The 140,791-nt window shown below is 41.5% G+C and overlaps 2 protein-coding genes across 3 annotated transcripts; one reads left to right on the top strand and one right to left on the bottom strand.

The window, feature by feature from the left end:
• Nucleotides 1-36,924: 36,924 nt before the first annotated feature.
• smox (spermine oxidase) lies at nt 36,925-64,477 on the top strand. Of its 2 annotated transcripts, XM_015943740.3 has the most exons (7): nt 36,925-37,080; nt 42,290-42,524; nt 45,681-45,907; nt 49,593-49,766; nt 58,126-58,870; nt 61,880-62,040; nt 63,930-64,477. In XM_015943740.3, the coding sequence occupies exons 2-7, from the start codon at nt 42,317-42,319 to the stop codon at nt 64,083-64,085; spliced, it is 1,671 nt and encodes a 556-aa protein (XP_015799226.1). In that variant the 5' UTR covers nt 36,925-37,080; nt 42,290-42,316; the 3' UTR covers nt 64,086-64,477. The 2 variants fall into 2 exon arrangements, with proteins under 2 accessions (XP_015799226.1, XP_015799227.1); XM_015943741.3 differs by lacking the exon at nt 49,593-49,766.
• Nucleotides 64,478-72,107: 7,630 nt separating this feature from the next.
• fbxo41 (F-box protein 41) lies at nt 72,108-113,053 on the bottom strand. The gene is made up of 13 exons (XM_054744836.2): nt 112,511-113,053; nt 110,458-110,687; nt 93,742-93,949; nt 90,794-90,867; nt 84,096-84,475; nt 78,078-78,316; nt 77,837-77,952; nt 77,179-77,331; nt 76,994-77,089; nt 74,559-74,677; nt 74,034-74,192; nt 73,814-73,929; nt 72,108-72,318 (listed from the first exon to the last, which is right to left on the bottom strand). The coding sequence occupies exons 1-13, from the start codon at nt 113,051-113,053 to the stop codon at nt 72,256-72,258; spliced, it is 2,496 nt and encodes an 831-aa protein (XP_054600811.1). The 3' UTR covers nt 72,108-72,255.
• Between the last annotated feature and the right edge of the window lie 27,738 nt (nt 113,054-140,791).

The following is a 140,791-nucleotide window of genomic DNA, read 5'->3' as shown; positions in this document are numbered from 1 at the left end:
ATCATTTCAGTACCCGTCCTTCATAACGAGAACTTGCCTAGACAGCTGCGCATGCGCAAGAGCGTTACGTCGGTCGCTGCGAACGACTTGTAAACAGAGCAGCATGGTAGAAAGAACGCACGCTAAAGCTTGGGTCCACTTCACTAAAAGTGATGGGTAACTGGGTGATGATGAAACCAGCGACAACGATCTAAGTGAGACATCCTCATCTTAATCTGCTCCGGTAGGTAAATAAAATGTTTAAGATAACGTTAGCTTGATGTGTTAGCTTCAGTTTCGCTAATGGTGCGTTCGCTTTCTCCTCGGAACTCCGAATTTCTGACTGGAAGAACATGAACGCGCTCTAAAGTTTGGCTTCACTTTACTAAATGCGACGGGTGATTGGGTGAAGATGAAACCAGCGACAACAATCTAAGTGTGAGGCATCATCGTTTTAATCTGCTCCAGCAGCTAAATAAACTGTTTAAGATAACGTTAGCTTGATATGTTAGCTTCCATTGCCACCATTGTTATCAGCTAATGGTGCGTTCGTGTTCTCCTTGGAAATTCTAACTTCCCAGTAGGAAAAATCAAAGAAAAAGGACGGCAAAAGGAATGAAGATACACAGTAAATTTAGTTCACAGTAAAGATGTTTGCTTCAGTTTAATTATCAGCTTATAAAACTACAAGGACGATGTTAAAATACAAACAGTTGTATGTTATTTATCGTGATATTTATCAAATATGGTTATATATTGAGAAAAATATATATTTAATCATAAAAGAGAATTAAAATATTAAACACTCAAAAGTATCAAAAATTGGTACAGTTAAGTACCGGTATCAATTCCTAGGTACTGGGAATTAGTACCGAATCGATTCAAATGTCAAAGGTACCCATCCCTAAACACGGCTTTACAGACTTGCAACGTGGATGTTTTATCTCCACAAATAACACAAGCCTGGAAGAGTTTTTCTGTGTGGTGGAGTTGCTAATACTAACAGTTAGCTTTTACTAGTCGGAACATTGTCTACTGATTCCTGGACGTTAAAACAACAGCCTGAGTCCATGAATGCTAAGTGTCAGTGGGATGTAGATCTGTCCGGATTTTTTTAAATCCTAGATTTCACTGTTTATTTTTTTTATCAGAAGCTAATGCAGGAGATAGGTGTAGGAGACTATTTTCATGTTCAGCCTTCAAAAACTCACAGTGACTGATTACAATCAGATATAATCATTAAAAATTTTCAGTGTTCCACACCTTTAAACAGGAGTATTAAAATTCATTTCAATAGTAATAATAATAATAATAAATGACTGACTAACCCACTAAGAATTTTGGTCAACCATTAGGTTGTCTCTTATTGAGACATGCACTTGGTTTAACAGAAAATTAAGAAACACATCTAAAAGTGAACATCAAGATGAAAAATTATATTATTACATTGTTGTCATATAATTATTACATTAATATCATTATATATAACACATATGTCATCAAAAGAACAGTTTGCTTTATTTTTTCTTTTTGATCTTAACATTTAAAAAATGTGCTCATTCTTAAATATTTGGTTGTTTTATCGATGAAAGCAAATTACTCATTTTGTTGTCTCTGTTTTCATTCCTTTATTTCATGTGACTTGAATGTTTGAATGAAGACTTTTGGTTTATCCTAGCTTGGAGAATAAAGTCAGCTCAATGATGAAACCAATGACAGTCATCCTCTCTGAAGATCAGTTTCCTGTTCATGATTCAATGACAAATGAAATGAACTTGTTCATCAAATGTACAAAGAGTAAAAGTTTGATTTCATAAGTGACAAACATGCCTGAAGATCAGAGCTGCTGCAAAATATTTAAAGTTTCTATAAAGTTCTGCAGCAGTTGCTAATGTCAGATTAACTTTTTTCACAGTAGCTGAGGTTCACACACACACACACACACACACACACACACACACACACACACACACACACACACACACACACACACACACACACACACACACACACACACACACACATCCTCTATAAGAAACTCGTATCCAGGAAGCCACACTTTGGCCACCCAGCCCGGTACATCATTTCCTTTGAACTCAGCGGACGAGCACGACCCTTCCCCGATGCACATCACCATGAGCGCATGTCAATGAGGTTCACATGACAGGACTTCATTGTGGGATGACGGCTGAGTGGGGGGGGGCGCATGTGACAGTCTTGAATGAGCGGCCGGGGGTTGGCAGGGAGGAGAGGATGGAAGCGACCACAAAGAGCCATTGTGGAGCTGCAGACATATGTACGAGACTGGCACTGGTCCTCCTTCACGTCCCTGGGACAGCAGGAGGAGGCTGCTGCTTGGTACTGGCTGAATGGAGATTTTTTTAAAAAAAGAATAGGAGAGAGGAGGTTTATTATCACCGTTAATACTTCCTCCACTCTGCTGATGGACATCACGTCAGCTTGATTGTATGATTCACAGCTTTGTCTTGTTCACGGAGCCTGGAATACCGAACAGTTCCCAGCACAAGAAGCTTTTTACAGACACAAATGAACAACAAATCTATTTAAACCTCTGGAGGCAGGCGCTGCAGATTTGCAACATTAAAACCTGCCTACCTGGTTACTCCACGTACGTATTTCATGAGCATTTTTTAACTCAGAAGTTCCCCTGAAGGACTTAGTTGTTTGTCCTTTTATCAAAACTTATTTTGAGCCTGAGAGGGTTAAACATTGCATAAATGTATTTCCCTCAGACTGTATTTATCCAGACAAATGTAATTGTTGCTTTATTGAAGATAAAGAAATGATCAGAAGAAACAAAAATAACTGAGAGATTTATAGAAAATTTTCTATCTTTTTAAACCTATAAATCCATGTAAACAAGTGCTCAAATTGGGTTTATCTTTAGTTCGTAGGGCTAACTTTGGTTATGTACTTAAAGAGCAAGTCACCCCCTAGTCCACTCCCACTTCCTGTTTGAAAAATGCAACTAATGCTGTAGCCTGGCTGACCGAGAGGGTGGAGCCGTAAACAGATACACACACAGGCTAACAACAACATTGTGACATCATAATGTATGTTCAAGCTAACGACACAGTGTGCCTCTTAGCCAATACCGATGGCAGATTTAAATTCAAATGCAGTGCAGAGTTCTTACCAGAAGAGGGCACTAGCTAAGATGCACTTAAGTGCCAAAATGTTGACTACATGTGTCTACAGAATGATTAGACACTCATTTATATAAGTTTTTCAGCAAAAACAAGTTGATTTGGGTGTGAATTGCTCTTTAAATTTTATTAGGTGTTTTGTTTAAAAAATCACACATATGAGAAAAAAAATGCCTAACGTGGCAGGTCAGACTCCAAGTCATAAATATATACCCAAAAACATCATTTAAACTAACAACTATTTTACTTCTCAGTGAGCAATGGCACGAGTGACTTTTGAACTTGTCAAAAAATGTTGCTCATCAGTAAAAGGAGCCGACATTCAGCTTGTCAAAATATAAACAATTCCAATTATGGAAAACAACAAAATAACGTTGACCATGCACTTTTACATGTTGCATTGGAAAATATGTGTTTTGTTTTATGAATACATGTCAGCATAACGTGCCGAAAATTTCAAAAAAGTGACACCAAGTCCTAAATGTACTACTTTCGATTTGGTTGTCAATAGAACTGTGACAGTATTTTTGCATAATGTAGCATAATTGAACTTGATACTACACATTAATTATGACCAATAAGATGTGATATTCCATATAAATATGAAATATCATCCCGATTGATCTTTGAATGTTTAATCAGAAGATTCTAGGGTTCTTTGCTTCTTCGGGGACCAAAAACACACTTCGTATTATTTCAGACAGAGTCAGTATGTAGTTTATAAAATGAATTTAATTAGTTTTCCTAAACTAATGATTATACATGACAAGATATGAATAATGAGATGTGGTGTAATGAATATGGAGTGATTTAATGCGATGTGTGAAATGTTGTAATGGAAGCTAGATGTTGGAGCAAAACCGTTCTTTGTATCTGAGAGAGTTTGTGAAGTCTGGGTTGTAAAAGAATTTGTTGTTTGTTTATAACTAGAGAGTTGTTTAATGTAAAAACCATCCGACGCAATCTGTGCCAAGCCTACGCACCCTTTGTGTGGAGATTCTCATTGATCCAGGGGGTCAAAAGGTCGTGCTGGTCACTGCCGGTGGAGAGGACCCGTAGATTAGCTCCGATAGGACCCGTCTAGTCTGAGATCTCTGTGGGTGACGGCAAGAAGCTGGAATGCTTATTTGCGTCTAAGGTGCTTGGCTCTTAAAAGAGCCATTTGTCTGATATCAGCCGCAGCGTTGCAGAGAGGCTTTGACTGGAGGTCAGAGCAGATGGTTTCAGAAATGCTTGTTTCCAAATTGGCCGGGTCGAGAGTCAGCTAGAAACTGAATTCTTGTAATTCTTGTTTTAATAAACTCATTGCTTATGAATTCTGGCGCATTCTGGCAAATCAGAATGTGCCGTGTCTTGAGGGCTTACCAAAACATTCCCCAGAAGACACGTTTTGTTGAGATGCAAAAGGTTTTAACACTCTGTGGATGAGTGTTTAAAACTCTTATGCGAGGTGAATATTAGCATTAATATGTATCTTATTGTAATGTCTATGAGTGTAAACACTGATTAACTTGTTAAATCAATACATACTGATTTGATGTAGATGACATCTGAAATGAATGGGTCATTGTAAGAACAATATTCGTTTTAAATTCATTGATTTAAGCAAACATTTGATTGAAACATCTTGTTCATTCATCACTCATCACATATGATTATTTAGACTTTTAAGCTGTAAAGTTATTTATAATTACAGATCACTTTCCTCAGAGTGAGGAATGCCGAAGTCCGGCTTTACGCAGAGATTGCAGGAGCTTTGCAGGAGGCCTCCACTCTGATGATATGCAAACAAGCACTGAGCAGAACTTTCTGGATTTGGAGGCCAGATAGATAGTGGGTTCATGTCTGTAATTGAAAGGTTATACTGTGGTCGTTTAGATGGTGAAAAATTGACCTTTTGGTATGTTATGGTAATCACACACACACACACACACGCGCACGCACACACGCACACACACACACACACACACACACACACACACACACACACACACACACACACACACACACACACACACACACACACACACACACACACACACAGTTTTCTTTTGTTGCATTACACACTTATATTTTGTACTTGTTTAATCCTTTTATTAGCTGGGAATTCAATGGCTGTACACATGCCAGCAGTCACCTGGAAAGGCGGGGTATTCCCTGGACAGGTTCTGCTGCACTGCATTGAATCGAACTAAAACAAAAACCTAATTTTTACATCTCTACAATTTTAATCAATAGCAAGCACTAAAGAAAAAATAAAATAAAATTTAAACATTGCACAACTGTCAAACTTCTTGTATTTCTTATTTTATGTTTCATTTCAAGAGAATACAGGGTGTTACCATCACATCATGATCAGAAGCACATCTGCTTGAGGCATCGTGAACACATAAACACATATTTGCTGCCCTCTTGTGGCCATTGCTGCAGACTGCGCGCAATTGTCAAGGAGCTCATGCAACAGAGCACAGTAAATATATTTAACACAAATAATTCTGGTAAGCCTGATTCACAAAATAATAGCCAGATTTAATCAAAGGCATTGCTGATCAGATAATAATAATAGAATTTACTATAATTAGTGTAATTATAGTAAGTAAAGTTTATTTATGTAGGGCTTATCAAAGAAGGAAAAACCAGAAAGTACTTCACAAAGCTCAACAAAACAAATCACAAAATTATAAAATGATCATTACTGTAAAAATAAAACAACACGATACGTAAAATAAAATAATGAAAGTTAATTAAAATCAGAAAACACCAAAGATTCAATCAAAAGCAGTTTCAAACAAAAGGGTCAAGTCATACAATCTGAAAATGATCATGAATCAAAACTGCAGGAATATCATAACTCAGATAAAAGGTAATTAAAAGTCATTATACAGATAAAAACACACAAAAGATTTGGGTAAAAACAATTTTAAGTAAAAGCTTCTTTAGTTGCTTTTTGAAGGTGTCCAGACTGGCAATACTATGTAAAAATAAAGCAAGGTCATTCCAAAGTCAGGGTGCAACAGCCTGGAAAGAACCATTACCTTGACTTTTATATCTAGTTTTTGTAACTTCAGGAAGAAGTTATTATTAATATTTATTAGTATGAAAAGAAAAATTAACACATTTCATCCACAGTTCTTACATCCTCTAGAGGGCAGAGGACTCTGCTGCGGATCACCTAGCTCCTGAAACAGGAGCGCCAGAGCTTTCTCCCCAGGGACAGACTCACAAGGCAATCATTTAAAGTAGAGGCCACTGCAAATGTGTTCAAAAAAATGACTCAACTTGGTATTTAAACTATTACAATTGTCTTTAAGGTCCAAGTTCACTTGTTTCTTTCAAAATATTTGCAGTAGTCTCCAGTATGGTGAGCCGATATCTGAGGGAACAAAGCTCTGGTGCTCCTGTGTCAGGAAGTGGAAGTGAGCCAGAGAGGTGAGCTGAAGACATAATTTGTAGTCTCATTTCCTGACATTTGGACATCTCACCTCTGATTGGCTAACAACAACGCAACTCCACCACAGACTACATGTTTTGCAACTCTGATGTTTTATCTCTGCAAACAACACAAGCCTGGAGGAGTTCTGCCACGTGGTGGAGTTGCTAACGCTAACGTTAGCTTCTACTAGTTGAGACATACTCTGCTCTGTCCTGCCACGTGATGGAGTTGCTAACGCTAACATTAGCTTCTACTAGTTGAGACATACTCTGCTCTGTCCTGCCACGTGGTGGAGTTGCTAACGCTAACGTTAGCTTCTACTAGTTGAGACATACTCTGCTCTGTCCTGCCACGTGGTGGAGTTGCTAACGCTAACATTAGCTTCTACTAGTTGAGACATACTCTGCTCTGTCCTGCCACGTGGTGGAGTTGCTAACGCTAACGTTAGCTTCTACTAGTTGAGACATACTCTGCTCTGTCATGCATGCTAAACCAACAACAACATTCCCCATGATGAGCCAAGATGAGTGAGTCCCTGAGTTCTAGTTATTAATGTGACGTAGGCATGACTGGCTTTTCAGATCAGAGCTTTCTCCGTCTATTGTCTATCTGTGGCTAATGCAGGAAATAGGGGTAGATGCCTGCATGTTAAACTCAGAGAGACCGATCATATTTCAAATATAAAACAGTTTGCCAGTGAACTTGATCCTTAAAGTTTTTTAAATTGGCCGCACCCTCCCTCACCAAAACATAATTTTGATTACTCATCCTACATCACAAATTCAATCGTGATTAAACTTGGCACGTCTGAGACAATAAAACAACATGGAAAGAAATTGGGAACATTTTCTAAATTGTTTGAGCTACACTAAACATAGTAGCACTAGCTAGCACATGAGTCAGTTGGGTGTAACTCTGCCATATTTCAGCATAAGATTTTGTTTGTTTCCTATAATGTGAGAGGTGTTGGCTAGAGATGTTCAGAGATAGGGGGCGCTATACAGCCAAATGTTTATGTCAGCATAAAGAAATTGGTTTCTCAGAATTTGGTATGGATGTGCACATTTAGAATTTAATTATAATATGTGTGTGGCTTATAGTCTATCAAATTTTGCCTTTATACTCATGACAAAAAATTCATCCAGAAAGTCACATGTCATATGTAAATAAGATCTTTTTGTCAATTAAAAACTGAACTGTATGTTTTCTAAATAAACCTTTGAGGTTTTGGAAAACTTTTTATGACCTCCAGCACATTTTAACTGCAGTCATCCAAAACACAAACTTCCAGAGATTCACACACCATCACGTTTTATCTCTTCAACAGCACCATTAACTCACAGGGCCTTCGGGTGAACATTCTTTCCACTCTGGGTCGACTCCTGCTGCTGAAGTTACAGGTCAGCTACAGCCCAGACTTTGTTCCATGTTTACAAGCCTGCAGCTCCGCCTGAAAATGAGAAGACCTGCATGTACGCTATGTGTGAAAGTCAGCATCTCCTGCTGTCTGCGCGGTTTTCAGAGCCAGCGAGGTTGTTCAGCTGTGTGTTTTGTAACAGGAGATGTCCACTGTCTCAAAAAAAAAAAAAACACTCCGAGCTCTCCCACCAAGGCAAACAGTGGCGTGGCCCGTGAGAAGGCAGCGTATCGGGTGACAAACGAAGACCAGATGGACATGAGATTTCTGACCACGCATGGGCAAAGCACAATTATAACTGAATCTATGAAAAAGGAAAATATAAATATTTATACACAGTATATTAAAAACATTCTGCCAGCGTTTGGTTTAAGGAATTATGTGCATAAACAAGATGCTTCAAAAAGTCTCCGTTTATGACTTCACAAATGGGGAAATTGGAATGGCACCACCTCTCACGTGCAAGAGAAAGTCGCTGCGGGCTCCGAGCCTCTCCTGGTTATCAGAGTTTTTCAGGTTATAGTAGCCTGAGTGGGGAAGAGGTGGGCGTGGCCAGCTCGTTTCCCTAAAGTAAACAAAGTGGTTTCCTGCTCCTCCTCCCTACTTGTTGAAACTGAAATTACAATTGTCCTGAATAACACTCCTGCAGCCTGCTGTAGCTAGCACTAACAATGAGCTAACACTAACATGAGCCAACTAATACTAAAATACACCACAAAGTAAAATCTTCCACACTTTTGGACGAAAAATATTTTTACTCACAAGTCCAGTAGTAATAAAGCCAGATCACCATCAGTCCGTGGTTTTGTAGCCTCCTTTAGCTCCCTCAAATTAGTGTAGGTCGTGCCAATGTTTACTCTAGCTTTAGCTCTTTGCTTCAGCCCCAACGACATTACTTTATTAGATTTACTTCCCGGCTCCGCCATGAGGCAAACAAAGAGCAAACTTCTTCTTTTTCTTCTTGTTATTTTATTGATGACTGTCGAACTGAAAAAGCTAACTGCTAGCATAACAGCTAACACCCGTAAGGTAGGTAAAGAACTCCCCACAAAACCGTTAAGTGCAGTTTCTGGCCAGTAGAGGGCTGCAGAGCGGTGTCAAATATGAAACTGGTCAAGTTTCCAACTCAACCATCACTGAGATCAAAGCTCTAGCTTAATGTTTAAAAAGCTATTAGTGTTACTTTAAAGTGACAGAGCCCTGAAACGACTCATTCTGGAAGGTACTGAAAGTGTCAAGAATAAAACTGTTAAATTTGCGTTATGTGAAAGGAATTTTGTGCAAAGAACTTCATAAACATGTTTGGTATTGACCACAAACGTATTTAAACCTAGAAATAAAACTAGAATATGTGCCCTTTACAGTGATAACTCCCTTTGGTGTTAAATGATTTTAGACCACGTTTGTGTGAAAGAACTGACACAATGAAAGTACTCGTTAGAGCAGATGTGTGGAAAGACCAGTAAGTAGATCTAAATCTATGCAAGATATCATTAAAGCAAACAAAAACAACATAAAAAAGAAAAGAAAAGAAACAAAACAATAAAACAGAAAAAAACTATGTTGTCGGGGTTTCCAGTAACGGCATGCAGGAGATTCTGCAACTGCTTCTAATCTCTAATCTGTATTTTTTTTAAAGAAAATGATAAAAAAAAAGTTGTTAAACCAAAAGCACAGCGACAGCTAATTCAGCCTTAAATAAATAAACATTTTAAAGTCCTCTTTGTGCTACATGCTCCAGCCCTGATAAAAGTCACAGAGAAAGCTTTAGTCTGAGTCTCGTCTGGTCGTTGGAAACAGCTGCGGGTCACTAAGTGGCTTCGTCTGGGCGTTGGTCACGCATCCTCTTCCTGGACTTCTAAAATAACACACAGATCAGGTCAGAGGGATGTCACTCACCTTTTGTTCCTCACACAGGGAACGCCGACAGATTCTGATCCTGCTCCCCAAGCCGATAAAACAGGAATCTATATTTATTATCAGACCCCTCCCTTTATCTGTCTGCTTCCCACCTGCAGAAATATAAACATCCACGTTATTGCATCCGTTTCCTTTCCTGTTTGTAATCTGAACGGGATATAGGAAGTAGACCACATTCACGCCTCAGAGTTTCTCTCTGTTGCAACAAGAACGCAAAAACATTTTTATGATAAATGTTATTATGTTGTTATAAATGTTATTAATTCATACATGTTACTGATTAATCTGTTAAAACTGTCTAAATCATTAATAAGTGTGTATTGTGCATTAATTAAGGGCATTTCTGTACTGTGCTGTGAAATTCCACCAATAACAGCCTGAATGAAAACATTGCGCAAAAACTCATGAAAAGTTATTGGTGAAGAAATAAACATCTGGATTAGATTGTCTTCAGTGTTTTTTTTCTTTTCTGTGTTTGCTCTTTCGCTCACTCCACCAGGCCAGACAGCGTTGGTTAAAAAAGGATGTCATGAGGAGGACAAGCGCAGAACTTTGTGCTGAGTCAAATGGAAAAGTAGGAGAGAATTAAGGAATTGAACCTTGAGTGTTGTTTCTAAAACACATTCACGTCTCATCCAAAAGACGCTGACTAAACGCAAACGTCCAGTCAAGATCTGAGTGTGAGCTTGAGCCGCAAGAAGAGTGAAATAGATCTCTAATCACTGATTAACTGACCATGTGACCATGACAGTTCTCCAATCAGTCATACAAATAACCTTAACTACAAAAATCTCCACTAACTATGAGATTTCACTTTGATAAGACTCTAAACATTCTGTAAAATATCTGATGCCACAAGCAGAGCAACATTTTTATGGTTCCGTTTAACTCAAGCTGGGGCCTAAAAATGTTTTGACGATGAATGAATTTGCACACCTTTCTCAATTTCCATGCTTGCAAAACAGTTTTATGCAACTTATGTTTTTTTTAAAATGTTGCTTATTTTCATTTACAAAACCAATGTGTGTGTGTTCGTGTGTGTGTTTGCGCTTATAACAATCACTGAAATTGTTTTACTGACACTATCAGAGAGTCATTACCTGCAACTGATTAACTTTTGAGTTCACCCAGTTCCCTCTGGCAGCCATAGCTAACCACATACAGTAATGGCTAGGAGCTAAACGTCTTCAAGAAACCAAAGAAGTCCAGTTGCCTTCATTTGAACCCGTTTGGATAACCATGACCTGGACAACTGAGAACCTTCACTAGCAAAAAAAGCTCAAACAATTCAAATATTGTGAAAAGGTTCACTATCCTGAGCTTAAAGTTTCACACCCTAATCAGCTAAATAGTTCCTGAGCCTTTAGATGGTCTCTCAGTCTAAGATGATTTACTGAAATGGACTTTTGCACCATGTTCTCATTTTTCCAATTTCCCAATGCATACTTTGAGTTGATGGCTTACTCAACATTTTTGCAAGATTGTGTGAAGTCACACATAACACATTGTGTTCAAGATTTAAAGAGGACATGTGTGAAACTCATCTTTTGCGTCCTTATGTTCTGCCATGTGGGTCTCTAAAACATTAATCCATTTTCTGTCAGTTTGGTTTAAGTTATTATATGCTTGATACAATCCGTTTCAAAAAGTCCCCATTTGTGACATCACAAATGGGAAAATTGGATTGTAACCACATCTCACATGCAAGACAGAGCTGGCTCTACTCCGACTCCCTACTGGGTATCAAAACTTCTCAGCCTATAGAAGTGTGGGTGGGGGAGGGGTGGTCAACTCCAGCTTGTTTTCTGTAGCTGTTTTTACAGGACCATAGTGTTTTCAAAGCGGGATTTGTTGCGGCACCCTGGGGAGGATTTTGGCAAAGCTGAAGCTACAATATACTGCCATCAGACATCTCTCCAACCAAGACAGGATATAGAGAGGTCGCTGGGAGGGACCCCCCCCCCCCCCCCCCCCCCCGCATGTGACGTACAGGGTCGCGCATTCAGTGTCAGACGGAAGACACGTCAGACTGATGAAATTTCTTTTTCAGGACCTTTAGCTTTGATGTGACCTGCTTTTTGTCCCGCTTGATGCCCCGCTCAGCCGGTGTTTTCACCTCTCTGTCGAACAGTTGTCTGTCTCTCACCGTCCCTCTAAAAAGGCGACTAATCTGTTCGTACGCTCGCACGGCCAAAAGCTCCATGGCCTCCGCGTCCGTCCAGCTGGCTTTTCTTCCGGCCGGCACCCGGTGTGCCGCGCAGCACACGTGACGAACGCGACCACCCTCTTTTGCGGGGAGGCCTCCCACAGTCACTCCAAAGGGATTAGCAGGGCTGACACGTGTTTAGCCGTCAGAGACGATGGGCTGATGCGGCAATATTACTACCAAGTAAGGCGGAACAAATGCCGCAATATTCGCGCAACGCCATGCCGGCATGGCGCATTTATAGGCATACAATTGCGGTAATATTACGTCGATATGCCGGCATGGTGTGTCCTATAAAAGCACCTTTAAAATGACAGAGCCCCAAAATGGCTTTTTCTGGAAGGTACTGAAATTTTCAAGAATAAAACTGCTGAAATCGTGTCACTTGAGAGGGATTTTGTGCAAAGGACGTCACGAGCATGTTTGGTATTAACCATAGAACTATTATAACTTAAAAGATAATCAAAAATGCTCTTAAAAAGGGCTGTTTATTACCATCAGAGAGCCAGCGGGAGGGAAGAGATTTGAGCTGGAAAATCTGCTGCAAAGCCACAATGAAAACAAAAAAGCGTGTCTGCAAATTGGCCCAGACTGGAAGTGTGTTCTAATCCTCCACCACGGATCCCGTCTAAGCTCTGCAGGCTCCTAAAGCCTGAATGCTGGGTGGAAAGGTCTTTCAAGCTTCATTGTGTCATGTGCCACTGTTCTCATGTCCTCTGACGACATAAATGCACAGTATGTTCTTGCTTGAGAAGTTTCCTTCATGCAGCCATCACAACAGCTTATCTTTTTGTGCTCTGCTAATAACACCTCTTTTGATCAAGTTTTTAACACAAAGTACCACAAAGAAGGCAGGCGTGTTTTACACTGACGTGCTTTAACACTCGGACCCGCCGAATAGCTGCTTTTGTTCTTTTGAGCCGTTGGAAAAGGCAGATCATGAGTTAAAACATCTGATGGAGAGGGGTGGGGGTGTGGGGAGGAGGTGGAGGTGGCATCAGTTTCAGAGAGGAAGAACAGATCAGACCAAACGCTTTGTGACAGAACTCCTTGGTAAACTTCAACAACAGAAAACTTGGACCTCCAGCCAAGACCCGTTGTGTAATCAGTGGTGGAATAACGTATAAAGGGAGTGAAATAAATCAAAGGGCAGCAGAGAGAAGAGAAGGGAGAATCTCTGTTTAACATCTAGTAAGTCTTTCTCTTTGTGACAATCACCAACGATCCACAGGGAGGCCCAATCATCAGTTTATGAAAACTGCTGTTGAGTGATGGATCCCTCCTCCTTCCCAGGAGTGAAATCTAATTCATCCATCCATTGTCTGAACCCGCTTTGTCCATGTAGGGTCGCAGAGGGGCTGGTGCCGATCTCCAGCGGTCATCGGGCAATCAGGCGGGGTACACCCTGGACAGAGCGCCAGTCCATCGCAGGGCAACACAGAGACACACAGGACAAACAATCATGCACACACACACACACACACACACACACACACACACCTAAGGACAATTTGGACAGACCAATCAACTTAAAAGTCATGTTTTTGGACGGTGGGAAGAAGCCGGAGAACCCGGAGAGAACCCACGCATGCACAGGTAGAACATGCAAACTCCATGCAGAAAGATCCCAGGCCAGGAAGCGAATCCAGAACCTTCTTGCTGCAAGGCAACAGCTCTAACCACTGCGCCACTGTGCAGCCGAGTTGTGATCATCACACACAAAAGTAAAATTTAAACAACACAAATGCACATTTTCTATCTATGTGGAAGATTAATTTGATTTTGGGCTGCGCAGTGGTGCAGTGGTTAGAGCTGTTGACTTGCAGCAAGAAGGTTCTGGGTTCGCTTCCCAGCCTGGGATCTTTCTGCATGGAGTTTGCATGTTCTCCCTGTGCATGCGTGGGTTCTCTCCGGGTACTCGGCTTCCTCCCACGGTCCAAAAACATGACTATTAGGTTGAGTGGTCTGTTCAAATTGTCCTTAGGTGTGTGTGTGTGTGTGTGTGTGCATGATTGTTTGTCCTGTGTGTCTCTGTGTTGCCCTGCGATGGACTGGCTCTCTGTCCAGGGTGTACCCCGCCTGATTGCCCGTTGACCGCTGGAGATAGGCACCAGCCCCCCCCCCCCCCCCCCCCCCCCCCCCGTGACCCTGCGTGGACAAAGGGGGTTCAGAAGATGGATGGATGGATGATCACAACTCAACAAATAATCTGACAGTGATCTCAAAGATATGCTGAATGTTGCCAAGACAGATCAAGTGCACAGAAATGTGATAAGGAGTGGTTTTGGTGGGGTGAAGAGGAACAGCGCCAGGTGAGTCTGATTGGGACAAGCTGTGTCGTGACTAATCAGCCTCGTCCTCTTTACCTGCAGTAGTGCGCCGAGACCTGAGAGAGGAGCAGAGGCCTGCAGCTTCTCTCTAATGTAACGTCCTGTAAAAAAACAATAAAAATCTTCAGAGTGAGGAAACCTGCCGTTGCTGGCCTGGTATGTGAGTTGCCCTGTAGCTGATTGTTACACTTTTTTTGTTGTTGTCTTCCCAGTGGGACCACACGGGCGTGTTTTGACCCCTGAGAACATTTCCAGGAACCAGGCTGTTTTGGATCTTTCCACGAAGGTAATGTTTAGGTGTCTCCGTTTTGTGTAAAAACGTCAGAGTGACGTTCCTGTCTGCGACCTTGCTGGCTGCACATGCTGGTACGGAACAGAGGAAGACTGGCGTGTGCTGTGGCTCCATTCAGTAAGTAAATACAACACGCTACTGGGACAAACGCACATTTCAATTTCCCAACAGGAATTTAATGCATTCTTTGTGTTCTTAACTCGAAACTGTTGCAACATGTTCAGCAGGAATTTTTTTCTATCTAAACTATCATCCACATAGGGGCGGCGGTGACAGAAGAGACGTGCATGCCATGTAACCAGAAGGCTGCAGGCTTCAAACCCCATCCGTTCCACTCGTTGTCATTACTGGTGGAGATCAGAGGGACCGAGGGTGCCAGTGCTCAGCTGCCTCGCCCTCGTCAGTGGGCCCAGGGCAGCTGTGGCTACACTGTTCATCACCATCAGTGTGCGGATGTGTGTGTGTGCATGGATGAATAACTGGTTGTGTTGTAAAGCACCTTGGGGGGTAGTAGTACCCTAAAAGATGAAATACCATACTTGTTTTTATATGTATATTATGCAGTTCTGTTGGGTGATTGAGTGATCCGTAAAATGTTCTACTTTTGGTTTTCTTAAATTTTCAACAATTTTTTGCTTAAATCATACAGAATACAAGCGAAACGTGGTTTAATGTCCCTCAATGGGGACGTTTAGGTGTAACAGCTGAAAAGTAGATTGACAAGAAGAACAAATTTAATTCAATTCAAAAATACTTTATTAATCCGAAAGAGAAATTCAATTGTTTCAGTACACAAGTAAATAAAAAACATTTACATGCAAAACATTAAAATATCAAATTCACCATACCTTAAAACAAACCTGTGTACTAAACCATCGTAGACTATCAGCAGGGAGTGGGAACATGAAAAGGAAACAATGCAAACAGCTAAAATTTGCAGGGACGCAAATATGAAAAAACATTTAGCCCAATTTATTTTTTTTAATAGAAAAGAGTTGTTTCCAAACATCCTCCCCTTTCACGACTAACAGAGCCAAGAAACAAATTCTGGCTGAAGCTAGCTGGACCAAAACAATGAAACTTGTCAGTAATGACTGTACTCTTGCTGCTCCAGTGCACTCTCCTCCTCACCGCCTCAAGTTGGTTCCTGGAGGTAATGAGCCGTTCTGTAGCATTCATGCAGCTTGCGTGTAGCTGGGAAATCGTTGCAGCCAGCTGACCCCGCTCACCCCCCCCCCCCCCAGTTCTTGGGCATGCTCGCACTGACCCATCAATGAAAAGCTACTTTCTTTCCCTTCCTCTGAAGCATGGCTTTGCAGGAGAATGAGAGGGAGGCACGGGGGAACAGTACAGCAACCCAGCTCTGGCTGGACGCACAATGTGAGGCCTCTGTGCACTGGCGGACTAACTAACAGAGAGGCCATTCTCATGCTGCTTCAATGATACCCACCAGCGTTTCTCCACACTTTAATTACACAACAAACACATGCATGTGCACGTGCCAATTGCATCACCTTGACTGAAACAGCATGTAAAGTAATTAAATACAACATGAGGAGAGCTACATGTGTGGCAAGTTCATGATTTATATAGCCATGCCAATGAAAGATAACTGGTTGTTTGCTGATGTGGCTTGTGGGCATCCCAGGGTTTCCCCCTGTTTGTCCAATGGATCTCTGGTCAAGTTATTAGTTTAAAAATACACTTGGTTAATTTAAGATACTCGTGTATTGAAAATGCTGTTTGGCTGGTATCCATTCTTCCACAAATAATCATTGGGTAGTTTCTTCTACTTCTGTATTTTACCTATTGTCGACACTTTGTATCACTCTAATATTTGGTTTCTCAGTTTTATTACTGGGAATGGGAAGGAAAACAAACTTCCTCTTAAAGAGGCAATGTGTAGTTTTTACCGTTAATATCTGGAAATATCTATCAAAACGTTAAAAATGAATAAAATATACAAGAATAAAATTTAGGTTCTGTTGTATTCTTGTGTGCCCCCCTCTTTTTTCTCTCTCTGTCTGCAGGTCTAGAAGCGGATTCTTGTACGTCCTTTACTGTTTATTTTTGTGAACATTTTCCCTCACCTCTTCCTTTCCTCTACCCCTTTCTCCATCATTTGTGTCTCCGTGTCCGTTGGGACATTATAGCCGAAGCTATACTGCTCCACCTGTGAGAGTGAAACTGTGAAGCTTGTCTTCGGCACTGAGACGTCAATTGTGATTGCTTTACAGCCATTCAGGACACGAGAGAAAAAATAAAATAAAATAAAATAAAATTATGTCCAGTTATCGAAAAATATTAGCAGCTTCATAACATAACCATAAAAATTGGGTCTTAAGTATATAGAGGGCGGGTCTAGCGTCTTTGGGAGGGGGCGCCATGTTATACGCCATGTTTCCTTCGGACTGGCTCGGAGTCCAGCGTCTGTCGATGACATCACACTAGATGATTGGCTGGATGTGCAACTTACGAAAGTTACACTGCCACGTTCAAAAAACTCTGGTCAGTAAGAAACACCAATTTAATAATAAAACTGCTAAATTCTTTCGAAAACGTTTGTGAAAGAACAGAATAAAAAAAGAGATGCATTCTGGCCGAGTGGTATTGTCTTAGAATGATGACGTCATCAGCAGGTGTAGGACCCCGAACAGACCCGGAAACTATAGGGCAAAGGTCTCTCGATGGAATTAACTGAAGGACCATCGAAGTCTATGGAGTCATGCCAAGGCTGCATGCTTTCTGCTCCACAGGTAACAACATTTACCGTAATGTTTTTTTTATCTAGCAACAGTCACAGCAATAAGTTGTAAAACTACCCTGAAAGGTTTTTACTGCTCCCTAGCACTAGGAAACTACACACTGCCACTTAGTTAATGGTCCCCATGTAGATTTTCACCCACATCGATTTTGACGGCCACTAGGTTTTCAGATGGACCCAGACGGTTTGACTCATACATGGCCCTCTTGAAACCCATGTGGCCAATCCCTGTAGGGCCACCATGGAAACAGTGGAAAAACCCTGTTGGCACCCATATGTTTTGCCCACATAAACATGCTGGTTGGGCCAGGACACCATCTGCTGTGGGATGACATACCACTCTTTGACAGTGTTGGGAGTAACGCGGTGCAAAAGTAATTAATTACTGTAATGCATTGCTTTTTGCTGTAATGTGGTAATGTAAGGCATTACAGGGACATAAAATGGTAATATTTACTCGGTACAATTGTCAGTAACACGGTAATTACAATTCATTTTTAAACCCAGAATCAAGATGTGGGTTTCCTAAAAAATCTAATTGCGGGAAGCCTGAAAAAAGATCCAGTATCTACATATATGACGTCATTTATGGACTCAGCGTTGCGGGCATTCTATGAGCAGAGAGGACGCAGCGGTGATGCCTCAAATACTCCAGCTGCGTCCTGCGCGCGGCCGCTGTTGTATTCACAAAATCACTCCACCAAAACACAGTAATTTGTTTGCGATCGTTTCTATCAGCCCATATTCTCTGGTACTTCATGTACTTTTCAGCTGAGTTCAAAAGCTGTGCCCCGGTGATTTCAACTCATTGCTGCTGGAGCGCAATGCATATTAAACATTTTTTGTGTGTGTGTGTGTGTGTTTGGTAGATCCCTTTGGCTGAGTAGTGAGAAAGTAGGAAATCTAGGAAATGGTTTTTCTGGAAGACGGAGAAAACATGCAGCATGCAGGAAGGCTAGAGAGAGAAAGGGCAGAAAATTATTCAAATAAAATCAAGAAAACAAAACAAAGTGCTTGAAAAGAAAAAAAGTAGGTAGATTTATCCCCAATAGACATTTTTACCAGTGAAAAGCAGTAATATATAAGCATTTAATATTTATACATGTGTTAGAATCAGATCACCCCAGAAGGCAGTCCCACGTCCAGGGCCGTATCAAGGCATTTGGGGACCAAGGCAAATATGGGCTTGGAGCCCCCACCACCTCACTCCCTGCTCAGATGGCCCTATAAGATGGCAGCGTGCTGAGAGTACAGATTGTTGTTGCTTTTATTCAATAAACAATCATTTTAAAGAACTGTTATTATATCTGACTGTTTTTAACAGCAACCCTAGCTCAGACACCACATCACCTTCCACATATATGTCATGAGCTCACTGAGCGTCAGATTACCAGATTCATATTGAAGTTGTTTTGGTGAAAATAACTTAAAGTAATGCAAAAGTAGTGTAATGCCTTACATTTTAAAATCAGTAATATTGTAATGTAATGAATTACTTTAAAATGAGGGTAACAAGTAATAAATAATGCATTACAGTTTTGAAGTAACTTACCCAACACTGCTCTTTGACCAGTATTTGTCACAAGTCAGCCAATGTTCGTCCCTCTGGAAAGAACAGCATGTCCAACAGATCTTTACTGTTCATGGTTGAGCTCAGGACTTAATTCAATTCAATTCAATTCAATTCAGTTCAATTCAATTCAATTCAAGTTTATTTATATAGTAGCGCCAAATCACGACAAGAGTCGTCTCAAAGCACTTCACATAGTAAACATTGCAATTCAGGTCAGTTCAGAAAAAAAAGTTTCCTATATAAGGAACCCAGCAAATTGCATCAAGTCACTGACTAGTGTCAGTGACTACAGCAATACTCATGCTAAACAAGCGTTTAGTGACAGTGGAGAGGAAAACTCCCTTTTAACAGGAAGAAACTTCCAGAGGATCCTGGCTCAGTATAAGCAGCCATCCTCCACGACTCACTGGGGATTGATAAGACAGAGCAGACACGCACGCACGCACGCACGCACGCACGCACGCACGCACACACACACACACACAACACATATATCAAGTAATGTGTCTATAGTTACATTGTGATTTCTTAGTAGATATTCTATTTGGTGAGAGATAAACTTTATTGTATTTATCCTAGTGAATCTACAATTAAACGGGTAAACTAGTAGTAGCACATTCAATGTCAAAGAAAGTAAAATGTTATTATCAGGTGAGGGAGAATGTATAAATGGTTAGCAGCAGTGTTCAAGCAGTGTTTATGGCAGCCTGTTTCATTTTCTACACTTCCAAATTCTCCGATCAGTAGTCTCCGATAACCCTGTTTGGTGGGTAGCGTTTGGTCTCAGACTGTTGAGATCTGGGATCACCAATAGTTCCCGTGGGATATGTTTGTCATGTCTCTTCAAACTTTTATCAAACAATTGAATAAATTAAATTTAAACAAAAGAGCCAACAGAATGGGCTGTTCTTGGATGCATCCCAGCTCATTATTGCATTATGCTTACAGATGTGGCACCAACAGCATAGGTCTTTCTTCAGAGAAGCATTGTTACAACAATTAATCAGTCATTATCACTGTTGTATTGTCTATTGACTTTGAAAATAGATTTGCTCACAGTTCCTCTTAAAGAAACTTGCTGATAGGAGGAGATGTGCTAAAACCATAAACCTGTGTGTTATCAGTGTATCTGAACCAGTTTGGAAATCAGTGCTAAAAGAATGATGCTACATTCATTTAACCTTTATTTATGCAGGTAAAGCTGTTTGAGAACCTCTTCTCATTTACAAACATGACTCGGTAACAAAAACAGGAAGCAAAGTTGAAAATCCTACAATTCATCCTACCAGTATCACTCCGACCTCTCGGTGTGGACTTTGACTCATGTTAAGCCACACAATCAGTGCACATGTGCAGGGAATTTGTTGTTTGAGTCAAACATTCCTGCAGCCATTGCACATTCCTAATGACACCTTGTACTTTATCCAATAAAATACAGATTATATGGCACATTTGGCCCTAAAGTACTTCTACTGTACTTAGCAGTTAGAACAAGGGCAGAATCCTTCCTTTTCATTGTCATGGGCTGTGCTGAGCTAACCTCCATCTGTCTGAGTTTTCCTGTTTGCAGGTGGGCGTGTCCCGGAGAGCAGCTGCTGCGGATCTACTCATCAGAGATCAGGGGATTTAAGGAGTGCCGTGACAACTCACCAGTGCCGGATGATTATTCAGTATTGGGTAGTATCTTACCTGCTCTAAACCTGTCTCTAGTCTGTAACCTCCTGTTTTGCCTGCTAAGGCTTGTACTTACCTGCCCTGTTCCTCCGACTTCATCCCAGGTACCCTCGTTCATCTGACTGCTCTCCATTATGAAGAAAGAACTCCGGGATCTCTCTGCCTGCCAGCCACGCCGCTCACCCTGACCGCCTGCTCTCCTACGCTCACCTGCCCCGCACGGACTCTTGGACTCCTGGTGCTCAGCTCCCAGCCTTCCCCTCTGCCCTCATTACCATCTCGCTCAGCCAGACCTGACTCGCCCTCCTCTCAATGCTCCTCAAACATTCTGCAAACCGTAAGCCTCCTCTCATCTCATTCAATTCCCTGTCTGTCTACAATTACTCATTATTATCTCTGCTACAGAACGCTATTGGAACCTCTCGACCGCCGACCTTCATCTTCACCTCCACCAAACAGAATAAATAACTTTTTACTTACCTCTGCCTCCGAGTGATTCTACATGTCGTGGGTCAAAAAACTAAACCCCAACATGACAATACTGTGCTGTTAAAGATCTGATGTGTGACACTTAGTGTAGTTTATTAGCAGAAATCAAATGTAAAGCTAGGTACTAAAGTGTGTGTGTGTGTGTGTGTGTGTGTGTGTGTGTGTGTGTGTGTGTGTGTGTGTGTGTGTGTGTGTGTGTGTGTGTGTGTGTGTGTGTGTGTGTGTGTGTGTGTGTGTGTGTGTGTGTGTGTGTGTGTGTGTGTGTGTGTGTGTGTGTGTGTGTGTGTGTGTGTGTGTGTGTGTGTGTGTGTGTGTGTGTGTGTGTGTGTGTGTGTGTGTGTGTGTGTGTGTGTGTGTGTGTGTGTGTGTGTGTGTGTGTGTGTGTGTGTGTGTGTGTGTGTGTGTGTGTGTGTGTGTGTGTGTGTGTGTGTGTGTGTGTGTGTGTGTGTGTGTGTGTGTGTGTGTGTGTGTGTGTGTGTGTGTGTGTGTGTGTGTGTGTGTGTGTGTGTGTGTGTGTGTGTGTGTGTGTGTGTGTGTGTGTGTGTGTGTGTGTGTGTGTGTGTGTGTGTGTTCTCCTCAAAACCCCAGTTAGTTGTGGCAGATAATTGCTACTTAGCCAGGTTCTGTTGGAAGTTTCTTCCTGTTAAAAGGGAGTTTTCCTCCCCACTGTCGCTACATGCTTGCTTAATATTAAGGACTGCCATAAAGTCACAGACACAAGTCAGTCACCTAATGCAATTAGCTGGTTTTCCTTAGATGGACGTTCTTTTAACTAATTGGAATTATGAACTGAACTCAGTGCACTGTGGTTTTTAGGTTCAGTTGGAATGTTTGCTTGGTGAAATGCCTTGTGTTGTGAATTGTTGCTATATAAATGAATTGAATTGAATGTCACCCTATCCTACTATAGACTTCTTTCATAGCAGGGAGTCTTTCATGCAGGCTGAACATGAAAATAGTCTCCTACACCTATCTCCTGCATTAGCTTCTGATAGAAAATAGACGCTGAAACGCTAGGATTTGAAAAGCCTGACCGCGGTCGCTTGGACTTACCCATCCTGGCTCGCGACAGGAAAGGCTGTTGTTGTTTTAGCATCCAGAATCAGCAGGGAACGTCTCAGTTAGCAGAAGCTAACCATTGGCGATAGCAACTCAACCACATAGCAGAACATCTCCAGGCTTTTGTTATGGGGCGATGGTGGCACAGGAGTTAAGTGCTCACCCTGTAATTGGAAGGTTGCAGGTTCGAGCCCCTCTTGGTCTGTCGCTGTCGTTGTGTCCTTGGGCAAAAGACTTAACCCCCCTTGCCTGCTGGTGGTGGTCGGAGGGACCGGTGGCACCTGTGTATGGCAGACTCGCCTCAGTCAATGAGCCCCAGGGCAGATGGGGTGTGAATGTGTGTCTAAATGGATAAATAACTGATTGTGTTGTAAAGCGCCTTGGGGGGGGGGGGGGGGGGGGGTCTCTAGAAGACGCTACATGTAATACAGGCCATTTACCATATTTATGGAGATAAAGCATTCGTGTCGCAGAGTAAACAGAGAAAGTGGTAAAATCGCGTTGCTGTTATCCAATCAGAGGCAAGATGTCCAAACATCAGGAAATAAGACACCAAATCCTGAAATCTGAAGCTCAGTTCTGATGTGGCAGACTTGTTTCATGCTGATGCAGGCGTTTTTGGGCTTTTTTTTTGCCCTGAGCATAGCTTGCAAGACATTCATTGCTACCAGAGTCCACAGCAAATGTATTGATTAAATGAGTTTCCCACACCTTTAAGAGGAGGCTAAGCAGAAGTTTATTAATACAGGCTGGATTCCACTACTTTGCATGCTAATCTACTATCATACTGAGTAATCTAATGCTTCAGATGTCTAAAGAAACCACAGTTAAAATGGAGCCTAATACAAGCATACACACAAATGTGTAATTCAAGTAATTATACTGTTGGTTCAAACTGTCTGTGAGGATTTCAGCGCAAGGTTTTCACATCTCTTTCTCATCCAAAGGTCCACCTTTACTGAGGTTTTGTTAAAGCCTCTGATATCTTTGATGAAGTCAATCTTGACCTTCTATTTGTGTTTTCATCTTTCATCCGTCAAGGAATATTCACCTGAGCAAACTTTATTGTATTTATCCTAGAGAATCTACAATTAAACGGGTAAACTAGTAGTAGCACATTCAATGTCAAAGAAAGTAAAATGATATTATCAGGTGAGGGAGAATATATTATATAAAAGACAAAAAAACAAAATAACCACTCACAGAGTTGAGTTTTAGATTTGAGAATTATGCCTCGGGAAAATGCCGACAAAAAAAGTAAAAAAAAATAACGTTTTTGTTGTTGTGAATTTTCAGTTTCTACAGATAATTTCTGAATATTTACGCAAAACTTCCCTTTTGTATCAAATCCAAACAGGAAGGGAGGCAACATGAAAGAAGAACTTCCACTGATGATGCTTATAGAGCAGCCAAATCACGGATACCATACAGATCTACTTCCTGTGGGCCAAGCAAAAGGAGAAGGGTCAACCCAGGCAGACTTCCTGTTCAACAATGTAAAACTAATACGCCTCGGCGCTTGTGTGTCTTTTTATTCAAACACTTTGTGCCATTGCCCTCCAAACGTTCTATATTATTTGGACATTTGAGTTAACTTTTAGTTGGCAGCAGCTTTTTAAAATGGCACAACTTGTCCACGAAAGTTGGTGGAATTGTTACAAAAATGTAATCTATGGGGTTTTGCCATCAGTTTTGAATTAAATGGTAGGGATATCCGATATTATCGCTCTACCAAGGCAATATTATCGGCCGATATTGGCCTTAAAATGTAATATTGGAAAATATCAATATTGTTTTTTTCTCCTTAGTGAACCAACCATACACATACAGTATTACCCATCAAACTCTTCAGCTTCATCCCCTCTTTCTCAAAATGCCAAAATATGACAGATCTGAGGTTTAGTTTTTGAGATATTTTAGTTTTATTTGGCACAACCTGTGAATAATTAGGAATTTGCCCTGTTAAGTGAGGATCTGCTGTTCTTAGAGCATGTAGCTGTGTGTAGTCAAAAAGGGTTCAAATGAAGGCAACTGGACTTCTTTGGTTTCTTGAAGACGTTTCGCCTCTCATCTGAGGAGCTCTGTGAATTCTGACTGGAATATAGGAGAGTCAGGCTTATAAGCTGTAGCTGTCTATTATTATTTAACGAGCAGAAACTACTCTGGGTACCCCTTCTCTCTACCCCCGATGAGCCTCTATTGAGAGGGAGTCGTTGTGATGATTCAAAGCAGGAAGGTGCGGGCTAGACTGAAACTGCTTAGGAATGAGATTTAAAGCTGCATTATAGGTACTGGAAAGGTGAAACCAAAGCCCTCCTCACCTATTTAAAGGGAAGGCTTAGATTTCAGAAGTGTCAAGTACACAGACAGCAGGAACGGCCAATCACACGTTAGCAAGTATCAGCAGAGCCAGTAGATGAGCTTATGGACGGTTCTAATGGGGAACATGCTTCAACACAAGCGGTTGTTTTCCGCTTGGTCCTAGTGCTCAACTAATGTCCTGTTTTTATAGTGTGATATCGTCTTTGGACGGTAAAATGTGCAGTGAACAAAAATGGACTTTGGAAAATGTGGGGGGACATGTCCCCCCTCAAAACTACATCCATGGTGATGTCTCACTTTGATGAGTTTTCAAAACCTAAAGCATTTGAACCTTTTTATCATGAATTCCCTATTTATTAACTTATTAATCAAACATATTCCAACCATTAACTTAATAGTTATCTGAGGCCTAAAGGCGTCAGAGCATTAGTCAGGATTATCTGAAGGAGAATGTCATTCATCTACAGTTGGAGAGAAATTAAACATTTTTTTAATTACTAACTTAAATTGTAGTTGTAATTTTTCACTGATAATGTTTAAAGCTTAAGCATGCATGAAGACACAGAGACATGTGATGTTAGCAACCAATTTTTTTTTTTTGGTGAGAGGGGCAAGCATATCGTTGTTGTTTTATATTGAGATCGGAAAATTAGTTAGACGATATTGGATATGGGTAAAGAGCAATTATTGAGCATCCATCCTATTGTTTACTTTGTTTATTTGCAATCACTGATAGCAGCATCAGAATCCTGATGACTTTGTGACGGTTTGTCAAACAGCATTTACATGAAGAACCATTAGGTTAATGAGATGAACCCAGCAAAAAGCCACCTCAGATTAAAAAACCTTTTTACAGAACCCTCCTTAGGCCCTGTCCACACGTAGCCGGGGATCTGCCAAAACGTAGATATTTTTCTACGTTTTGGCCTGTCATCCACATGAAAACGGAGTTTTTTCACACGAAAACGGATCTTTTTAAAAACTCCGGCCAAAGTGAAGATCTGTGTTTTCTCCGTTTTGGGTGTCTGCGTGTGGACGGACAAAACCGGAGTTTTAAGGTCCGCAACGTCACTTTCCGCAACGACAAAAAAATGCTGACATCACGTGTGCGACCTGTGTTTACACTAGCCGACAGCATGGATGCCCTCAGAGCTGCGCTCGCTTTATCAATCGTCCAAGCGCTTTTTGCTTGTTTGTTTTTGCAAGCGGAATTACTGCTCCTTGCGGAAGACCACAGACGAAGGACGAGGTTAAGAACGGGGGAAGCACTGCCACCTACAGGTCTGGCATATCCTTAACTGGTCCTTAACAACGAATTTATTCGGGTACGTGTGGACAGAGTTTTTTTTTAAATGAGGTGGTGTGGATGCAAGTTTTTGGAGGGGCGGATATTCGTTTTTAAAAAAACCCGGCCACGTGTGGACTAGGCCTTTGAGGACTTGAACCATCACTTTAAGGATATATGACAACTGTAGTTCTCCTTGGTTGAGACAATTGACTAAACCTGTTCCTGACTCTGACAGACATCATTGCAAAAATTACTTGCCTAGTTATTTAACTACTCTCGTTACTTTCTTAAAACATACTTATGTTTAAAAACAGTTTCTGTATGTAGTCTATGGAAGCCCGTTTCTGTAATGGGTATAACCCGAAGACCCGGAAATTCAGCCAGAACACAGCAGTAAAACGTAAAAGATTTTTTTATTTAAAATGTGAGAGAATCAGAGAATCGCAGAAGATTCTACTGATAGGAAAACTGCAGACGGAGCAGCATATGCTGCGATGACAGGGAGAGGGGGTGGGAGTGTTTCGATGCCAGCTATAGGAGCTCCTCTTCATAAATAAAAAAATAAGTCAAAGTTCAGAGCCAATGTCAGGGTCCAGATGACAGAATGGGTGAGAAAATCCATTGACAGAAAACGTGGTCAAAAATCAAAGGCTTGGTTGAAAATATCACTGGAGTCTCAACTGGCACAAGGCTGCCGATAATCTGGCAGGAAGACAGAGCCCGAGCTTTGCTTAAAAGCAGGAGCGCACAGGTGAAGCAAGGAGACAATCAGGCTGGGCTCAGGTGAACTGGGTGAAGCTGATTAACAGGAGGACTGGCAGAAAGGAAAAAAAACAAACATGACAGGCATGGCAGAACAAGGTGGAATCATTACAGTTTCTGTATGTAGTCTTCTGCCTCTTTTATGAACCTCCTCCCCAACATTACGGCATAACAGAAACATTTTTCACAATTGTAACTTCATATCATAAGAAACTAAGTCATATTTTTGAGATACTAGGTCACATATGTCAGAGTCAAGGCCCGCGGGCCAGATGCGGCCCGCGGAGCATTTTTATGTGGCCCGCGAGATAAATATCAAAAATATATTAAAACTGGCTCGCTGGCCGATTTTACAGCAAAGACTTCAACTCCCATGATGCTTTGCGGCGTCAGCGCGGAGCCGACGTGCCCCCTCCTTTGTGTTTTTTCCAGCGCCTGCTGCCGGTGTCTGCAGCTCCGCTGTCTCAGACAAACTAAACACTCCTCTCGCTCAGTGCTGAGTTCACTCAGCTGTTTTCTGACGTTGAAGCCCAGAAACGGAGATTCTAGCCGCTCAGTAATGTGTTCACGACTGGAAGAGAAAGTTTTCCAGCTAACGTCCAGACAGAGCTGATATAACTCCAGCGACACGCTCAAACCAGCATGACTCTGTGGTTGCTGTCGTTGTGTTTCCTCCCCGACACACAACAACGTGCTCAAGCTGCTCAGACATGTTCATCAGCACAAACCTATGTGAGCACCTGTTGTCATCTAATGTTGTCATTATTATGATGAAGATGAACAAAACAACAGGAGTCTCCTCCTCAGCTCAGATCAACCCCATGATGCAGGTATCTGGCTGGAACAGGTGAGCATCACAGTAAACCAGTGGAGCAAACTGAGCTTTAAATATTTAGGTTTTATGCTCTTTTTCTGCTCCAAAACATGAAAGTTAACAGGTGAGATGTTGCATTTTCATTTAAGATAAATTTATATTTTTATTTTGTTGTTGGCCCGTGAGAAAAGATTTAACCTACAGTAAACAGGAAGTGGAAAGGCTGCAGATAGATGAATAGAATAGAAAATCCCTTTATTGTTCCTCAGTGGGGAAAGCTAGATGTCACAGCAGCGATGACACTTATTACAGGAGAAAAAAGGAGAATAAAAAATAAGAAAAATGAATAAACAAGAAAACATAAATCCTGAATAGATTTATAAAATGCTGATTATACCACTGATGCCTTTTATTTAAAACGGACTTGCTCGTGTGTAATCTGGTTATTCCACATTCAGTGTTAATGCAGAAATATGTTTGTTTCCAAATTTAAAGGTTCAAAATTGCATAGATGTTGATAAAGAAAATGTGCAAATTTGCCGTCACTTTTTCAAAAATATTAAGTTTGGCCCTCGACTCCGTCCCAGAGTTTCATTTCGGCCCCCTGTGAGTTTGAGTTTAACACCCCTGTACTAGGTTATAATTATCAGATACTTTGGCATAGCTATGAAATAGTGTCTCATAATGTATGTGTCATAATCAGTCACCTGACCCTGTGTTGTGTTGTCATCTGACCCAATCCGCTCTGACCAGTACCTCCACTGACTTGTATAGTAGCAGCTTCTCTAATTATTACCTCTCTATATTAGTAACATTTCTTTGTGTTTATTTCTTAATTCTAATTTTTGCTTAATAGTTTTTTTTGCACCGAGTACCGCAGCAATTTCTTAATGTTATGATTTCTCACACATATGGCAATAAAATCCTTCTGATTCTGATTCTAATTAAGAAGTGCTATCAGATTGGTAGAAATGGGCTTCTGTACATTTAAAACCTGAACAAAAATAAACTAAAATAATTGAAAGTGATGAATGAATGAACGAACGAATGAATAAAATTTCCAAAAGAGGGAAGAGCTACTTTGACTAGAGTAACTACAGGGAGGCCAATGCTCTAATATCTGGATAAAAGGTATCAGGAGGTTAACACAATGCAGTTAGTTAAGAATCTCCTCTGTCCTATCTCCTTTTGTTTGTTTATTTGATGGCTGATGTTGCAGTAAAAGTTTTTTTTTTACTCTCATCAGTCAAATATTCAAATGTAAGCTCATAGGATTGTAGTACAATCCATTTATTTGGGTTTCTTAATTACACGATAAAAGCTTCAATGTGATTTTTAATAAGTGGAACCACAGCAGCATCAACTGTCATAAAACACATACTTCAATTATTAATAACTTGTTATTGTTATTGATTGCTGTAGTAGCTCAGAATAATAATAATAATCGAGTCATCAAAGAGTTGTTGTATATTACAATGGCTGTTGGCAGGAAGGATCTCCAGTAGCGGTCAGTGTTGCAGCGAAACTGAAGACGCCTCTGACTGAAGACACTCTTCCGTTGTCGGACAGTCTTGTGAAGAGAATGCTCAGGGTTGTCCATCATTTTCTTGATTCTCTGGAGAATCCTTCTTTGCATTATCTCCTCCAGCGGTTCCACAGTCGCCCCCAGAACAGAACCAGCCTTTTTTATTAGGCTGTTGAGCCTTTTCAGGTCCCTGCTTCTGATGCTGCTACCCCAACAGACGATGGCTGAAGAGATTACACTCTCAACAACAGACTTGTAGAAGATCTGCAGCATCTTGCTACAGACATTGAAGGACCTAAGCGTCCTCAAGAAGTGCAGCCTGCTGTGTCCCTTCTTGTAAACGGCTTCGCTGTTTTTGTGGTTATTAGCCAACAAATAATTTGTAAGCTTTACTTACTCTTTGGATTAATCAATAAAATTTGTAAATATGGAAATATTTACCGATTTATTACGTAATTAGGATATCCGTGGATATGCCTCGGGACACCACCCCTTTTTTGGGGGAAAAATTAATCCAAACCTCTATCAATCTATCTAAAGTTCGTAAAATTCTTTTAACGAGCAGCGGTCATATTCTATCCAACACAGACAAATTCACTTGAGACAAAACTTAATTGACAATAACATTTATTTACTAATATAATCACCTTAGCTCCTTCAAAGCGCTAGCCAATCAATATCAACCAAATGATTTTATCAAACAAACAACAAGCAATGAAACCATGAAATGATAATGTGAAGTAACATTCTAATCAGACCGGTGGGGTGAGATGGTGATGTGATCAGCAATGGTGAGGCTGCTTGATGATGTAACCAGTAGGGCTGCAACAAACGATTATTTGGATAATCGATTAATCGGATGGGGTCTCGACACGATTAATCGGATTACATAGGGACATTTTTAAAAACTGCTAGGGAAACGTTATTTTTCTCCTTCCTTCACTTTATTAAACACAACATTATTAGAAAACAGTCCAATAGCAGAAAAACAACATGCCATCACCTAAATTGTCTTATAAGGTGTATAGACAGAGACCCTAAGCTACACCTATCTGTGACCTAAAATGCTTGGTCCAAGTTAAACAGCTTAAAGAGCAAGTCAACCCCTACCAGAGTCTAACTCCACTCCCGCTTCATGTTTGAAAAATGCAACACATGCTGTTGCCTGGCAGACCGAGAGGGCGGAGCTGCTAACAAATACACACACACTCAGGCTCACGACAGCATTGTGACATCATAATGTACCAGTTTACATCATAGCATACTTCTTAGCCAATAGCGGTGGCAGATTTAAATTAAAATACAGTGCAGAGTTTTTACCTGACAAAGGCACAACACTGCCAGTTTGAGGCAGAATATTTAAATTTTAACTAAGATGCACTGAAGTGCCAAATTATTGACGACACGTGTCTGCAGCACGATTAGACACTCGTTTATTTAGTTTATCAGCAAAAAAAGTTTATTTGGGGGTGACTCGCTCTTTAAGGGCAATTCTCTTCTGTTTTTGATCTCATCTGTAGACATTTATTATAATTGGGGATGTCAAACAACTAATTTTTAAATGTAATTAAACATAGGCTGTGAATTAATCAAAATTAATCACTATTTCCAAAAATGACTGAAACAATACCAAATAAAACAAAAGTAAATGAATGCCATCCTCCTTGCGATGATGCCCTGGGCAACTGCCATAAAGTCACATCAAGAAATGTTGCTGATCATTCCAATGATCCCAAATAGACTCACATTAGGCCACATGAAAGCAACTGAACCCAAAAATATATTAACCAGTATATAACTGCACTCTCACACAACACGCCTGCAGCAGCAGTTAGGACTCCTCCCTCCCTTTTAAAAGCGTTTTTACTTCTGAGGACATTGTGGTTGTAAAACCACATGCTAGTAGTCTGGCCCCGGTGTGATCAACCAGTTTCTGCGGGAATGTGACGGCGGAACCAGTTCGCAGCGGCGCGAGTCCCCCCCCCCCCCCCCCCCCGCCTATCTAATAGCGTCGCGCTTACAATTTTATAGACTTTTTTTAACGAGCTTAGGGCATGCCTAGCATGTGTAATAATCCAGGGCTTGGGTGAATCACTTTTGAAAAGTTTTTAACTTACCCGGACACCGAGCTCTCTCCTTCCTCGCTGATGATTCTGACATGCTTGCGTTTAAGACGCTGCATCATCACCGTAGTATCCCCGTGCCATGCTAAGTCTGACCTACAAACGTTGCATGTCTTCGCCTGATTTCACTGAAAATGCTCCCACACTTTAGAAGTTTTTACTTTTTTGGGGTCTCGCTGCTTCTGCCATGTTCCTCTTGCAAACACCTGCCGGCTCTCCACCGGTCTGCGCGCAACGGCGGGCGGGAGGGGATGGGGCTTTTGGAAGAGTTGCGCAACACAACGAATCGATGACGCAATTCGTTGCCAACGCTTTTAGTAATCAATTTTCATCGAATTTATCGATTCGTTGTTGCAGCCCTAGTAACCAGGCAGAGATAGGCTGATTACCAAACTGGAGGGAGTTTTGAAAACAAAATGGCGGATCCTTTGTTTGGCTTACCAAAGGATTGAACTGTGTGTGTGTGTGTGTGTGTGTGTGTGTGGAATTTAGCTCATCTTCCCAAACACGCACGATCAGTGGGTGTGGGACCCTGATCAGACGCGTATTTGACGGTGTGAGCAAACGTTCACAGTAAACTTAATCAAAACACTTCAAATCGCTTCACAAAGATCAAGAAAAAAAACTGATCGGTCATAAAGGCAAATCACATATTTAAACAGTCTGTCAGCCTAGCCACAGCATAAACAAACTTAGATATTAAACAATGAAAGAAACAGAGCTTACTTCGAGATGGTCCGTTGACGCTTTCAGTACGGAAGACAGAGACCGTCTGTTAATTTAAAGCAGTCACGTGGTCGACTGCTTGTGTTGGACTATTAGAGAAGTGGGAGAGAAAGAGAGAGATAAAAAAAGAAAAAATCATGCATGAACGAACACAAGGCGTCCCTCTGTGTCTGGGCTGAGCAGATCAGATGGCGTTGGTCCGTTGATCTCAGCAGCTAGCACGCTGTCTGGAGTGGTAGGAGCAGAGGCGGGGGGGGGGGGGGGGGGGGGGTCTCCTTACACCAGATGAACTGGACGGGAAGAGAAAGAGTTCCGCTCTGCGCCTCGGCTTTATAGACTCGTCCAGCGGGCGGTCTCTGTAGGGGCCAGTATCCACCGGGGCGTGTCAGACTTAGCGTCACTTGATGACATCATCTAGCTGCTGCCGGCTGCAGAGGATCATGGGACATGGAGTCCCCGCTGGCGCTGATATTAACATGCTTTATTGTCTACGCTTCAGGGCGTAGATGGCACAGTCCTTTGGAGAAAATACTGCGTAGTAATTTTCTCATGAAGGCAGGACCCCAACACTGTTCTTTCTCCAATCCAGTCTGTTGTCCAGGTGAACTCCAAGGTATTTGTATTCCTCAACCACCTCCACTTTTTCTCCCATGATGGAAACAGTATTTGACTCCACCCTGTTTCTTCTGAAGTCTAAAATCATCTCCTTTATTTTGTTCACGTTCAAGGTCAGATGATTGTTTCCACACCATGCCACAAAGCGCTCAACCAGCTCTCTGTACTCAGCTTCCTGTCCATCTCTGATACACCTGACAACTGCAGAGTCATCTGAGTATTTCTGTAGATGACAGGTCTCTGATTTGTACTGGAAGTCTGAGGTGTACAGGGTGAAAAGGAATGGTGAGAGTACAGTCCCCTGTGGTGCTCCAATGTTACTGATCGCCTGGTTTGATGTGCAGTTCTTCAGCCTCACAAACTGTGGTCTGTTTGTCAGCTAGTCTTTAATCCAGGCGATAGTTGAGGTCCCCACCTGTGTCTTCTGGAGTTTCTGGCAAAGTACATCAGGCTGGATTGTGTTAAATGCACTGGAGAAATCAAAGAACATGACGCTCACAATGCTGCCTGCTTTGTCCAGATGACAGTTGGTTGGCTGAAGCAGCTGGATGATGGCATCTTCAACTCCAACTCCATGGCGATAAGCAAACTGCAGCGGGTCCTGATATGTCCTAGTTTGCTTATTCAGGTGGACCAACAGGAGTCTCTCCAGGACCTTCATGATGTGCGATGTCAGTGCAACGGTCTGTAGTCATCATTGACTGATGGGTGAGTTTTCTTTGGAACTGGAACAAGGCAGGATGTCTTCCACAGGACTGGAACCTTCTCCTGGGCCAGGCTGAGGTTGAAGAGGTGCTGCAGGATCCCACAGAGCTGCTCTGCACAGGCCTTCAGTACCCTGGGGCTGACACCATCTGGACCTGCAGCCTTGTTCCTGTTCAGTCTCTCCAGCTGCCTCTTCACCTGACTTCTAGAGACAGATAGGTGGGAGGGGGAGGTAAATGGGTCAGCAGCATCTCCTGACTTGATCTTCAGTTGCTTCTGTATACTCCTCAATAATTCCCTGTCTCCCTCCTTGAAGGCTCTTTTTTCTCATTTAGCAGATTCTTCAGTTCACTGGTGATCCAGGGTTTGTTATTAGCGAAGCATCTCACTGTTCTGGTGGGTATGATTTTGTCCACACAGAAGTTTATATAGTCAGTGACACATCCAGTCATGGCATTGATGTCCTCTTCATATCCTTGGCAGAGAGTCATCCAATCTGTGGTCTCAAAACAACCCTGCAGGGCTTCTTCGGCGTCCTGTGACCATTTTCTCACAGTTCTTCTTGTCACAGGTTGCCTCTGAACAAGTGGTTTGTATTCTGAGCAGAGAAAAACAAGATTGTGATCTGATTGTCCCAGAGGAGGTCTTGTTTTGGACATGTATGCATTCTTTACATTTGCATAACACAAATCCAATGTCTTGTTTTCTCTGGTGGAGCAGTTGACAAACTGTTGAAATGTTGGAAGTGTAGCAGAGAGCGAGACATGATTAAAATTACCAGATATAGCCACAAATGCATTGGGGTGCTGGGTTTGTGGCTTAGCGACAACAGAACTGATGGCATCACATGCACTTTCAGCAATGGCTGAAGGTGGAATATAAATAGTTTTCAAGACAACACTGGTGAACTATCTTGGCAAATAATATGGGCGACAACTTACTGCCAAGAGTTCAACATACGAAAGATCAGACCATACCTAACACAACATGCCAACCAGCTCCTGGTGCAATCTACTGTCATCTCCCGCCTCGATTACTGCAATGCTCTTCTAACTGGTCTTCCAGGCTGTACTGTGAGACCTCTTCAAATGGTCCAGAACGCAGCGGCGTGTCTGGTCTTCAATCAGCCAAAAAGAGCACACGTCACCCCTCTGTTCATTGAGCTCCACTGTCTACCACTAGCAGCACACATCAAATTCAAATTGCTAACACTAGCATACAATGTCCGAGATGGTACGGCTCCCATCTACCTGAATCCTCTTGCAAAGGCTTACGTCTCGGCCCGGCCGCTCCGGTCATCACAGGATCGTCGGCTAGCAGTGCCTACACCACACTCAGGACAATCCAGACTCTTCTCATGCATCGTTCCACAAATGTGGAATGATCTCCCAAGCACTACCAGGACAGGGGCTTCCTTTTCAATTTTCAAGAAACTCCTGAAGACCCTGCTTTTCAGAGAGCATCTTCTAAACTAGCACCCTCCCTGCACCCGTCTCCCCTCTCTACTGTCCACTCCTTGTTCCCTCCTCTCCATGACTGATGTCAAGTTGTTGTTGTTATTGTTGTTGTTAGCCTCAAGGGCAACATGCCGATTATCATTTGTAAGTTGCTTTGAACAAAAGCGTCTGCTAAATACATAAACATAAACATATACATCTGGGCTGCAGAGATGACATTTCACTGAAACATGACCTGGATGGCACTATCTGTTGTTGACAAGCACTGCCACTCCACCTCCTTTTCTTTTCCCGCTCCTCTTCAGATCTCTGTCTGCTCATACAGTCAGGAATCCTGGCAGAGAGATGCTGGAATCGGGGATATGGTCCTGCAGCCACGTCTCAGTGAAATACATAACACTACGCTGCCGAAACTCTGGCTGAGTCCTTGAAAGGGCTAGGAGTTCCTCCATCTTGTTGGCCAGGGATCTCACATTGCCCATTATGATCGATGGAAGAGATGGTTTGAATTTCCTCTTTGTCTCCATTTTGCTCCTGCTCTGCAACCACGCTTCTTCCGTTTTAGCTCATTTGGGATTTGTGGCTTCAGTTGAGGTATTATTTCAGCCTTTCCAATGTTAATCAGCTGCTCCCGGTTGTAAACCAGCTTGTTGCCATCGTTACACATCATAACAAATGCTCAAAAAGTGAAAAAAGTGAAAAAATAGCAGTAAAAATCCTCCAAGCTTCACAGCACCACAAACAGAAAAATAAAAATGTCCAAAAAATACTGTTTTTCTTGAGAAACTAGAAGAAAAAATGTCCAAGAAAAGGCAAAACTTACATATAGTCAACAGAGCTACTCCAACATGCAGCCACCCAGAGCAGCGCAAGTCCGGATTTTTGTTTTTTGACTGAAAACTCAGCTTTCAATAAACAGCTTATCACACTAAATGCATTATAAATGATCAATACTTGTACAGCACCTTTCAAAGTCAAAAGACTTCAAAGCTCTTTACACCACCATGTATCATTCATCCATTCACACACTGATGGTGATGAGCTAATGTAGCCACAGCTGCCCTAAGGCGTACCAACAGAGGTGAAGCACTCTGCGCAGTCGCCACCGGTCCCTCCGACCACCACCAGCAGGCAAGGTGGGTTAAGTGTCTTACCCAAGAACACAACAGCAGCATTCTCTTTTGGGAGCTGGGATTTATCCTGCAACCCTCCTAAAGGGCTTGGCATTGTGTCATCATCACCGGTGTGGCCCCCACGTTGGTGGCCTCTGAGTCCTTACTTGTTTCTTGTTACTACAGACAGCCTCAGTTTTGTGGCTTTGTTTAATCTATTATTCATTTATGTTTATTCATTTGGCAGATGCTTTATTAAAGCGACGTACAATTGTAAATTTATAGGGCACGTTGTGATTTGTGGGGGAAACCGGAGTCCGCGGAGGAAACCTACACATGCATGGGGAGAATATACAACTCCACGCATAAAGGCTGCAGTTGGGTTTCAAACCTGCAACCTTCTTGCTGCAAGGCATTTTATTAGTACCATGGTAAATTGTTGCTGTGTTCTGGGGTGCAACGCAAGCAAAAAAGGTGGAAAACGGGCTAACTTTTCATCGTTTTCCAGCTCTGAGACATAACCATGTATCTAACATAAAGTCTTGTCGGGTCATTTGGATCGCTGCTGTAAGGCGATCAAACACCTTCTGGTAAGTTACAGATGATGTACGTTTTTCATACATAGTTTCTTCCTTCGTGCACACACACACATAGGCTACAAGGCTAATGCTGGTCCCAGACTTCTCTATTCAACGTATCTCTGTATATTCTGCATTCTTTTGAGGATTTTATGTTTAACACTTCCTTTCTCCCAAATCTGCTTCTTCTCTGCATTGCACTGTTTGTTTTCACGGCCGTATGTCTACTCACATTCCCAGAATACAACGCATAACCACGTGTGATCCCGCTCTATCTCCTGAGCTACTGCTGCCATGATTTTCTTTAATAAATGAAATCATTATGTGAAAACTGCACTTTGTTTCTACTTAGGTGACGTTTGTCTGATTCTGAATCATCAATAATGAGAGTAAAAATTTTCTCTGTGTGTGTGTGTGTGTGTGTGTGTGTGTGTGTGTGTGTGTGTGTGTGTGTGTGTGTGTGTGTGTGTGTGTGTGTGTGTGTGTGTGTGTGTGTGTGTGTGTGTGTGTGTGTGTGTGTGTGTGTGAGAGCTGGGCCAATTACAGCAGCCTGACTCAGTAGAGGGCAGGCTTCTGACGTCACTCTTCATGAATTATTCATGAGGAGGCAGCGGCCACGGGGAGAACTGGCTGCTGCTGGTTTCCAGACATAAATACAAAGCGAAGCCGGTGTTCTGAAAGAGGAACGGTCACAAAGGGAAGCGGAGCTCTCTGAGGTTTATTCTTCACGCTGAAGACCAAGTGAGTCAGGTAAGCAGCAGCTCCTAAAAGACCCTGGCTCACTAATGGGACGGTGATGGCGCGTGCGGCGGCTGGAACCAAAACAACAGCAGGCTGCGTGCGATAGTGTATCAGTCGATGAAAATACTGAGACAGAAGGTGGTTTACGGAGCTGGGGGCGACCTGCTACACTGAGCGTCACCCAGGTGGTTCTGTTCTCTGTCACTACAAAGTATCAGAGAGCACGCGCACACCAAAACAAACGTTCTGCCTGGATGTAGCGGGGCTAACAGCACGAGCGCAGACTTCTTATGTGCCAGCTGTTTATAGTTAACTATCACAGGTTGTTATTTTTGGGTCTGTTTGTTGGAGTTTGTGAGTGAAGTCGTTTCCTGCCACTTTGGCATGCCAGCTTATACGTGGCAGCTTCACTACGCAACTGACGGATCAGACCTCTGTCCCACTGGCTTTGCGCTCATCTCTCATCAAAACTGGCTCTATTCTATTTTAGTTTCTAAAAAAACTCCATAACCTGTAACTAACTGTGTATTATTGCATCTATAATATTGTGGAATTGTTTGTGATAATGCAAACGAGAAGCTACATTCAGGGCGAAAACTCTTTGTTTTGGTGTTTAAACGCAATTTGTAACTTTCTAATGTTTCAGTTTATCATCCATATCTGTTTCGATTTTCATTATGTAGTTAAAGTTAAATACATTGCCTTCTTTTTAAGGATTGCCCTGAATTTGTCTTGTGTGGGCCATTATGATACAAATATACAAAACAAACTGCATGAGATTGAAATTTCTGATTGACCTAAAAATATATTAATTTATTGCTAGATCAAATCATCGATTCACAGATTAGGAAAAATGTCAAAGTTGTGGTCAGTTAATTGGCTTTTGTTCCCCCACTTCTACACCATCCCACCCAAAATATGTTCAGGTTTCATGGATGGATGGATGAAAATGAAAAAATATTATAAACCAGTAGTAAACCTAAGTAGTGATTGTAGGTACCAGTAAAGCTGAGAAAAGTAAAAATTGGGCCATTTAGTAAAAAATGAAAAACTATAGATTAATATACATCTCTGTATTGCATTTGACCCAAAACGACTCCATTAGCCTTTCAGGGCACTGCTTTCTTTTTTCTCAGCTGTGTGCCGTGGTTGTGTCCGCACGTGGCGCTTCCGCTTCATCATCACATCATAATGGGATAATCTGTGCTATAGGGGACGTTTGGAACTCCTCTGGCCCTTGTGGCACGCGCCCCTCAAGACTAAACTGCAGCGGTATCGTGCAAGGATGTAGAAAAGTTATTTTTTCCCATCCTACGGGCCGTAAAGGAAATGCAGATGTAATGTTTTGTATGGAGCTGCTTTCACAGATAAAGCAGCAATGATGAGACACAGGAGCACAGATAAGATGACCCAGCTCTAGAAGAGACCACCGGCGGACACAATGTTCTGTAGATTGCTATTTCTAGGTCAGTGGTAGACACCCCCCCCCCCCCCCCCCCACACACACACACACACACACACACTGCACCCCACCCAAGGCCAGCCCACTCAATAATCTGAGGAAAGCTCGAAGCCGTGACACGTGGCGAGTGTGTTTACCAAACCACAGAATTACAGGAAGGGATGAGCAATCTGTGAAATTATTTATTGTTTTTTTTTAATGGCATTATGGATCCAACTGTATGTCGTCTGAAAATAGGATTTCGTTTACAAAAAGGGTAAAAACTTTTACAGGATTACACGTGAACAACATGACGTCCTTGAATCTGTGAGTCAGTTTTCCCAGGAAAAGGGGCAATGCAGATATTTTATTCACTTACTTTTCTTACATCTTAATTCAAAACATAAAACGATAAATAATAACATAATAAGAATTATTAAATAGCGTTGAATATCCATCCATCCATTTTCTGTACCCGCTTTTTTATTGATGCCGATATATCATGAATCCCTAATATTAACTACAAATGTAATAGTTTTATGCCAGCCTAATTCACCATGTCACCAACAAAAAATGCACTCAGCTGCAAGTGTTTTAAAGGCCAAACAACAATTTTCACATTATAGCTGAATAAAAATGACAGAACACCCTTATTTTCCTTTACACTATTAAGCCTGGGGTGTTTGATATTATTGGTCTACCATTAATATCCGCCGATATCGGCGTTAAAATTTAATATCGGAAAATATCGGTGTCGGCTTTCAGTCCTTTGATGACGCAGCTTTTATATATTGTATTGTATCGGAAATTAAGAGTCGACAATATTGATACATCGGATATTGGTATAAAAAGCCAATATTGAGCATCCCTAATTAAGCCTATTATAACTTACACTACAATAGAGCCACTGAATGAATTAAATATATTTTTTTAAACTAGGCAAATAAACCATTATTTTAAAAATATTTTAATTGCATCTGATTGTGAACAGGTAGTGAAAACCTTTTATAAAACTATTAATAAATGTAAATTTTGTCAGTTTTTTAAGAGCTTGTGTTGCATAGAAAAGTTGTAACTGTAGGTTATAAACGTCCATTATAACAGAAGCACACAATATATCTACGACATATGAAAACACCTGTTGTCGTCTGCTTATCCGGGGTCGGGTTGCGGGGGCAGCAGCCTAAGCAGAGAGGCCCAGACTTCCTGGCCTACCAGCCACTTGGGCCAGCTCCTCCAGGGGAATCCCAAGGCGTTCCCCGACCAGCTGAGAGACATAGTCCCTCCAGCGTGTCCTGGGTCTTCCTTTGATGGTGGGACGGTAGATTGACCGGTAAACCGAGAGCTTCACCTTCTGGCTCAGCTCTCTCTTCACCACGATAGATCGGTACAGCGCCCGCATCACTGCAGACGCAACACCAATCCACCTATCGATCTTGCGCTCAATCATTCCCTCACTTGAGAACAAGGCCCCGATACTTAACCTCTTCCACTTTGGGTTGGATCTCATCCCTGACCTGGAGAAGACTTTCCACCCTTTTCTGACTCAAGACCATTGTAAACATTCTACACAGTTTGTTTTTTTAAGTTTGCCATTCCCGTGTGGGTTTTGTCACAAACCAGTATCATCAATTCAGGTTAGTAAAGGGAACATTTTAACCTTTGAAACCTCTAGAGGCCAAAAGTGAACCTGTACACAGCATCGGTCAAACGTTTGGCTGTATTAATGTAAAAGAAATGAATGTAATTCAAGACAAATACTGTTTATTCACAAGCTAGGACCTTACAGTGGGTAGAAGTGTTGCTGGTGGCAGTTACACAGCCCCATTTACAAACGTTTCAGCCTGTGTTGTTTCAGGTGATTAGCTTATCAATGTTATCTTTGCAAAAGTGAAAAGAGTTCACTATGCTCTTCTCATTTCCATGCTCTTTTTGTTCCATGAATGAGTCCATTCATGTGAAAGTTGTATGAACGTTTTGATTCTGGGAAGGCAGTTGTTCTTTTAAATGACTTTTCTCAAGAAGAGCATGGATGGTTTCATAGAACGTGACAGCAGTGGAAGTGAAACTTGGTTTTATTTCCAGCAGTGTACGTTTATGTTTTAAGAAGCAGTGCAGTAAAAACAAAAAGCTGAAAATTGATTTACTAAAAACATTTATTGGGAGGAGGTAAAGTTCTACATTAGGTGGATGTTGCTCTGCAGCAGTAAAGGACAGAATCTGATCCAGCCATTTTCCGTTGCCTGTTCATTAAACCTGCGAGGTGTGTGACCCACATCCTGGCCGAGGGCTGTGATGTCAGGTCGGATGTTACGTGTTGATGCCTGCGGATTTAACCCACATCTGCTTTAGAGGTCAAACAGCACTTATGGTTAAATCAGATTTACAGTAAACTCTCCATGTCCTGTCTGCGTTGCCAATGATAAATGTTTCCAATACATATGATATGTTGAAGCGTTGGCTCGTGGTTTCTTCTCTGCTGGTGTCATCTCCCTGCTGGTCTGATGACTCACAGTTTTATCTCAGTCAGCTCACTTGCAACTCGGTTTCATCAGATGCTCACGATGAATCGACATTGACCCAGTGAAGATGGCTATCTTGTGCTTACGGGTCACACACTGCTGGTGCGTTGGCCGATCAGAACATAAAGAAATGGGTTCTGTTTGATTCAAACGCAGATTTAAAAATAAAAGTCTTTCCTGCTAGGTGACCTTAAGCTGAGATAAACTCAACGTGTGGTCCCTACGTAGCGGTACATGTTCCGCCCTCTCGCCAGTGTTGCCGTGGTAACAGAGCTGAGCATTTGAGTATGTGTGTGTGCGAGTAAAGCAGGATTACCTTGAAGAGCTAACACTGACCTATATAAGTCAGATAATTTGACAAAGACTAAATGTTCATATGCAGATGTGGAAAATTGGTACATTTCTTTATAAAAATGAACAACTTCCTATTGTGTGTTTTTCCCACACAGCAACCCACACTTGGACCACGAGCGGCCTTGTGCTGGAACAACCAAGTCAGCTGTGTGCTCTTTATTTGCTCCGAACATTGGCGTCTAGGAACTTTCTGTGTAATTTAGAGCGCTGTAATAAGAAGTCGCTCTTTTGTGTACGCTCAGCTCTCTGACGGAAATAACACGATTTGCTTAGAGCCTTCTAATTTAGTCATTCAGACTGAGAAGACAGGGACAATGTAAACATGTCACGAAATAAAAGAGTCTAAATTCAGCTGATTACAGTCATAAACACAGCTGTAAATGTGGGTCATAGTAAGTGGAATGCCAATAAAAGCACAAATCGCCTGTAAAAAGAGGCTCTCTACAGTCAGCGCCTAATTAGCTCCAAATAGGCCAAATTATGGTGCTTGGCTAGACAGATGCAAGTTTTAGAGGATTAAATCAACCAAGAGAACAACAAAACACCCTTTTGGGTTGTGTTTCAGTGGAAAAGATTTATCCCCCTTTTCATTATTATGGGGTGTAACTATTAGTTGGATTCACCCCATCAATAAAAGGTCACGTGAGATTATAGTTTCATAGGTAATTTGTGCACACACCACCATATGTGAACAGTTTATAGTCGCTGTACTTTGCATACACTAAATAAGATACTTTGCTGCTTTTATGTTGTATAAATAGATGTTTATACTGTATTTAATGGCTTTTAGCAAACATTATGCAGATGATGTGAAAGTGTACACGACTTAATTAGACTGTAATCAAATTACTGTCATTTTGTTATCAGTGTTGATTCTTCATCCATGTCTTTCATCCCTTAGACTCCACCGAAGAGAAGCTCGGACGGCATGCAAAGTTGTGAAATTTCCTCAGACAGCACTGATGATCCTCTTAGTAGCATCCTTTGCACTCATCGGCAACCTCGAATAGTAGTGATTGGTGCTGGCTTGGCCGGCCTTGCTGCAACAAAGGTCCTACTGAAAAACGGCTTCACGGATGTCACAGTCCTAGAGGCGTCTGACCACATTGGCGGGAGAGTTCAGAGCATTCAACACGGTTAGTCGGAGTCATTCTTACCCAAATTTTTGGTATTTAAGTACTGAGTAAGTGGTAGCGATAAAAGTTTAACAGTGCAAAATGTCAAATTTCTTTGTTTCAAACATTTAAAAACACCATACATGAATGCACATTCACTAAAATATAGGGATGTGTATAGGTGAAATTATGGCAATACAATACATATTGTGTTACAGGGGAGATAATTAGGGCTGAAACGAATCATCAAATTGTGGCAAGGTGGAGAAACGAGGGCCCGGGTGGGATTCGATCCCCAGACTCTCGGGTGAGAGTCATGCGCGTTAGACGTTAACTAGGGATGAGCGAGTACACCACTATCTGTATCTGTTCAACCATCTAAATTATCTGTATCTGTATGGAGTGGGCGTGGCCTAACCCGGAAGTGGGTGTGGTTTACATCAATACGTTATTTTAAGTCTCATCAGAAGTTGCTATGTGTATTGTTTATTTGAAAACTATTTACAGAGCAGCCTCAGAGTTGAGATTAAATGTTTTTGATCACAATAGTAAAGGAACTATTACAGAACAAGTTTTTCAATAAAATCAGAACATTAATATTTAAGTGCATGAATTAAGAGAGAGAGAGAGAAGAAAAGATCTTTTCTATAGCGCCTCTCAAGCCAAAAATCACGGGGCGCTTCACAAAAACAAAACATGTAAAATAGAAAAAATAATTTAGAAAATGATTAAAATATATTTAAAATGAGCAAAAAATAGGCAATTGTGATTTAAAAATGTAAAGAAAGAAAGAGAGTGAATAGGAAAGAGGGAGTGGATCCTGAGGAAGAGGAGAGAGGGAGAGGGAAAAATAACCAGACCGGAGCGAAGGCAGTGAGTGACTGATGCAGCACGAGCCGTTTTCAGCTCTGTCTTGTCAAATGCACCACATACGCTACGAAAAAAGTAACTTTAAATAACTTTAAAAAGAAGCAAACTGAAGAAAACATAGGGAGTACTGAAGAAACGTGAACAGTGAAGCAAGCACAGAGAGATCCGTTACTGTCTGTGTGTGTGTGTGTGTGTGTGTGTGTGTGCGTGGATGGACTGGACGCGGACTGATATTTGGATCTGTTATTTTGACTAGGATGAGGTCAATACAAACCTAAATTGTGAATGAAATGTAAGTCAAATGTTCCATAAATATTTAAAATATCAGCTGGGAAAGAGGGAACTAGACAACACCAATTTAATATATATTGTTGAGCCTTTTACAGTTTTGCTTTTTTATTTTCATTTTTTTAGCAGCAGACCATAATCTCGTTTCACTTGAAACGTTGTCAAATAGAATACTTGATAAATCGATGGAAGATTCACTCGAATACTAAAATATTTGATAGCTGCAGCCCTAGAGACGATACAATATATCACGATATATTGTATATTATGTATGGAAACAATATCACAATATATTGCCATGTCGATATTTTCTTACATCTCTACTAAAATAGTTCAATAAATGGTGCTGAGGGTTTATATTGTTGTTCATCTTGTAAAGACCAAGGCTTGGTCATGATTGACTGTGATCGGTGGTTTCTCTTTCCAAGCCTAAAACATTTTTTAGAGCATTTGTTGGACTGATCTATATTCAGAACAATAGAAACTCAATGCAGATGAAAGAAGTACGACTTTCAGCTTAGGAGCATCTTCTGGAGTAGTTTCGGAATAATTTTGGATTCCAAGATCAGCAGTCCAAACAAATGTCTGTAAGTATGAGTTATTATGTCTGTTCCGGTGGTCTGGAAGAAAACCAGACTAACACACCTCAAATGAAAACACAGCCTGGGTTTGTTAATGAAAACCACCCCTTAAGCTCAAGGCTTCTCTGAAAACTGAAGAAACAAAGTTGGTACCAACCAAGATAAACACTCTTGGTTTAAAAAAGACCCTTTCAAGGTCCAGCAGAGGTGGTCAATCAGGATTTTATTACAAAGAAAAACTGAACTAAGTTGTTAGTGAACAATGCAAACACACTATTTAATTGCCGTGGCAGAAAATTAGGGGCCTCATGCTAATGTGCTGGTAAAGGTGATGTAAAAACTCACCACCGAGTCTATAGGAACATTGGGTGCTGTGAACAGAGTGTAGGAACATGGGAATGACTCAACGCCTTAAGCATTTATTAACTAATATAGCTGTTTTCAACAAAATAAGATAAGATAAGAACAACTTTATTTATCCCGAGGGAAATTCTTGTGTCATGTACATGCCCAAAGCAGTAGGAGAGACAAAGAAACAGGTGAAATAGAAATATGATATACAATATATACAGTAAAAAATGATCTACAGTAGTACCCTGTAGGATAGTGCAAAACAAACAATCGCAACAAACAAACAAATAGGATCTAACCGTTCAGAGGCCTCATTTATCAAGCTTGCTTACACACAAAACGGGGACGTAAAACTGCGTAACTTTCCACGCAAACTTTGGGATTTATAAAAGAAAACGTAGCGGGGAAATGTGTGTGAATGGGATGTGACTAAAAAGCAGCTGAGAACCTTTTGTTAGTCTCTGATTTATAAAGCATAGATTGTGTGCAGCTGTGCGTACTCCATGTTTTCTTGGTCACAAACCTACTTGGCGTAAGTAAATTTTTTTTGCTGAGCTTAAGTACGGTTTTAGTAAGGATTCTACACAATGTTTGATAAATGAGACCCCTGTTCTTTTTTCATCATGAAACACTTAGATGAATGAAAACAAGTTTACTTGTGGCATTGTGCTCACCAGAGGTGTCAAGTGTAAATTACAATATGCAAATCCTTGTTGAATGTCAGACACAAGGTTTGGTGAGCTTGTTTTTAAATTCATTTTATTGGCTTAAATGTCAGAAAACAGAAACATTTAGAGTTTCACAGCTCATCTGTGCACCAACCAGTTCTCATGAAATATATATGTGTAGTAAAATAGGTTGTGTTTTGTGTTGTTCTAAATTTAAAATGGGAAACGTGAGGTCTTCCAGTGGGATTCAGCCGTTCCTGTATGTTAATAGAGTTGACCTCTTTCTGATTATCATTAACACTCAGAAGTGACTGCACCTGAGCCAGTCACGATTTTCTTTGCGCTGAGATTTTATTCACAGCTACAAGCTATAAAAGGAAAGGCAAAGGAATTAATTTTTCCATTTTTCTCATTTGTAGGAAAAGCAACTTTGGAGCTCGGCGCAACCTGGATCCATGGTGCCAATGGGAACCCGGTGTACCACCTGGCAGAGGAGAACGGGCTGCTGGAGCACACCACAGATGGAGAGAGGAGCGTGGGACGCATCAGCCTGTACACCAAAAATGGCGTGGCTCACTACCAGACTAATGTCGGGAAAAGGATCCCTAAGGACCTGGTGGAAGAGTTCAGTGACCTGTACAATGAGGTGAGGAAGAATGTGAGCACACAGGAATGGAACGTGGTCAAGTGAGTTCACATTTTCATGCGCTGAAGCTGAATCTGTGAGCCAAAGTCATGGATGAGACGTACATCTTGGATCAAACTTGGCTCAAATTTATAAATAAAGACAAGTAAACAAACTATTTCAATATGAGAGAAAAAACCTAATTTATACGTCGTCGTCTGTGTCAGGACACACGCACACAATGCCATTATCCGTCCTTGTTAGCCTGCTGGAGAGCCCTCGCCAGGACGGACGGAGACACACTATTATGGACCAGATACATGACAGGGTACCACAGAACAGCACACCCCCCTCTGTTGACCTGGCGGGGAATTGCTTTGCAACACTCCCCAGGAGACAGAGAAGTTTTGGGCCATTCCCATCTGTACCGGGTCGGCCCGGGCCGGGTAGCGCCAGTCGGCCCCAGCCTGGCCCGGTTGATTCCACACATCCTTGCCTTAAGCCCATGTGGGCTGATTCTACCCACCAATCAGAGGCTTGCTCTAATGGAAGGTGTGAATTTGCTGTCAGCAGTGGGTGTGTTGGCCCTGGTCGGCCTGAAGCAGACCCCCTCGAGAAGAGGGCTGAGAATGAGCCTTGGTTGGCCCGGAACAATACCAGGCCACCCAGATATGTAAACAACCTACGCTACCCGGCCCGGGCCGACCCGGTACAGATGGGAATGGCCCATTTGAGGACAAATTGTCTCCGTTTGTGCATGTCTCTCCCTCGTGGAGCTGACGGAGAAGTATAAATTAGGCTTAAGACCTGGTGTTCCACAGTTCTCAACAAAACCTTTAAACATCTTAAACTAACTCTGCAACAAACGAGAACTGAACTTTCCCCTCACTCATGAAAGTCAGTTTCCTCTTTATGGCTGTTTTATGGTTTCTTTTGTTTAACTAGTTCATGTCTGAAAAAGCAATTACAGAGATAAGCTTCGGTACACATTGATGTCATTTTGATTTTGTTAATGGTTGTATGACTTCAGTTTTTCCCTGTATCCAAATTTATAAATATTCTAATGGTTCAAAAATCAAAATATCGCATGAACCACAAAACTAATTTAAATGAAACTCACAAGAGTGATCCTATCCTCTAAAACTCCTGACATTAACTCATTCGCTGCCAGCGTTTCTCACCGTTTTTACTGTTTTTTTAAGAGTCACAGAACGTTGCGCGCTAGCATGATGTCGATGCCAAAACAACCAAAACAAAGAGGAGACTCACCTCTTACATCAGGAACAAGCCGTGTGTTTCGAGCGTTATCCTTTCTTTCATAATCCGCTGTCGAATTGTGATCGGCAGATGCTTTTCCGGTTCGCGCTAGGGCTGGGCGATATGGCAAAAATAGAATATCACGATTTTTCCAATATTTTATCACGATTTTGATTTTATCATGATTTATCCATGAATAGCATAACTTCAATTGCGTATTAAAGAAGAGAAACATTGAATAAATAAACATTTATTCATATTAGGGATAATCAACACAGTGCTAACACACTTATATTTTAAACTCAAACCAGAGATGATAAAAGCCCTGAGAGAAACAATTACAAAAATCAGTTTTTCTCGTTTTTCAAGTAACTTAACATAAATTAAAATCATAAACATATTTAAAGTGCAAACATGTCAATTGCAAACGTATTGTGCAAACATTAACTTGTTCAAAATACTATGTAGCTCCCAGTTGCTCATGTAGTGGATAGTTAAGCTCGAATACGGCTCTGATGTGCGGCTGGACCAGAGATCGCTTGTAGTAGCAAAAAACTGCACATTCTGAATATTTTCTGCAACTCTCACTTTGCATTCAGCGTACACGCGTGGAATGGCGGTGTTCAAAAAACACTTGCGGCTGGAAAACTCGTAGCGCGGATCCAATGTTTTTATCATTTTCTTAAATCCCGCTCCTACTGTTCGCACGGGACACAAATCTTTAACCTAGTGGTACGTCACTGCATCGGTCACGCTGTTCCATCGTCTGCTGTCTCTGTCGTAAGGAGTGAGTTTTGTGAGTGTTTCTGTTAGCGTTTGCTGCCTGGAAGAAGCACTAGCCGCTGCCGCTGCAGGCTTTTTAGCTTTAGCTGCCAGCTGGCTCTCATTGTATTGTTTGGGATGCCTTCTTTTCAAGTGATTAAACAAGTTTGTGGTGTTGCCATCACTCGCCTTGACGCTCTCCTTGCAAATGACGTTTCGCTGCTCTTTGTCATCTGGTGAAAAACCGAACCAGTTCCATATAAGGGACGGAGGCGTTCCTCTTCGGAACGAAAACCTCGTTGTCGCTCTCAGCCGCGGCCGAAGCCATGTTTGTTCACACACAGGTGAAAACAAGCGGGGCGCTAATATATTACCGTGACTCACCCTGATTGGTTAAGGGTCAAACAAAAGCATGTCATTCGCCAGAGGTAAGTTCCATTTTCATTCAGAGGCAGAAATTCAACAGCAGAGCTGTGAATCGTGATAAAAAGGTCTCTCAAAAATGACAGACCGTCAGATGTGTGGATCGTAAAACGGTCTAAAATCGTCATATCGCCCAGCCCTAGTTCGCGCCTCACTTTTTTTTTACAGGAACGGCCCAAAACGATCTCCAAACACATGGATGTGTTGCTTCCTGATCATGTGATGTGTGACGTATGCGGATGAAGATCGGCTTCAGGGCTGAGATGTTTGTTCTCTCAGCGCGGGGGCTCGTTCCGATGCTCAAAAAGTAAAAAAATGCAAATGACGACTTTAGTCGTCTTTGGCAGTGAACGGTTGGATCTAAAATGACAACTTTAGTCGTCAATGGCAGTGAATGAGTTAAAGGTTGCACAAGTAACATTATAATGTGTTCGGGAGTGGGCCTGCTGCAGCGGCACTCTGCATTCATCCTCCAGGCTTAATACTTGTGCTGTTGAGGGAGTGGACGCTCCAAATGCCACCGGTAAGAAAAACAATCTATTTCGAGAGATTTCTGTTTCCCTTCTCTTCTGCTTATTTGTTTTATGCATAAAACCACAGCGTTTATCTATAAGATGTCTGAAAACTGTGAAGCTGACCTAAATAAGGTCACATTTCAGAATCTCGTTTTGTTAAAAATTCAAATCATTTTTTAATGATTTGACTTGGTGAACATTCAAATATTAGTCCATTGTTTTCAGATCTTTAGTAGCAAAGCTGGTTTTTACCGTTGCTAGAATAGATAAAAAAACAAAGGAATTGGAAAATCAACCAAGAATGAACGCAACAAAGATATTCAGATATTGTGCCTGCAGCCGTAAACCTGCGGTTCAGTGTTTTTCTTGGAAAAGAGTTCCGCCCTGACTAACTAGAAGATGAGGCAGCCTGGTGTCATGCTGTAAACTGTTTTCTCTTAAAAAATGTTGATGCATGCCTTTATTGTTGCTTTAAGGGTGTAATCAAGCTTAAATGTACTCAATCCAACCAATGTGCTGTCAAGGCACCAGCATGACCTGCTTTTTAATTTAGTCTCTGTCATTAGGTTGCAACACCACTTTTTGCCTCATTCCTTTAATGGACTTTGTATTGTTTTATGGAAACCCAAAATTGCACAATCCTGATGAGTTATATGCTAAACCAAACACAACTGGTTCCTTTCTGTTCCCCGTTTCACCATTCTCACCATCTTTCCTCTTTCTCCCGTTCCCCTCCTGGCCTCCGCTAGGTGTACGAGCTGACTCAGGAGTTCTTCCAGAACGGGAAGCCAGTTTGTGCTGAGAGCCAGAACAGTGTTGGAGTTTTTACGCGAGACTTGGTGCGTAAGAGGATTATGCTGGATCCAGATGATTCTGAAAGCACCAAGAAGCTCAAACTGTCTATGCTTCAGCAGTACCTCAAGGTGTGTGTATGCGTGTGTGTCCTTCACATTTGTGCCATTGCATTAACTCACTTCCTCCTGTTCATGTGTATGAAATCTGACTCAGTTCTCCGTAAGAGACAAAGGTGACTCTTAGATAACCGCTAAAAAATGCATCTAAAAGCAGATTCTCATTGACCTGAACTCAAAATCTAGATTTTTATTTTAGTGACGGTAACTTTATACTCACTGACTCCTGTCCAGGTAGAGACACTCAGAAAATAAAGCTTGGTGAGCAACAAAGTGAGTTGGCACACTCAGACGCATATTTTCCAAACTCCCCGTAGACTGATAATGTGTGTTCCAACAGGTTTGACCCACTTTAGGCCGCTTTGTTTAGGGCCTTGGCTGTAAAATACACCACAGAAACATTATCAGTCTGTAATCTTGTTTTCTTACACAAAGGATTCAATCATATTGCAAATGTTGTCTCAGCATTCATGCTGTTGTTTTCTCTTTTGCTCTAAAACAATTTGCATTTTTGCACCAAAACATTATTTTTTGTCCCGTTTTATCATTTACTACTACTACTGCTAGTACTACTACTACTACTACTAACAATAATGTATTTCATTTATAAGTGTCTTCAAGAAACACAAGGATACTTTACATATCCAAATAATAAAACAAGCAACAAAGTTAAATAAATGCAAAAAACACATAGAAACATTAAAAATAAAAACTAGACAGTAACATAAATGCATAAGTGGTCAGCATATTCTCATTTAGCTTATCTTATCTACGACTTTTGGTATTTTTAATGTTCTTATTTGTTTTATTCTTTAACTTTATTTAAAAAGAATTTCAAGAAAACATTGGGTTTACTTCAAACCCTGCACATCTGAGTCTTAAACTGATCACGACATCAGGCTTTTGATATCAGTTAACGCTTTATTTGAAAACAAATTAAAAAAGCATGATTTTATTTTATTTTTTACAACTTTCAGTACATGAAGAATAAAGTCTAATATTAGGCCACATGTCCTTTAGGACATTTTGAACTACTTCAGTTTCTTAAAGGGCTGGTCAAGCCTGCCTCAGAGTCCTTCTCCACCCACATATCAATTTTGAAAATTGTAACATTAGTAGGTGTTGCCTGGAGGACCGAGTGGGCGGAGCCACGGCAGTGACAAAGACGGATGGGTAACGAGACTAAGCTAGCTTTTTTCACTCTGAGCAGTCATTAGAAGTGGAGGATGTTTCTCGCCGTCCTTACCCAGACAGTCGAGAAGAACGGGACCAAGTCTATTTGGAGGTGGCAAGCGGACCTGAGCCTTATTGTTTTGAGCTTGTGAGTTGCCTGAAACTACCAGAACCGACCCAACAGAACCAGCTCTGAATGGTAAGTAGCCGTTAGCCATAGCATTAGATTAGCTGCAGGGTTTGGCTCCACGGCCTTAGAGAGCTGTTATCCAGCATGTTTTAGAGGTCTATCTTCGACAGTCATCCTCGACAGCTCTCTCTCGTTTCAGGCTCATATCAATAACATAACTCGGTCTGCATACTTTCACCTCCGATCCATAAATCGTCTTCGTCCTTCCCTTACGTCTAACGCTACAGCCATCCTAGTCAATAGCCTTGTTACCTCCCGCCTTGATTACTGTAATTCACTTCTGTGTGGTCTCCCTATCAAACTCACTCATAAACTCCAACTTGTTCGGAATTCAGCAGCACGTATTATTAGTAGACTGACACTTTCCACCACATCACCCCGGTCCTCCAGCAGCTTCATTGGCTTCCCATTAAACTAAGATCCATTTTCAAAATTCTACTCCATACTTTCAAAGCCATCCATTCAATATCCCCACCATACATTGCCAGCCTCATTACCATTGCTACACCCTGCCGTTCTCTCAGATCGTCCTCCTCCATCCATCTGGTAATTCCCTCATTCCACCTCAGCACCATGGGTAGTAGGGCTTTCAGCTGCTCTGCTCCTCATCTCTGGAACGCTCTCGCTCCTGACATCAGAAACACAGATAGCTTCAACCTCTTCAAAACCAAACTCAAAACCCATTTGTTCCGAACCGCTTATTGTTTGTGACTTAATCTATTTTATTCTGTTTACTTGTCCTTTACAGTGTTGGAAGTAACGCGGTACAGAAGTAATTAATTACTGTAATGCATTACTTTTTGCTGTAATGTGGTAATGTAAGGCATTACAGGGACAGAAAATGGTAATATTTACTCGGTACAATTGTCAGTAACGCGGTAATTACAATGCATTTTTAAACCCAGAATCAAGATGTGGGTTTCCTAAAAATTCAAATTGCGGGAAGCCTGAAAAAAGATCCAGTATCTACATATATTACGTCATTTATGGACTCAGCGTTGCGGGCATTCTATGAGCAGAGAGGACGCAGCGGTAACGGCTCAAATACTCCAGCTGCGTCCTGCGCGCGGCCGCTGTTATGTTCACAAAATCGCTCCACCAAAACAAAGTAATTTGTTTGCGATCATTTATATCAGCCCATATTCTCTGGTACTTCATGTACTTTTCAGCTGAGTTCATAAGCTGTGCCCCGGTGATTTCAACTCATTGCTGCTGGAGCGCAGTGCATATTAAGCTTCTTTTTTTTTTTGCGTTCGGTAGATCCCTTTGGCTGATTAGTTAGAAAGTAGAAAATCTAGGAAACGTTTTTTCTGGAAGACAGAGACAACATGCAGCATGCAGGAAGGCTAGAGAGAGAAAGGGCAGGAAGTTATTTAAGTAAAATCAAGAAAACAAAACAAAGTGCTTGAAAAGATAAAAAGTTGGTAGATTTATCCCCAATAGACATTTTTACCAGTGAAAAGCAATAATATATAAGCATTTAATATTTATACGTGTGATAGAATCAGATCACCCCAGAAGTCAGTCCCACATCCAGGGCCGTATAGAGGCATTTGAGGACCAAGGCAAATATAAGCTTGGAGCCCCCACCACCACCTCATTCCCTGCTCAGTTAATATAAGATGGCAGCATGCTGAGAGTACAGATTGTTGCTTTTATTTAATAAACAATCATTTTAAAGCACTGCTATTAAATCTGACTGTTTTTAACAGCAACCCTAGCTCACATACCACATCACCTTCCACATATATGTCTTGAGCTCACTGAGTGTCAGATTACCAGATTCATATTGAAGTTGTATTGGTGAAAGTAACTTAAAGTAATGCAAAAGTTGTGTAATACCTTACATTTTAAAATCAGTAATATTGTAATGTAATTAATTACTTTAAAATGAGGGTAACAAGTAATAAATAATGCATTACAGTTTTGAAGTAACTTGCCCAACACTGGTCCTTTAGTTGTTTTATCTGTATTTTTATTGTGTACTGTGTTCCTTCTCCTGTAAAGTGACCTTGGGTGACCTGAAAGGCGCTTTTAAATAAAATGTATTATTATTATTTATCTGCTTCAACACACCTGGTTTTAATCAGCAGCAAATAGCTGAGCTGCTGAACAGCTAATCCAACATGTTAAAGCAGGAAAAACCACTGAAACGTGTCGATAGCAGCTCTCTAGGACACGGCTACCTACCCTGGGCTAAATTTACTCTGCTACAGAGAAAGTTATTAAAATACCCCATGGGAAAATTCTGTAATGTGTTCATTTATGCTACACAATCACAAACCTCCACCTAAAATTGCCCTGATTTCATTATTTACTGATACCAGCTTTCTCTTGGTCGTAGGTGATCCTCTGATGGTGTCGTCAGGATCAGGAGCTCCCAGAAGAATGTGCCTTTGAATGATCCCTTCCTCCTCTAAACAGTTATTTGTTATATTAATTAAATAAATAAACCTCAATTGATATATTGCCTGTTTTTGTTCATGTCCATAAATATTTAAACACACTTGAGTTTAAAATGAGCTTTTGACAGTGAGGTGCTAGTTTAATTCATCACAATAGAGCTAGTTAAACGTGCATCAATGTGATAATTCAATTAATGCAATTTATAAATATCCAATAAAATGTAAAAACTGGAATTAAAATGAGACATTTTGGCAGCACACCAAACTTGTCAAACACAATATTTATTATAATAATTGTAGGCAGACAGAGCTGATGGTGGTTCCCAGTCTTCGAAGGATGGCCGGAGGCTTTCCAGGAACAGGAAATGCGGTGTTGTCTCTTCTCTCTCTATTCTGCCAGATGAGCTGATAGGTTACAGGTGTGTGAGGACACACTCATGCTGTCATAACCAGATGACATAAGTTATCAGGTGATCAGCCAGACTAATGAGGAGATGCAGAAAGAAAACAAATCCAAAACAGTGTACAATAATAATAACAATAATAATCTGTGGTGTTGTTCACCTTATGTGCTCTTATAGAAGAAGAAGAAAAAGAAGAAAATATCATTTCTATAGCGCCTCTCAAGATAAAAATCATGAGGCGCTTCACAAAAACAAAAAATGTAAACATATAAAAAGCATTTAGAAAATGTTTACAAATATATTTAAAATGAGCAAAAATAGACAATTGGGATTTAAAAGAAAAATGTTAAGAAAGCGAGAGAGTGAACAGGAAAGAGGGAAATCAGTGGATCCTGAGGAAGGTGGAATAGGTGGGGAGAGCAGAATAAAGAGAGAGAGGTGAAGAAGGTCATACAAAAGCCAGCTTGAACAAGTTGAGTCTGCAGCTGCTTTTTGAAGGAGACCACTGAGTCCACTGATCTCAGGCTCAGGGGGAGAGAGGTCCAGAGTCTGGGGGCCACAGCAGCAAATGATCTGTCACCTTTGACCTTTAGCCTGGTGCTGCACAACCAGTAGGCTTTGATCACTGGACCTCAGGGACCTGCTGGGGGTGTAGGGACTAAGAAGATCACCAATGTAAGATGGTGCTTGTCCATGTAAGGCCCTATAGACCAGAACCAGGATCTTGAAATGAACCCTGAAGTTGACTGGCAGCCAGTGAAGCTGGAGGAGAAGCGGGGTGATGTGGGTGTGTTTGGAGGACTTGGTCAGAAGCCGAGCACAGGCGTTCTGAACCACCTGTAGACGGTTCAGGGAGGTTCTGCTCAGACACGTGAAAAGAGAGTTACAGTAGTCTAAGCGTGAGGAGATGAAGGTGTGGAGAACTGTCTCAAGTTCAGAGCGGGACAGAATGGGACTCAGCTTAGCAACGTTCCTGAGATGGAAGAAGGAAGAGCCAACAAGAGAACTGACATGAGAATCCAGGGTGAGAGCTGGGTCAAAGGTCATGCCAAGATTCTTGACAGAAGGTTTGGTGTGGGAAGCAAGCTGACCAAGAGAGTCTCTGACTTTGGGAACCAGCTTGTCTGGGGCACAGATGAGGATCTCAGTCTTATCTTCATTCAGCTGAAGAAAGCTCCCACCATCCAGGTTATGATAGAGTCTAAGCAGGTGTGTAACAGCTGCAGCTTAGACATCTCATGGGGCTTAAAGGAGATGTACAGTTGGATGTCATCTGCATAAAGATGGTAGGAGATTCCTTTGAAGGAGCTCAGGATGTGCTGAGAGGAAGCAGATAGAGGAGGAAGAGCAGAAGCCCAAGCACAGAGCCTTGTGGGACACCATGGGTAAGGGAGGTCGTGGAGGACCTAAACTTGGAGACGGCCACAGAAAAGGAGCGCGCAGAGAGATAAGAGGAGAACCACTCCAGAGCAGATCCTGATAGGCCTACCCAGTCTCTCAGCCTCTCCAGTAGCAGGTGATGGTCAACAGTGTCAAAGGCTGCAGTCAGGTCCAGCAGGACCAGAACAGAACAGTCCCCTGCATCACTGAGTCAGAAGGTCATTAGAGACCCTAAGAAGAGCTGTTTCAGTAGAATGAGCTCTACGAAAACCTGACTGGAAGCTATCATAGATGTTATGTTCATCGAGATCAAGAATATTAACGCATGCCTGCCTCATGGTGTAGCGTCCATATTTAGCTGAGCGTCCTACAATAATGCAGGTCATTAGTTAATTTACTTTTGACAGCAAAAACAAAATATTTAATGTAGAAGTTATTTACCAGGTGAATCAGCTCACACGTCACCACCAGGTGTCACAGAGCCAGAATCAGTAGCCTCCTTCATGATGCCACGATGTAATCTAGCTCCAAGCTCACAGCAGCAACACACGTGTAGCACTAAGCTGTGAAACAAAAACATAGATGTTAAAACTCAAAGGTTGTAATGAATATTACACGATGATTAAAAACAACTCACCTTTACTACACCTGCAAGGCTTCGTGTCAGTCTGGACCATTTGTAGCTGCAACAATCAGTCTGACAGCAGATTTCTTGGGTTCATTTAGACTGAAAAAAAAATTAAATAACATCACAGTGTTGTGGGAGGTAGCTTCCAGAGGTGATGAGAAGCATGTGGAAAGCAGAGCAAGGATGGAGCCACAGGTTTTTCTGTTAGATCAGGAGGCTCTGAGGTAAAACGGAATGTTAGTGTGAGTCTGGGAAGATGCTCCTCTCCAGTGGTGACCAGCCAGGCTGAGATGTAAGGAAAAAAACAGAATACAGAGTACAATATTATTATTTATAATATTGTTTACCTAGAACAGTTCATACAGCTTGTCCTGTCATTCAGATGGAAGCTGCTCAGAAGCTCTCCACCACACCTGGGTCTGTTCAGGAGTGTAGAAGCTGCTCTGGGTGGAACTCCCGTCATGGTCCCAGTGTCAGACACACTGCTGCTGGGAGGCTATGTGAAATATAAAGAAACAGCAAATATATTTATAGTTGTTTTTAAGAGCAGCAACACACGTGTGTGTAACAATAAGCTAAAATAATTACATAATGTTAAAACTAGAAGGTAAAGAGGGACAGATGGTTAAAAATAACACCTGCAAGGCTTCTAGTCTGGACTGGGGCAGGCTGGTGGAGGACTACGTCAGTCTGACAGCAGATTTAGCCTGAAAATAATATCACATTGTTGTAGGAGTTTAGTACCTTAGATCATGTACAAAACAAACTGTCTAATATATGGGCTTTATAATATGGCTGGTGAATGATCGGACTGCTCTCAGAGCTAACTCAGGGTCCAGAATCAGACACGTTCTAATGAGAACCGGACTCAGCACCAGTTCAGAACCGGATCAGCTATTTAGCAGAAGGAGAAGCTGCTCGTGTCCCTCCTGCTCTGCATCAGCTCTGATATTAGTAACTGGCACAAAAACTTAACCCAAACCAGTCTGTGACATAACACACACAACACTCGCTTCGAGCCTGCTGCAGTGTGGAAGGATTGTCTAAATTACGTGAACTACGTCCACGTCTCTCTTACTTTACATTTATAAATATAGCTGGTGTGTAATTTTTGTTGGTTTTAAGTATTTGTTGGCCCTAGATCAATGTTGCTACTTCCTGCAGATGAATAATTGGACTCCCAAGTTCTTAACATTCGCCAATATGGTGTTTAGCCTAGATTTTAAAAAAGAAGTGTGTATTTGAATGTTACCAGCTGTTCCCAGTGTGATCATTTTAACCTACGGGCTTTTTACCCTTCCCTGGGGGGAGGTTACCTAGGGTGGTGGTGTTTTAGCTCTTTTTATCATTAAATTATTTATAGCACCATTCCAGTCTTGCCACATATAGCTGCAAAATTACAGGCAGGGAACAATCTTTAGAAGCTCTTAAATGTAATTATTTAGCTTACTCACTTCAAATTGGGCCCAAAATCTCCATTTTGAGGAAGCAGCAGTTGGCGGGATCTGGCTTACTGGAAGGGCTTGGACTAATTTGTGAAATGCTCTTCAAACCAGCACAACCCAGTTCAAACTCCCATCAAGTTGGTGAAAGAGTAACATGTAAAAAAACACTAAACTACAATCTAACAGCCAAGCTACTAGAAGTAAATAATTATAATACTAGAAGTTTTGCTGGGACCCTGACACAATGCTAATGCTAACAACAGCACAACTCACTTTCGGCTAATCCGAGCCTCGAGTGCTACAGGGCTTGGGACCGCTGTGCTTTTATAACCTACAGCCACAGAGCTGCTACGTAGTACTTTTCTGAAATACGTTGCATCGTTCTCGTTAGCCACTGGCTAAAACTGACTCAAAATAAACGTGTTCTATACTTTTGAGCTGAAGAGGGCGCTAGACTGACATTTTTAGACAGAATTTCGAGTTTTCAAAGAAAATGCATCAAAATGAAAAAATAATAACTACACATGTCTACAACACTATTAGACACTCATGTATACTAGTTATCAGCTAAAAAAAGTTGATTTTGATGTGACGTGCTCTTTAACCAGATATTAATAAGCTCATTCAGCACAGATAAAGTAATTTCATATTTTACTCTGGGTTGAACATGTTGTTCATTTGCGGTTAGGTTTACTGGGAACACGAGTTTAACTTGCGACTGACTTGCACTGATGTATCTGTTTAAGGTGGAGAGTTGTGAGAGCAGCTCCCCCAGCATGGACGAGGTGTCCTTGAGTGAGTTTGGGGAGTGGACGGAGATTCCTGGTGCACATTATGTCATTCCTGAAGGTTTTATGAAGATTGTGGACCTCCTGGCCCAGGACATCCCATCCCACACCATCTGCCTTTGCAAACCAGTGCGCCACATCCACTGGAACTACTCAACCCAACATCAGGAGGTTATTTCTAAGAGCAGCAACACCAAGCGGGACGACAACCACAACGATAGCAACCATGATCGCCGACCTCTCAATAACCCTCTGATCCTGGGTCGCCCCATCTGCGTGGAGTGCGAGGATGAGGAGTGGATCATGGCCGACCACGTGATCATTACCACATCTCTTGGCGTGCTGAAGCAACACCACGCGGCCATGTTCTCCCCGTCTCTTCCTGAAGACAAGGTGCTCGCCATCGAGAAGCTGGGCATCAGCACCACCAACAAGATATTCCTAGAGTTTGAGGAGCCCTTCTGGAGTCCAGAGTGCAACAGCATCCAGTTTGTGTGGGAGGACGAGGCCCAGCTGGAGCAGCTGGCCTACCCCGAAGAGCTGTGGTACAAGAAAATCTGTAGCTTCGATGTCCTCTACCCACCTGAGCGCTATGGCCACATGCTGAGCGGCTGGATCTGCGGCCAGGAGGCGCTCTACATGGAGCGCTGCGACGACGAAACAGTGGCTGAAACCTGCACCAAGCTGCTGAGGCGCTTTACAGGTCAGCATGTGCACACAGAGCTGGGTGCCAAACCAGCACCAGAGGCAAAAGCCCAATGTCACTTACTGAAATAATTCTAACGCATGATCTGTAACCTTGGAATGCCGACTGAGCCTTCTCAACTCTGTGACTCACATTGTTGCCACTGAATGGTAGAGGCGTCAACACCAGCTGTGACATAAGCAGCCTTCTCTGAAAACACAAAAAAGATAATAAGAGCTGAATGACTCAGGTGTGTCGTAGAGCAGCACTGATCAAAGGTGTTGGTCATGTGACAGAGGACAAAGACCCTCCCTTCTTTTCCCAGGGTCAGTGTAATATTTATTGTCCTGGTTAATTATTGTAGCCGAGGGACTGGATTAACTAACTGCTCCAAGGTGGTCACAACATGAAATGTAATGCGGTCTGTGGGCTGGCTCACTGCTTGGTAGCAGATCTGGAAGGAAGTGGAGATGAGTCTGGCAGCTTCCTCAGAACTGGGTCACAGTTTGGTCACAGAGACAGTCAGCCCGTGTGCGTGCAGAACGTAAACCACTCCGAGGAACCCGCTCATTTAGGCCGGTGTAGTTAAACCTCCTCAGCTGTTGTGCTAATTACGTAACTCAGAATTTCCCTGCCTGCTGTGGGTCACCAGCAACAGGCGCCGCCTCTCGCAGACAGCACTCTGAAGGGTTTTAGCTCTGTGGTGTTTTTAATCAGTGAGCCTGTCCAACATTTTTGTTCAGATAAAAATATTGGCTTGGTGTAAAATCCTCTCTGATCAACTGGTTTTATAGCTTTTATTCAAGGGGCAGTAGAATGTAAAAGCCGCATTCATCTTGTTGTTGAATAAAGGCAGCGTGGGCGGTCGTGTAGCATGGCAGACGATAAGAGTTTGACCTGCTTTCTGTGTAAATTAGGAATCTTGAAAGGGCGAGGGAGAGACGGTTGGTTCTAGAAAAGCTTCTAATAACACATAGTAAGAAACCCGCACCTGCTTACATCTACATGTTCCAACCTTCTGCAACGTTGCGATGTGTAAACGCTGGTCACAGTAATGCTAACTGCAGATCAACGCTAGGCCTAAGTACTGCTAACGCTAACCAGAGCTGCTGCTGCTAATGACAAGAAAACAACCACTCACCACTTTTGGTTCAGGATGTGCTGGTAAGATCCAGACTATAAACTGATGTCAGATAGCTCCATACAGTAGCTCCTGGTCCAGACGTGATTCGCCTTTCGCGGCCTCACTGTTTGGCAGATTTTTGTGTGCAATTTTGCATACGCAATGGTGATCTGCATCCACATTTACAAAGGTTTGAACTTTGAGAGAAAAGTGTGAAAATCTTAATGTCTTTCTGAGAAAAGCGTATAAAACGTTGTGGCGGTGCGCTGGGACGAACACGTCTGCGGAGGAGAGAAGAGCGGCTGTGTCAGCAGGAGAGCGCCGTGTGCGGCCGGAGCGCAATCAGTGCTCCTGCGTCTTTATAATCAGGAGGAGACGCGAGTCTCTACAACATGACGACAAGAGACTTGTTGCGAGACTGAAATGCTGGAGTGAGTGTGCAAATAAAACAGTTTTCCCATGCATGCATGCTGGAAAGAAAAATGTTGAGAATTGGACATTCTGGTGTCTTCATGTGTGTGTGATCCCTATAGTAGCTGCGTACGTTACAAACATCTATAATAATTGGAAAAGATGAAGCTACGTTGTGGATTTCTCCAATTGCGGGTTACTTTAGAATAAGTCCCGCAATAAACGAGGGATGAACTGTATTTCTCCTTTTCTTCGTTCGTCTGCGAAGCCTCTACAACCAGCCTGACACTCGTTCATTCATATAAGTTGAGACATCTAGGTGGCCTGTCTCTCCTGAGGTCAGTGGTCCCAACTCAATCAAAACATGATTTGTGTACACAAGTACTTCCGAGTTCTTTTGTTTGCAGCTCTGTGAGGAATTCTTGGTAGTGATTCATCTTTCATCCACTATCTCCCGCGCTTAACGGGCTCAGGTTGTTCTATTACCACAGCAGATACAAAAGCAGAGTGAGTCACGTCTTATCCTCACTTGTTTCCTTCATCTGTTTTTTTGTCTTGGATATTTTAGAAGCGAACATCAAAAGCCTTAAACTGTGTGGGCATTTTTAAAGTTTCATTTTGTCGTCCTTTTATTTTAAAATCACCGTATCAGTTACTGAGCCAACAGCATACATACAATAAGTCACATTTTCCTTTTGCAGTATAAAACATTAAAGGAAGAGCTGAAAAGCCATTAAAAGTTTATCTGTTTCTAGAATGAGAACTATATTATCTGCTAATAAGCAGCACTGTTTTGGAGGTTTGGCAAGTGCAGCATAATTTAAGGTTAAAATGGCAATAGTTCAAATAATATAGTACATTTTTCATTGAATTTTAAATTTTTTTTAAAGGGACAGATGCAAAGCTCACCGTTTGCATTATTTTGTGCTACCATGTGGGTCTCTACTGCCCCTATAAAAACTCCAAACGTGAAAAAAAACTCATCTGTTTTTTTTTTTTGGTCATATTTAGTTTTAGGAACTTTACACCTACAACATGCTGTTTCAAATGTGAGAATTAGAATAGAACCACCTCTCACGTACAAGAGAGCACTGCAGCAGCAGCAGCTCTGCTCTGAGCCCCTCCCAGATATGAGCTTCTCAGCTTATAGCAGCCTGAGTGGGGAAGGGGTGGGCGTGGCCAGCTCCAGCTTTTTTTCTTAAAGTGACAGAGACCTGAGATGGCTCATTCTAGAAGGTACTGAAACTGTCAAGAATGAAACGGTGTGATGGATTTTATGCGAAGAACTTTTTGAACATGTTTTGTATCGACCATAAAACTATTGTACTCATAATATGTCCTTTAGGTTTCATTCTGTTTGATCACATGAAGAGGGTTGCAGTTTTTTAATTAGACCTCTTGTCTAGAAACTATCTGTTTCATAACCATTTAAATTTGTATTTTTTAACCAGTATCCATGTTAACGCTCCCCCTTTCCTTATGTCTGCCTACAGGGAACCCCGACATTCCAAAGCCCAGACGGATCCTGCGCTCGTCTTGGGGCAACAACCCGTACATCCGAGGCTCCTACTCCTTCACCAGAGTCGGGTCCAGTGGTATGGACTGTGAAAGGCTGGCCATGCCGCTGCCTTATGCCAACAGCACTAAGGCTCCAGTAAGACAGCAACATACTCTCTTTAATTTAGTCCAACTTTTATTTTAGAAAATCCCTCCTGCAGATATGATTAAGATGCACAGGGATGTAACTACTGTAGCTCCACATGTAACTACTGTAGCTCCACATGTAACTACTGTAGCTCCACATGCAACTACTGTAGCTCCACATGGAACTACTGTAACTCCACATGTAACTACTGTAGCTCCACATGGAACTACTGTAGCTCCACATGGAACTACTGTAGCTCCACATGTAACTACTGTAGCTCCACATGGAACTACTGTAGCTCCACATGTAACTACTGTAGCTCCACATGTAACTACTGTAGCTCCACATGGAACTACTGTAGCTCCACATGGAACTACTGTAGCTCCACATGGAACTACTGTTACTCCACATGGAACTACTGTAGCTCCACATGGAACTACTGTAGCTCCACATGGAACTACTGTAGCTCCACATGGAACTACTGTAGCTCCACATGGAACTACTGTAACTCCACATGGAACTACTGTAGCTCCACATGGAACTACTGTAGCTCCACATGGAACTACTGTAGCTCCACATGTAACTACTGTAGCTCCACATGGAACTACTGTAGCTCCACATGTAACTACTGTAGCTCCACATGTAACTACTGTAGCTCCACATGGAACTACTGTAGCTCCACATGGAACTACTGTTACTCCACATGGAACTACTGTTACTCCACATGTAACTACTGTAACTCCACATGTAACTACTGTAACTCCACATGTAACTACTGTAACTCCACATGTAACTACTGTAGCTCCACATGTAACTACTGTAACTCCACATGGAACTACTGTAGCTCCACATGTAACTACTGTAACTCCACATGTAACTACTGTAGCTCCACATGTAACTACTGTAACTCCACATGTAACTACTGTAACTCCACATGGAACTACTGTAACTCCACATGTAACTACTGTAGCTCCACATGTAACTACTGTAGCTCCACATGGAACTACTGTAACTCCACATGTAACTACTGTAGCTCCACATGGAACTACTGTAGCTCCACATGTAACTACTGTAACTCCACATGTAACTACTGTAACTCCACATGTAACTACTGTAGCTCCACATGTAACTACTGTAACTCCACATGTAACTACTGTAGCTCCACATGCAACTACTGTAACTCCACATGCAACTACTGTAACTCCACATGTAACTACTGTAGCTCCACATGCAACTACTGTAACTCCACATGCAACTACTGTAACTCCACATGTAACTACTGTAGCTCCACATGCAACTACTGTAACTCCACATGCAACTACTGTAACTCCACATGTAACTACTGTAGCTCCACATGTAACTACTGTAGCTCCATATGTAACTACTGTAACTCCACATGTAACTACTGTAGCTCCACATGTAACTACTGTAGCTCCACATGTAACTACTGTAACTCCACATGTAACTACTGTAGCTCCACAGCCGTACTTACATGCAGACAGCTAGCATTACCTCTGTTGTGTCACATTCAGCTGATGTCAGAAGGTTTATGGAAAGTGCCAGGAGTCCAGCCTTAAGAAACCTGATGATTCTGGGTGAGGAGGAAAAGGAGCCAGAAGTGGGTCTGATAGGGGGTGGAGGTACGCTCTGCATACTTGACACCGCCGAAGGAACATTATGACCTGACAGTCCTTCAGTTCTGCCAAGCTGAAATCAATCTTAGGCCCCCAGGACACTTTCCACAGCCCCTCTATGTGAAACACTAACAAGGAAGCAGAAATAGAAAAGGTTACTGCGGGAGATGCCAAAAATACGCCAAGGAGATATTGATGGATCTTGTTCTCAGTCTTGTTTTCTTCTCTTTTCCTTTGTTGCTCATCCTCCCTTTTTGTATCCAGCCGCTGCAGGTCCTGTTTGCTGGAGAGGCCACCCACAGAAAGTACTATTCCACTACACACGGTGCTTTGCTCTCAGGGCAGAGAGAGGCCACTCGCCTGATGGAGATGTACCAGGACTTGCACAAAGCAGCAACCACAAAGCCTAACATAAACTGAACCTCTTGACTAGTGAGAAAAGAAAAGAAAACATTGACTTAAAGCTTTCTATCTTTCTGATTAAGGTGTACTTAAAAGAATAGCTTGGGCATTATCACACTGATGACTGATGAATATCGTTTTTATCAAACTGTAGATTTAATTCATGTTTTGTTGGAAATGTTCCTGTTGAAAAGTTGCCAATGGTGCTGGTATTTCATGTTTTTGACTTTCTGTCACCATGTTTGTTTGTTTTTTAATCCCTAAGTTAAAAATTTTTAACCACATGTGTAATTTACCTTGTTTTTGTAAGTGCCTTCTGCATGTACTGTCATGTTACTTAAAAAGATGGACATACTAAAACGACAATTGTGAAACTTTTAACAGAATTAAAAAATTCTATGATCAGTCAACCGACTTAGTTCATTTTGATCATTTTGTAAACATTAGTGGTGGAGGAAACAACTTTCCTTTGATTATTTTATCGCTAAGAGGATCAGTTCACAATTTTAATCACAGTTTCAAATATCCCAGATAGCAAGCTTACATTGAAACAATGTCGAACCCACACTGCATTGTCAGCGTTAAAACACTGGATCAACTTCAGTTTGCACCAATGCTTTTACAATTGTATTTCAACTAACCTAAATATTAAAACATCTACATTTCAACACAACTACAGATCAATGCATTTTCACTTAAATTTCAATTTGACAAAATACAATATCATGCTGTTTCTGCCTGGATTCATCGGTTTTGCAGCATTCATTCAACATCTAGTTTGCATCAAGATTTCGATGTCAACCGTTCTGATGATGATTCAGATCAGTAGTGTTTCAATAAGCTTGCTGTCTGGGATTAGAGAAGAAAAAATGTCACACTAGGAAAAACCATAAAAGGAATAAAATCTGCAGATAGCAGAAAACTCGTTTAACTTTATTTAAAAACAAATACTACAGTTTGAAACCATTCAGCTGTTTCTTTCAGAAGCTTTCGAAACCACATGACTGAAGGAGTTTTTGTAAGCTGAGACATTTGCCTTCTGTTGGCAGTGTTTCCTCACTTCCCCTCCTTCTCCAGTCAGACAGTGACAGTAGGAGGAAAACCCCAAACTGCTGGCAGGTCTCCTGCTTTATCAGCTCCATCGGGGGAACTCGTGAAGCTGCAGAGAACTTTAACAGAACCTTTTCTACTGTCCAAATTACGTTTTTCTGTTTAGTTTTGTCTCTTTTGAGAAGTACCAATTTGCAGCTGAGAAGCACAACTCCTAGTTTTGTTATTTCCGGTTTGATGTGCAAACTTCCTGAATGTGGTTTTCAAAGAAAATAACAGCCTTGGTGTCACCTTCCTCCTCAGAGAATTTCACTCTGGCATCTCTGAACTTTCTGGTGAAATGAAACTTGTTCACACAGATGCCTTTTTTTGAAACAGGACAAAAAAAAGGAGTAAATGTTAACGTGAATTCATTATTTTTACAAAGACAAGTTCGAATAATCTGAAGAAACATTGTTTTTGAGGGATTTTAGTTTGTTAAAGCAGGTTTTATCTATTTACAGCCAGTAGAGGGCTGACTGCTCCCTGAGCAATGAAATAAATAAATAAATATGAAGGCGGAAAGAGCTATTGAGCTGTAATGTCCTAATGTGTCTTTGTGTTTTCATCTGATTTGATCACAATTGATCGAATGAGTTTATTCTGAGTTTTTTTTACTGCTTTGTTTTATTACAGCAGCTTTTCTATAATGTTAGTGTTTATAAAGGATCACAAGAACCTGAGTGCATTTAAAGTACCACCAAATAGTTTTTTAAAACTTTAATCTAGAGCTTTACCATTGATGTAATTGATTGTTGAGTTAAAAACTTGACTAGTTTCATATTTGACGCCACTCTGCAGCCCTCTGCTGACCAAAAACCAAACTTGATAGTTCCTATAGGGGGAGCACCTGCTTCACGACTGTCAGCTGTTAAACTAGCAGTTAGATGTGTATTTTCTCTGGCGATAGGGGGCAGTACTTACCTAAATCATTGCACGCAAGCGGTATTTTTGTGTTCGACTAAGATCTTACCAACGGATGGCCATTTGGGTCAAAAACCTCCTGGGAGTGCAACTTCCAGCAAAATGTCAAGCACATCAGACTCCCTTTCATGTTGGGGGAAGGTGAATCAACAGAGTCCGAATAAGTGTAAAAAAGGGTTTATTACTATAACGGGAACTAAAAGTGCAGCAGGAATAGTCCAGCTGGAGGGGGGTGGGGTGGGGGGTGGTCCTAGACACAGGAGAGTTAGAGGAGGGTGGCGACCAGGTCGAAAGAGGTAACAAATTGCAACTTACAGTTCGAAAACCAGGGGAGCTTGGGAGGGGAGGAGGTTCGATCAGGCGGGAGTCTGTGATGAATGGGAGACGGTGCAACACACTTGCCAGGACACAGGAGATAGAGATTCCAGGAGGGGTCTGAGGGAGCTGAGCTCGGAGATGAGAGCAGGATCAAGTAAGGGGGGTGGACGGTAGCGAGAGGGCGACCAGGGACAGGCTGGGAGACAGTGGGCTTGGTGCAGATGGCTGCGCGGCAGGGTGGAAGGTGGTGGCTGGAATCTGGAGGAGATGCAAATCTTAAAAATCAGGCAAGCTCGTAAAGTACACAGGAACTAGAAAAATAAAATCGCTTGAAGCAAGGCTCAGCAGCGTTTAGCAACTGCTTTATCAAAAAATGGCTCGGACTTATAGATACCCAAAGTTGAGCTAATCATCCAGCAAATGAAGACGTCTCCCAGCAGCTTACATGTCCCTGGCCAACTGATGAGCAGATGGACTGCAGCTGGTCCCACTCCTTGACACGCCCACCTGCAGGAGAAGCTCAGAGGTGTTTTAGCTTGTGAGAGGAGGACTCACCCCCAGACCGTGACACTCCCTTTCATTACAGGCAACGAGTGAAGAGGTAAATGTGTAAAACAACATTTATGAATGGTGAAAGTTTTGTAATCGTTACAAATCAGTAAATGCATTTTGTCCTCACGGGCTCCCATAGAAGGAAACACGGCGTCTAGTATGGTGTCACCCAGAGACTTACAACAGCTCCCATGTCTTTTACACCCGGGTTTTATAGATATACGATGTTATGCAGCCGCCAATATTTTTCAACAACTGGGCATCGTTTCATTAATTTTCAGCAACATTTTGATGATAACGGTAAAAACTACACATTGTCCCTTTAAAACAAAACCCCTGAGAGACCCCATTACCTCACCTCTAAAGCAAACAGCGACAACAATTTAAAGCATGATTTATTGATGACATCAAATGAATGAAAATCCATCGAATACAGTCATCAAAGAAGGCTGATTGCTCGTTTTGGGAAAGCACTTTTCATCCCAAAGGATCTGATTTTGTCACAGAAAGAAATTCAGATGAAGTTAATGTCCATGGCAGTCAAAAATAATAACTTGGAAATAAAATTACGCACTTAATTGCCCTGTTAAGTGTTGAGGTAATGAGTAACACGCTCTTTAGATAAATGGGCAGATTACAATCATTCAGACATAAAACACACGTCTTTTCAGCTCTTGCTCGGTTTTTCTATTGCACATAATGAAATGTATCAGAAGTCACTTGAATTAAAAACATGTAATTATGAAGAAGAACCTTTAATATAAGATTTTAAATGAGTTGAGTGGACGTTTGAATAGTTATTCCACCTCCAGTCTGCTGATTCAGAGCAAAAACAAGTCATTTCACACAACAAAACAGGTGAAAATCTACGCAAAATGAACAACAAAACCAAAACATGAGCTCCTATCCTAAAAAGCACTTGAATGTAGTTGACCAGCTTTCCTCCTTAACTTTCTGCCCAAAACAGAACTATGGCACTGAATGAACGACGTTGCAAGGATCAGGACAAACTGCACGTCTGTTTGCTGATACAGAAATATGCAGGAATCATCTCCAGAGTCTTTATTTCCTGGGGGATCCAACATGGAAGGTCCACACCAAGCAGCAGGCATCCCAGGATCATCTGCCTACACCGAAGACCGCAGGGTCCAGAAAAATGTTTGAGAAACAAAAAAGTGCATCATATTTTTTCTTTTCAAATACAGAGAAACATTAAAAACAACACCTTATAATAAACATCTGAATGACCTTTTTTTCTCTATAGTGCAACAACAGACAGGATCAAATGAAGATTACTAACCTGCAGGCAATCAAAGCTCTTTATAAACATTTAATCATTTTCTCGCCACAGTAGCAGAACAGCTAAAGAAGGCAACTCAATGATTGATGCATGAACACAAACATGCCAACGTTTTACACAGCGCTCATTTTTTTATAGAAATAAATAACTGAATTATCATCTGTATACTCTTCTTAAATAATCTCCGTCTATATGAATCTGATGCACATTTAATATAAAGTATCTAGTACACAACTTCAATGTCAACACTACTGTTATACATAATAAACTTTAATATGTTTATCTTTCATTCAGAGAGAAAAAGTCCTTACAGAGAGAAGATCTGTAAACGTCAGACTTATGACCTTAATATATCATATCAACATCAAACGTTGGTCTGTTTTTCTTTTGGTTTTCTACAAATATTATGTACAGAGTAGCTGATAACGAACGCAGGATTGTCTGAAACTCAAAATCAGTAAGTGTTTTGTGTATGTCTCAACAGTGTGTGTGTGTGTGTGTGTGTGTGTGTGTGTGTGTGTGTGTGTGTGTGTGTGTGTGTGTGTGTGTGTGTGTGTGTGTGTGTGTCTGTTAACCTCCTTCACCTTAAACTCAATTCCTTCAGCGGGTCAAGGAAGAACCTGGAGAAATGGAGGTTCACAACTCTCATCTTATAAAGGAAACATTCATTTTTTTTCAGTTATGCTCCTCTCTTGTACCTCATCCGATGTAATAAAATCACAAAAAAATACAAAAAATAAATCATAAGGGGGTTGCTTTGAGATAAAGTGTGCAGATTATAGATAGATGAAACTACTTTGTATTTCTTGTGTTGGGGTTGATGTGTGGAATAAATTAGACCAGGAGCAAAAAGATTGTTCAACAATGGTAAAGTTTAAGGGTAGGTTTAAATCAAATGTGATTGAATATTATGAATCAAGTCAATGAAAAAATGCATAAAATATTAAAGGTCATTATTTTTTAGAAAGCAAGAATGGGGATTTGAATATATTCCCATACATTTCAGATATGATGTAAAAATTATGGAATTGGTATGCCATTCTAAAAGTTTGTTTAAGTTCAAAGGGTTTGGGGGGTTGGGCTTATAAGCTTATGCCGGCACCCATTCTTAGAATTGTGTAAGTTGTGTGTTTGCTTGTAAACCTGCAAATGTTTTTTGTTGTACTATTTTATCGTACTATTGATTTTAATTTCTCATTTAATTTCTCATTAAACTTCTCAACAAAAAAAAACTTCTCACTTTATTGATCCCAGACTGGGAAATTGCAGTCAATGTCGAATTAACTTAACCAAGTTATGTCAACGGGCACCACTAAATCTAATTGCTTAAGTAATATAAATTTACTTTTACCATAACAATGTATAAATGTAATGTATATTACCATTTACATGTACATTTCTTGTTTAATTGGTATTTCAATAAATTTGCAGCTGTCTCTAGTATGAATTATTGCCTTGTGAGTCATTCTCCTAGAAAAAATAGCTCTGGTGCTCCTGTTTCAGGAGCTAGAAGTTAGCCGGAAGAACGGTGAGCAGAAGACGGCAGGTTTTGGAGTCTTACTTCCTGATATTCGGGCATCTCGCCTCTGATTGGCTAACAGCGATACACCTCTACCACTGACTCCTTTTGCTTTGCAACTTTTATGTTTTTTTCTGCATACATAACACAAGCCTGAAGGAGTTCCGCCATGTTGTGGAGGTGCTGATGCTAACAGTTAGCTTCTACTAACACGAGACGTGCTCTGCTGTTTCCTGGATGCTTCATCAGCAACAGCCTTTCCCGTTGCCAGTCAAGATGGATGAGTCGTTGAATGTTAATTTGCAGTGTGACAGACCTGAGTGGCTTTTTCTGGTCTGAGCGTTCTCCATCTATAAGCAACCAGGCTTAGTGGAACCAGGTGACATAACTTTATTAAGTTATTTCAACATTTCATTTTTTAGAGTGTGGGGAAGCTTGCTCTAAAGAGAAGGAAACCAAATTGAGCCAGACCCTATATTAAAGTAGCTTTCTGGAGTTTTCCGCTTTCAAAAATTATCTATGATTTTTCAGACATCCGTAAAAGTGATGACGTTATATTTAATATAAGTGATACGTCTTTTTTTTTGTTTTTTTCCTGAGCACGCCCCCTGCCCTGCAGAGCTCTGTGCAATAGAAAACTGAGCGCCAACCAGAACTGACCAGTAGCGGTAGTGCTTAATGCAGAGTTGATGAACTTTTCATGCACAGGTAAGTCTCTAAAATATAAATATATGAAAACACAACATGAAATGAGAATAATACTCGTGTTTTAGCTGTTTGTTGGCTACAGAAGTACATTTATAAACAAAGAAATGTGAAGTCGCCATCTTGAAAAAAAAAAACGAATCCAGAGATGATTTGTGTGATATGCTTGTCAGATGGTGCCATCGGATAAGAGAAATACTCCGGAAAGATACTTTAAGATTTCACATAATGGGATTTTCAAGTGTTGACTAACCTTACAATAAATCCATCATTTCTCCTCATAAGATGGTCTCATTTTAAAATTCTTGAGACAAATGATTTAAATTCCTTTAAGGAATACTCCATATTCCATATGTTATTAATTTATGTCATTAAGTATAGCTCATATATTATCTATAAACCTTTTACCAAGCTATGCGCTTTATTTTTATTGCACTTTCATAAATAGGGGAGACTACTTTAATGCGCAGGAACGACAGGAGTCAGAGAGTTTGGGTCCCTTATCTCTATGATAAAAATAAAGATTTTGATCTGGGATCTCTGTGTTTTTCAGGCCGCAGATGCCTGGTAAACACGCACCTGTAACGCACAATGTTCCTGCTCTGTGTTTCATCTGTCGGCGCTGAGAAACAGTTTCTCAACAGATTCTAACCCAGACACAAGTAAACGTCCTCCAAAGCTACAGGACGAGCTGAGCAGCTCTGCACGACTCACAAGTCCTTTAAGTGTCACATTAGCGGGCATATTGCGGATTTTAGTAACACACCGGGGCCAAATCTACTTTCCTCTAATGTGAAGGGAAGGCTGCGGACTTGTAAAGCGAGCCAATGTCACATCAGCAGAAAAAAACCAAAATACATCAGCTGATGAGTATAAATCAAGAGCGTAGCCCTGTTAATAGGAATGGCACTGTTCCATATGGAAACAAACACTACAACATCTGTATGCACCTGGAGACGTTGTTTTATATGAAGCGCGCCCTTTTTGTTCAGTTGGAGCTGCTAAAAGGATCCTGACTTAACCTGCTCTTCCTGGTTAAATGGCACATCGGAGGAAACGCTTTCATTCTCACGTTCCATACAAACAGCACCAGTGACGTCAGATACTGTCCTCTGAAAACAAATGAGATGCCATAAAGATCAAAAACACTGGTTCCAGACGTTTGCGGGAGAAAGCGGAGGACGGTATCGGAGGTGAGACGTGCCGCTGCCGCGTGACACCCAGAAGACGAGGCCCGTGTGTTTCAGCATGACGTTGTCACTCGCGCCTCAGTGCAGCAGATTTCACTTCTGCGTGGAAGCAGTAATGGTTCTTAAATCGTTTTTTAGTCCGGTCTCAGGGTACAGCAGTGCAGGACAGGCTGGGTTATTTGTTACCCTTGAGAAACAAATGTTTTCTGTGCATCTGTAGAAAGTTATTACACGTTCCCGTCAGTGAGCCATTGGTCTCAGTCATCATGGACAAAAAATAATAACTCAGCTCAGTCAACAGGCTCAAAATGTGTCTCAAGAAATGGATCCGTCTCTGACTAAACCCACTTTTGAGTTTGAAAAAACAAAATGAATCGAACAGACGTCCTTTTTACTTTTTCATCTGGTTTCCTTTTTTAAAAAAGTGCCACTGTCGGTCCGATGGTCCCAACATTTGTTTTTCTAATTATTTTATGACCTTGTCTTATTTTAGATGCGACAGACGCCCCTGGAGCCGACTCAAACCAGCCGTGTCCTTCTGACCGACTCCAGCTACGACGGCACCTCCATGGAGAGGCTGCACAAACGATGTTAGCAGAGGCTGTCTGCTTTCACATGCAGGATTTTAGAGAAGCCAGGCCTCTTCTTTAGAGCCTAGGAAACAGAAGGACACATAACGTCATCCACATAAAAGCAGCCAAATTTCCAGAGGCAAAATCTTATCTGATTCATGCAACAGCTGAAGCATGACTGCATGTTTTCAAGGTTTACCTCATGAGAACTTGCCTAAAAACATGCTGAGCAGCAACAAACTTCAGTGAGTCAAGATAAAAAAAAGTGATTTTTATACCTTTTTTTGACAGTCATGGCTGTGAATCACTCTTAAGCTGTTCCCTTAGGGAGCCTAAATACTGTAAGACTCCTCCCCTTCCGGTCAGCTCACGGGTCCCGGAACAACGGAAAGTTAAGTGAGCTCTCAGAGTTATTTTCTAATCCACTTTGCCTTACACCCTGAATCACACATGCTGCTCTTCAATTTTTTTTGTTCTTTTCTTTTCAAATTTATTTAATTTTCTCATTTGTATGATATTTCTAGATCTTTTTAAAGTGTTTTTGTGATTTTTATCATGAGCGGCAGTGTATAAAAGATTGTTTCTTCTTAAATGAAAAGAAATTGTGGGTTTGGACTATGTCCGTCACGTACTTTGAGATTTGTTAGCTTATAAAATTTCGTAAGTAATAGATCAAATCAGATTTTGCAGAATCGGACTTACTTACCACATGGCCAGATTTTTTGCTTTGGTTTTTACGATGTCTAACGCTCCTTCGTGCATCCTACAAGAAAGATTCAAAGCTCGCTAAACTCACAGCCATTTTTTTCTCCATGTCTGTTTCTATGACATCAATCTGGTGAAACGTATTTGTGGTCCTCCACGTCTTTTCACACAGAAGCTAAAATAACTTTCAAAAATAACCCCTTTCTAGGCATCAGAATGTGTCTTTAAAATTCACAGACATCACGTGTGAAGTCCAAGGCACACATCAAACGGGATTAGGATATGGCTTTTATTCCCTCATTTGCATTCGTTTTTTTCTGGTAATGCTTCCTTTTACAGTCCCCTAATTACTAAGTACTTACATGGTAATTACATAGTAAGTTAAAGTGTATTATCGTTTCTGAGTTCTTAAACAGTTCTTACCATGTAACTCAGATTCAATTCTAGTTTTTATTTTATTCATCATTCCCATCATTACATCATTTACACAATAATTACACCTTATTATAATTACACACTTTAATAACGCAATAATAGACTTTAACTTACTGTGTAATTACCATGTAAGTACTTAGTAATTAGGGGACTGTAAAAGGAAGCGTTACCTTTTTTCTTATTTCCAGGAAACCATGGTCTGGAAGTAGATGGGCGTGACTTGGGCTGCTTATATTTCTAATTGTGTGAGGGCTTCACCACCATCATCATCATTATCATCATCAAAAAAGGAGAATTATTTCATGTATCTGCAAGCTGTGTTTACAGAGATCAGAGAAAAACGTTAGTCAAATCGTAGCTGAAAATTCCTAAAAGTTCACTATTTTATCTGTTTCATTTCCTTAGAAAACACCAGCAAACAATAACGTAGAAGTTACCTGTAGCTTGTTAACCATCTCGTCAAACAGCTTTCTAGCTTCTGGACTACTGGGATCCTCGAAATAGTCGTCTATACCAATCTGAACCACAATGGACTTCAGGTTACGGCAAACACCTGCATGGCGAGAAGGAGAATTAAAGGGGTTGGGATGCTGGATCTCATAAGAATGAATGCTGGAGTGTTTCAGCGTTTATGGTAAAATTAAGGTTTAAACTCACTGTTGAAGTGGAGCAGAGCTTTGGGGGTGACTGGCGTGGAAGTGAGCACCAGCATCTCCAAACCCTTCAGACCTTCTCTGCAAACCTCTGCTGCCACCTCCTGGTTGATCTCACTCACATGGTCCAGCTCTAACACCTGCAGACGCATGCAGTTCCTCGCTGCACACATGGAGAAAGTAAACAAGAGTAAAACGAAATTCAAAAAGATGTTTGTAGAAAACAATAAAGGAGACTTTCAGAACAGATAGAAGTAAATTCAACGTGAGGGAAGGAAATTCTCAGAAGAATTAGGTTTAAAAACTGGAAGTTAAAGCAAAAGAACAAACAACATAATTTATAACATAAAAAGTGTGAAAAAAAGGTGTGAAATACCTCAGACGTTAGGATAAAAAGTTGTGTTTTATGGAGCACAAATAGCCTTTAATAAAAGTTACTGTGCAGGACAACTCCTTTGGTGATCAGTGATGTTCTCTCATACAGTATCACACCGACAGAAGCTCAGATCAGCTGTATGAAGATGTTTACCCAGTGAGGCCAGCCCCTGAATCCCACATCCAGCTCCACCCACGCCCAGCGCACGGAGGTGGGGCCAGCATCGTCCAATAGTCTGCAGACACCGATTACTGAAGCGGGCAGGTTGTTGGCTGGAAGAAACACCAAAAACTCAACTCAGTCATTGCTCTTTCATTTTCTCTTCCTACATCATGTCACCCCTACCCTTGGGGCACATACACATGTGACACTGACAAGAATTTAACGACAATAATATCATTTAGTCTGTGCGTTATACTTTAAACCACAGCACATGTGATCTTTACCCAAATCACAAAAAAAAAGCACAAGGTGATCTGTAAGCTGCACAGAAACCCAACACTGCACAACACTGTTGGTGATGATCAACCTTCTGCTCAGTCTCTGGCTTTTTCTCAGGCTCTGAACCCAAAAAATGGCTGCAGGCAGGAGGTAAAACATTTCTGGAACAAAAAGTGACTCCACCCCCTCGCCAATCAGTGACCAACAGTCGCTGGCGTGTTTTCGAACTAGCTCAGCATGCAAGGAACCACAGTGAAGTAGGTACTGAAAAGTTGGGGGAAAATACCGAACCATTCTGTTGGAAAAGGCTGTCAAACCAAACCGGGCCCATTCGAGTCAGGCGAAGTTGTGCTGTTGGAAAACCCCCAACAGAGTGCTGTGATTGGACAGAGCTAAAACCTGTTCGGGCCAATGGTCGACCTGCTGAGGCTATAGTGGAGAATGGCCATACCGACCTGCAGAGCTAAATCTGTTTGCTACGCCTACGGTTTGTGCATAACTCGAGGCTAATTAGTTAACGGTTAAAATTATGTCCTGATATCCAAACTAACTGATCTATTAACAGGATCACAAAGCTGTAGTATGAAAACAACTTATTTCATAGCAGTTCATTTAAATGTAATTTGACAGATAGTTTATATTATTTTAAATTCATGTGGCAGAGTGTGACTGGCTACAGACACATCTGCTGTTTGAGTTGTGAATAACAAGAATTCAGGTAAATGTTTATGTTTACTTATTTAGCAGACGCTTTTATCCAAAGCGACTTGCAATTTATAACCTATAGGGCATGTTGTGATCTGTGGGGGAAACCGGAGTACCCGGAGGAAACCCACGCATGCATGGGGAGAACACGCAACTCCACGCAGAAAGGCCGCAGCCGAGGTTCGAACCTGCGACCTTCGTGCTGCGAGGCAACAGTGCTAACCACTGCGTCACCATGCAGCCTGCACCATTTTGGTAAAGGCCAAAGTTTCTCATATTTTTAATACATTTGCCACTGCCACTCTAGTATGAAGCTCCTGTTTGAGGACGTAGAAGTCAGCCCGCTTCAGACGGCTACATTTGTCTTCTCTGAATTCCTGATAGTTGGACGTCTCGCCTCTGATTGGCTAACAGCAATGCATCTCTACCACTGTTTCTGTTTTTATCTCCACAAATAACACAAGCCTGGAGGAGTTCTGCCATGTTGTGGAGTTGCTATCGCTAATGGTTAGCTTCTATTAGCTGAAACGTTCTCATGAGGTGACCCTGTTGCGAGCCAAGATGGGTGAGACAGTGTGACGCAGACCTGCCAGGCTTTTTTGAACCGAGCGTTTTTCTATCAGAAGCTAATGCAGGAAACAGAAACAGGTGGAAGACAAATTTCATGTTCAGCCTGCATGGTAAACTGAGTGATTGATAATTTTCCAAAACAATAAGTAAAAAAAAATGCTTTCTCAGTGAACTTGGTCTTTAAATATTCTTTAGTGTGAAACAAGAGAATGTAAAAGTTAAAAACTTATATAAACAGTTTTAGTTTCTTTTTTTTTTTGGTTGCAAATACAAACATACAGCACATTAGTTACATAAAGGTTGGTTTATGCTTGACGCGTCCGCGAGGTCCGCGCGGCGAAATTGCGTCATTTTAACAACCACGCCCCTCCACCGCGCCTCCGCACGGCCCAAAAATTACGCAACGCGCACCTAGGAAAATTTCTAACCACGCGGACGGTCAGACGCGGAAAAACATGGCGGACCGGCAAGAACTAGTATGGCAGAGGTTCGTAAATATATGATGTATGATTCAGCTCTCAGAGATCACCGTGATCAACATGTAGTTAATAATTCTTGGAGAGAAATAGCTCGCACTGTCGGAAAAGACGAGGACGCTGTTAAAAATGCTGGAATCCCATGTTGTAAACAACAGTTTTTACTTCTACTATGGTGTAGTGTTGGATGCATGCCGTGTAGAGCTCCACGCTGCCCCCTACAGTTTGGGAGAATATTGGCTCACCGCAGAGACAAGCCACACGACCATAAACGCTGCGTGTTGTGAAGCGCGTTCCATCCGCGAGCCGCATCACCAAGCGGAAAGTGAATGCGTCAAGCATAAACCAAGCTTAAGACTTCCACGTCTGGTTTGTGTTTATTTCTTCATAAATTACCATGGGTGTAGGGGGGCCACCTGAAGAGAAATAATGTCTCGACACCCCGCCCCGAGGGCCCAGATCACCTCTTGGCCAACTGGATCTGTTGCGCTCCTGCAACTCAGCAAACACAGCTTTTAAAAACCACACACCTTGGTGATGGAGAGGATTAGGGTGCAGGTGAAGTTAGTTCATTGGTGTACCTGTAGGTGACAGCCTGGAGGGCGCGGCAGTAGCAGCTGGCCAGCCACAGGGAGCGATCGGTCAGCAGGTTGGGGCAGTGTGAGATCTTTAATATCAGCAGGTTGCTTCCTGTGGCCTTTAGCAATGCCTCCAAACCTTCCTCAAGGCAGCCACTTAAGACAGAAAAGCAAGGAAGGGACAAGGAAAAAAAGTCAAACAGAAACAAAAAAAGGAAGTAATCATTTCAGCACTTCAAATACACCAGCGTGAAATTTCTTCCTGTAATTTCCGCCGCAACATTTCCAAGAAACATCAGGTTGATTCAGCGCCTGCAGGATTTAAGAGGTGCTCAAGCAATTAAATGTGTGTCCTTCAACGAAATGACTTCACTTCCTCTACTCTTATCTAACCTGGGTTTTTTCTTTTTCATTTTCTAGCAAATGAAAACTGACGTTTCGCGTACTGGAGAAAATCAGACAGCACCAAAATGTCAGTTTTTGTCACTCGCATTCATCCTCCTGACTTCCTCTCATCAATCACATCTGGTACAGCGCTTGGTTCAACAGATGGTAAAATAATGAAGTTAATCAAGTCAAGGTAAGACACAGAGAACTAGTAGAACCTTCCGGGTTATTAGGGGATAATTTTAAGGCCTATCCGTGTCTGTTTGTGTCTCACCGTGTGCTTTTAAGGTAATCCTCCTTGGTTTCCTTCTTGCCTCGCTGTCGCGGTTTAAGGTTTTGCAGGATGAGAGAATGGGTCTGAGTACACCACTGAGACAATGTGCTCAGGAACTAAAAAACAAAAACAAAAACAATCCCACACGTAGACATTAAAATGATTGCAACAGCAGCTAAATCTACCTCTACTTTGAAAAAGCGCTTGACCAGAAAGTCGTAGTGAAAAAAGTTGACGATACCTTGGAAGAAATGCGAGCGTTTTCTAGCAGCACTCTGGTCCACACGGCCGGGTGACGAGCCACAAATCTCCAGTTGCGACAAACCTCGGCGGTTCTCAGCAGGGTTTTGGTGTCCAGGTAGGTGAAAATGCAGAAGAGGGCGGCGCGCATCTTGAGGACCTCCGGACTGATCACCTCGCTGGATTTGGACGGGCTCTTTTCATGGCGACATGGCTTGCTGTAGATCGGTTCAGATCGACCTGGGGGAACAAAACCACCGTCTGATGAACCCATAAACTAAGAGACCAAGATATGCTAGAGCTCCAACGGTGTGAGTACACTTATAAAAACACTTACAGTATGCATAAATGGTTAGATTTACTAATAAAATAACGATTTAGCTTGTTTCCCTAATGATGCCATCGTTTGCTAAAACTCAGCACATCGCTGTAACCCAGTGGTCCTCAATTCCTGGGGCGTGTGCCCCAGGAAGGGGGCTCAAAATGTTTTATGTAGGGCATCCCAGACCTTAAAGGGTAACTGGGCAGTTTCAGCTTGCTTTTAGCACCCCCTAGTGTCCATTAGTAAAACCTATCTCCTTGCTGTGCGTTCGTCTTTCTAACACCTTTGTTAGAAATGTCTCCCCAGCCTTCCTTAGTGTCTACAGGAGTGATTCATCACCAGCTTAAACAAATCAGCTGTTTCCATGATCTAAAACATGCAGGAACCAGACTGCAGTGCCAAGTCCCAACAGAATGGTCCCAGTCTGAAGTTGCAAGTGAAATATTCTGGCTACAGGGGGTGCTAGGGGCTGAGTGACATTTCATCAGTGGCGGTTTTACCATTAGGCATAGGTCAGCGGCCACCTGGGGCTCCCTTATGTTAGGGGGCCTCCAAGCCCTGACTGCTGGCACCCCTCTGTTAATGGCACAATGGACTGTCCCTTTAAGACGCTGATGCACAAACAGGAAGTGATTGTTAGTTATTCCACTCCAATCCACTTGGTGGCAGTAATGCACCAAATTGTTGTTTGTCAAGTGCCATAAGACCACAAATAAGAAGAAGACGAGAGGCGGGAGCGTTTGTAACAAACTCGAAGTGATAGTCAAAACATTAGGCATGAAATGGAGTTATCTTTGGCTCCAATAAGAGAAAGAAGCAGCTTGCTTTAAAAAAGCTTTTATCTTCACTTCCAAAAGTGACGTCATTTTTCAATGTAAACATCAAAAGTAAGCAGAAAAGGAACGACAATGGAAAATGTTTAAAGGGAGGAAAACATAGACCAAAATGGAAAATAGAGGAAAAAAAAGAAAGGCAAAAGCACAGGATCACTGACAGGAAGAAGACAGCAGAGCAAATATTGAAGGCACTCAAAGAGAAAGTAAGACAGGAAAAAAGAGGAGGACCAATAAAAAGGGAAAATAACTCATGTCAGAAGAAGTTTCGCAAATCCAGTTAAAAGTAAGATTGCGTGTAAAGGGGCCCCATGTCTGTGTTTGCCTTGGGCCCCCAAATTGCTAAATCTGCCACTGCATTTCATTAACCCTGAAGGGTCATTTTAGCACATACTGGCTCAAGAAAATGATTTAAAAATATGAATAAGTTGCACAGTGTCCTTTTAATTTAGAAACGCTGCTATAACCTAAAGGGTGTTACATCCAATCTGGATTAAATGATGGTTTGAGCTGCTCAGTAACTGATGGAAGATTTTGTCTGTGGGTTCTCTCCGTTTATTCAAGATTGGGTGTCAGAGTTAACGTGTCAAAGGGGAAAACCCAGGTATCTCGTTCCCTACTGATGTCATCCAGCTCCTCCTGGGAAATCCCAAGTAGCTCCAAGAAAGAGAAGATGAACAATCCCTCTCGGGTCTGCCCTTAGGTTTCCTCCCAGTGGTACATGTCTGGGTGCCAGGAGACACTTCAAACAAACTCATATGGTTTATGTCAATGAGGAGGAGTAGCATCTCTCAGTGTTACCTCTCAGTTCAGCTCATTCTTAACCAGGACAGACCATCATTAGCTCTGTTAATCTCTTGCTCCACCTTCAACCATCATTCATGGCTAAGGCAAAGACTCACTCCCAGTCCAAAAGGAAAGCTCTAACCATTTATAGTTAAGAGCTGCAGCTTCACATGGACGAATACATATAAAGACATTGTAAAGACTTAACAGTGAATGTTTCAATCAGTGGTTAGTTTAGCTTACATCCTAAAAAAGAAACAGGCACATGTATTATAAAAATGGCTTAACTTTTGTTTGTATCAGGAATAATGATAAACAATAAACGACAAACCAACACAACTGGATAATCAGTACTGAGTGGGTACGGGAGTTGAGCTTGGAAAGATGTTAGAAGGCTGGATTATTCTGTAGGAATCTCTGTTCATGGATTTCAATGAAACGATGACTGAGTGAAGAGCCGGTGCGGCGTCTTCCAAATATAGGCTTGGGTGTGACTGGGAGGATGCCGGGAGTTCCCGCGAGGAGCATGCTGGGAAATATGGTCCAAGATGGAGGCCGGTTAGCTGGGAGAGGCCGGTCCGGGGGCTTGGGCTCTGACACTGAGTGTGCAAAGGTCATATGACGAGCAACAAGATCTGGTCTAAATGCTGCTGATTTATTTACATATTTTCTTCTTTAATGGATTTCATTTTTTTGTTGCTAAAGTGGTTTGTTGGTTTTTGTTATTCATCCAACTGTAATGGTTTCCATATTTGTTCCAGCAGAAACACAGAAGAAACAACACCAGCCATCACCTTCATCTAAAAGACAATGGACGACTTGTTTTTTCTATTTTTTCCATCCATCTATCCATCCATCCATCCATCTATCCATCTATCCATCCATCCATCCATCTATCCATCTATCCATCCATCCATCCATCTATCCATCCATCCATCCATCTATCCATCCATCCATCCATCCATCTATCCATCCATCCATCCATCCATCCATCCATCCATCTATCCATCCATCCATCCATCCATCTATCCATCCATCCATCCATCTATCCATCCATCCATCCATCCATCCATCCATCCATCCATCCATCCATCCATCCATCCATCCATCTATCCATCCATCCATCCATCCATCTATCCATCCATCCATCCATCCATCCATCCATCTATCCATCCATCCATCCATCCATCCATCGCTTAAACAGTTTTAAAGGGAACATTTTATCACATGGTGGCGCCAGTCTTCATGCAAAAATACCCTAAATGGGATTACATAATTCTCTTTCTCACTTTCTTTTCATCCATCTACTGCTAAGCACCGGCTGATACCATGTATCCAATCCGAGTCTGAATTATCCCTCCCGGCAAGAAAGCTCCTACATCACTCACTTCATCTTTGGCCTTGGAAGGCATCTGCTCGCAACCATCAGGGCTGTGAACCAATGCACACTATCTGATTTCTCTCTCTCTCTCTCTCTCTCTCTCTCTCTCTCTCTCTCTCTCTCACTCTCTCCCTCCCTCTCTCAATCTCTCTCTCTCTCTCTCTCTCTCTCCCTCCCTCTCTCAATCTCTCTCTCTCCCTCCCTCCCTCTCTCTCTCTCTCTCTCTCTCTCTCCCTCCCTCCCTCCCTCCCTCTCTCAATCTCTCTCTCTCTCTCTCTCTCTCTCCCTCCCTCCCTCTCTCAATCTCTCTCTCTCTCTCTCTCTCTCTCTCTCTCTCTCTCTTTCTGACACACACACACACACACTCCACCTACACACAAGACTTTCAAACGAACTAAAAAAGCCAAGCTGTGTGTTCTATGAAGAGACTAAATCTGTGTGCTTGGAGATACATACTATCCACCAGGCCCTGGCAGAAACTTTCCCAATAAGGAGAACGACATCAGAAGGACGGGCGCCAGTGGCAATCTCTTCCATTAACGGGTGAGGTCAAAGTTGTTCGTATGAGTTTGTCACAGAGCTCTGGCCCACTTTCTTCCCATCCCAGGCTGCCAAGGTCCACCTGATATTTAAAAACTCCACAGCAGATGGAAGGACAAGAGTGGAGCAGTGAAGCATCTAAGGATGCTGGCATGCAAGACTTTAACAGAAAAATCCACAATCTGTTGAGCAGCAACACCTAACTTGACTTAAAACAAAGCTTAGTGCTGAGAGGAACTGTGACATGCTGTTTAGTGAGCAGGTAAAGAAAGCATCAAAATTAGAACACTGGCTGCAATGAATTAAATGGTTGTTGAACCGTCTTCAACAAAAATATGAATCATGTTTAAATTTTACTTGGAATCACTGTCAATATGAGCTTGTGGCTTGTTTTAGCAGATACTTTTGTTTGGAGAAGCTGCATTCAGCTAGAAAATCTGCACAGTGAATGATGGCGTGTGCAGCATGCCTCCACGTTGCTGTCTGATTGGGTAGACGTCACATTCAACAGGCAGCCTGTTTGTCCTCGAAAATCAGACCAAGAAAATTCAACATGTTTGAATACCCGGATTTGTGACGTCTTTCCGAGCATACCAGAAAACCATAAAAGGTAGCATTATCTGCAAATATTATCTTAAGGGCTGTTACGGTAATCGTGCACAACCATAAGAGTGCCAGAAGGCTGGGTTGGTCAAAAATCAGCATGATTATCCTGCTGTGTGAACCTCGCTTAAAGCTGCAAAACAAACACGATGACGGGAATCTCATTCCTCCTGTTGACTATCGTCTCTAGACCACATCTACCTGATATGGGAACACGCATTGCCTCGGTAAACGAGATAGTGCTAAACACCAGTCGCAGTTTTCTAGGTCCAAACTTCTTCTGTTGTCCGTGACTTCAAATGGTGTTTTTCTTTTTGGGACTCTGGGAGTTTGTCCTGAAGATGAAGTGGTAGCAGCCGGCTGTTTCTCCTTCTCTGATATTATTGAGCGGAGAACCTCTCACACCGGTGGTGATCTGTTGCTAAATACGTGAGTGCGTAACAAATGGAGGACCCAGGTAAATGTGGAAGCGTAGTTGTTCGGTGAGATGGACAACCAGATGGCCCGATCGTTAGTTACGGACCGAGCGAAATTAGTGGCTGGGGTTTTTAGACAAATGCAAAAGAATCACTTCATTATTTTTTCTCCACACAATATTTGTAGCTATACTAAGGCTCAATCCCAATACTCGCACTACGCCCTACGGTCTTCAGTGAAGTGCACTTGAAGAAAGTGCTCAGTAAGGCTTCAAGTGCGTGGTAGGTGTGCAAATAATTGCAGATTTGGGACGGGAGCATTGCCTCATCGATCACAACGCGTGCCGAGATGCTGGTCGCCGTGATACTCATTTAAAAAACCTTTATTAACAAACAACCAAACAATAATTTGAAATTAATTAACGTTCATTGCTGCTTTGTCTAAAACAATCAGAGCATCAACTAATCATCCTAAAATAAACGACTTTCATTTGAAAATGCATATTTTCAAAAAAAAAGCACTTGGGCCTTTTCTCCCGCAACAATGGATTGTGGGTAATATTCACAGGGTGCATAGGGTGCAAAAGGGCCATGATCAACATCTGCACTTGAGGATCGGGACAACCTACACACTCGCATCCCTGGCAGGGATCGCACAATTGAAGGGCGCAAGGGTGGAAGTGCGAGTATTGGGATTGGACGTATGTCAGAATGTTAGTAAGAGACATGAAAAAGTGTTTTAAGCTAGCTTGTTTTACAGATTTGCCATTGAAGCATGGACGTAATTTTGGGGGGGACAGGGGGGACATGTCCCCCCCACTTTTTCCAAAGTCAAGTTTTGACCCCTGTACTTTTTACCATCCAAAACAGTATTACACTATATTAAATTGACACTGGTTGAGCTCTAGGACCAAGCGGAAAGCAACCGTTTGTGTTGAAGCCTGTAACGACCCCCCACCCCCCACCCCCCCGTGTCCCCCCCACTTCTAAAGTGAAAATTACGTCCATGCATTGAAGCTTTATAATTTGAAACTGATCTTCAGAACAGAAACTGCAATCTAACCTGAGCTAGATCCAGATGCTTTTTATCTTGTTATCTGCCTGAATACGTTTCTGGATAAACACAAACAGCGGTTACCTGCATTAGGGCGGTACGCTGCTCTCCCGTGGTAAGGATAAGGTGCTGCAGACTGCTGAATTTCTGCCACAGATCTCCTCTCTTGATCCCACATCTCCACTTCGGACTCCGTGGTCCGAGATCCCACATCGGACACGTCTCCCTCCTCTCCTTCGGTGCTGTTTCTGTAAGGTCGCCGCTGCCAGTTTTGAATGGCCTGCTTACGAAGCCCCCAGTTTCTGGACCCGCATCCCGGGGAGCGCTCATAACCCCCTTCGCCCATGCGACACTGCATGTGATAGTACTGCGCCTCAGGACACTCTTCCATGGGATGCATCTCCACACTGTCACTGTCGTAGCCTCCAGAGCCCTGTGAGACAGACTTCACCCGTCCTGAAGCTCTGCAGAAGAAAAGAAGAAATTATTTAATTTTATGTCGAGTATCATGATTGCAAAAAATAAAAATAAAAACCAAGTTCAGTCTCTGAAGGGTAATACATAAATGAATCTTCATGATGGACATCTGCTTGCAGAATATGAAGCTATAGATAAAAGTCATTCAAAACATTCTAAAACTAACCAACTCTTGTGTTTCTAAGATTTTTACACAGAACAAATGGTGCAAAAATGACAGATTGTGGTTTTTAACAAGGGTTAAGTGAAGGACTGTTCCTTGGACAGACAGTCACTATAAGGTTGCCAGGCAACCAGAGGAAACTCACCATGCCAAGATGAGAAACATTCCTCTAATGCTTGAAAAAAACGTCCATCTGTGATACTCTAACATTAGACTCCTTCGTTCATTTCTTTTCAGCAGCTTATTTGCAGAATTCTGCACATTTTTTTCCAATTTTTCTCATTTAAAAATGTGTTTAACGCCATTATGAAAGGGGAGAAACTCAAATGGTTTCATCTGCAGGCCTTGATTTCCTGAAAATAACAGTTTTACAGATAATCAGAAAAAAGTTTAAAAACTTTGAGGGTAAAACTGAAAAGAAATGCTCACATTTTGAATGATTTCTAGCAAAACGAGGACAACTTTCAACCTGTTAGGACCCTTTAAATAACATTAGCTAACACGAGTAAAGAACTGTAATTATTATTAATTAGCATTCTCGTTACTTTTTTTGTTCCCTGTGCTCCTTTTACTCCAAAACAAGATGCACAAAAGCACATCAAGGACGTAACATGAGAATCATTGAGGATGCAGACAGCACTTAGAGGATGTTTAAAGGTCACAATAAATGTTAGGACTAACGTGAAGTCTTTGTGGCTTGGCTGAGACAAATTTAAGACTCGGGACAGGATGAGACGCTCATTAAACTTGACCCACATGATGAATATCACTGAGATAACTGTCGACTTCTAGGGGATCATTTTAGTGCCCGATAACAAAATGTAAATAGTTAAAGAGGGAAATATTAAACGGTTTAATTAGAGAAGGACAGATATGATTTATTACTATTATTATTATTATTATTGTTGTTGTTGTTGTTGTTAATATAGTTAACCATCATGGGTAATTAGTCACAAAAACTGGTGCACTTGAGGGAAAGATGCCAACTAGTGGCCAAAATGTATAAATTCCTAACTATTAATAACCCAAAGTAGGTGGCCACTTTGTTTGTGTGTGTGTGTGTGTGTGTGTGTGTGTGTGTGTGTGTGTGTGTGTGTGTGTGTGTGAAGCCAAGCCCCAGAAACACTCCAGACACACGCCTCATGTTGAGAGAGACACCCACCCTACACTTCGGTGATGCTACTGGGCAACACGAGTGTGTTTCATCATGTGGTACTACTATAATAAATACTATTAATATGTCTCACATGTTATTATATCCTGATTTGATGATGTGAGCTTCACAAGATCAAAGTTAGAAACCGTTCTGTCCCGATTCATCCTGATATGGTGATCCTTTTGTTTAATGCTGATCAATTCAATTACTTTAAATTCAATTCAGTTCATTTATATAGAGCCAGTTCACAACAAGAGCCATCTCAAGACACTTTACAAAGTAAACGTTCCAACTGAACCTAGGCTTGGGCTATACTCCGGTTACACTAATAAAATGGGGTGATGGTGGCACAGGAGTTACAGTAAGTGCTCGCCCTGTAATCGGAAGGTTGCAGGTTCGAGCCCCGCTCAGTCTGTCGCTGTTGTGTCCTTGGGCAAGAGACAACTCTGTCGCCTGCTGATGGTGGTCAAAGGGCCCGGTGGCGCTCGGCAGCCTCGCCTCCATCAGTGCACCCCAGGGCAGCTGTGGCTACATTGTAGCTCATCCCCATCAGCGTGTGAATGTGTGTGTGAATGGGTGAATCACTGATTGTGTTGTAAAGTGACTTGGGGGGTTCCAGGACTCTAGAAGGCGCTATGTCAAACACAGGCCATTTACCATTTACCATACCGTATACAGGCGGTGTTTAAAAAAGCAATGGTATCAGTTCCAATACCATCATGAAAAAATAAATAAATAAAAATAAATAAATGAAAATAAATAAATGAAAATGATAAATAAAATTAATTCAACGTATAAAACAGATGCACGATTCAATTTTCAGTTTTACTTCAATGGTTTTAAATGTTTTGTTCAACTTGTGAAAACCATAAAGTTTACGTGGCAGTGCGAAAGAAAAGCACCAAGAGAGATGGAGATAAAAAAAGCAGGTCGCGCACCAACAGACGTGGTCTCAAAAAAGAACATGACTTCTGCAGTTTGGGAGTATTTTGGGTTTGAAACAAACAATAAAGGAGAGTTATGTCAAGAAAACAAAGACTTTAATCTTGAGGTAATAACATGACTCATTATCTGACGATATCAGCATAAAGAGAAGGTTTTAAACACTTCCTCTGCCAGCTTCCGTATGCATCACTCTAAGAAATGAAATGTTGAATTTACTTAAACAAGTTATGTCACCTGGTTCCACTTAACTAAATGTAAAGAGTAATATGCATTTACTTTTAACATAATGATGTACAAAAGTGTATTTTTTACTCAAGATATAAATATTTTTTGACGAAAGAGTCCAAAATAAGCTAATGGAAGAGGCAGGATGAACGCTTTTTAATGAATTCTGTGGGTCATTCTGTGTTTAACTAAAGTTTTTGTCAAAACAAAACACAATACATCCGTGATACTGGACATGTTTGGCCAAAACTTGATGAAAGGTGATGCCGTTCCAACAGCAAAATAAAAACTGCAAATAAAAACCACATCCAATATGGGTTAATGTTTCTGGAAGAAATCACCTGAACAAAACAAGTGCAGGAGCTGGGAAAACCTCCAAACTCCATGGAGGAAAATCCAAGCCAGGAATTGAACCGATAACCTTTCTTGCCGCAAGCCAGCTGTGCCCATGTGCAGCATCTCTAAAATCTGGTGTCTCAAAAATATTAAAGTCTTGATTTTCACAATAAGTTTCATTGAAACAGTAATTAATCCCCAATAAGATTGTTTGTAAAATATTACTCAAGTCCTGCAGGAAATCAATGATAATTTCCTGAAATGATTTTGCTATTTCTCATTCGATTCTGCTCATAATACGTTTTATAACACCTAAAAGCAATGCCTTAAAGACATGATGGAACTGGAATGATAAACTATGAAGGGAAAATTGAGCTCCAAAACTGTTTTATGTCCATTTTTCTGCAGCTTTTAAAACCTGCTCTTACAAACAAAAACCTCCAACAAGCGTAACGTTTCCCACATAAAGGTGCACATCGAGCACACTGAGTGCTGGTTAAAAACCCTTAGCCCTCAGTTTCATAAAAATGACAGACTGTGTCTCCTTTTGACTGCAGCAGGTAACGGCGTTGGTGCAGCAAATTCATTCAACGTCCAGGAGCCATAAAATCTCCAGCTGGATCAAAAATGAACTAAAGGAAATAAAAATGAAACCAGATCGGCTTTTCACATTCGTCTAATCATCACAGCAAAAAGAAAACGTCTTTTTATTCTTCATGTAATACTGCAATTAAATGAATCTTTTTAACATACCAGTGGGAGAACATTTAAAGGAGAAATCCAGAGTTTTATCTCAGAGGGCGCCATCTACAGACGGAAAAAATGGATTGCACCTTAAACCCCTCTTTCTACTTCCGTGATTACGGCTGAAAACAACGTCCCTCGTTCATGAACCTCTGGCTGCTGTTTTATAATTATTTATTCTCACGTTATGTTGTATTTTAAAGACTTACTTGTCGATAGGGATGGGTACCAAATTCAGTACTTTTTAAGGTACCGACCGAATTCCATAGTACCGACTGAGCACCGATTCACGTCATTTAAAACGGTGCCTCGTTTCGGTACCCGTCCTTCATAACGAGAACTTGCCTAGACAGCTGTGCATGCGCAAGAGCGTTATGTCGTCGGTCGCTGCGAGCGAGTTGTAAACAGAGCAGCATGGTAGAAAGAACGCACGCTAAAGCTTGGGTCCACTTCACTAAAAGTGATGGGTAACTGGGTGATGATGAAACCAGCGACAACGATCTACGTGAGACATCCTCATCTTAATCTGCTCCGATAGGTAAATAAAATGTAAGATAACGTTAGCTTGATTTGTTAGCTTCCGTTTCGCTAATGGTGCGTTCGCTTTCTCCTCGGAACTCCGAATTTCCGACTAGAAGAAGATGAACGCGCTCTAAAGTTTGGCTTCACTTTACTAAATGCGACGGGTGATTGGGTGAAGATGAAACCAGCGACAACGATTTAAGTGTGAGGCATCATCGTTTTAATCTGCTCCAGCAGCTAAATAAACTGTTTAAGATAACGTTAGCTTGATATGTTAGCTTCCTATTATCATCTAATGGTGCGTTCGCTTTCTCCTCGGAAATTCTAACTTCCCAGTAGGAAAAATCAATTGAAAAAAGACGGTAAAAGGAATGAAGATGCACAGTAAATTTAGTTCACAGTAAAGATGTTTGCTTCAGTTTAATTATCAGCTTATAAAACTACAAGGACGATGTTAAAATACAAACAGTTGTATGTTATTTATCGTGATATTTATCAAATATGGTTATATATTGAAAAAAAAAATGTAACTATAAAAGAGAATTAAAATATTAAACACTCAAAAGTATCGAAAATTGGTACCGTTAAGTACCGGTATCGATTCGTAGGTACCGGAAATTAGTACTGAATCGATTCAAATGTCAAAGGTACCCATCCCTACTTGTCGATGAGTAATGTCGTCAACTCTGCATCAGTTTAGTGTCCACAGACGCTCGCACAGGCTCAGTGATCGACATCTGTACATAAGCGGATGTTTAACACTGTTGGCTGACGCTGAGCAGCACTCGGGGGATGGGCTTAGTAAAAAAAATGTACTTAGTGACTTTGTTATATTCCCAGTTCAGAGTAAACCTGACTTCACACTGGAGGCATCAGCGGTGCAGAATGCTGCTGCTTAGAATCCATTATAGTCTATGGGTCTATCCCAGAAGCAGATTGTTGCAATACAAATAGGACTGGGTTCTACTTTTGCCACAAGCCGCTTCTGGGACACGTCAATTTTCACAGTTAACATAGGGCTTGACAGGAAATCCTACATGGTTTCAGTGTAAAACGTTCAGAGATTTTCATAATAAAAGACTATTGCAGCGACGCAATTTCTTAATTATTTACAGTAGATTACTTCTGTACATGTGACGGCTTATTTACTCCCAGCATTGAAGTGCAACTGTGTTTTTCATGTCTTTAATCCTGGCAGTGGAGAGGCACAACATTATGACATCAAACAGTGATTTCAAACGTGATTTCCTTCTTTTTGGTTTAATGGTGGATGGTAAAAAAAAACGTGACCTTTGAAGTCTTGAGGGATTTTGTGATCCTGCGAGTTCAGCAAGGAGGATGTCAGAGAAGCCGCACTGCAGCTGAGAATCTCCTGGTGTGGACTGACACGCAGCGAAGCACACAAGTTAACCGTTCCGCGCCACCGATGCCTCCAGTGGGAGGTCAGGGTAAAACATGTTAATCACTTTAACAGATTTTAAAAAATCCTACATCATTCCTGAATATTGCTAAGATTAGACGCATCCTTTCCAGGAGTGATGCTGAAAAACTAGTTCATGCATTTGTTACATCAAGACTGGATTACTGTAATCCATTACTCTCAGGAAGTCCACAGAATGTAATTAAAAGTCTTCAGCTTGTCCAAAATGCTGCAGCTAGAGTTCTGATGAGAATTAAAAAGAGAGATCATATCTCTCCTGTCTTAGCTTCCCTACACTGGCTACCTGTTAAATTCAGAATAGATTTTAAGATCCTCCTTCTCACATATAAAGCTCTTAATAATCAAGCTCCATCATACATCAGTGATCTGATTGTTCCATACGTTCCTAACCGAGCACTTCGCTCTTAGACTGCAGGTCTACTGGTGGTTCCCAGAATATCTAAAAATAGGATGGGAGGCAGATCTTTTAGCTATCAGGCTCCTCTCCTGTGGAACCAACTCCCAGCTTTAGTCCGTGACTTGATGCAATTTGCTGGGTTCCTTAAATAGGAAAAGTTTTTTCTGATTGGCTTAATGAACTGACCTGAATTGGAATGTTTACTACGTGAAGTGCCTTGACACGACTCTTGTCATGATTTGGCGAAATATAAATAAACTTGAATTGAATTGAACTGAAAGGAGGAAAACTCCAAATTGCTGCATTAAGTGAGGCGCTACTCTGATCAGTAAACCCCTTATGGCTGAGGATGAGCTCCAGATGAAGGCTGACCCACCCTGTGCTTGGGGAGGAACGTCGCTCTGACACTTGGTACATTCCTCTTGTGCTTCCAGAAAGGCTGGAATTTCTCTGGATTAAAAGAAGAAACACACAGGTTACGTTTCTATTAGACACAGAGAAAAATGTCGTTTTTACATGTCAAACGGGACGAGATAGGATCTTCGTTTAATCGCTTTACAATAAACTATAAATGCAAAGCACTTTGAAAAGTGGTGGTTCTGCTGCAGAAAGTGTAGTTGTTGAATTCTCACAATAAAGTAAATATGTTGCTGCATGTGTCATCATCAAAAATGGAATTAGCACTTTCATTAAATTTAAATGAGCACAGAAGACAGAACAAAATGAATAAAGCAGCCTAGTTCACTGTTATCATGGGAAAGCCACACATTCTAACACAATACAATCAAAAGTGAAACATGGCTGCTTAACTTATTAATGATTAGATTTATTTGTTTGGATTCATGTAACTGAGTTTCATATTTATAAGTTAAATCATATCAGTGAGAGGAAATATAAAATTAAATGAAAGTTAATCCTCTAAAGAGCATGTCTGTTGTACAGATTACACAAATTAAATTATTTTCAAGTAATCTTATATTTATTAGGCAATTTGTTTATTAAACCTTGATATTATCTAAATTACTGTCTTTTATAACAGTTTGGTGAATCCCAAAAAGGTACTTGCTCCAAATGTTTATGTTTATGTTTATTTATTTGGCAGACGCTTCTATCCAAAGCGACTTACAGTTTATAACCTATAGGGTATGTTGTGACCTGTGGGGGAAACCGGAGTACCCGGAGGAAACCCACGCATGCATGGGGAGAACACACAACTCCACGCAGAAAGGCCACAGCTGAGTTTCGAACCTGCAACCTTTGCGCTGCGAGGCAACAGTGTTAACCACTGCGCCACCATGCAGCCAAATGTTTGTCATGTTAGCAAGGAAGACGGTTTGTCTTTGAAAAAAATGTGCAGCCAAGAGGAAAGAAAGTCTAAATCAGACCAGGAGACATGCAGCTTTTTAAGTAGAAGCGTCACGACGGAACACGCAAAAACTGGAATGTTGAGGACAGGAAAGAGGGATGCTGGTGAGGATGCAAAGGCTTTTGGCTGAGTTTTTCTTTTTTGATGTGGAACAATTTGTTCAAACAGATTCATTCATGAACAGAAATATCCTGTCAGGTTTTCCTGCAGAAGGATCCGGAAAGCCTGTGAATGTTAGATGCTGGAGATATTTCATCATTTCAATAAAACCCATTTTTAACACCCGTGAAGCACATAAAAATGTCATATTTCGATTTTTCAGAATCTAGAATGACGTCAAAATGAGTAACCATGCTTGTTTAAAATTATTATTAAACCTGGCTTTACGTTGTGACAATGAGGCCAGCAGCGGCCAGTTCAAGACTAAACGCTTGGATACGTGAGACTGTCTTTCTAATCGATATTTCCATCAATCAGCCGCTGTGCTGCCATAAAATCCTGTATCTGAAAACAGAAACTACTTTTAAAATGTATTCAACCATGTATGAAAACTGAATCTCCAACAATATATCTGAGAACAAATTCCTCTTATAGTTCCTTCACAGATCACTCAATGCTGCCTGTGCACCAAAGACATTTGGTGTTTGCACAAGTGTGTGTGTGTGTGTGTACTAGAGTGTGCCAGGTGGATCTCTATGTATCAGGCAGCCAATATGCATCAGATCAAGAAGTGCACCAACACAAGCCCCATCTCTCCTTATCTGCCTTTCATGTTCATTTGTTTAGGTTCTGCTGCCAGGGACAAAAGGACCATGGAGGAAACAGCATCTTAGGTTCTCTTATGGACACGTCTCCAAGAAATGTGTGAAAGGAAAAAAAATATCTCACAGGATCTGGATAAAATTGGAAATATTTCTGATTCTTGCACACAACAATTGATTTCTTAGTAATTCTTATTGGAATAAAGATGAGAAGGGAGCGAGTCATCTTTTTCTTTCTCTCTGCGCCACCCGTTGGCTCAGAAATGTGCCATCTGGGACACGGGGATGACCTCGCTCACACCGGATGGAGAGAATAGAGTCATTCTGTCTGGTTGGTGACATCTCTGGGTTTCCCTTCCCAATGCAACAAGGTGCCAAACAGCATGCGACTCCACACTCCTGCTGATTATTTGCAGTAGGATAATGGTGCATGAACATGCAGACATGGACTGAGAGATCATCCAAATTTAGGGACGGGGTCACGTCAGCTAAGGTCATCGACCTACGGCAGATAAAACAAGTAAAAACCGAGAAACTCACTTTAAAGTCATTATTTAAGATCTTTACAGAGCAGACTCCCCAAGTTAGTGTCCAATGAAACCTCTGGGTGCTAAGTCGTGGTGACCAGGGGAAAAGATTTCTAAACATCATCTCTCGAATGAAAATAGTAAATTCATCTCAGGCAGATCTGAACCACATCTGATTAAAAATCCTGTCAAACCCTTGAGAGCAAGCGCGAGAAGGTTTCCATGGCAGCACACACATTTGCAGAATGTGAAACAGGTCACCTCTTTTCCACAGGTGTTGGATAATACCTCTGAATGAGAGGCATTACAGGAACAGCCTTTGCCTGCTTTTAGATATTTTATCATTGTGTAATAAGGCGAAGAATAAAAGGGGGTGAGTGGCACGTAGTTCAAGCACTGAACCTGGAGACAAAGAGCTGGATTCCAGTTTCCAGGACAAAGAGGCAGCTTTCTATGCCTCAGTGTCTGGTGAGGATAAACTGCTGCAGAGCCTCACTGTTCTAGCAGGAATGGTGCTGAATGCTAAACAAGACAAGGATCAGCGCTCCTGTTTCACCTTGAAAGCATCAAGTCTTTTTTGCCGCTCCCGACAAGCATCATCTAATTAATCGATCAGCTCTGTGGAGTAACTCATTCCAGAAACTATGTAGCTCTGTTTTAATGTCCAAACCTGACGTCCGGTTCCCTTTGAGGCCTGCAGGCTGCAGCGTCCCAGGCTGCCGTTTGGCGTGGTGCCACAGCTGCTGATGATCTGCAGCTGCTTCTCGGCACGGTCGGCTCGGTCCAGAAGCTCCTCGATGAACTGCTGCAGACGCACTTTGGCGTTGGCTTCACGGGCTGCCGTTTCCTGAAGGAACTGGTCAATCTGGGAAACCTCTCTACGAACACAAGAATTAAAGGAGGAAATGTTTATTTTTGGTTTGCATATTAGGAATAAATATAAACTGGTAAACACCAAAAATGCAAAGCTGTAGTTACAGTTACAGATTGATTTCCTTAATGGTAAAAGAAATATTAATTTTCTGGGTGTTTGACCATCTATGTTTTAATTTAATTGAATTTAGTTTCCTGAAAATTGTAATTGTGTCACGATGTGAGCAGGAGGAGGTTAGGACCCAAGATGCAGAACACCAGACGACACGAGGCAGGGGCGATTTGTAAAAGTAAAATCCCTTTTATTAGGATGGGGAACAAAGAATCCAAAAAGGCAGGAAGCCAAAACCTGATAGCTAAACTGAAAGACAAAAAAACCAAAAGCTCACTCAAGAGCAGAGACCTAGTGGGGGGCAAAGCACGCTGACAAACATCAATGGACCGACAAAAAGCTGAGACGCAGACAGGGTTATATACACAGTGACTGGGTGATTGGGAGATGAGGAGCTGGTTCGTGGGGAGAGAGAACTGAGGGGAGACTGGTGAGATCAATTAACTAAATGGGAAGGGAAAACCAAGCAGGGGGGATAAACCCTAACCTATTAATCTCTAAATAAATAAACCTAAAAGACTAAGGGCACAGGAGAACCAAAGAATAAATAACTAATGACCTGAGGAGTAAGGGAGACTAACAAGTGGGGAAGGAAACACACACTAAAGGAGACTAATAATATGAAAAGCTGAACCTATAGAAAGACTACAGAGGGGTGACTAGGGGAGACCTGAGGGAGACCGGGAGGGAGCTGGGGACAAAGAGGGGCACAGGAAACTTGGGTACGCATGAGGGGGACCCTAGAGGGAAACCTAGAGAGGGATGGAGAACACAAGGGGACACATGAGGGAGACGCAGAACGCAGACAAAGACAAATTGTGCTTGTTGCTGTTTTGAATTCAAATACATTTATGAAGAAATTGTTTCCACTTTTCAAAATCCATCATATTGTATTATTTTCTCAACTAATATAACCCTCCCAATGTCTCCAAGGGTGACCCCGCGAGGAAAGTTGACCATTGAGCAGAGTTGATGGTTTATCCCTTGGGTCCACGTGGCAGGGGTGAGGTGGTGCTCACTCCTCACCCCTGCACCACCTCACCCCTGCCACGTGGACCCAAGGGATAAACCATCAACTCTGCTCAATGGTCAACTTTCCTTGAAGGGTCACACCTATTAGGACAGTGGGAGGGATAAAGTATGTTTTAAAACATTTTCATTAAAATCTTTGTTTGTGCAGACGTTCCCAGAAGCCTCAGGCTACCCTCCGTTTGTGTCGTGTCCTTACGTCTAGTCAAACAACCCAGTGAGAAGACCCGAGAAAGTTACAGAAACCGTTAAAAACTCCAGAAATGACTCAAGAAATGGGATCGGAATCTGTGCGGCTGGACTCAAATAGGATTCTGCTTATGACATAAACCAAACTAATGATTTCTTTGGATTTTTGTTTTGTCCAAATGTCAAAGGATGAGTTCAACAAACCATCAAACATCCCATAATCCTCTCCAACACAGCAGCGACACGCATAATGAACTCCCATGAAATGGGGCCGTTCTGAGATATGAATAGTTCTGTGCCTGGCATGGTTAACTTTACCCGTCTTCAGGCAAAGACGACAAAAACATCAATCTGAAATGACTCAAGGTGGCTGCAAGAGAGACGAGAACATGAAAAATAAATCTGTAACCAGAAACACAGCTCGTCATCTACCTTCAGAGATGGTTTCTTTCTGCAGGAATGTGTGAGAACATGAGGTGTGGGACTAAAATGAAGTGATACTGGAGGGTATGGACTGGGTAGCACCCGCCCGTCTGACAGGTAGATGAGTGTTCCACCTGAGGAACAACCATCACTTATCCTTGGCCTGCACTGTTGGAAACATGCATTTTGTGTGAAACATATGCTGTCACCTGACGATTAGACATATTTGCATCTCAGAGAAAAACTAAGACCGGGCAGAAATCTGCTGTACTGCACAAAAATGGACAGGCATGTCAGAAAAGGTAGAATTATCTTTCATCATTTGTGACTGAATATTAATCATTAGGTTGTGCAGCAAAAAAACTGCAATTAGATGCAAAGGAAGTATAAATTACTCAAACTTGCCAAACGTCAAAGGCATGTTAATTCATGCTATTTGCTCTGCAAAAATGATAACTAGAAGGAGCAAACAGCAGGTGCAAAACATCAGGCATGAAACAGGCGCAGAGCATCGGTGTCTACTAGGGATGCACCGATATGAAATATTTGGGCGATATTCGATATTAATATCACTGTTATGGCCGATAACAGATATTTGCCAATACCGATTTACTGACATTAATGCTTTTAAAAGCAGCAGATTATGTATAGAATGAACATTATTGAAGCTGAATGTATGTTATTCTGTACACACACCACACACACTTACGCTTCTGGGATGATTACAATCACTGTCACATGACTAAACAAATACACACACACACACCCCTCACCCTCTGAAACAGATAAACAAATGGAAACAAGATGGAAAAAATATTGGCTGTTAATATCGGCCCAGTTTTAATTATCAGACCGATACTGATATGTTAAAAAATGACAAACATCTGCCGATACCGACATTGATGCGAGTATATTACGCATCCCTAGTGTCTAGATTAAAAGGGGCCGTATCATGGAAAATACACTTTTTTGAGCTTTTTAGCTTCTAATATTGTTTCCTCATGAAAAATAACCCCAAACCCATTTCTGGCTGCGTTCATGCAGTTTTCTGCTTCAGCTGCAAATTAAGAATTTTATTTTGAAATTCCTGAAACAACCTAATGCATAAGTTATACATCACTCCATCTTCCTGCTCCCAACATCAGGCCCTATCCCCCCGACCCCCACGGAAGCTAGACTTTGGTCTGAAACCCGTTTCCGCAGACCAGCTTAGGATATGTGGCCTAGGCGACAAGTGTCATGTGACAGACTTGGTAGTCTAGTGGTTAGAGTGCTCATGCAGACCTTTTACCGCTGGGCTACCATAGCCGACACAATAACTAACGAACAAAGCATTTTATTTCTGTATAGAATCAAGCTGATGAAAATGACTCAAGTTTGGGATTAATGGCATCTCAGTAGTGCCTTCGGTAATGTTTTATCATATTCTATGGCCACATTTGCTCTCAAAAGTTTTAAATAGCCTGACATGGAACCTTTAACACATGAACTATTGTTGTTTAAATTAACTGAAATACATGGTGAGTCTAAAATTGAAAACCAATCAATAAAAAATATGGTACAACCTGGTAAAAACATGCAGTAAAAGTAAATAAAATGGTAAAAAAAAAACCAACTACATTTATTTCTTTTTGCTCGTTAAAGAATTCCCTCTCAAACAGTCTGAAATTAAAAGTATTTGCGGACAACTGTTCTATCCCTGTTTTAAATTGTATATCACTCTAATGAAGAAAGATGAGAGCACTGCATTTATTAAATATGTATAGAGAACTGAAGTTCGACAGCTTCTGGATTGTGCCCCTGCAGATGGTACCATCCTGCTTTAAATGACGTCTTATTACAAATAACTATTTCCAGTCTCATTTATTTTGATTAAATAATCACTGCTTGTATTTAACGTGTCGTATCATTAAACAATGTGGCTCAGGGGGTTTTCTCTCATGACTCAGAGTAACATGAAGAGAAAACAGTGACTCAGTAGTTCAGTTTTTATCAAGAAATCTCTTTGCTGAAATGTAACTTAAATTAGGCCATTCGTGTTTTGGCGTCTGCTCATGCAGGCAGCTTGTCTCCGTTAATTATTCAGTCGTTTCGGTTGTTTGGTTTTCAGACGAGGACGAGCAGGAGAAACTAATGTTAAAGTACTGAAAAGGCTAAAAGACAAAACCTGGTGCCAAGAAACGGGAAGTGTAGAAGAAAAGGAAACAATGTCCAAACATATTTCTGTTCAAATGTAAGTTTAGACTCTACAGCATAAAAAATAGATTTTAATAACTGTCAGTCTAATTATTTATTACTTTAAACAACAAGCCCAGATTTAAATAATTTGATCAATCTAATTAAAGTCACAGAAGCATAATTGTACTTAAGGTCAGTGGTTCTGCCTTTAATAAGGAGAGAAATTTTGGTTTAGAAAAACCGTGAGTTTGCTGCTGTTTTTTAATGTAAATTTACCTGTAAAAAAGCTCCAAAGCCAGAAACAACACAAAACTACAACAGATCCACCAAATATCTGGTGTACATATAAGTATTACTTCATTAGAGTTGATAATAATTGGGGGAAGGCTGTATGAGGTATTAGATCAACTTTAGCATCATTTCTCTTCAGGTTTATTCCTGTTTCAAAACACTCAAGGACGTGTGTGTCTGAATATTCTTCAGCAATGATGCAAACAAGTCTCCGCTCCAATATGTTTGTCAATGTGAAAAGACCAAAATGCATACTGCATCGTAGCTCATCACCATCAGTGTGTGAATGTGTGTGTGAAAGGACGAATGATACACTGTAGTGTAAAGCGCTTTGGAGTCCTCCGACTCTGAAAGGTGCTATACAAGTGCGAGTCATTTCTCATTAAAAATGATAAAGATTTACTGATTTACTTCCTGTGGGGCCTCCTTTGGGAGAAATAGTTTATAAATGAGGGGATTGATGAGCAAACAGCTAGTCTGATAGCAGCTAAAGCCTAGTTTATGTTTCTGCGTCAGCCCTATGAGGGAGACGCAGATGCATTGACGGAGACATTTTGACTTGGAATTCTCCGCCTCCTGGGGAGTGTTGCAAAGCAATTCCCCGCCAGGACAAAAGAGGACGTAGCACTTTTCTGGGGTATCCTGTCATGTATCCTGTTTACAGTAGTGTATTTACTATAGTCTTTATATTGTGTTTTTGTACTTCAGATGCTTTGTAACACGGACTCATTTGTCCCTCTTTCTCCTCCACCTCCTCATGCTCTTGCCACCTCTAAACCCACGTTTCCCATCATTTCCATCCACAAAAACAACAACAACAAAAAAAAAACTTAAACACTTTTTTCCAAGTCAAAAACATTAACATGTTCAAACTTTAAGGGGATGCATTCAGGTCTGACCTACTCTCCAAAGTTCTATATTTAAAGGGACAATGTGTAGTTTTTATTGTTAATCTCTGGAAATATTCATCAAGATGTTGTTAAAATTAATTAAATGATGCCCAGCTGTTGAAAAATATTGGTGGCTTCTTAACATATAACCCTAAAAATCAGGTCTAAAATACAGGGAGTGCAGAATTATTAGTTAAGTTGAATTTTTGAGGAATAATTTTATTATTGAACAACAACCGTGTTCTCAATGAACCCAAACAACTCATTAATATCAAAGCTGAATGTTTTTGGAAGTAGTTTTTAGTTTGTTTGTAGTTTTAGCTATTTTAGGGGGATATCTGTGTGTGCAGGTGACTATTACTGTGCATAATTATTAGGCAACTTCACAAAAAACAAATATATACCCATTTCAATTATTTATTTTTACCAGTGAAACTAATATAACATCTCCACATTCCCAAATATACATTTCTGACATTCAAAAACAATACAAAAACAAATCAGCGACCAAAATAGCCACCTTTCTTTGCAAGGACACTCAAAAGCCTGCCATCCATGGATTCTGTCAGTGTTTTGATCTGTTCACCATCAACATTGCGTGCAGCAGCAACCACAGCCTCCCAGACACTGCTGCATCCCTCTGCACGATATCTCACTATGTTTGACCTTTCTGAGCCTGTCAAGTCTTTCTTTTGACCCATTTTGCCAAAGGAAAGGAAGTTGCCTAATAATTATGCACACCTGATATAGGGTGTTGATGTCATTAGACCACACCCCTTCTCATTACAGAGATGCACATCACCTAATATGCTTAATTGGTAGTAGGCTTTCGAGCCTATACAGCTTGGAGTAACCCCGGCTTTCCACAGGAGCCGTCAGCAGCACGTTACTGCAGCAGCACGTCATAGCTGCTGATAGGAGCCGCTGCGGTCAACAGAACCTTTTCCACCGGAGCCGTCAGCAGCACGTTACTGCAGCAGCACGTCATAGCTGCTGATAGGAACCGCTGTGGTCAACAGAACCTTTTCCACTGGAGCCGTCAGCAGCACGTTACTGCAGCAGCACGTCATAGCTGCTGATAGGAACCGCTGTGGTCAACAGAACCTTTTCCACTGGAGCCGTCAGCAGCGCGAGTCGGCTGCGTCTCAGGAGCAGCATGTCGCGGCCTTTACGCGCCGGTTCTATTTTCTACGCGCGACGCCTCTGAAACGGGTCAAGTTCGACATTTTTGGGGAAGGAAAGACAGGAAATCGGACGCGGAAATTGAGAGAAGCTCCCGGGATTTTCAGAATAAAGAAACGTACTGCCTTCTGGTTGCTTTACTTTTAAAAAAAGTTACTAACTGTGCGTCCCCGTGAGAAGTTATCACCTAGCTAGCGGTCTCCTTTGTTTTTCAGGTCCGTATTGGCGATTATGAAACGGACAGAACATAAAACACAAACCATGTTGTAGTTTTCTCCTGCTTGTTGTTGTGTTTACTGACGAAGTCACTCGTGTGACTTCGTGCTCGGTCGGTGACAGCTGCTCCCCTGCTGCTTCGCGTCTCGTGGGAAGGGCCAAGCAGCAGCTTACGCGAGCAAGACGTGCTGCTGACGGCTCCCGTGGAAACCCGGGGTAAGACAACATGCATGAAGAGGATGATGTAGACAAGATACTCATTTGCCTAATAATTCTGCACTTCCTGTACATGGGAGCGGGTCTAAGTCTCAGGGCGACACCATATTAGATTCCATGTTTCCTTCTACGGGAGCCCGTGAAGACAAAACACATTTACTGATTTGTAACAAACGGTTACTAAACTTTCACCATTCATAAATGTTGTTGTTTTACACATTTACCTCTTTACTCTTTGCTACTGACGAAAGGGAGTCTGGCGTGGCTGTCATCTTGCAGAAGTTTGCACTCCCCGGGGCTTTTTGACCCTAATGGGGACCAGTTGGTAAGGTCTTACTCCATACAAAAATACAGCTTGCTTGCAACGATTTAGGCATCTACTGCCCCCATCACCAGGAAAAATACACACTGTCACTTTAAATTAAAAACACTAAATATTACAAACCATTCAGCTTACAAAGCCACCTAAAACATGTTGTAGAAATAAGAGTGAGAACAGATAACAGCTAAATCAACTTGATTATATATAATCAAGGAATCATTGTTACTGGGGAAAGAAATTACACAATACTCAGCATGTTTGACGGATGAAATGAGGCTGTTCATTAAAATTTGAGCAAACCTGAAGCAATTTTTACAGCAGCTGGGATAAATGAGGAGGCACTAATAGCTGAGGGTACATGAAGAATGTTGGAGCGTTTATCTCCTAGACTTCATTCATCAAGTCAAAGTTGGTTTTTTATGACGCATTTTCAGTAACATTTACTAAATAAGTTGTGGTTTTACATGTGTGCTGTTGTTTATGAATGAAGACTGAGCTGCATGCTGAGGACAAGGCGGAGTCTAAGCTGAAATGAGCAGCTGCACCTGGGGCATTGTGTATGTGTGCTCTCAATAATTACTTACAGAAGCTTAAAGAGCAGGATTTATTATCAGGTCAGTGTCATAACTGTACTCATGGCGCTGCCAGCAGCAAAAAGGAAGGAGTTCGTAGGCGTTAGTTCAGGTTGCTTAGCAACCCACGGAAAGGTGACAAGTGAAATGTGAATCATCGTGTATAAAACTTCTTGTTGGAGTTTCACAGAGCCTCGCGAGTCGCTGGTATCTCTGTGAACTTAAACAAAACTTTGATAGAGATTGTTAGGCAGAGTTATTTGAGGCCTGGAATGTTTCTGCTTCGTCATGGAGCCTGCTGAGAATTCACCAACTCTGATGCTCGTTTTTCCACCTCACACTGATGTTCTTTAGAGAGTGAATAAGACTCCTGTTCAGCTGCCAGCTTTTCCACGGAGAGAGTCAGTGTGTGTGTGTGTGTGTGTGTGTGTGTGTGTGTGTGTGTGTGTGTGTGTGTGTGTGTGTGTGTGTGTGTGTTGTCACAGACCAGGCAGGATGGCCCAGTGATGCTGCCAGGATCCATGACCACAGCTGCTTTAACCTTCACCAGACAAAGTCACAGAGCAGCTCGTTTACTTTTTAAACCAATCAACTCAACAAAAGACTTCTATGTTGAAGTCTCCGAGCATTTGACATGTCTTTGGATTTTAAACCTCTAACGTCTCCCTGTGCGTCTTTTAGATGAGTTCCTATCAATAATTATTATTATATTTCAGTGCATAAAATTTCTGTTTGATTCATGTTTTATTGTCATTGGACACCTCTGCAACAGAGGGCTTTCTGTATGACATCGCCTCGGTCATGAGTCTTTACTAAGTAACGAGTGTTTTTTAAAGCAGCACTAAAGAGTTTTTAACGCTCTAAGCCACATGTGTCAGACACAAGGCCCGCGGGCCACATCTGGCCCGCGAGAGCTTCAAGTGTCTTAAAATAGGTCTATGCTGCTTCAAAGCATTTATTGACTATAAACTACATTTCCCATAATGCATGGCGATTGTGTTCCCAGTGAAGTGACAGTATTTCACCACTAGGTCACAGTGTATCCTAATTCGTGTTTACTTGAGAAAATAACTATCCACAAATTATTCCAAAATGTCCAGGAAGATTGATGCAGATGGAAGGGTGTTTCAACAAAGATGGAACATGCTTATGCTTCAAGCAGAAAAACCTGTATCTTTACGGTCATTAGCGCCATGCTACTAGCATCTGCGTCTGCAGCAGACAAACTGAAAACACTCCTCTTACTCCACCTTCCAGAAATGAGATGATTTAACAACACAAGTCAGTACGACTCTATGGCTGCTGCAGTGTTTATCTTTCCACACTGACACAACTGCATGGTCCAGCTGCTCAGATTCTCTCCATGTTCAGCAGCACAAGCTGATGTGAGCAACTGTTGTCTGTGATGAAGATGAACTAGAAAACACAGGAGTCTCACTGATGAACTCCTTCCTCAGCTCAGAGCCAACCCCAGAGATGCAGGAGTTTCTGGCTGCAACAGGTGAGCATCACGGTAAATTAGACTGGAGCAAACTGAGCTTGCATTATTTTGATTTTATGCACTTTTTCTGCTCCAAAGAATGAAAGGTAATAGGTGAGATTACATTTTCATTCAAGAAAATTACTATTATTATTTTTTTTTTTTTTTGGTCTGTGAAAAAAGATCTCACCTACTTTAAAAACAGGAGCTGGAAACATTACAGATAGAAGAATAGAATAGAGATCAATAGAAAATCCCTTTTTTGTCCCTCAGTGGGGAAAGCTTGGTGTCACAGCAGCAATAACATTCATTAAAGGAGCAACAAAGAGGAGTAAAAAATAAGAATAAACAAGAAAATATAAAATATAAATACTTAAAAGATTCAAAAGATTAAAAAATAAAATGAAATTCTGAATGTATACACATTTTAAGGAGTACAAATATTTTAAAGAATTGAGACATAATAAGTAACGGATACACCGATGTGCTTTATTTAAAATCGGTTCGCTCGTGTGTCATTTGGTTATTCCAGATTCAGTGTTACTGCAAAAATAGGTTTGTTTCCAAATGAAAAGGTTCAACTGTACATAGCTGTAGATAAAGGAAAATGTGCACATTGCCGTCACTTTTTAAAAAATATTTGTTTGGCCCGCGACTTCATCCAAGTTTTTCATTTTGGCCCAGTGTGAATTTGAGTTCGACACCCCTGCTCCAAGCTATTGCCTTCAAACTGGTTTCAGTGGTTCTTGAGCCAGGCACTTGAGCAACTCCACATTGGACAACACTCTGCAAACTTCTGCTAACCAGAAATGGCACTTAACAGTTTTGTGGTTTGCGTAGGAACTCTCTACCTGCTTTACGGCATTGGGGGATCTTTTTTGACGTCAATGTTTATGTTTCTTGCATTGCTACATAGGATTGTGTGGCAAGAAACTGCGCAATTTGTCTATAATTAAGTTGTTTTGCATGTTTGGGGAGGATTTTAGCGAAGCAGATGGATCATTCTTGCTGTGTGGTTGTTTGATCGGACCGTGGGAGGCTTGATAAAAGGTTTTTTTGGAATTTCCTCCGTAAACGGCCGTGAAATATGAAAGAGATGATAACGAGTGGCCCGGACTCTGTGGAGGAAGCCTGGATTCCTGCAGCAACAGACAGTTTGTGAGGCTTATTTTGTTCATGGTTAGTCTTTGTAACTAAGTGTTAATTAGAGGATTAATCTGTTTTCTTTGGCCATCAACCACAGGTGATGTGAATCATGCTGTAACTCTGCTCTGGAGCTAACTGCTGCTATTAGCACGACCAACGCTTTCTCTTTTCAGAAGAGATCGGTCCAACTTTCCTTGAAACTAAATAATTATGGGCCCCCAGACTTTTGAAAGCCTTTAATTTTTCACGAGTAAAAGGTCCAGGGCTTTCAATAAAATAGGAATAAATGTCTCCTCAGCAGATTTCTAAAAAAAATAACAAATTTTTTAATCACCGGCAAACAGGACCAACGTTTTCCATCAACCCAGAGATCATACAGGCTTTAAATAACTTTAACTTTGTCTTTGATACAGATTTTAAGCTTCTAAATTAACCTCCTTCTGTTTCAGACGTTTAAAGGTTTATATATCGGGGATTTTGCCCGTAAGCCTTCTTAAATGTGTACGTCACCTATTGATAGCAGGCCATATTGTGTTTGTTTTTGCCACCCAGCTACTCGCGCATGCGCATAAGGATGAAAGCCGATGTTAACAAAGATCCTCCTATAGCTGTTTACTGTGCTGGTAGCTAATATAAGGGCTAGCAGTTAGCTTTTTCAGTTCACAGACCATCAAGAGGAAGAAGTTTGCTTTTTGGGTTGGCATCAAGGTGGAGCCTGAAAGTCAAAGTAGGAGAGTAAATCTTAGGAGGCAAAACAAAGAACTAAAAGCAGAGTGAACATTGGCGCAACCTACACAATTTTTAAGGACGCTAAAGGAGGTTATGAAATCACAGACTGACGGTGACCTGGCGTTGTTGCTACAGGACTTGTAGTTAATAATATTTTTTTAGTTCAACATTGTGGATCTTTTTGCTTTGTAGCTTATTTAGTATCAGTTAAGCTCGTGTTAGCATTAGCTTGATGCTATTGCTAGCAACAGCAGGCAGGGTTGTTCATTAGTTATAATTCCACTTTCAGAGAGGAGCAGGAAACTTATTGTTACTTTAATTCTTAATGAATACTTTGGCATACAAGCAGCAGCTGTATTTAGACACTGAAACATACATTTATTTATGACAGATCTAATGCACTAAAGCCAAGTTTTAAATTAAAGTCAAAACTAATAAAGCTAATTTAAGATTCAGTGTGACGTAGATCTGTGTGGCTTTTTCTAATCCGAGCGTTTCCCCGTCTCTATTCTATCAGCGGCTAATGCAGGGCAGGAGACACACAGCAAAAAACAGTTTCTCTGAAGCTGTTCTTAAAGCTATCTGTAACAGGTGAGATCATGATTATTTATAACCTTTCAGCATTTTTAAATAATTAACACTGTTTTCAGAGACAATAAGCCACCAAAAAGGGAAATACATTTTTTTTCCCATTCATAATAAAACCACCTTTGCAGAGCCTGATTTCACGCTTTAAATGTGTACATTTAACTAGAGATGTTAGGTAATTTGATTTTATCCCATATTACCTTAAAGGACGACACACCCTTTGATAGAGAGAGAGAGTAAATTGATTATTTGTAATGTCCATGTGTGTGTGGCTCAACCAGCCCCCACTCTGCTTCAGCCTCAAAGCTTTCTCCTCACCTGCTCTGTATACCTGCATTCTCCAATTATCTGGTGGATAATATTTAACCTCCATAACCCTGGAACCTGAAATAAACACACATGACAACAAGGAAGACATTTTACACTGAATTAGCCAAATGAGGGGGAGATCACCATGACACATAACTCTCTCCAGAGCTAGCTGCCAGGCGACTCCCCCAGCCCCCAGAGTCTTCAGTGGTTTTATTCACCAAATGGATGGGGGAGAAGGCGGGGCCTTCTCAAGTTACAGAGGTACAGAGTTGTCTCGGTTAACATCCTTGCTCAACCTTTTTATGAACAGCCAACACAGAGATTCATGATGTGTAATGGGCATCTTTTAGGTCTCAAAAAGGTACATTTATAAAAATACCCAACAAGAGACAAACCTGGAGGATGTGTGATGTTTAAACTGATGCACATTTTAAACAAGCAACTACCCAGATAGAAAAAAAATTCAAGATCTGTAGCAGCCTTCCCCCACATAAACAAAAGTTTTTGCGGCTTCTAGCTTTCAAAGCTAAAAATAACACCAGTGTTTGGAACACAAGATAAATCATCCTGGGATTAATTTCAGTAAAAGCCCTGAATGCCTTCCAGCTGGAGAGAAACAAACAACTTGCATCATGATGCTGTGATTTATGTCCAGAACTATTTAGAGATCGGCGGTCGTAGTAGTTCATGAGGCAGGATGGCAGCTTTATGGACAGACTGGCAGGATTCAGAGACATGAGATCAGCTACCTGCTCTGCTGCAACCATCTATCCATCACCAACAGTCGACCGGGCCTGAAGGACATAAGGATGCAGCACCGAGAGGCAAGAGTCTGCCATCGGTGGAGGCGGAGTGAAGGAGATAAGAAGTGATTTTATTGAATTTGCACAGCTGGGGTCCTCTTTATTCTCAGTTTTGCCATGTGCTGGTGTGGGTTAGATTCCCAGTGATGATGGCAGTAATTTATTCAGCCAGCTGAAGCAGGTTTCATGTTTTTACATTTTAGTTTTATTGATTATTTTCTGCAAAATATTTTGTGTCTCTAAAGATTTTTGACTTAGATCATTTCCAAGCAGCATTTTAGTTGATTTACTCAGCTCACCATGGATGCAGTTTGGGGGTGGGGGGTGGGGGTATGTCCCACTTTTTCCAAGGTCACTTTTTGTTCCCTACACTTTGTACCATTAAAAAACAATATTACTCTATATTAAACAGACACTGGTTGAGCACTAGGACCAAGCGGAAAACAACCGCTTGTGTTGAAGCCCGTTTCCCATTAGAACCGTCCATAAACTCTCATCTATTGGCTCTGCTGATACTTGCTAATGTGTGATTGGCCACCTGTGTACTTGACAGTTCTTCATTCCTGACATTGCATAAAAGAGCCCGACACTCCACCCCCGTCCTCATGCCGGTTGTGTCCCCTCCACTTCTTAAGTCAAAACTACGTCCATGCAGCTCACCTCACATGGACTCACACTGGCTAAATAAACAAAGAAAGCAAAAAACACAGATTAGTTCTTATATTTTAAACTGTTAATTTAAAACGGTTTGAAAACATCGTACTGGCAAGAGCAGCTAAAAAGAAGAGAGAAGAAGAAAATATCTTTTCTATTGCGCCTCTCAATATAAAAAATCACAAAGAAACCGCTGAGACCGGGATGGAAACCTGCGCAAAACTACATGCCGGTTTAACACGTACTACCAAGTCTGTTACGACACTTGTCTCCTAGCCCACACTTCCTAAGCTGGTCAGGGGGGGAACAGGTTTCAGACTATAGACTAGCTTCTAAGGGAGGAGCAGGAAGATGGAGTGACGTACAACTTATACATTAGGCAGTTTCTGGAATTTCAAAATAAAATTCAAAATCTGCAGCTGAAACAGGAAAATGCATGACTGGTTTGAGGGTATTTTTCATGGGGAAACAAAAATAATAAATGCTAAAAAGCTCCAAAAAGTGGATTTTCCATGATATGGCCCCTTTAATGTGTTGGGTTTTTCCAACATGCCAATCTATTTATTCTATCATCAAAACAAAAAGGCAAGGAAGTACACATGAAATCATTACTACAAGGATAAAATAACATGTTTTGTTTCATGAACACTGAAAAGGGATGGGAAGTATTCCAAACTTATTTAGTCCACCCCTTCTTCTTAGCATGAATAATGATAACAAGTAAAGAAAACATGCAGAACACCCCTTCTGCAAGGTAAATGGGTATGACCTGAATCTGACGATTACCACCATGCCTGACTCTTCTTTTTAGCTGTAGCTACTACGGTAAGATCTAGCTATAGGTCTCCTTAGCTAGGCTTCCTACTTCCGTTATTTATGGGTATTTGTGAGTATTTCAGTTATTTAACCTCTTCTAGAGCAGGGGTGTTAAACTCAAACTCACAAGGGGCCGAAATGAAACTCTGGGACGGAGTCGAGGGCCAAACTTAATATTTTTTGAAAAAGTGACGGCAAATTTGCCCATTTTCTTCATCAACATATATGCAATTTTGAACCTTTAAATTTGGAAAACAAACTTATTTCTGCATTAACACTGAATGTGGAATAACCAAATTACACACGAGCAAGTCAGTTTTAAATAAAAGGCATCAGTGGTGTTCATTACTTGTGGTATAATCAGCATTTTTAAAATCTATTCAGGATTTATGTTTTCTTGTTTATTCATTTTTCTTATTTTTATTCTCCTTTTTTCTCCTGTAATACGTGTCATCGCTGCTGTGACGTCTAGCTTTCCCCACTGAGGAACAATAAAGGGATTTTCTATTCTATTCATCTATCTGCAGCCTTTCCACTTCCTGTTTACTGTAGGTTAAATCTTTTCTCACGGGCCAACAACAAAATAAAAATATCATTTTATCTTAAATGAAAATGCAACATCTCACCTGTTAACTTTCATGTTTTGGAGCAGAAAAAGAGCATCAAACCAACATATTTAAAGCTCAGTTTGCTCCACTGGTTTACTGTGATGCTCACCTGTTCCAGCCAGATACCTGCATCATGGGGTTGATCTGAGCTGAGGAGGAGACTCCTGTTGTTTTGTTCATCTTCATCATAATAATGACAACATTAGATGACAACAGGAGCTCACATAGGTTTGTGCTGATGAACATGTCTGAGCAGCTTGAGCACGTTGTTGTGTGTCGGGGAGGAAACACAACTACAGCAACCACAGAGTCGTGCTGGTTTGAGCGTGTCGCTGCTCGCTGGAGTTATATCAGCTCTGTCTGGACGTTAGTTGGAAAACTTTCTCTTTCAGTCGTGAACACATTACTGAGCGGCTAGAATCTCCGTTTCTGGGCTTCAACGTCAGAAAATAGCTGAGTGAACTCAGCACTGAGTGAGAGGAGTGTAGTTTGTCCGAGACAGCAAAGCATCATGGAAGTTGAAGTCTTTGCTGTAAAATCGGCCAGCGGGACAGTTTTAATATATTTTTGATATTTATCTCGCGGGCCACATAAAAATGCTCCGCGGGCCGCATCTGACACATGTTCTAGAGGATTGCATTGGTCTGGTCAACAAATACTGTGTCCTACTAATACTCAGACTATCACAGTCAGCTGTGGGTGAGATGGATTGATAGAAAGCAGGAGCTCAATGAGCAGCTTAGTGGTGTCATTAACCTCTAATAAGGAGAAAGAGCTAAAAGGAGGTAGAAAACGAGCCAAGAGGAGAAGACAGGTCAATAAAGTCATTATCAGCAGAGCAGGATCCACTCCCCTGACACATACACTGGTGATCCTGATGGAAACAGTTCAATAGCAGATATTCAGCATCAACTTTTCAGGTTTCACTCAGAACTCATAGATCAGTAAAAGTTCAATGAGCAGCAATATAAGGTTTGGTCACACTTGTTGGGTTAAGACTCCTCTCTCAAACGAAACCAACAACAGCATGTTTATATTTTTATACTTAGAATCTGAGATCTACTTGAAACATGTTTAGATTTTCCTTCTCAGAGTAGACCGTTTAGAAAAATAAATATTGTAACTGATTTGCTAATTTATTTACTTCATTTTTTAATTTTGTAAAACTTAAAACAGTGATCACCAACTAGTGGCCCGTGGGCTAGATCTGGCCCGAAACCCGCCAGAGTCCATCTGTCCTTACTTTATCTCACTCGTGTGTTTTCAGATCGTTTCAAAGAAAAAAACAACAACTAATTTTTCATGAATGTTGCCATAATTAAGTCTTAAGACACTTGGTGATTAATATATTTTTAAAATGTGGGGCTGATAAAGTGTTTTTACATGAAGAACAGCCTTTTCTGTCTTTTTTTTTTTTTTGCTGCAAGAATCAAACTGCACCTGTGGCGTCATGAAATTACAGGCTTCAGATTATTAACAGGTCTGCTTTTCCCAGGCTCTGCACTAATTTGTGCTCTTTGTAGCAGTCTGCTTTAGTCATTACATCAAATGTGGTGGTTGCAGCTGTGTTTGTGGATCAGAGCTGCATTAGGACCGACAAAACCCAAAGTAGACGTTAATTATGTTTCACAAACAGATGCAGATTTCCTCTTGACAGTGATTTAAGTTTTTACTGTATGAGGGATCAATGCATAGACTGAGATCTGTTATGACAGGTTATTATTTTCCCCTCCAGGTAAAACAAGTATTTCACTTACTGCTGCTTGTGGCTCAGCTCTGTCTCCTTGTTCACCAGGTCCTGCTTCAGGCTAGCTAGCATTTCCACAGAGACGTCCACCTGTCGAGAAAGCTCAGAGGCCTTGTCCTCCAGGTCTTGTTTCTCCTGGCTCAGCCGCTCACTCTCCAGCTTGGCCCGCTCCAGCTCAGAGCTCTTCCTCTCCAGCTCCGCCTGGAGACGACCTACACGGGCCGCTATTTTCTGCTCCACCTACAAGGCAAGAAGGAAAAAGATCTGATGTCCATCTCTAATCAATTCGCTGCATGAAACACCGCTGGTTATGTAGTTCAGGTCAGAAAATGAGATGAGGCAATAACCTGTCAGTAAATGTTTTATATGCACAATAACTAGATTTTAAACAGTTGGTACATAAAGATAAATACACAAAATTGTGTAGATGTTGACCTGAACATGTATCATACATACATTAATTATCTGAACTCCTGAGTAGGGTCAGCGGGTGCTGCTGCCCAACTCCAGCAGTCACAAAACAAGACGCACCTTAAGTTTCCAGTCTGTCACAGGGACACATGGTGACAAACATCCAATCACACACTGACTCATGCCTATAGGGGCAATTATGAGCCTGCAATTAACCAGAACATGCATACTTTTAGTTTGTGAGAGGACACCAGAGTACCAGGAGAAAACCCATGCATGCATGAAAAAAGCACGCCAACTCCACGCAGAAAGGCTGCAGCCGGGATTTGAACCTGCAACCTTCTCGCTGTGAGGTAACAGTGCTACCAACTGCATCGCCATGCAGCCTTAAAGCAGAAATCCAGAGGTTTTCTCAGAGGACACCATCTAGAGGTGTAAAAATGAGTTGCACCTTAAGCCACACTCCCTACTGTGATTATGGCTGGAAGAATGTGCTGGATTGACCAATATTCATCAAGCACCCTCAGATGATGAGGAATCACTTTGAAAATTCAGCAAACACCAACGGTCAAGCACACCGGGTCCACAATGAAGAGTTTCACATCATTATAAACTGACAGGACCCAAAAAAAGATGCATTCAAGTTGAAATGCCCACAAGGAAAAGACAACTGTGCTCTAAAAGATGTCTGAAGGAAAAATAACTGAATTATAAGGCTGCAATAACAATGAATTTCTCAGGTGAAGTCAAGACAGGCTTTCAACGCTGGACCAAGTGTCAGGCATGGTGGTGGAAGCATCATGCTGGGGTGCTGATGCACTGCACAAAGTAGATGGATTAATTTCCCCTGAATTCATAGGCTAGATGACTGAAATGTGGACACAGCTCAGGGTTTGAAGTATGGGGGAAATGAGGGAGCTTGGCTTCCCCGAAAGGGTGATCGGCTCCCCTGGAATCCCTCAACTGAGACACCCAAGGTGGTGTCCGAAAAATGATGCTGTCCTTATTTTTAATGGGGGAAAAAAACAGCCTGGGGACAAATGGTCTTGAACAATTAAAACATGATTAATCAAGATTAATTAATTACAAAGTTTTACAAAGTTTGGTCAGTTTTGAGTGTTTTCTAAAATTTTACTTAAATCCCAGAACTGATACGGCCTCCGTGGCCCTGATGAGTGTATGGGAACCTCTGACAGCAACTGCATTGTTCTTTTTTGCTAGCCATAAAAACAGCTTGGAGGCAATTATTATTCACTCTATAACCCCTATGATTAGGAAATACATGTCTGATTGCAATTACAGCGACGCTAACCTCCTAACAGGCCCCATCTCAGCTGTTCTCAGGTGGTCACCTGTAAAAGTGTAGCTCCCGTCTCACATTCAGTGTGTGGCTCTAAACAGCCGTCATTTTCTCTCTGCTGCTGAGGGTCTTAGAAGCAGAAAAGTGTCAAGAAGAGTGCTCTTGTTAGTTTAATGTCCAAGCTGAAGACAACGGGGGATAAGTGTTTCCCCTGATTGCTTCGGTACAGTACAATTACCCCTCTCTAGAAATCAAGCTGACACTGTGAGGAAGTACATACGCACCAGAGTCAGGATCTTAAACACTTCTTCTTGATGAAGTTGATTCTGATAACAACAGTGATCCAACTCACCTCCTCAGACAGTTTCTCCAGCCTCTCATCCAGCTCCAGCCGTTCAAACGCCCGCGCTTTCAGCCTAGCCAGGCCCTCCTCATAGGCTGCCTCCACAGCACTAGCTGCCACATTAGCTGCCACAGCTACAGCTGTGTTGGGGCTTCCATGGGGATCCGTGGATGCCATTGCTTTCTTCATAAAAAGCTCCCCCAAGGGGAACTCCACATTTGGAATACACCTGGCTGCTGAGTTGGAGTTAGCCGGGGCCAAACTCAGGTCGTCTGGACAAGGAAGCTCCCGGCAGGGAAAGCGCCGCTCGTTTAGAGCTGAAGGGCGAAGCGGCTCAAAAGGGTCGTTGTTGTTGGCGGGCGTGAGGAGAGCTCCCTCGGCCACTAGGGGCAGCAGAGCAGCAGCGTCGCACACACTGTTGGACTTGGAGAGGACGTAGAGGGTCTCATACGTGTGGTTATACTCCAGATGGGCGCGTAAGGATGACAGGCTTCGGAAGCGCTTGTGCTCCCCGCAGCGAGGACAGCGGTAGGGCAGGTCCAGAGAGGCCATTCCGTGCAGCAACCGCCGGAGGAGAGGGGGCGCTCACGCAGCACGGCCGCAGCGCCAGTATGAGGGCACAGTGGTCAAACACCTGTTGGATCCTGTTATGGCTGGAACAGGACAAGTGTGGTAGTATGAGGAGGAGAGGGGATCTTCTGCCATAGCTGCTTCTCCCGAGGTCCTAAACCAAGAAAGAAAATATATTAGATTTAAGTTTCTCAGGTGAACATAAAGAAGGCCTATTTCAATAAATAAATCTGGTCTCTGGAATGAATGCATGCCTTGTGAGTCGTTCTCTGTGGCAAAAACAAAAGCTCTGGCGCTCTGCCAGGGGTGGGGTAGGGGTGGGGTGGCAGGATTTAAAGTCTTACTCATTGATATTCATGACAAGCAAAGGCCTTGCCTCTGATTGGCTAACAGCAATGCAACTCTTCTGCTGCCTTTCTTTGTTCTTCTTTCTTGGGTAAAAAATGGCAAATGGCCTGTATTTGTATAGCGCCTTCTTAGGGTTCTACAACACCCCCCCCCCCCCCCCACCCCCAACGGCCCTAACACAATCAGTCATTCACCCATTCACACGCTGGTGGAGTAGAGCTACGATGTAGCCACAGCTGCCCTGGGGCACACTGACAGAGGCGAGGCCTGCTGAACACTGGCACTGACCCCGGGTTTCCACGGGAGCCGTCAGCAGCACGTTACTGCAGCAGCACGTCTTGCTCACGTAAGCTGCTGCTTGGCCCTTCCCACGAGACGGGAAGCAGCGGTCACCGACCGAGCACGAAGTCACACGAGTGACTTCGTCAGTAAACACAACAACAAGCAGGAGAAAACTACAACATGGCTCCAAAAGGTTTGTGTTTTATGTTCTGTCCGTTTTATAATCGCCAATACGGACCTGAAAAACAAAGGAGACCGCTAGCTAGGTGATAACTTCTCACGGGGCCGCACATTTTTAAAAGTAAAGCAACCGGAAGGCAGTACGTTTCTTTATTCCGAAAATCTCGGTAGCTTCTCTCCATTTCCGTGTCCGATTTCCTGTCTTTCCTTCCACAAAAATGTCGAACTTGACCCGTTTCAGAGGCGTCGCGCGTAGAAAATAGAACCGGCGCGTAAAGGCCGCGACATGCTGCTCCTGAGACGCGGCCGACTCGCGCTGCTGACGGCTCCAGTGGAAAAGGTTCTGTTGACCACAGCGGTTCCTATCAGCAGCTATGACGTGCTGCTGCAGTAACGTGCTGCTGACGGCTCCTGTGGAAACCCGGGGTAACGGTCCCTTGACCAACACCAGCAGGTAAGGCGGGCTGCATGGTGGCGCAGTTGTTAGCACAGTTGCCTCGCAGCAAGAAGGCTGCAGGTTCAAAACTCAGCTGTGGCTTTTCTGCGTGGAGTTGCGTGTTCTCCCCATGCAAGCGTGGGTTTCCTCTGGGTACTCCGGTTTCCCCCACAGATCACAACATGCCCTATGTCACTTTGGATAAAAGTGTCTGCCAAAATATAAACATAAACATAAGTGTCTTGCCCAAGGACACAAGAGCAGCATTCTCTGGTCGGAGCCGGGATCAAACCTGCAACTTTCTGATTACTGGACCTCCTGAGCTACTGCTGTCCCCAAAAAATGCAATGCTGATGTTTTATCTCCACAAATAACACAACCCTGAAGAAGTTCTGCCATGTTGTGGAGTTGCTAATGCTAACACTTAGCTTCTGCGTGCTCTGCACTCTCCTCGACCCTAAATCAACAACACCCTTTCCCATCGTGAGCCAAGATGGTTAAGAATGCAAACCTTACTCTGTGATGTAAATCAGAAGTGTTATTTTTTTTCTTTTGACAGCTAATGCAGGAAATGGGATAGAAAACTATGTTCCCATTCGCCATGCCTGTGAAACTCAGAATGACCGATCGTCTTTCAAAAATAATAAGTACTAAACGTGTCTCAGTGAATCTTCTTTGTAATACCAGCTACTCTGGCTAATTTGTTGAGGTGGTGCCATAATTGGCAGTATTTCTGTTTAAAGGTCTAGATAACCTGCATGTTAACCTAACACTTTGGTAAGGATTTTCCAGGTAGGAATCTTAATTCTTACTTTTTTTTTTTTTTTTTACTCAGAAGAAACTTTTTACTTTTGTGAAAAGGTAAGAATACTTTTATGTTTGGAACCGTACTTAAGGCAAGAGTTTATTCTGCTGTAGCACAGGTATGGATTATAGGGGCTAATTCACTTTTGCTAGTTTAATTTGAAAGGACAAAGTTTAACATTCAATAATGAAAAATAATTTAACTTTAAAGTAGACCTCCAGTTACTGATGGGTTAGAGGTAAGCTGACCTTAACCCTCCTGATTGTTTTCCATAGAAAATCCCTAACTAGTTAGGGTGGCATATATAAAGTGCATTTTTGGCTAGAGGCAGGTGATAAAAATACCTGCAGGCTAAAACGTTTTTTTGTCTCCAGAAATTCTTTACTGCTGCTACATTTTTCTTCTATTTGTTCATCTGCTGACAGGAACTCAATAGATTTTTCCCCCCAAGAACACGGACGTAACATCTAATAAAATCTAAAAGTAGAAAACTGTAGCACCTTTACCTACTGGTGGAGATTTTAAAAAACAGCACATTTTAATGTTTAAATGCATTTATGTAAAAAGTATAAAACTAAAACTGACCTGTTAATTTACAGCAACAAAAAATGACACTGATGAGGTAATTAACTGTGCCAAAGTGTCAAACTCAACATGGACTCCAAGCAAAACATTTTACTTCTGACCATAATAATAACCAGTCCATGATTTTCATGTTTTACTATAAAGGAATAATGATCTACATGCTAGAGGTGAGGTAACAAGAGTCTGTCAGTAAGGTTAAGGCATGCTCCTGCACATTTGAGCTCCCTGATGTAGTCAGAATAAGACAAGAGAAGAGTCGGGGAATGGAAATGGATCCATTAGTGAGAGTGCTTGCTGCTGCAGATGTCATTTTCCAGCCTTAAGCCGACCAGGTCAGACGGGGAAATGTTAACACGGGGATCTAGTAACCCACATTAGATGGAAAATACTCCACTAGCCGAGCCTGAGCCTCCTCCTTCAGCTCTTTCTTCTGCACTTTATTAAGATGCTGCATTACATGTGATGCCCACAGACAGCAATATGTGCTAACCTCTAAACTAATTAAGCAATATCACATGAGAGGGAGTGCGTTGTTGCTGAATATCAGCATGGGTGTGATTCGGTCGTAGACACGAGGCCGCAGCCCGAGTGCCGTAGATAATCACACCCGTGCTGATATTCAGCAACAACGCACGACCTCGAGTGTGATATTACTTTTATACAACAGGTCAACCTGCTCATTTTATTTTTATAAACAATAAGCAACAACAGATTATGAATTGTTCATTTATTTAATCATTTATCAGGCTCCGCCAACACAAATAGTCCCAACACGAAACAGAGACTCAGACTAGGCTGTTGCTAGGTAACAAACATTTTCTACAAAGCACTGTGACTTTACTTTGTATCATTTACGATTATCTGAATGTTTCCGTGTGAGCCATTTGAAAACATTGTTAGCTGGTATAAACTCTGGGTCCTGCATTAAATTCCACGAGCGGCTCACCGGCGGCTCCAATCCCGCCCGAAGTCCGAGGTAGCAGCTGATGCTGTAGAGCTCGCCTTTAGCTGTCCGGACCGAGCCATAAAACACCCTTAACACTGTGTTCAGTCTTCTTAACTTGCTGAAAGTTCACTTGGATATTTTTGAGATTGAGCCACGTCTGAAAGCAGTTCAGAGCCCAGGCTGTCTGCCTCACAGTATTGACTTCATTTTTGCTCTTCTAATTCGTCGAGGTCCGCTGTTGACATGTCAGCACACCTGGTTTGCGCTGATGTATTCGGTCCGCTTTCTGTCCCTTCAGTGCCAGAGTCTGATGACCATTCATGTTGTAGATCGAATGTTATCTGAGGAAACATGTCCATATTTGCTGTGCGAAGTCGGACAAAATCCAAGAATTAACGGAAGTAACGTTAATGATTAACTGAGAACACCTGCGCACAGCGGAGTGATACTGTTTGTAAACAGTCCCAGTGCTGTTACAGTCCAATATCAGCACTCTTGGAAAGTCTCTTGACCAATCAAATCACTCGATCGGAACTAACTGTTGTATAAACATGCAATTTAGTCACTTTTGCATTCATAAAACATCAGTTTGTTATATTAGACTTATTTTAATCTTCATAATTTTGAACACAACGCAGCATCAATCCAGCCAGAATGTTTGTTTATCCAGATTTCATAGCTCCCTTGTAGAAAAGTAAGAATTCAGCCCACCAGCATCTATTGATTCTTCTTCACAAAGTCTAATTTCTGATCAAACACCAGCTGTGACAATAAAACCTGGGCTCTTTTCTGCAGTAAAATGGATATCTCAGTAAAGTGTGCTTCCAAACAATATCTGTGACAGGATACAGAATTATAGAAGAATTTATGTTATAAACTTGATCAGTTTAGCCACCAGTCTAGGATGCTATTTGTTCGACAAGCTCTTAAGGTTAGAGCATAAAAGCCAGCAAACAAGAGAAGGTTTAGGGTGACTGGATTGAGTTTTGTGTCTTCCAACATGCTGCAGTAATAAACAGCATGTTGTTATTGTAGCTGCAAAAAGAAATCTTATGTATTTAGAAAATACCAAATTTGAAAGTAAAAGTTTAATTTTACACAATTCTCTACGTGTGACTGCAGACATGTTTAGATGCAAAGCAAATACAGCGTGAGGTTGGTCTCAGTAAAAGCAGGTAACAGAAACTGAGTATTTCATGTCCAAGAACAAAAAGACAACATATTTCCAGAGCTTGGACCATTTTATGGTGCCGTTTTCTGCCAAAAAGACGAAAAGGTCCCTCAACTGTTGCCTGAGTAGTAAATCATCAACTCTGTTGTTTTTGTTTAACATTATGCCATTTGGATTCTTATAACTGGGTAGAAAACAACATCCAAGACTGAAGACAGGCTCCAAAGTTTGTATTTTTTCTGTCTCAGAACGTTCTACAGCAGCTGCTGATGAGGGAAGCAGCAGGCGCTGAGGGTTTAATGACAAATCACAGATGCAGGCCATTCGTCAGACTGGGCACACACACTGGAAATCAAGAGTCTGTTATTAGAAGTCTGGTGGAGCTGGTACTGGCAAGTCAGGCTCACTTATTAAACAAGCAGGACTTCATTGAGCTGATCACTAAGCTGCAGCATTCCTGCAGAAGGTGGGGAACATGAGCTACTGCAATAGTTTAAAGGTTAGTTATTGTTTATATATGAAATTGCAACAACTAACAGTTTAGTGGTGGATTAGTAAGTGTATTAAATTTAGAAGGACATTTCTCAAAGTTCTTTGAAGGGGCCATGTCACGGAAAATACACTGTTTTAGGCTGTGAAATTGTTATTTCCTCATGTCAGCTGCCTTTATGCATTTTCCTGTATCCGCTGCAAATGTTACTTAGAACATTTAGAAACGCCTGAATGAAAACTACTTGTGTCATCAGGCATTTCTCCTCTCCCTACGGTCTCGGTTCTGAAACCTGGAGATATTCTGACAAATTACTTTAGCATCAACGAAAAAAGCAGCATTGATGCAGCTTTAAATTCACTGTTTCTAAATTCCTAATACCAAAAGATATGACAGAACCCCCCCCCCCCCCCACCCCCACCCCCCGCAAATCCATAATTCACGGTTTTGTAAAAAAAAAAAAACAGTGCTTCTTCTGGTCTTTGAACGCTGCTTCATACATCAGAGCTTCTCTCCTGGTCCTCTGATTGTATTAAATTACAGGAAGCTTTGACAGAATAAAACTTTTAATGTTATTAACACAGAAATGATAGATGTGACGTAGACTGGCGCTTCCTATTGGGGCTGGCAGAGTAGCGGGCCGCCATGTTAGATGGGTCTCCATTCTCCCCCAGTGCATTTATTTCTACTGAGGAAGGTGCTAACCCAACTAAAAAAACACACATTGATTTTATCAAAGCTTTTTCACAAAATCAGACACATGGTATGGCATGATGTAAGTAAAAAAATAAACTAAAATATTTCATTCCAAATGGTAGGCTGCACAAAAAAACGGGCATTGCTGCTCACTCTGCTTTCACTCCAGTAGTGTTTAGCTAGTGAGAAACCCACCCAATATGGTGGTGACTAGGGATGTGTATTGGTGAAATTTTGGCGATACGATAAGTATCACAATACAGGGGAGACGATACAACATATCACGATATATTGCGTTACATTCAGTCAGACGATATTAGCAATTTTTTTAGACTGAATTTTTTGTAGGAATTTTCAATAAACAGTCCAAACTAGGGCTGGGTGATGTAACCTAAGATCAGTATCACGATATATTGAGAATTTCACCTTGATAACGATAAATGGGCGACAGGTATGCACAGAAACAAAAGTTGTCCACTAGATGGGGCTGTCACATGTATTACTTGAGTCACATTTTTACGTGACTCAAGGTGGTACAGCTTCTTAAAGGGATGTGAACGTTACCAACCTGCACATCTTTTCATTTCTTTATTATCAAATTTATTGACATGGGAAAAATGATCACGATAAGAGTCAGAAATTTTGATAACGATACATTTTCGATTTATTGCCCAGCCCTAGTCCAAACTGATACGTAACATTTTTAACGTGAGTTATCTGAAACATAACAGAGGGATTTACATTTCAATGGTGGAAACAAAACACATTGCTCACTGCTGCCGACTAGTGGTCTGCGTTTGAATTGCACCAAAAGAAAAGAAAATACACAAATATGTGCATGTAAATTCTTCCAAAAATTTGATACATGGATTTTGAAAATCAATAAAAAAATCACAGGATAAAATATCACGATATATTACCATATCAATATTTTCTATATACAGCTTTTGAATATCGATACAATATCACAGGATAAAATATCACGATATATTGCCATATCGATATTTTCTTACATCCCTAGCGGTGACACTGTTACAGTCTCCAGCACCCAATGGCACATCTACGTGCACATGTCTGTGGTTGTTAATGTCCGTGGATGCCTTTAGGTGCTGATAAGTGACATCACTCAACGCCGAAATGCTTGCTATATGCTGACGTCTTAGCGAAGGGTAGATTTTTGTATGGAGACACAACAGCTGGGAGCACCAAACCATCACATCCCGGAAACTTTTCTAACTCACAGACATTTCCTGAAACTCCTATAGTGGAAACAAGGCTTATGACTCTTTACTTGTGCCTGCATACATCAGGGCTCTGACCTGGAAGGTGGCTGAACTCCCTATTTTTATCACACCAAGAGAAGGCTTCTGAAGGTCACAGGTGAATATAGCGCCAAACTGAACCGAATGACAAAAATATACGACAAGCGTTAGAAGGAACAAGATGTTACAAGTTCACAGGAGTAGGACGGATGGGAAAAAGAAAAGTGTTTTATCATAGGAAAGCTTATCGGGAGGTACCACTTACACTATTATTTAAATAGATAGTTTTTACTTATTTATTCTCTATTTTGATTATATGAAAATTTGTGCAATATTTTAATGTTAATGTTGGTTTTTACAGCCCAGATTCAAGTACAACAGGCTGTGCCAACCTCCACTAATAACAACTTCATATTTTAGTCGAGTTTAACCTCTATAAAAAGTATTTTTGGCAGCACTAGCAAGCGCTGCTTACTTTTGTCCTTTCATGGAAAAACCCAGTTTTTATATTAATAAAGGTCCTCCACTCCTGCAGTTGGACCTTTTTTATATTGTCATTCAAATCCAAGCTCTCCAGGTTGTTGCACTGAGCCTTTTGAAAGAGCAAAATCAACAGAACAAATTCCTGCACAACTGGAACCATCAGATGTTTGTCCGTAGCAGGTTATTTACTCTAGCCAGCTTTGCTTTTTGAAATGTGCTGTGATCAGGAGGCGTTCCAAGTGTCGGAGTAAACAGCACTTCCCACAGTTTTAGTGTTTGTTTCTGCAGGGTTTATTTGGGCCTTCAATCCCTCTGACCTCATCCAGCTGCATTTTAAGTCTCTTAATGTAGCATCAGCCTGGAGAAACAGCATGTTTTGACAAAAACTTGGATGTGGCTCATCATCGTCCTTGCTATTTAAATAAAGTGTTCTCTGTGTTTTAAAGTGACAGTGTGTATTTTCCTTGTCGATATGGGGTAGTAGATACCTAAATCATTGCAAGCAAGCATTATTTTTGTGTTCAAGTAAGACCTTACCAACGGATCACCATTAGGGTAAAAAAATCCTTGGGAGTGCAACCTCCAGCAAAGTAACTACACATTGTCACTTTAATAAAGTATTACTTTTGTGTTGTTGATTTTGAAAGTAAAAATGTGTTAAAGCAACACCAACGAGCTTTTAACACTTTAAGCTATTGCTTTCAAAATGGTTTTAATGATTCTTGAGGCAGAAATTTTACCAACTACCCATTTGACAGCACTCTAGAGCCCCCTGCTGACCAAAAACCACACTCAACAGTTTTGTGGACAGGTAGATTCACCAGGAGGAGGTCTCTACCTGTTTTTATGGCTGTTAACTGCTCTGCTGATAGCTAAAATGAGGGCTAGAAGTTAGCTTTATTAGTTCACCAACCTACCATAAAAAGCTCAAGAAGAAGAAAAATAAGAATTTAGCTTTTCTGTTGGAACCTCGAAGTAAAAGTAAGAGAGTAATGTCTTTGGAGGCAAAGCAAACAAGTTAAACCAGAGTGAACAATGGTGCAGCCTACACTAGTTTGAGGGAGCTGAAGGAGGCTACCTACAAAATTACAAACTGATGGTGACCTAGCTTTGTTGCTATTGGACTTGGTCCAACAGTGTGGATCTTTTTATTTTGTGGCTAATTAGTTTTGTTTGACTCATGCTGGTGTTAGCTTGTTGTGAGCGCTAGCTACAGCTGGCTGCTGCAGGGTTGTTTACGACAGCTGTAATTCCGCTTTCCACCAGTAGGAGGGGAAGCAGGCAACTCTTTAATTGCTTTAACTTGTCAAAGTTCATGTGATGACCTCTATGAGATGAGAAGCTCCTGTTTAACAAACTCAGTTTAGGGATTTTTGCCTTTCTAAATCCTTAGGCTTTAATATGGAATTGGTCTACCCTTCCACAAGGTTTAGGAGTGGGTTCATGAGAATTTTTGGGCAATTCTTCAAAAAGCCCACCTTTTTAAGTTCAGGCAGTGATGATGGACCAGAAGACCCTGCTCCTGCTCTTTATTCTCTGATTTATCTCTAAGATGTTCTGCTGGGATCAGGCTAGGACTCTGCAGGCCAATTTCCTCCACACCAGACTCACTCATCTTTGTCAGAACACCCAAATGTACTCTTTAAACTTATTTGGCATGTTCATTCTGTGTGTTTTTTTTCTAATTGCATTACTTTTCCAACACAGCAAAATAATTGTTTTACCTTGTTTTTGCTGACTGTGTCATCGCCGAGGGGAGCATGGGCAGATAAACAGAGAAGGAAGTAACGCCGACTGCAGCGGCAAGCTCTGAGGATGGCTACAGCGTTAGCCGAAACGTCGGCAAAAACAAGGTAAAACAACCCTTTCGCTGTGTTGGAAAAAGTAATGCTCTTACCAAAATCTGGCAGTTTAGTGCACATATTGTAGTTCAACAGAGCAATAAAAAAAATAACAAAATTTCTTATCAAAACTTTCTAAAGAAGTTGGCCAGAAGGTAAATAAACTGTAAAACATGCAATGAAATTCCAAGTTTGAGAAAGTGTCAGGCCCTACATCAGCGTCACTCTCTCGGTCCGCCAGGTCATTTTTTTTGCACATTTTTCAAACAGGAAGTGAGGGTGGAGCAAGACTCTGGTAGGGGGTGACTTGCTCTTTAATGATTTATACAGTGTCACAGACTAATTCACATATTAATAAATATGTTAGCCATTTATATGTGAAGCCTAATTGTTAAGTGGTACAAAATGTTGCTGTCATTTAAAATTTGACATTTGTATCTATGAAAGGTGCTAAAATTCATACTGGAGCTATTTTCCATTTGGGAAGTCGTATTATTCAAATGTAAACACATTTTTATTATGTTTTAAGATAATGTACTTGTCAACAAATGTTAAATTAAATTTCATAAACGGGAAATTATTTTGGATAATAATAACGGCGTAACGTCCAGGAATGGTCAGTTTTCACCTGCAGATTGACCTACATGCCACCGGTCATCTACAGACATAAATTCCATTCTCTAAGGTGGATTTTACATTCTACCTTCCAACAAGCCCAGAAGGTTCTGCAGCTCTGAACACGTGATAACATATTGTCAACATCATGTTCCCTTCTCAAGGTTCTTCTCTGCCAAGCCTGTCTGCTTATCTAGGCTGTCCTGCACAGAATAAAGGACGAAACCATTATAATAGTAAATAATCATATGGTTGAATGAACAATAATGGTTGATGAATAATAATAATGTTTTGATTAATCTGTGCTTGAATTACTCAAGTTGAAATGAATATTATTATTACATTGAAAGATTTATATATGATGATCAGTAATGTTTGGTTTAACAAGTGAATCGTTATCTACACTCAGACACAATGTTCATTAGAGATAAATTAAAGCTAAAGTTATGTCACCGCACATAGATATTTTCTTGGCCACAAATCAGAGCATCCTGTATCTGAAAGAGGCGTGATGTTCTGAGGGTTTGTTAACACCTCCTAACATGGCACGTCCCGATTGGCCAAGTAAATCATAATATGAGAATATTAAAACAGAATCACTGGGGAGTGACTCATCATTTTTCATCACTCCAACATTCTGAGAGATTCAGCATCCTGTTAGTTGAGCTAACTCTGACTGGCCATCAGAGGAAACTCTATAACCATCGCATCTCTTGACAAGCGTTCGACAAGCTAAAGGCTGCCTACAGCTGACACAGCAAAACGGTTCCTTCAGCTATTCAGAAACAGCTGTTCTAGACGCAAACTAGTTCCAACCAGTGTGCCCGGCGACGTCTCTGGACTGGAGCGTCGACGCTGCGGTTAATCTACTGAACCTCGGTGCCCAGAGGTCATCTGAACCCCCTGACCTCCGGATCCGCGAAGAGGGTCTCCAAAGAAAGGGTGAGGTAGACACATGATTGCGTCTGATGCCGTTTTGATAAGAACCAACTTCATAGTTTAATGCACAACAAATTCTTTCTCACACCTAGAACTCAGTTCTTCTAGATACAAGGTTCTGATAAACACACACCATTCAATCACCATACATCACATCCCGTCCACCTAGATTCATCCATCACAGTAGCCTTAGTTAACTTGTCTTGTTTTTACTTGCCTTTCTAAACCAGACTCTGTCTGAATTGAGACGAAGTGTGTTTGATCCCTGAAAAAGCAAAGAATCCTAGAATCTTCTGATGAAACATCCAAACACCAAGCAGGCTGATATTCTATATTTATATAGAGTATCACGTCTGTAAACTGTAAACAAAATTTGCATGTATGATAAAAACATTTGAGAGTTTGTTTGTGATTCTAAATATAATCAAAATGTTGTTACCTAACATGTAATCCCAGACGATATTAGGATCATCTGAACTGAGCGGTTGTCACTGTTGGCGCTTATGGAACAAAGAAACTGATTGACATCAACCGCTCCATTCACTCTCACAATCAGGGCCTGTTTTAATGTCTGTGAGTCGATCAGGTGACTGATGACAACCAATCATATTCAAGCAGGTGGAGAATCATCCTCATGAGCTGCATTTGGGGGCATTTATAGCTGATCTGTAGTTTTTGACCTATTATTTGATTATCTGCTCAAAGATATTGTTGCTTCTGATTAAGATGCTGTAGCTTCCACATCAGCTGATCAACAAACCTCATTAATAACACAACAGTTTCACTCCAAACAATAAACATGAAACAATTACTCAAACCTGCTTTAGCTCAGAAGCAATAAACATAACCAGGTCTGTTTGTCTTTAAGGCACCATCACTCTCACACACACACACACACACACACACACACACACACACACACACACACACACACACAGAGAGTCAGGTAAGATTTATCTCTGTGATACGGATTTGTTTTGGCTCGAGGGTGTGAGGGGGTGAGTGAGTCAGGGTGCATCACAGCTCCCGTGCCAGCCTCCTGTCTCCCCGCTAAGCTTCTCGTTGCAGCAGTGGAACGCTGGAGGAGGCGAGCATTTTATGAAAGGTGCGACACGAGCATCTTCCCACGGTTAGACAGTAAAACTGTGTTCCCTGCTGGAATCTCTCACTCGTGTCTCTCGTCATGATAATTTTATACTCGTTAGTTTGCGTGATTTATGATTTTTTTGTTCCAATAAGTGGCATTAATATTATGTGAAGACTGTGTGCGCACACATTTAATTAGCTGCAGAGTTTTGACCTGCTGCTCAGACTTTATACCTATTAATGACCTTATAAATAAACAGGAGATTAAATAAAAGTGCCTGTTGTCCTCTCATAGCCTGTATAGGGACAATAAAGTGTTTTAGTCCAGAATAACCCAAGACAAGATAAGCTTGCTATAGGAGGACCATCAGGTAACACAATTTTTTTCATATTAACATTTTTAAATGTTTCTAAATGCCATTCTTTTATCAAGCTATGCTCAAAACCCTTTTTTCTTTGCAATATTTATTTTTCAAGATTAGATGGGATCAAGCAAAAATGAAGAATGAAATGAAGAACTAAATGACCGACTACATTTTGCTTTTGGGGCTTCTCAATATACCCAACAATTATTAGTATTGCTAGGTAAATATACCTCTCGAACCTCGCCTGCTGGTGGGGGTCGGAGGGACTGATGGTGCCCGTGCTCAGCAGCCTCACCCTCATGAGTGCGCCCCAGGGCAGCTGTGGCTATATTGTAGCTCACCACCATCAGTGTGTGAATGTGTGTGTGTGTGCATGTATGACACAGGTACTATACAAGTTATTTTACTAGGAAAAGTAATTCATTGAGATTAAAAGCACGTTCACAATGGACTCCTAGCCGAGACAGCAGCTGAAAACTGTTCCAAATAAAATAGGTACAATTTAAAAATGGACAACAGAGCAAGAACAGAGAGTTAGAAAGCATTTCAAGGTGCTCGCCTGCATCGACCAGAGAAGACACACGTGCAGCTGGTAATTAAAAACTATTTTAGTCTGGCTTGAAGTGTGTCATTGTTGGTAAATGAGCTTATTTAAGATGACACTGCAATTTAGGCCATGAGGGTGCAAAATCTCTGAAGGCCTTTTCACCCAAAACTGTTTGTGACCGTGGGCTTTAACTGTGTTTTGTGCTGTTAAAGCCATACTATGCAACATTTTATTATTTTTGAATCATTTTCTTGCACAAGTATGTGCTAAAATGACCCCACTGGGTTAATGAAATGTTACTCACACCCCCAACACTCCGTGTGGCAAGAAAATCACACTTGCAACTTCAGAGTGGCAGTCCGGTCCCTGTTGGACTTACATTACAGCCTCACAAGTTAAAGTCCACGAGTAAAACTGCAGCGCTTCCAGCACGTTTCCTGCATGTTTTAGATCATGAACACAGCTGATTTGTTTGATTTAGTGATGAATCTCTCCTGTAGACACTAAGGAAGACTGAGGAGACGTTTCAGCTGTTAGATCAAGGTGTTAAAATCACAAACGTACTTTAAGGAGATACGTTTATTTTTTGCTTTGACTAATGACCACTAGGGGGCGTTAAAGCTAAAAGCAAGCCAAAACTCTAAACACAGAGCGGGTTGTCCAGTAATCGAAAGGTTGCAGGTTCCATCCCAGCTCCGACCAAAGAATGCTGCTGTTGTGTCCTTGGGCAAGAGACTTAACCCGCCTTGCCTGAAGCTGGTCAGAGGTGCCGGCGTATGGCAAGCATCGCCTCTGTCAGTGCGCCCCAGGGCAGATGTGATTGCAGTGTAGCTCATCCCCACCAGCGTGTGAATGACTACGTTTACATGCAGCCAATATCCGGGTTATGATCGGGTTAAGGTCGGTATTCGGGTTACTGAGTTGATCAGAATAACCCGTTTACAAGCATAAATAGAAAGAGTTACCCCTAACTTGCATAACCCGATTTAAATGCGGACGTTGGGGTAGCGTCAGGACGTATGGACTACGTCAAGATGCAATATGCGTCATTTCCGGTTCTTCTCGTTCCGGTATCCGTGAAAACAACAACATGTTTCCCAGTTCGGAAGAGATAGCGACCGCGTTTGTTTGCGCTTTAGTTTCCTCGTCACTCCAAAAGTGTGGTGCTGTGCCGCGACTCGCCATGTTGCTCCCAACTTGTTGTTTACTTCCGGTGTTCTGGCGCATACAAGACGTCTCGCTACTCAAAAGACCAAGATTCCTTGCGAACAGAGCATGTGCAGAACACACGCTTTGATGGGGATATCCCGGTATGCGTTTACACGACCAAACATTCGGGTTAGAAAAGGGTTACCCCAGGTGTAGTAACCGGGTTTTTAAAAACCCGGTTATGAGCGTATCCGGGTTTTTGGCTGTGTTTACATGGACCAGCGGAACCGGGTTATTGTGAATATTCGGGTTTTAAAAGGGTTACTGGCTGCATGTAAACGCACTGAATGTCTGATTGTGTTGTAAAGCACCTTGGGGGGGTCGTAGAACCCTAAGAAGTAACGATGCAAATACAGGCTACTTATTATTACCATTTAACAAGAGTAGTGAGAGCACGGAGCTGGTTATGGCTGTGACAAGGTGTAGATGGTAACGAACTTATGTCATTGTTGATTTGTGCAAGTGATCAACTTTGTATTTTACTTTTGATTTCAGCTCCAAACAATCCACAGCAGAAGTGATTATTAATAAAGTATTTTGTCACGTTCTGCTATGCTGGCATGTCCTTATTTAACCTCGCCCTCTAACGATGCTGTCTTCTCCTTCTGAACATCTAAGCCTTGTGGTGTTCAAGTGGAGGTGGCCGAACGAAGGCAAAACACACTGACTGTGTACAGTAAGTGAGTTTGTGCTTTGTTTGTTTCAACAGTGATTTACAGTTCTTAGTTGGTTTGGTTGTTTATTGGATATATGTATTTCGCTCATATTTTATGTTCCTTTTGGTGTCATAATAAAAACTATAAGAACTTTTTAATCACAGCTAAGCAGCTCTACTCTGCCACCTGCAGACGTAAATGTCTAATTAAAATGTGAATGCTTTGTTTCCCAGCTTAAAGAGTAACAGTGGTAAATATGTAGCTATATTTGTTTCTAGTTTAAGAGTGAAATGGTTTAGCAGAGGTGGGCGCTGTCACCCCCTGTTTTTACAGACAAAAACAGGAAAAATAATTATTGATATTCACGATTAAATAAAAAGAGTTCTAGAATTTTTCCCATAATTGCAAGTCCCAATTTGTTAGCATTAGCATGTATTATTCTATTTATTATGCGATTCATTAAGATGCGTTTCTGTTTGCCTCCATACTTGAAGCCAACAGAAAATTGTGATTTGAGCTCATTTTGAGCTCCACAGACTGAACTTTTTACAATATTTTATCTGAATGTTTACAGTGCAACTGCTTTACTTCAGTCCCATCTGTGTCATAGATTTGCTTAAGGTAAAAAATAAAATAAAATAAAAAATAACACAAGTGTGCAAATAAAAAGCTTAGTAAAAGTTATTTTACACACACATCCTGCTCACAACAAGCAGCAACTTTGAGAGCAAGTTAAAGCAATTAAACTAAAAATAAAAGCCCAGATGTCTGTGAGATGGGTCGAACCTTGTCTGATTTGAGATGGAATAAGTCATTCATGAGTCTGAGCAGATAGACGGGCCTGATCTCTGTCTTCTATCGATCCAGAAAGCCGTCCCGGAGGAGGGTCCCACCAACGGACAGTTCCCTGATCCCTGCTTTGATTTTATAAACACGGAAGAAACCTGCATACCTACTGTACAACACAAAAAAGATAGTTAAATAGAAGCTCACACGACTGAAAATAAACTGGTGTTGCACTCAACAAGAGAATGTTCATTTTCTGAATCTCTGCAAGTCTAACATTTCTCACCCAACCCAACATAACCAATATTTTTTGAAAGAACATCAAGCTAACAGCAATATATATATATATATATACATATATATATATATATATATATATATATATATATATATATATATGTATATATATATATATATATATATATATATATATACATATATATACATATATATATGTATATATATGTATATATATATATATATATATATATATATATATATATATATATATATATACATATATATATGTATATATATATGTATATATATATTTGTGTTTAAGCCACAAACAGGAACCGGAGAAGTTTCCACAGTCAACATCTGAAGAGGAGATGATTTTAAAACGGCTGGTGTGCCTCGTGTCCACATTCTGGCTGTATCTGACGACTTTTTAAACTATCAGTCATTTTCATAAGATCTTTTTGTCTGGTGGCGATATTTCCTGAGACATTTCAGTCTGAGGCCTTTTAGTCTGACAGTTTTTATTGTGGGATCTTTAAGTCCGACAAACTTTTTCCTGTGACCTTTTAGTCTGAAATATTTTTTTCCTGAGACGTTTTAGGCTAACAGACTCTTTCCTGAGACGTTTTTTTCTGACAAAAGCTTTTCTGAGACCTTTTGGTCTGATGCTATTTAATCAGATCATATGTCTGATAGGTTTTTGAATGAAAACTGACGTTTTTTTTTCTCCATGGTCTAATGCCTGACACCTGAGGATGTCCTAAAATGTACCCTGTAGTACAGAAAATGTAAAGGAATAATATTCAAAAGTAGATGAGTGAGTAATCCGTACTTCTGCAGTACTGAGCTGTGGCAGAATAACAGGGATGGACAGTGTTTTAGGTACAGTTGAGAGCAGTATTTGGAAGCAGTGAGTTTCTTACCTAGATAGCAAGCAGCACAATCTAGGATTAAGGAAAATTCTGGCGTCTTCAAGAACTCAAATTCAAAGTTTCCAAGCATTCCTATTTACTGTCAGTTTTGTAAAGAAGTAATAAAAAACCAAAAACAGCTGTGTATGTTGTCACTTCATTTATCAGCCAAGCTTTGTTGATGTTGCTACAATACGATAATCAAGACTTTGGTTTTCGCTGCATTCTCTTTTCTGAGTAGACATTAGCTTGATTTCCATGAACATGTGTTCCCGATAGTTCAGTCTGAGACCACTCTGACCTGCGGTTAGGATACTGACTGCACAAATGTACCCCATATGACCCCTTAATAAAAATGACACTGAAAAAAACTATGTTTCAAAAGATTTCTCATTAGCAACAAACTCTTACATCTCTGACAGTCACGAATATCATGAAAGCTAGAGCCTCCAGGCCTGACTAATGAGCCTGCACCCTAATCTCCTAGCAATGCCTGGATGAACATCATTTTATAGGCAGAAGCAGATGGCTGGGCCTGCAGCTTCCCTTAGAGATCTACACACAAACAAGAACTACTTGCTACAAGAGTAAAGGAATTAAAGTTGCACAATGGTTTGCATGACGATGACGCTCTTTGATGTCACTGCCTTTAGAGCTGATTGTCAATAAACATGAGATCCAAATGTTCAATAACACTCAGGATCTCATCACAATCTGGGTTGGGAATCAGCACATCCAGAGAGACAAGTGTCAACCAGATTAAAAGACATATCTAGCTCTACCTGCACTGGTGTTTACATGACTGCTCCAACAGAGCCATCACAGAATCACTCTAGACCCGTGATGATGGGGTTCTGCACACTTCTGCATGCATGCCTGTTCTGCAGCATTGCAGAACATAATCTTTCATGAAGAAAAGTGCAGACAAAAAGTTATTTTGTCTTCTAAGGTAAAGATCTAATCTGATTTCTGAAAAAAATGTTTGTATTTTGCAGCTTTGGTTTCAGCATGACCGCTACCAACTTCTGCAAAATCTGGTTTTCACAAATGCCTCAGCAGAGTAAGGCAAAGATTCACACCAGCAGCTCAGCTGTTTGTTACCTCAGCAGTGGAGCAAAAGCTCACTGGGACAGTGTGAGGAGTCCCGTGGGAATGCTGGTAGAATACCACACCGTCATGTTGTTTTTCCCTTACCTGAGTAAGAAAGCTTGGATGAACTATAAACCCTCATTATTATTAATAATAATAATAACTGATCTGGCCACTAAAACATCCATGTTAGTTAATTCCGTGCAGTGTTATTTGTTTTGCACACAATGTACAACACATTTATGTTTCCATACAGATGCAAGTCCAGCTCAGACCCACGCAGGCCAAGACAGACCAGGATTTCCTCCTGACAGACACATGCAGTCCAATAATAATAATGATATTGATAATAATCAGTCATAATAATAATCAGGATGATCGTTCCTGCACATGGATCAATCACGAGCAGCTTATCATGTGGGTGTGGACCAGCAGCATCACCACAACTACAGCTATGAAAGGCTGCTATGATAAACAGGCCGGGAGCAGCTTCATTCACGCCCACGCTGAAGGCAGCAGTTGTGTTTTCCCGAGAGGAGAAGTGAAAGAATTAAAAAATAAAAGAGGAGGGGTGCGACAACCTGGCATGTTCCCGATTCTCTCCAGAGGCTCCGGCTCACCGTTGGACCGGACGCCCGACGTCCAGATCCAACCGACAGACTAAAAGCAGCGGCGGCCTCGAGACGCAGCATTAAAGGCAGGAATTAAAAAACAGGAGGAAGAAACGTGCATCTCACTCACCTCACAACCTTCTCCCCGTTTTTCTCTGCTCCAATCAACGAGCCGCTGTAGCCGCTTCTGACGTCACGCGGTCCCTCTCTGCTGCAGAGAGCGGCAGGCCTGCAGAGGAGGACCAGACCGGTGGAGGGAGGAGAGACAGGCGGAAAAACCCGACCGGAGGAAGGGGGAGAGACAGGAGGGAGGACCAGACCGGTGGAGGGAGGAGAGACAGGCGGAAAAACCCGACCGGAGGAAGGGGGAGAGACAGGAGGGAGGACCAGACTGGAGAGAGGACGGGGAGGCGGAGGAGGAGGAGCAGTGGCGGATCTTGAATAAAATGGAAGGGCTGGGAGAAGAGGGGCAAAGATATTTTAAAGGTGCCCCAGAGAAATGCTATTTACAAATTGAAATTGTTCTTGGGCCTCTATATGAAACTTTGTGTTAAAATGACTTGGGCACAAACCTTGACCCCATAATAAAGCCTTAATGGAAAGACTGGATTGTCCCACCCACTCGGCCAAGACATGCTTATTAAATGAGCTCAGTCCTGATTAGCTGGTTTTCAGGGACGACTTCATGACTTAATCCAATCCAATCCATTCCAATTTTATTTATAAAGCACATTCACAAGGTATTACAACCAAACAAGGCGCTGTACACTAAAAATGTTGGTTAATTAAACAGGCGTTATATAAACATGTCGAACACAGATAAAAGATTAAAAGGAAATACAACAAAATTCCCAAAAATAACAGCTAAAAATCAATAAGACACAGGGTGAATAAAAATAGGAAAAAAACATTTTACAAAGAACCTCAATAATACGGAAGTCGATAATTGTGGAGTCCATTTTTAAACAGTGCAGATGTCAGTGAGGTCTGATTTATACTTCTCCGTCTGCGTTGGTGCAGAGACACGCAACGCCATTATGCGTCGGCGCGAGGGCTCTCCGACAGGCTCACAGAGGGTGACGGAGGCATGTCCAGAAATTTAAACATCTGTCGAAAGTGATGGAGACCACAAGCTTGTGATTGGTCAGGATGCCGCTTCCTGTATATCCGTCACCAGCATCACTGTAGCTCTGTTAAAAATTAAACAGATATTTAGCGGCAGACCCACAACAGATTGAAGAACGTGTCGTGGAAAAAGTACGAAAATATGAACATTTATTCACCTGTGACTGAAAGCGTACAAAATACGGAGCAAACGTGGACGGAAACGATGGAAAATGTGGGTGTAGAGGTGGCGACCACATGAAAAGGTGGAGGAGAACGAAGGACAAATTTGTCTGTGTTATAAAGTCTGAAATAAATAAACACATTATACACTATCCGGACCGGAGTGTAATGGTGGCAGGATACAGCGCTACGCCCTCTAGTGTCCTGGCGGGGAATTGCTTTGCAACACACCGCTGCCGAATGTGAAAATCTTTCCGACACGCCGTGTGCATCTCTCTGTTGCAGAGCTCAAAGAGAATTATAAATCAGGCCTTGCTGTGCATGTGTGTTTGTGTGTGTGTTGGGGGCAACACTGCTCGCCACCTTTTTTATATTAAGGTGCACTGCAGACTTCTCCTGGTGTCTTTTGCTCCGCCCACTTGCTCAGAGATTACACATTCCTGAGAAGTGTGTGTGAACAAACCCTACGGGCGCGGGACCCGGAGCGATGCCATCCAGACCGGTCCAGACCAGAGGAGGCCAAAGCAGCATTTGGCTCCCCATTAGAGACTTAAAGATATTGACCAGAGGCACATTTCCTTTGAATGGCATGCGTAAAAAGCATTAAAACCTCAGCTGTAAAAGGTTTTTGGATTTCCACAGCCGGATTTTAAAAAAATCTGATGTTCTTAAATAGGGCAGCAAAAACAGAGAATAGTTTCAGGGCTTGGTTTCCGGCAGCTATAACAGCTAGCGTAAACAATCCCTAACTTCGGTGTTTCTGCATTAACAATGTTCGTCAGTCAGATGTAGCTTTTAAAATCTCTGCTAGTCGGTCAGAGTTTATTTCTCTGGATTACTACGAGGAGAACAGATATCGGCGAGCCAGAGGGATGCAGCTGGGTCCCTCAGACTGTTTGACTCAGATGAGCCACGAGCCAGTTAGCCGATGAGATGAATGCACAGGTGGACATGTTCAGGACTCAGACAACATGCAGATTGATATGGATGCTGATGGCAAAGCCGACATGGAAGGATAGAGAGTAGAGGTGCTGAAAAAAATCGATTCAAGTCTGAATCGGGATTCTTATTTATAAAGATTCAGAATCGATTCACAAAGGTTCAGAATCGATTCCAAGAACTCAAATATTTGGCATGTTACAGGTTTGAGATGCACTTTTTTGATCTTTGTTAGGAGAGTCAGTACTACGTTTACTTTTGTGGTCCCATAAATTGAGATGATTTATGTTTGAATCTGCTGATAAGAGGGCACTTGAATGTCATTTGTTCCATACTCAGAAATTTGAGATATTCTCATATTTATTTTCTAAGTTGGTGAATGAGTACTCAGGATTACTCATGTAACTTGTTTCTACACATACTTGAAAAGTATTTGACTGCATTATTTTCAAAGCCACTGTTAGGTAACTACAGATTTGTTATATTTTACAAGGTAAGCAAAAATAAATGTTGCCGTTTGGTCAAAAGATTGCTTCTGTTTACAGTTTTAGAATCACTTTATTTTACATTGTAGATTTGCATTTTTGGAGCACGACCAGTTTAAAGTCAAATTAAAATGTCCCATAGCTTTAACTAACTTCTACAACAAAGTAGTTCATCCTGGAGCTGACACTCTTTGTTAATACTGAGTGTGAATCGATTTAAATTGAGAATCGAATCGGCACCCCAAGAATCGGAATCGGATCAAATCGTGAGTTGCTCTAAGATTCACATCCCTAATAGAGAGCATCTTCAGAATGAAAGTCGGTACAGTTTATGTACTTTTACTGTGCACATGTTTTACCTCTGTGCTGGTCGATGGGTTCACATAGCAGCTAGCTCTGCTAGCTGCATCAGGCTGTGCAGTGATTCATCAATCTACAGAAAAATAAAACAATATGCTGCCAGTTTTATCACTGCATGTACATATTGATATTACTCCAGAAAAATATTAACCAATAGCTTACCAGAATAACTTCTCTTCCTGATTGGAGTTTTCCTGAAGCTACTCACTGGTTCGGCTGTTGCCGCTAGTAATCCAAGATGGATCGTGTTCTGAGCTAAAAATTGAAAATATGCGGTCAAGCCAGCCAACGCTGCAGCAAAGCCAGCGTCAGGTGGATAAATTATTGAAATATGTCGATCATCTTTTAGATTCAACCTTTGAGCGTGTCATTGCTTTCACAATTTCCTTCTTTTTCATTAATGGAGCTAACACGGTTAGCCGTGCTGCCCAGTGATGCTCCCAGCTCACTACGATCCTGCAATGCTCACAGTCAGTTCCCATGACTGTAATGTTGCTACGTTGGTTAGAAATGCGTGTAGGACTCGAACATATGGCTCAGAGTTTTTGCTGCACCTGTAAACACAAGTTTCCATAACCATTGAGAGCACAAAGTTGAACAAAATACAACTAATCACGACGTACTCACAGCAGCTGCTGCCCTGTAAGACATTCAAATTCAAATTCAAATTCAAATTCAAAAATACTTTATTAATCCCAGAGGGAAACTGATTGCTGTAGTAGCTCAGAATAATAATAATAATCAAGTCATCAAAGAGTTGTTGTATATTACAATGGCTGTTGGCAGGAAGGATCTCCAGTAGCGGTCAGTGTTGCAGCCAAACTGAAGAAGCCTCTGACTGAAGACACTCTTCCGTTGTCGGACAGTCTTGTGAAGAGAATGCTCAGGGTTGTCCATCATGTTCTTGATTCTCTGGAGAATCCTTCTTTGCATCATCTCCTCCAGCGGTTCCACGGTCGTCCCCAGAACAGAACCAGCCTTTTTTATTAGGCTGTTGAGCCTTTTCAGGTCCCTGCTTCTGATGCTGCTACCCCAACAGACGATGGCTGAAGAGATTACACTCTCAACAACAGACTTGTAGAAGATCTGCAGCATCTTGCTACATACATTGAAGGACCTAAGCGTCCTCAAGAAGTGCAGTCTGCTGTGTCCCTTCTTGTAAACGGCTTCGCTGTTCTGTCTCCAGTCCAGTCTGTTGTCCAGGTGAACTCCAAGGTATTTGTATTCCTCAACCACCTCCACTTCTTCTCCCATGATGGAAACAGTGTTTGACTCCACCCTGTTTCTTCTGAAGTCTAAAATCATCTCCTTTGTTTTGTTCATGTTCAAGGTCAATGGGCCTCTTTTATTAAATGCTGCCGCCAATTTGCCGCAATGTTGAGTCAGCATCTAGGAACCTTCTGTTGTTTATAAGTGGTCAGACCGTGGTGGTAATGTGGTGCAATCGTGTCCTTTTTCCGATGATTATGGGATGGCGGTATAAAAGAGCCATTGGGGCGGTCTCTACGTTGCTGCTGACTTCCGTTCTTCTTGCACATAACTTGAATTTTTGGTTGCGATCAAAGCCATGCTCATAACTTTTATTTCACAAGCCGCTCCTAAAGGTGTCTCTCCTCCACAGTCCCAGTGAACTCTCAGATGATCTAACAGCGAGAAGCTTCTGGAGCTCTGCATCGCTCCAGTTTACCATCTCAGTTCGTTCTGCTCAAAAAGTGACGCTTACTGAACGTGTTTACTTTCTTTTTTTAAATAGTTTCCTGCTGGAGCTCAGCAATAACTCTGCGTGTGATCAATGACACCACTCTTTGTTGCTCCAAGGTGTAACATGCACACCGTGGCGGCAGTATTACGCTGATTTGCTGGCATGGTGTTTGTTCTAAAAAGGGCTTTTGAGTGACATTTGCGCAACACAGTAAAACAGTTTAGAGGACATAATTTTGATTTTCTCTAATAATTCATGCAGGACAAACTGAAAAATCAAACAACATTTTTATTATATGGCAAAGTGTGGTTAAACTGAATTTCTACAATTTCATGCAGTCTGGCCAATATCTTTAAAGAGACAATGTTTTGACCATTAATTTATGGAAATATCCATCAAAATGTTGTTGATAATGAATGAAATGATTTCCAGTTGTTGAAAAATATTGGCGGCTTTGTAACATATAACCATGTAAATAAGGTCTAAAATACAAGGGAGTGGGTCTAAGTCTCTGGGCGATGCCATATTAGATGCTATGTTTCCATTTATGGGAGCCCATGAGGACAAAATGTATTTACTGATCTGTAACAAATGGTTAAAAAACTTCCATTTTTCTTGAATGTTGTTTTTTCTTTTTACTTGTTTACCTCTTTACTTTTTGCCAGTGATGAAAGGGAGTCCCCCGCGACCCTATATGGACAAGCGGGTTCTGAAAATGGATGGATGGATGGATGAAAGGGAGTCTGATGTGCTTGTTTTTTTGCCAAAGTTTGCACCCCTCAGGGCTTTTTGGCCCTAACGGGCATCCATTGGTTAAGTCTTACTCCAACACAAAAATACTGCTTGCTTGCAACGATTTAGGTATCCACTGCCCCCTATCGCCAGGAAAAATACACACTGTCACTTTAAAGGGGTGTGCTACATGAAACCAGCTTTTCTCAGAACAAAACACTAATTTACACAAGAAAGCAGGTTGGAGCCAGCACGGGCTTTTTGGTTGGCACTCTGTCTGAAACCACAGCTCCCAGTCATATAATGACATAAAACTACATGCCGCAGTATTTCATTTCTCTAATGTAAACAGCTGTGAATCATTGTTGCTCTTTTCAATATTTACATTGTTGACTTCTTAATATAATTGGCATTTGCTGAATTGTTTGCATTTTATAAAAACGATGAAAAAAGCCTCCAAAAAAGTAGGTGAAAATGTTTCTGAGAGAATAAGAAAAGGACAACAAAAGGTGAAAGTACTCAAACTAAATACATTAGAATGCATAAATCAACAATAAATGGAAATCATAAATTAATAGACTCAAAAAAGCCTGAACACCCAGAAAGAGTCCTACTGTGGCTCTGAAGTTTTACAATAAACTATTTTTGATTCAAAACACCGTTAGAGCTTGCAAAAAACAAAATCAGCAATAAAAATACAACTGCCATAAAATTAAAATGCTAAGACTTTTTAAACTGGCTTTCAGAAACAATTGCAGAACAAACTCTGCTTTCTTTTCTTTTGATTTAAATGCATTAATTTGATTTAAATGCATTAGTTTGTAACATTGTCTTGGGAATATGTCTGACTGGACACACGTTGTTAACGGTTATTGGTGAGGCATGAAGTGAGGTAAAGTCAGGCTGCGCAGAATAACAATAACAGCAGCATGGGGCAGGGAGGGAAAATATTCATGATCCCCAGAACTCCCCATGCAGGAGCTTAAGCACCACTTCCTGGTCAGAAATATGAAGTACACCGAGTTCAAACCTAAATTTGAGTAAATATTAAAGCAATTCATGAAACACACAAGATGGACTCTGCAGAAATGTACCAGTGTGTGTTGCTTATTCACTTATAAAAGGTGTTGTGTGCATAAAAAAGCATATAGAAAAAGTAAAAAGATAACCTAAACACGCAATAACTCAACTTCCTGTAGCTGCTAAATAATTAAAGACAAATATAAGTAAGGATAAAAAAAACCAGTCTGATCAGTGTTTACACACACCCATAAAAGTTCTTACGTAGAATCAAAAGAGTGAACGGTCCTACAGATGTGGCTTCCTCCAAGCTCAGATCATCACTGAATTACATAAAGAGGTGAAAGCTTCCATCAAAAGAGCTGTGACAATGGGGGCCATCCTAATTAGTAAACATTACTGTTAATACCTTATTATTTTTCTTCTTTAATTCTTTATGGGGACATCAGGTGCCCATTGGGGCCACAAAACATCAAGTTCACATTAAAAAGCATTTAAATCTGAGCTTTTTCAAGATAGAAGTCCTAAACAACCATTTTAACTTGCTGTTTCTCTCCTGAACTGTTATTGACGAGGATGTAGTTCATTTAGAACGCAGTTATTATAAATATGTTCTATATGAATAGGTGGTCAGATTGTGTAGGATCTTTACCTTAACACAGTCACAGTCTGAACAGTGAACAGAAATTATTTATGTACTGTTCAAATACCTCCATATATTAATGTAGAGAGAATAAAGACAGCAAATGAGAAAATATGATGAGTATTCCCTCTAGTTAAGCCCATCTATCCATTTTCATTTGCTTATCTGGAGTCGGGTCGCAGGGGGTGCTGCCTAGCTGAGAAGCCCAGACATCCCTCTCCCCAGCCACTTAGGCCAGCTCTTCTGGAGGGATCCTAAGGCGTTCCCTGGCCAGCTGAGAAAAACTGTCTCTCCAGCGTAGGGATGTGTACCTTTGACATTTGAATCGATTCGGTACTAATTCCCGGTACCTAGGATTCGATACCGGTACTTAACGGTACCAATTTTCAATACTTTTGAGTGTTTAATATTTTAATTCTCTTTTATAATTAAATATATATTTATTTCTCAATATATAACCATATTTGATAAATGTCACGATAAATAACATACAACTGTTTGTATTTTAACATCGTCCTTGTAGTTTTATAAGTTGATAATTAAACTGAAGCAAACATCTTTACTGTGAACTAAATTTACTGTGTATCTTCATTCCTTTTGCCGTCCTTTTTCATTTGATTTTTCCTACTGGGAAGTTAGAATTTCCGAGGAGAAAGCGAACGCACCATTAGATGATAACAATGGTGGCAATGGAAGCTAACATATCAAGCTAACGTTATCTTAAACAGTTTATTTAGCTGCTGGAGCAGATTAAAACGATGATGCCTCACACTTAGATTGTTGTCAATGGTTTCATCTTCACCCAATCACCCGTCGCATTTAGTAAAGTGAAGCCAAACTTTAGAGCGCGTTCATGTTCTTCTAGTCGGAAAATCGGAGTTCCGAGGAGAAAGCGAATGCACCATTAGCGAAACGGAAGCTAACAAATCAAGCTAACGTTATCTTAAACATTTTATTTACCTACCAGAGCAGATTAAGATGAGGATGTCTCACGTAGATCGTTGTCGCTGGTTTCATCATCACCCAGTTACCCATCACATTTAGTGAAGTGGACCCAAGCTTTAGCGTGCGTTCTTTCTACCATGCTGCTCTGTTTACAACACGCTCGCAGCGACCGACGACATAACGCTCTTGCGCATGCACAGCTGTCTAGGCAAGTTCTCGTTATGAAGGACGGGTACCGAAACGAGGCACGGTTTTAAATGACGTGAATCGGTGCTCGGTCGGTACTATGGAATTCGGCCGGTACCTTAAAAAGTACCGAATTTGGTACCCATCGCTACTCAAGCGTGTCCTGGATCTTCCTTGTGTCATGGTCCGTGGTGAGCTACCAGCCTGTAACCCGGTTTTCTCCTCTGAGCATTGTTTTCACAGGTGGGCGTGTCTGAGAGCTCCCAGCTGCAGCTGATTTCACCATCAAGGCCCAGGGGATTTAAGGAGCAGTGTGACACTTCACCACGCCGGATGATTACTCTGTTTGGGTTCCTCTTCACCTCTTATCTCCTCCAGAACAAACCCGGATCTCAGCCTACCTGACCACACTGCTTCATCCCCTGGCTGCCCGCTCTCAGCCGCTCACCTACCAACATCCATTCCTGCTCCTACACCTCTGGACAAACCAATTCCCTCACCTTTGGATCTCCTCAGCTCACCCGGACCTGACAACCCTCCCTGTACATTTACCTCTGCCAAGAAACAAATTTCCATTATTTCCACCTCATATTCACTCTGTTTCCCTCCTCAGAATCTCCGCCTGGAAACCTGCTGCCAGTCCTGCATCCCGTCGGTTCCCGTCTCTCCCGCTGCTCCTTATTTAGTAATAAAAACCCTTTTGCTTACCTTCCTGCTCTCCGTGTTGTGATTCTGCATGTCGTGGGTCAAGAAACTGCCACCCAACATGACACCTTTAGGTCTCCTTCTGGTTGGACTTGCCCAGTGAACCTCACCAGGGAGGCGTGCAGGATGCGTCCTGA

Source organism: Nothobranchius furzeri, chromosome 6 (genome assembly GCF_043380555.1).
Source record: "Nothobranchius furzeri strain GRZ-AD chromosome 6, NfurGRZ-RIMD1, whole genome shotgun sequence".
NCBI lineage: Eukaryota > Metazoa > Chordata > Actinopteri > Cyprinodontiformes > Nothobranchiidae > Nothobranchius > Nothobranchius furzeri.
This window is presented reverse-complemented; position numbering and strand designations above follow the sequence as displayed.

Bases quoted from the DNA above. Each gene is read 5' to 3' on its own strand.
- smox (XM_015943740.3), top strand. From the start codon at position 42,317: ATGCAAAGTTGTGAAATTTCCTCAGACAGCACTGATGATCCTCTTAGT. The intron at 42,525-45,680 runs GTTAGTCGGAGT...TCTCATTTGTAG, and splicing joins AGTTCAGAGCATTCAACACG to GAAAAGCAACTTTGGAGCTC. The intron at 49,767-58,125 runs GTGTGTGTATGC...TATCTGTTTAAG, and splicing joins TGCTTCAGCAGTACCTCAAG to GTGGAGAGTTGTGAGAGCAG.
- fbxo41 (XM_054744836.2), bottom strand. From the start codon at position 113,053: ATGGCCTCTCTGGACCTGCCCTACCGCTGTCCTCGCTGCGGGGAGCAC. The intron at 77,953-78,077 runs GTATCGTCAACT...TTTGTTTTTTAG, and splicing joins ACGCTCGCATTTCTTCCAAG to TTCCTGAGCACATTGTCTCA. The intron at 74,678-76,993 runs GTAATTTATGAA...TGTTTCTTCCAG, and splicing joins GTGGCCCCCCTACACCCATG to CCAACAACCTGCCCGCTTCA.